The sequence below is a fragment of the Strix aluco genome, unplaced genomic scaffold, assembly GCF_031877795.1.
Source record: "Strix aluco isolate bStrAlu1 unplaced genomic scaffold, bStrAlu1.hap1 HAP1_SCAFFOLD_60, whole genome shotgun sequence".
NCBI classification, from domain to species: domain Eukaryota; kingdom Metazoa; phylum Chordata; class Aves; order Strigiformes; family Strigidae; genus Strix; species Strix aluco.
Window position 1 is genome coordinate 1213584 of NW_027436642.1, and position 139739 is coordinate 1353322.

Here is a 139739-nt window from a genome sequence, read left to right on the forward strand (position 1 = left end):
TGGAGAGCTTGCAGAGCACTGGGGAAAGGCAGGCAGAGAATTCCCTGCTACCACCTTCTCTGTGCCTGGGAAGCAGAAGTGTTCACATTACTTCGCAGAATCGCTTTTGTGCAGAAAACACTAACACTTGTTCAGAACAAAAGAAAGCACAGAGCCCCAGATTTGCTGTTGTTCTGGAGAGCTTGCAGAGCACTGGGGAAAGGCAGGCAGAGAATTCCCTGCTAGCACCTTCTCTGTGCCTGGGAAGCAGAAGTGTTCACATTGCTTCGCAGAATTGCCTTTGTGCAGAAAACACTAACACTTGTTCAGAACAAAAGAAAGCACAGAGCCTCAGATTTTATGTTGTCCTGGAGAGCTTGCAGAGCACTGGGGAAAGGCAGGCAGAGAATTCCCTGCTAGCACCTTCTCTGTGCCTGGGAAGCAGAAGTGTTCACATTGCTTCGCAGAATTGCCTTTGTGCAGAAAACACTAAAACTTGTTCAGAACAAAAGAAAGCACAGAGCCTCAGATTTTATGTTGTCCTGGAGAGCTTGCAGAGCACTGGGGAAAGGCAGGCAGAGAATTCCCTGCTAGCACCTTCTCTGTGCCTGGGAAGCAGAAGTGTTCACATTGCTTCGCAGAATCGCTTTTCTGCAGAAAACACTAACACTTGTTCAGAATGAAAGAAAGCACAGAGCCCCAGATTTGCTGTTGTTCTGGAGAGCTTGGAGAGCACTGGGGAAAGGCAGGCAGAGAATTCCCTGCTAGCACCTTCTCTGTGCCTGGGAAGCAGAAGTGTTCACATTGCTTCGCAGAATCGCCTTTGTGCAGAAAACACTAACACTTGTTCAGAACAAAAGAAAGCACAGAGCCCCAGATTCTATGTTGTTCTGGAGAGCTTGCAGAGCACTGGGGAAAGGCAGGCAGAGAATTCCCTGCTAGCACCTTCTCTGTGCCTGGGAAGCAGAAGTGTTTACGTTGCTTCGCAGGATCGCCTTTGTGCAGAAAACACTAACACTTGTTCAGAACAAAAGAAAGCACAGAGCCCCAGATTCTATGTTGTCCTGGAGAGCTTGCAGAGCACTGGGGAAAGGCAGGCAGAGAATTCCCTGCTAGCACCTTCTCTGTGCCTGGGAAGCAGAAGTGTTCACATTGCTTCGCAGAATCGCTTTTCTGCAGAAAACACTAACACTTGTTCAGAACAAAAGAAAGCACAGAGCCCCAGATTTGCTGTTGTTCTGGAGAGCTTGCAGAGCACTGGGGAAAGGCAGGCAGAGAATTCCCTGCTAGCACCTTCTCTGTGCCTGGGAAGCAGAAGTGTTCACATTGCTTCGCAGAATCGTTTTTCTGCAGAAAACACTAACACTTGTTCAGAACAAAAGAAAGCACAGAGCCCCAGATTTGCTGTTGTCCTGGAGAGCTTGCAGAGCACTGGGGAAAGGCAGGCAGAGAATTCCCTGCTAGCACCTTCTCTGTGCCTGGGAAGCAGAAGTGTTCACATTGCTTCGCAGAATCGTTTTTCTGCAGAAAACACTAACACTTGTTCAGAACAAAAGAAAGCACAGAGCCCCAGATTTGCTGTTGTTCTGGAGAGCTTGCAGAGCACTGGGGAAAGGCAGGCAGAGAATTCCCTGCTAGCACCTTCTCTGTGTCTGGGAAGCAGAAGTGTTTACGTTGCTTCGCAGAATCGCCTTTGTGCAGAAAACACTAACACTTGTTCAGAACAAAAGAAAGCACAGAGCCCCAGATTCTATGTTGTCCTGGAGAGCTTGCAGAGCACTGGGGAAAGGCAGGCAGAGAATTCCCTGCTAGCACCTTCTCTGTGCCTGGGAAGCAGAAGTGTTCACATTGCTTCGCAGAATCGCTTTTCTGCAGAAAACACTAACACTTGTTCAGAACAAAAGAAAGCACAGAGCCCCAGATTTGCTGTTGTCCTGGAGAGCTTGCAGAGCACTGGGGAAAGGCAGGCAGAGAATTCCCTGCTAGCACCTTCTCTGTGCCTGGGAAGCAGAAGTGTTCACATTAGTTCGCAGAATCGCTTTTGTGCAGAAAACACTAACACTTGTTCAGAACAAAAGAAAGCACAGAGCCCCAGATTCTATGTTGTCCTGGAGAGCTTGCAGAGCACTGGGGAAAGGCAGGCAGAGAATTCCCTGCTAGCACCTTCTCTGTGCCTGGGAAGCAGAAGTGTTTACGTTGCTTCGCAGAATCGCCTTTGTGCAGAAAACACTAACACTTGTTCAGAACGAAAGAAAGCACAGAGCCCCAGATTTGCTGTTGTCCTGGAGAGCTTGCAGAGCACTGGGGAAAGGCAGGCAGAGAATTCCCTGCTAGCACCTTCTCTGTGCCTGGGAAGCAGAAGTGTTCACATTGCTTCGCAGAATCGCCTTTGTGCAGAAAACACTAACACTTGTTCAGAACAAAAGAAAGCACAGAGCCCCAGATTTGCTGTTGTTCTGGAGAGCTTGCAGAGCACTGGGGAAAGGCAGGCAGAGAATTCCCTGCTAGCACCTTCTCTGTGCCTGGGAAGCAGAAGTGTTCACATTACTTCGCAGAATCGCTTTTGTGCAGAAAACACTAACACTTGTTCAGAACAAAAGAAAGCACAGAGCCCCAGATTTGCTGTTGTTCTGGAGAGCTTGCAGAGCACTGGGGAAAGGCAGGCAGAGAATTCCCTGCTAGCACCTTCTCTGTGCCTGGGAAGCAGAAGTGTTCACATTGCTTCGCAGAATTGCCTTTGTGCAGAAAACACTAACACTTGTTCAGAACAAAAGAAAGCACAGAGCCTCAGATTTTATGTTGTCCTGGAGAGCTTGCAGAGCACTGGGGAAAGGCAGGCAGAGAATTCCCTGCTAGCACCTTCTCTGTGCCTGGGAAGCAGAAGTGTTCACATTGCTTCGCAGAATTGCCTTTGTGCAGAAAACACTAAAACTTGTTCAGAACAAAAGAAAGCACAGAGCCTCAGATTTTATGTTGTCCTGGAGAGCTTGCAGAGCACTGGGGAAAGGCAGGCAGAGAATTCCCTGCTAGCACCTTCTCTGTGCCTGGGAAGCAGAAGTGTTCACATTGCTTCGCAGAATCGCTTTTCTGCAGAAAACACTAACACTTGTTCAGAACAAAAGAAAGCACAGAGCCCCAGATTTGCTGTTGTTCTGGAGAGCTTGCAGAGCACTGGGGAAAGGCAGGCAGAGAATTCCCTGCTAGCACCTTCTCTGTGTCTGGGAAGCAGAAGTGTTCACATTGCTTCGCAGAATCGCCTTTGTGCAGAAAACACTAACACTTGTTCAGAACAAAAGAAAGCACAGAGCCCCAGATTCTATGTTGTTCTGGAGAGCTTGCAGAGCACTGGGGAAAGGCAGGCAGAGAATTCCCTGCTAGCACCTTCTCTGTGCCTGGGAAGCAGAAGTGTTTACGTTGCTTCGCAGGATCGCCTTTGTGCAGAAAACACTAACACTTGTTCAGAACAAAAGAAAGCACAGAGCCCCAGATTCTATGTTGTCCTGGAGAGCTTGCAGAGCACTGGGGAAAGGCAGGCAGAGAATTCCCTGCTAGCACCTTCTCTGTGCCTGGGAAGCAGAAGTGTTCACATTGCTTCGCAGAATCGCTTTTCTGCAGAAAACACTAACACTTGTTCAGAACAAAAGAAAGCACAGAGCCCCAGATTTGCTGTTGTTCTGGAGAGCTTGCAGAGCACTGGGGAAAGGCAGGCAGAGAATTCCCTGCTAGCACCTTCTCTGTGCCTGGGAAGCAGAAGTGTTCACATTGCTTCGCAGAATCGTTTTTCTGCAGAAAACACTAACACTTGTTCAGAACAAAAGAAAGCACAGAGCCCCAGATTTGCTGTTGTCCTGGAGAGCTTGCAGAGCACTGGGGAAAGGCAGGCAGAGAATTCCCTGCTAGCACCTTCTCTGTGCCTGGGAAGCAGAAGTGTTCACATTGCTTCGCAGAATCGTTTTTCTGCAGAAAACACTAACACTTGTTCAGAACAAAAGAAAGCACAGAGCCCCAGATTTGCTGTTGTTCTGGAGAGCTTGCAGAGCACTGGGGAAAGGCAGGCAGAGAATTCCCTGCTAGCACCTTCTCTGTGTCTGGGAAGCAGAAGTGTTTACGTTGCTTCGCAGAATCGCCTTTGTGCAGAAAACACTAACACTTGTTCAGAACAAAAGAAAGCACAGAGCCCCAGATTCTATGTTGTCCTGGAGAGCTTGCAGAGCACTGGGGAAAGGCAGGCAGAGAATTCCCTGCTAGCACCTTCTCTGTGCCTGGGAAGCAGAAGTGTTCACATTGCTTCGCAGAATCGCTTTTCTGCAGAAAACACTAACACTTGTTCAGAACAAAAGAAAGCACAGAGCCCCAGATTTGCTGTTGTCCTGGAGAGCTTGCAGAGCACTGGGGAAAGGCAGGCAGAGAATTCCCTGCTAGCACCTTCTCTGTGCCTGGGAAGCAGAAGTGTTCACATTAGTTCGCAGAATCGCTTTTGTGCAGAAAACACTAACACTTGTTCAGAACAAAAGAAAGCACAGAGCCCCAGATTCTATGTTGTCCTGGAGAGCTTGCAGAGCACTGGGGAAAGGCAGGCAGAGAATTCCCTGCTAGCACCTTCTCTGTGCCTGGGAAGCAGAAGTGTTTACGTTGCTTCGCAGAATCGCCTTTGTGCAGAAAACACTAACACTTGTTCAGAACGAAAGAAAGCACAGAGCCCCAGATTTGCTGTTGTCCTGGAGAGCTTGCAGAGCACTGGGGAAAGGCAGGCAGAGAATTCCCTGCTAGCACCTTCTCTGTGCCTGGGAAGCAGAAGTGTTCACATTGCTTCGCAGAATCGCCTTTGTGCAGAAAACACTAACACTTGTTCAGAACAAAAGAAAGCACAGAGCCCCAGATTTGCTGTTGTTCTGGAGAGCTTGCAGAGCACTGGGGAAAGGCAGGCAGAGAATTCCCTGCTAGCACCTTCTCTGTGCCTGGGAAGCAGAAGTGTTCACATTAGTTCGCAGAAGCGCCTTTGTGCAGAAAACACTAACACTTGTTCAGAACAAAAGAAAGCACAGAGCCCCAGATTTGCTGTTGTTCTGGAGAGCTTGCAGAGCACTGGGGAAAGGCAGGCAGAGAATTCCCTGCTAGCACCTTCTCTGTGCCTGGGAAGCAGAAGTGTTCACATTGGTTCGCAGAATTGCCTTTGTGCAGAAAACACTAACACTTGTTCAGAACAAAAGAAAGCACAGAGCCTCAGATTTTATGTTGTCCTGGAGAGCTTGCAGAGCACTGGGGAAAGGCAGGCAGAGAATTCCCTGCTAGCACCTTCTCTGTGCCTGGGAAGCAGAAGTGTTCACATTGCTTCGCAGAATTGCCTTTGTGCAGAAAACACTAAAACTTGTTCAGAACAAAAGAAAGCACAGAGCCTCAGATTTTATGTTGTCCTGGAGAGCTTGCAGAGCACTGGGGAAAGGCAGGCAGAGAATTCCCTGCTAGCACCTTCTCTGTGCCTGGGAAGCAGAAGTGTTCACATTGCTTCGCAGAATCGCTTTTCTGCAGAAAACACTAACACTTGTTCAGAACAAAAGAAAGCACAGAGCCCCAGATTTGCTGTTGTTCTGGAGAGCTTGCAGAGCACTGGGGAAAGGCAGGCAGAGAATTCCCTGCTAGCACCTTCTCTGTGTCTGGGAAGCAGAAGTGTTCACATTGCTTCGCAGAATCGCCTTTGTGCAGAAAACACTAACACTTGTTCAGAACAAAAGAAAGCACAGAGCCCCAGATTCTATGTTGTTCTGGAGAGCTTGCAGAGCACTGGGGAAAGGCAGGCAGAGAATTCCCTGCTAGCACCTTCTCTGTGCCTGGGAAGCAGAAGTGTTTACGTTGCTTCGCAGGATCGCCTTTGTGCAGAAAACACTAACACTTGTTCAGAACAAAAGAAAGCACAGAGCCCCAGATTTGCTGTTGTCCTGGAGAGCTTGCAGAGCACTGGGGAAAGGCAGGCAGAGAATTCCCTGCTAGCACCTTCTCTGTGTCTGGGAAGCAGAAGTGTTCACATTGCTTCGCAGAATCGCTTTTCTGCAGAAAACACTAACACTTGTTCAGAACAAAAGAAAGCACAGAGCCCCAGATTTGCTGTTGTTCTGGAGAGCTTGCAGAGCACTGGGGAAAGGCAGGCAGAGAATTCCCTGCTAGCACCTTCTCTGTGCCTGGGAAGCAGAAGTGTTCACATTGCTTCGCAGAATCGTTTTTCTGCAGAAAACACTAACACTTGTTCAGAACAAAAGAAAGCACAGAGCCCCAGATTTGCTGTTGTTCTGGAGAGCTTGCAGAGCACTGGGGAAAGGCAGGCAGAGAATTCCCTGCTAGCACCTTCTCTGTGTCTGGGAAGCAGAAGTGTTCACATTGCTTCGCAGAATCGCCTTTGTGCAGAAAACAGTAACACTTGTTCAGAACAAAAGAAAGCACAGAGCCCCAGATTTGCTGTTGTCCTGGAGAGCTTGCAGAGCACTGGGGAAAGGCAGGCAGAGAATTCCCTGCTAGCACCTTCTCTGTGCCTGGGAAGCAGAAGTGTTCACATTGCTTCGCAGAATCGCCTTTGTGCAGAAAACACTAACACTTGTTCAGAACAAAAGAAAGCACAGAGCCCCAGATTCTATGTTGTCCTGGAGAGCTTGCAGAGCACTGGGGAAAGGCTGGCAGGGAATTCCCTGCTAGCACCTTCTCTGTGCCTGGGAAGCAGAAGTGTTCACATTAGTTCGCAGAATCGCCTTTGTGCAGAAAACACTAACACATGTTCAGAACAAAAGAAAGCACAGAGCCCCAGATTTGCTGTTGTTCTGGAGAGCTTGCAGAGCACTGGGGAAAGGCAGGCAGAGAATTCCCTGCTAGCACCCTCTCTGTGACTGGGAAGCAGAAGTGTTCACATTGCTTCGCAGAATCGCCTTTGCGCAGAAAACACTAACACTTGTTCAGAACGAAAGAAAGCACAGAGCCCCAGATTTGCTGTTGTTCTGGAGAGCTTGCAGAGCACTGGGGAAAGGCAGGCAGAGAATTCCCTGCTAGCACCTTCTCTGTGCCTGGGAAGCAGAAGTGTTCACATTGCTTCGCAGAATCGCTTTTGTGCAGAAAGCACTAACACTTGTTCAGAACAAAAGAAAGCACAGAGCCCCAGATTCTATGTTGTCCTGGAGAGCTTGCAGAGCACTGGGGAAAGGCAGGCAGAGAATTCCCTGCTAGCACCTTCTCTGTGCCTGGGAAGCAGAAGTGTTCACATTGCTTCGCAGAATCGCTTTTCTGCAGAAAACACTAACACTTGTTCAGAAGAAAAGAAAGCACAGAGCCCCAGATTTGCTGTTGTTCTGGAGAGCTTGCAGAGCACTGGGGAAAGGCAGGCAGAGAATTCCCTGCTAGCACCTTCTCTGTGTCTGGGAAGCAGAAGTGTTCACATTGCTTCGCAGAATCGCTTTTCTGCAGAAAACACTAACACTTGTTCAGAACAAAAGAAAGCACAGAGCCCCAGATTTGCTGTTGTTCTGGAGAGCTTGCAGAACACTGGGGAAAGGCAGGCAGAGAATTCCCTGCTAGCACCTTCTCTGTGCCTGGGAAGCAGAAGTGTTCACATTGCTTCGCAGAATCGCCTTTGTGCAGAAAACACTAACACTTGTTCAGAACAAAAGAAAGCACAGAGCCCCAGATTCTATGTTGTCCTGGAGAGCTTGCAGAGCACTGGGGAAAGGCAGGCAGGGAATTCCCTGCTAGCACCTTCTCTGTGCCTGGGAAGCAGAAGTGTTCACATTGCTTCGCAGAATCGCTTTTCTGCAGAAAACACTAACACTTGTTCAGAACAAAAGAAAGCACAGAGCCTCAGATTTTATGTTGTCCTGGAGAGCTTGCAGAGCACTGGGGAAAGGCAGGCAGAGAATTCCCTGCTAGCACCTTCTCTGTGCCTGGGAAGCAGAATTGTGCACATTGCTTCGCAGAATTGCCTTTGTGCAGAAAACACTAACACTTGTTCAGAACAAAAGAAAGCACAGAGCCCCAGATTCTATGTTGTCCTGGAGAGCTTGCAGAGCACTGGGGAAAGGCAGGCAGAGAATTCCCTGCTAGCACCTTCTCTGTGCCTGGGAAGCAGAAGTGTTCACATTACTTCGCAGAATCGCTTTTGTGCAGAAAACACTAACACTTGTTCAGAACAAAAGAAAGCACAGAGCCCCAGATTCTATGTTGTCCTGGAGAGCTTGCAGAGCACTGGGGAAAGGCAGGCAGAGAATTCCCTGCTAGCACCTTCTCTGTGCCTGGGAAGCAGAAGTGTTTACGTTGCTTCGCAGAATCGCTTTTGTGCAGAAAACACTAACACTTGTTCAGAACGAAAGAAAGCACAGAGCCCCAGATTTGCTGTTGTTCTGGAGAGCTTGCAGAGCACTGGGGAAAGGCAGGCAGAGAATTCCCTGCTAGCACCTTCTCTGTGCCTGGGAAGCAGAAGCGTTCACATTGCTTCGCAGAATCGCCTTTGTGCAGAAAACACTAACACTTGTTCAGAACAAAAGAAAGCACAGAGCCCCAGATTTGCTGTTGTCCTGGAGAGCTTGCAGAGCACTGGGGAAAGGCAGGCAGAGAATTCCCTGCTAGCACCTTCTCTGTGTCTGGGAAGCAGAAGTGTTCACATCGCTTCGCAGATTCGCTTTTGTGCAGAAAACACTAACACTTGTTCAGAACAAAAGAAAGCACAGAACCCCAGATTTGCTGTTGTTCTGGAGAGCTTGCAGAGCACTGGGGAAAGGCAGGCAGAGAATTCCCTGCTAGCACCTTCTCTGTGCCTGGGAAGCAGAAGTGTTCACATTAGTTCGCAGAATCGCCTTTGTGCAGAAAACACTAACACTTGTTCAGAACAAAAGAAAGCACAGAGCCCCAGATTTGCTGTTGTCCTGGAGAGCTTGCAGAGCACTGGGGAAAGGCAGGCAGAGAATTCCCTGCTAGCACCTTCTCTGTGCCTGGGAAGCAGAAGTGTTCACATTGCTTCGCAGAATCGCCTTTGTGCAGAAAACAGTAACACTTGTTCAGAACGAAAGAAAGCACAGAGCCCCAGATTCTATGTTGTCCTGGAGAGCTTGCAGAGCACTGGGGAAAGGCAGGCAGGGAATTCCCTGCTAGCACCTTCTCTGTGCCTGGGAAGCAGAAGTGTTCACATTACTTCGCAGAATCGCTTTTGTGCAGAAAACACTAACACTTGTTCGGAAGGAAAGAAAGCACAGAGCCCCAGATTTGCTGTTGTTCTGGAGAGCTTGCAGAGCACTGGGGAAAGGCAGGCAGAGAATTCCCTGCTAGCACCTTCTCTGTGCCTGGGAAGCAGAAGTGTTCACATTGCTTCGCAGAATCGTTTTTCTGCAGAAAACACTAACACTTGTTCAGAACAAAAGAAAGCACAGAGCCCCAGATTTGCTGTTGTTCTGGAGAGCTTGCAGAGCACTGGGGAAAGGCAGGCAGAGAATTCCCTGCTAGCACCTTCTCTGTGTCTGGGAAGCAGAAGTGTTTACGTTGCTTCGCAGAATCGCCTTTGTGCAGAAAACACTAACACTTGTTCAGAACAAAAGAAAGCACAGAGCCCCAGATTTGCTGTTGTCCTGGAGAGCTTGCAGAGCACTGGGGAAAGGCAGGCAGAGAATTCCCTGCTAGCACCTTCTCTGTGTCTGGGAAGCAGAAGTGTTCACATTGCTTCGCAGAATCGCCTTTGTGCAGAAAACAGTAACACTTGTTCAGAACAAAAGAAAGCACAGAGCCCCAGATTTGCTGTTGTCCTGGAGAGCTTGCAGAGCACTGGGGAAAGGCAGGCAGAGAATTCCCTGCTAGCACCTTCTCTGTGCCTGGGAAGCAGAAGTGTTCACATTGCTTCGCAGAATTGCCTTTGTGCAGAAAACACTAACACTTGTTCAGAACAAAAGAAAGCACAGAGCCCCAGATTCTATGTTGTCCTGGAGAGCTTGCAGAGCACTGGGGAAAGGCTGGCAGGGAATTCCCTGCTAGCACCTTCTCTGTGCCTGGGAAGCAGAAGTGTTCACATTAGTTCGCAGAATCGCCTTTGTGCAGAAAACACTAACACATGTTCAGAACAAAAGAAAGCACAGAGCCCCAGATTTGCTGTTGTTCTGGAGAGCTTGCAGAGCACTGGGGAAAGGCAGGCAGAGAATTCCCTGCTAGCACCCTCTCTGTGACTGGGAAGCAGAAGTGTTCACATTGCTTCGCAGAATCGCTTTTGTGCAGAAAACACTAACACTTGTTCGGAAGGAAAGAAAGCACAGAGCCCCAGATTTGCTGTTGTTCTGGAGAGCTTGCAGAGCACTGGGGAAAGGCAGGCAGAGAATTCCCTGCTAGCACCTTCTCTGTGCCTGGGAAGCAGAAGTGTTCACATTGCTTCGCAGAATCGCCTTTGTGCAGAAAACACTAACACTTGTTCAGAACAAAAGAAAGCACAGAGCCCCAGATTCTATGTTGTTCTGGAGAGCTTGCAGAGCACTGGGGAAAGGCAGGCAGAGAATTCCCTGCTAGCACCTTCTCTGTGCCTGGGAAGCAGAAGTGTTCACATTGCTTCGCAGAATCGCTTTTCTGCAGAAAACACTAACACTTGTTCAGAACAAAAGAAAGCACAGAGCCCCAGATTTGCTGTTGTTCTGGAGAGCTTGCAGAGCACTGGGGAAAGGCAGGCAGAGAATTCCCTGCTAGCACCTTCTCTGTGCCTGGGAAGCAGAAGTGTTCACATTACTTCGCAGAATCGCCTTTGTGCAGAAAACACTAACACTTGTTCAGAACAAAAGAAAGCACAGAGCCCCAGATTCTATGTTGTCCTGGAGAGCTTGCAGAGCACTGGGGAAAGGCAGGCAGAGAATTCCCTGCTAGCACCTTCTCTGTGTCTGGGAAGCAGAAGTGTTCACATCGCTTCGCAGATTCGCTTTTGTGCAGAAAACACTAACACTTGTTCAGAACAAAAGAAAGCACAGAGCCCCAGATTTGCTGTTGTTCTGGAGAGCTTGCAGAGCACTGGGGAAAGGCAGGCAGAGAATTCCCTGCTAGCACCTTCTCTGTGCCTGGGAAGCAGAAGTGTTCACATTAGTTCGCAGAATCGCCTTTGTGCAGAAAACACTAACACTTGTTCAGAACAAAAGAAAGCACAGAGCCCCAGATTTGCTGTTGTCCTGGAGAGCTTGCAGAGCACTGGGGAAAGGCAGGCAGAGAATTCCCTGCTAGCACCTTCTCTGTGCCTGGGAAGCAGAAGTGTTCACATTGCTTCGCAGAATCGCCTTTGTGCAGAAAACAGTAACACTTGTTCAGAACGAAAGAAAGCACAGAGCCCCAGATTCTATGTTGTCCTGGAGAGCTTGCAGAGCACTGGGGAAAGGCAGGCAGGGAATTCCCTGCTAGCACCTTCTCTGTGCCTGGGAAGCAGAAGTGTTCACATTACTTCGCAGAATCGCTTTTGTGCAGAAAACACTAACACTTGTTCAGAACAAAAGAAAGCACAGAGCCCCAGATTTGCTGTTGTTCTGGAGAGCTTGCAGAGCACTGGGGAAAGGCAGGCAGAGAATTCCCTGCTAGCACCTTCTCTGTGCCTGGGAAGCAGAAGTGTTCACATTGCTTCGCAGAATCATTTTTCTGCAGAAAACACTAACACTTGTTCAGAACAAAAGAAAGCACAGAGCCCCAGATTTGCTGTTGTTCTGGAGAGCTTGCAGAGCACTGGGGAAAGGCAGGCAGAGAATTCCCTGCTAGCACCTTCTCTGTGTCTGGGAAGCAGAAGTGTTTACGTTGCTTCGCAGAATCGCCTTTGTGCAGAAAACACTAACACTTGTTCAGAACAAAAGAAAGCACAGAGCCCCAGATTTGCTGTTGTCCTGGAGAGCTTGCAGAGCAGTGGGGAAAGGCAGGCAGAGAATTCCCTGCTAGCACCTTCTCTGTGTCTGGGAAGCAGAAGTGTTCACATTGCTTCGCAGAATCGCCTTTGTGCAGAAAACAGTAACACTTGTTCAGAACAAAAGAAAGCACAGAGCCCCAGATTTGCTGTTGTCCTGGAGAGCTTGCAGAGCACTGGGGAAAGGCAGGCAGAGAATTCCCTGCTAGCACCTTCTCTGTGCCTGGGAAGCAGAAGTGTTCACATTGCTTCGCAGAATCGCCTTTGTGCAGAAAACACTAACACTTGTTCAGAACAAAAGAAAGCACAGAGCCCCAGATTCTATGTTGTCCTGGAGAGCTTGCAGAGCACTGGGGAAAGGCTGGCAGGGAATTCCCTGCTAGCACCTTCTCTGTGCCTGGGAAGCAGAAGTGTTCACATTAGTTCGCAGAATCGCCTTTGTGCAGAAAACACTAACACATGTTCAGAACAAAAGAAAGCACAGAGCCCCAGATTTGCTGTTGTTCTGGAGAGCTTGCAGAGCACTGGGGAAAGGCAGGCAGGGAATTCCCTGCTAGCACCTTCTCTGTGTCTGGGAAGCAGAAGTGTTCACATTGCTTCGCAGAATCGCTTTTCTGCAGAAAACACTAACACTTGTTCAGAACAAAAGAAAGCACAGAGCCCCAGATTTGCTGTTGTTCTGGAGAGCTTGCAGAACACTGGGGAAAGGCAGGCAGAGAATTCCCTGCTAGCACCTTCTCTGTGCCTGGGAAGCAGAAGTGTTCACATTGCTTCGCAGAATCGCCTTTGTGCAGAAAACACTAACACTTGTTCAGAACAAAAGAAAGCACAGAGCCCCAGATTCTATGTTGTCCTGGAGAGCTTGCAGAGCACTGGGGAAAGGCAGGCAGGGAATTCCCTGCTAGCACCTTCTCTGTGCCTGGGAAGCAGAAGTGTTCACATTGCTTCGCAGAATCGCTTTTGTGCAGAAAACACTAACACTTGTTCAGAACAAAAGAAAGCACAGAGCCCCAGATTTGCTGTTGTTCTGGAGAGCTTGCAGAGCACTGGGGAAAGGCAGGCAGAGAATTCCCTGCTAGCACCTTCTCTGTGCCTGGGAAGCAGAAGTGTTCACATTGCTTCGCAGAATTGTCTTTGTGCAGAAAACACTAACACTTGTTCAGAACAAAAGAAAGCACAGAGCCTCAGATTTGCTGTTGTTCTGGAGAGCTTGCAGAGCACTGGGGAAAGGCAGGCAGAGAATTCCCTGCTAGCACCTTCTCTGTGCCTGGGAAGCAGAATTGTTCACATTGCTTCGCAGAATTGCCTTTGTGCAGAAAACACTAACACTTGTTCAGAACAAAAGAAAGCACAGAGCCCCAGATTCTATGTTGTCCTGGAGAGCTTGCAGAGCACTGGGGAAAGGCAGGCAGAGAATTCCCTGCTAGCACCTTCTCTGTGCCTGGGAAGCAGAAGTGTTCACATTACTTCGCAGAATCGCTTTTGTGCAGAAAACACTAACACTTGTTCAGAACAAAAGAAAGCACAGAGCCCCAGATTCTATGTTGTCCTGGAGAGCTTGCAGAGCACTGGGGAAAGGCAGGCAGAGAATTCCCTGCTAGCACCTTCTCTGTGCCTGGGAAGCAGAAGTGTTTACGTTGCTTCGCAGAATCGCCTTTGTGCAGAAAACACTAACACTTGTTCAGAACGAAAGAAAGCACAGAGCCCCAGATTTGCTGTTGTTCTGGAGAGCTTGCAGAGCACTGGGGAAAGGCAGGCAGAGAATTCCCTGCTAGCACCCTCTCTGTGACTGGGAAGCAGAAGTGTTCACATTGCTTCGCAGAATCGCTTTTGTGCAGAAAACACTAACACTTGTTCAGAACGAAAGAAAGCACAGAGCCCCAGATTTGCTGTTGTTCTGGAGAGCTTGCAGAGCACTGGGGAAAGGCAGGCAGAGAATTCCCTGCTAGCACCTTCTCTGTGCCTGGGAAGCAGAAGTGTTCACATTGCTTCGCAGAATCGCTTTTGTGCAGAAAGCACTAACACTTGTTCAGAACAAAAGAAAGCACAGAGCCCCAGATTCTATGTTGTCCTGGAGAGCTTGCAGAGCACTGGGGAAAGGCAGGCAGAGAATTCCCTGCTAGCACCTTCTCTGTGCCTGGGAAGCAGAAGTGTTCACATTGCTTCGCAGAATCGCTTTTCTGCAGAAAACACTAACACTTGTTCAGAAGAAAAGAAAGCACAGAGCCCCAGATTTGCTGTTGTTCTGGAGAGCTTGCAGAGCACTGGGGAAAGGCAGGCAGAGAATTCCCTGCTAGCACCTTCTCTGTGTCTGGGAAGCAGAAGTGTTCACATTGCTTCGCAGAATCGCTTTTCTGCAGAAAACACTAACACTTGTTCAGAACAAAAGAAAGCACAGAGCCCCAGATTTGCTGTTGTTCTGGAGAGCTTGCAGAACACTGGGGAAAGGCAGGCAGAGAATTCCCTGCTAGCACCTTCTCTGTGCCTGGGAAGCAGAAGTGTTCACATTGCTTCGCAGAATCGCCTTTGTGCAGAAAACACTAACACTTGTTCAGAACAAAAGAAAGCACAGAGCCCCAGATTCTATGTTGTCCTGGAGAGCTTGCAGAGCACTGGGGAAAGGCAGGCAGGGAATTCCCTGCTAGCACCTTCTCTGTGCCTGGGAAGCAGAAGTGTTCACATTGCTTCGCAGAATCGCTTTTGTGCAGAAAACACTAACACTTGTTCAGAACAAAAGAAAGCACAGAGCCCCAGATTTGCTGTTGTTCTGGAGAGCTTGCAGAGCACTGGGGAAAGGCAGGCAGAGAATTCCCTGCTAGCACCTTCTCTGTGCCTGGGAAGCAGAAGTGTTCACATTGCTTCGCAGAATTGTCTTTGTGCAGAAAACACTAACACTTGTTCAGAACAAAAGAAAGCACAGAGCCTCAGATTTTATGTTGTCCTGGAGAGCTTGCAGAGCACTGGGGAAAGGCAGGCAGAGAATTCCCTGCTAGCACCTTCTCTGTGCCTGGGAAGCAGAATTGTTCACATTGCTTCGCAGAATTGCCTTTGTGCAGAAAACACTAACACTTGTTCAGAACAAAAGAAAGCACAGAGCCCCAGATTCTATGTTGTCCTGGAGAGCTTGCAGAGCACTGGGGAAAGGCAGGCAGAGAATTCCCTGCTAGCACCTTCTCTGTGCCTGGGAAGCAGAAGTGTTCACATTACTTCGCAGAATCGCTTTTGTGCAGAAAACACTAACACTTGTTCAGAACAAAAGAAAGCACAGAGCCCCAGATTCTATGTTGTCCTGGAGAGCTTGCAGAGCACTGGGGAAAGGCAGGCAGAGAATTCCCTGCTAGCACCTTCTCTGTGCCTGGGAAGCAGAAGTGTTTACGTTGCTTCGCAGAATCGCCTTTGTGCAGAAAACACTAACAATTGTTCAGAACGAAAGAAAGCACAGAGCCCCAGATTTGCTGTTGTTCTGGAGAGCTTGCAGAGCACTGGGGAAAGGCAGGCAGAGAATTCCCTGCTAGCAGCTTCTCTGTGCCTGGGAAGCAGAAGCGTTCACATTGCTTCGCAGAATCGCCTTTGTGCAGAAAACACTAACACTTGTTCAGAACAAAAGAAAGCACAGAGCCCCAGATTCTATGTTGTCCTGGAGAGCTTGCAGAGCACTGGGGAAAGGCAGGCAGAGAATTCCCTGCTAGCACCTTCTCTGTGTCTGGGAAGCAGAAGTGTTCACATCGCTTCGCAGATTCGCTTTTCTGCAGAAAACACTAACACTTGTTCAGAACAAAAGAAAGCACAGAGCCCCAGATTTGCTGTTGTTCTGGAGAGCTTGCAGAGCACTGGGGAAAGGCAGGCAGAGAATTCCCTGCTAGCACCTTCTCTGTGCCTGGGAAGCAGAAGTGTTCACATTAGTTCGCAGAATCGCCTTTGTGCAGAAAACACTAACACTTGTTCAGAACAAAAGAAAGCACAGAGCCCCAGATTTGCTGTTGTCCTGGAGAGCTTGCAGAGCACTGGGGAAAGGCAGGCAGAGAATTCCCTGCTAGCACCTTCTCTGTGCCTGGGAAGCAGAAGTGTTCACATTGCTTCGCAGAATCGCCTTTGTGCAGAAAACAGTAACACTTGTTCAGAACGAAAGAAAGCACAGAGCCCCAGATTCTATGTTGTCCTGGAGAGCTTGCAGAGCACTGGGGAAAGGCAGGCAGGGAATTCCCTGCTAGCACCTTCTCTGTGCCTGGGAAGCAGAAGTGTTCACATTACTTCGCAGAATCGCTTTTGTGCAGAAAACACTAACACTTGTTCGGAAGGAAAGAAAGCACAGAGCCCCAGATTTGCTGTTGTTCTGGAGAGCTTGCAGAGCACTGGGGAAAGGCAGGCAGAGAATTCCCTGCTAGCACCTTCTCTGTGCCTGGGAAGCAGAAGTGTTCACATTGCTTCGCAGAATCGCCTTTGTGCAGAAAACACTAACACTTGTTCAGAACAAAAGAAAGCACAGAGCCCCAGATTCTATGTTGTTCTGCAGAGCTTGCAGAGCACTGGGGAAAGGCAGGCAGAGAATTCCCTGCTAGCACCTTCTCTGTGCCTGGGAAGCAGAAGTGTTCACATTAGTTCGCAGAATCGCCTTTATGCAGAAAACACTAACACTTGTTCGGAAGGAAAGAAAGCACAGAGCCCCAGATTTGCTGTTGTTCTGGAGAGCTTGCAGAACCCTGGGGAAAGGCAGGCAGAGAATTCCCTGCTAGCACCTTCTCTGTGCCTGGGAAGCAGAAGTGTTCACATTGCTTCGCAGAATCGCCTTTGTGCAGAAAACACTAACACTTGTTCAGAACAAAAGAAAGCACAGAGCCCCAGATTCTATGTTGTCCTGGAGAGCTTGCAGAGCACTGGGGAAAGGCAGGCAGGGAATTCCCTGCTAGCACCTTCTCTGTGACTGGGAAGCAGAAGTGTTCACATTGCTTCGCAGAATCGCTTTTCTGCAGAAAACACTAACACTTGTTCAGAACAAAAGAAAGCACAGAGCCCCAGATTTGCTGTTGTTCTGGAGAGCTTGCAGAGCACTGGGGAAAGGCAGGCAGAGAATTCCCTGCTAGCACCTTCTCTGTGCCTGGGAAGCAGAAGTGTTCACATTGCTTCGCAGAATCGCTTTTCTGCAGAAAACAATAACACTTGTTCAGAACAAAAGAAAGCACAGAGCCCCAGATTTGCTGTTGTTCTGGAGAGCTTGCAGAGCACTGGGGAAAGGCAGGCAGAGAATTCCCTGCTAGCACCTTCTCTGTGCCTGGGAAGCAGGATTGTTCACATTAGTTCGCAGAATCGCCTTTGTGCAGAAAACACTAACACTTGTTCAGAACAAAAGAAAGCACAGAGCCCCAGATTTGCTGTTGTCCTGGAGAGCTTGCAGAGCACTGGGGAAAGGCAGGCAGAGAATTCCCTGCTAGCACCTTCTCTGTGCCTGGGAAGCAGAAGTGTTCACATTGCTTCGCAGAATCGCCTTTGTGCAGAAAACAGTAACACTTGTTCAGAACGAAAGAAAGCACAGAGCCCCAGATTCTATGTTGTCCTGGAGAGCTTGCAGAGCACTGGGGAAAGGCAGGCAGGGAATTCCCTGCTAGCACCTTCTCTGTGCCTGGGAAGCAGAAGTGTTCACATTACTTCGCAGAATCGCATTTGTGCAGAAAACACTAACACTTGTTCGGAAGGAAAGAAAGCACAGAGCCCCAGATTTGCTGTTGTTCTGGAGAGCTTGCAGAGCACTGGGGAAAGGCAGGCAGAGAATTCCCTGCTAGCACCTTCTCTGTGCCTGGGAAGCAGAAGTGTTCACATTGCTTCGCAGAATCGCCTTTGTGCAGAAAACACTAACACTTGTTCAGAACAAAAGAAAGCACAGAGCCCCAGATTCTATGTTGTTCTGGAGAGCTTGCAGAGCACTGGGGAAAGGCAGGCAGAGAATTCCCTGCTAGCACCTTCTCTGTGCCTGGGAAGCAGAAGTGTTCACATTAGTTCACAGAATCGCCTTTATGCAGAAAACACTAACACTTGTTCGGAAGGAAAGAAAGCACAGAGCCCCAGATTTGCTGTTGTTCTGGAGAGCTTGCAGAACCCTGGGGAAAGGCAGGCAGAGAATTCCCTGCTAGCACCTTCTCTGTGCCTGGGAAGCAGAAGTGTTCACATTGCTTCGCAGAATCGCCTTTGTGCAGAAAACACTAACACTTGTTCAGAACAAAAGAAAGCACAGAGCCCCAGATTCTATGTTGTCCTGGAGAGCTTGCAGAGCACTGGGGAAAGGCAGGCAGGGAATTCCCTGCTAGCACCTTCTCTGTGACTGGGAAGCAGAAGTGTTCACATTGCTTCGCAGAATCGCTTTTCTGCAGAAAACACTAACACTTGTTCAGAACAAAAGAAAGCACAGAGCCCCAGATTTGCTGTTGTTCTGGAGAGCTTGCAGAGCACTGGGGAAAGGCAGGCAGAGAATTCCCTGCTAGCACCTTCTCTGTGCCTGGGAAGCAGAAGTGTTCACATTGCTTCGCAGAATCGCTTTTCTGCAGAAAACAATAACACTTGTTCAGAACAAAAGAAAGCACAGAGCCCCAGATTTGCTGTTGTTCTGGAGAGCTTGCAGAGCACTGGGGAAAGGCAGGCAGAGAATTCCCTGCTAGCACCCTCTCTGTGCCTGGGAAGCAGGATTGTTCACATTAGTTCGCAGAATCGCCTTTGTGCAGAAAACACTAACACTTGTTCAGAACAAAAGAAAGCACAGAGCCCCAGATTTGCTGTTGTTCTGGAGAGCTTGCAGAGCACTGGGGAAAGGCAGGCAGAGAATTCCCTGCTAGCACCTTCTCTGTGCCTGGGAAGCAGAAGTGTTTACGTTGCTTCGCAGAATCGCTTTTCTGCAGAAAACACTAACACTTGTTCAGAACAAAAGAAAGCACAGAGCCCCAGATTTGCTGTTGTTCTGGAGAGCTTGCAGAGCACTGGGGAAAGGCAGGCAGAGAATTCCCTGCTAGCACCCTCTCTGTGCCTGGGAAGCAGAATTGTTCACATTAGTTCGCAGAATCGCCTTTGTGCAGAAAACACTAACACTTGTTCAGAACAAAAGAAAGCACAGAGCCCCAGATTTGCTGTTGTTCTGGAGAGCTTGCAGAGCACTGGGGAAAGGCAGGCAGAGAATTCCCTGCTAGCACCTTCTCTGTGCCTGGGAAGCAGAAGTGTTTACTTTGCTTCGCAGAATCGCCTTTGTGCAGAAAACACTAACACTTGTTCAGAACAAAAGAAAGCACAGAGCCCCAGATTTGCTGTTGTCCTGGAGAGCTTGCAGAGCACTGGGGAAAGGCAGGCAGAGAATTCCCTGCTAGCACCTTCTCTGTGCCTGGGAAGCAGAAGTGTTTACGTTGCTTCGCAGAATCGCCTTTGTGCAGAAAACACTAACACTTGTTCAGAACAAAAGAAAGCACAGAGCCCCAGATTTGCTGTTGTCCTGGAGAGCTTGCAGAGCACTGGGGAAAGGCAGGCAGAGAATTCCCTGCTAGCACCTTCTCTGTGTCTGGGAAGCAGAAGTGTTCACATTGCTTCGCAGAATCCCTTTTGTGCAGAAAACACTAACACTTGTTCAGAACAAAAGAAAGCACAGAGCCCCAGATTTGCTGTTGTTCTGGAGAGCTTGCAGAGCACTGGGGAAAGGCAGGCAGAGAATTCCCTGCTAGCACCTTCTCTGTGCCTGGGAAGCAGAAGTGTTCACATTAGTTCGCAGAATCGCCTTTGTGCAGAAAACACTAACACTTGTTCAGAACAAAAGAAAGCACAGAGCCCCAGATTTGCTGTTGTCCTGGAGAGCTTGCAGAGCACTGGGGAAAGGCAGGCAGAGAATTCCCTGCTAGCACCTTCTCTGTGCCTGGGAAGCAGAAGTGTTCACATTGCTTCGCAGAATCGCCTTTGTGCAGAAAACACTAACACTTGTTCAGAACAAAAGAAAGCACAGAGCCCCAGATTCTATGTTGTCCTGGAGAGCTTGCAGAGCACTGGGGAAAGGCAGGCAGGGAATTCCCTGCTAGCACCTTCTCTGTGCCTGGGAAGCAGAAGTGTTCACATTGCTTCGCAGAATCGCCTTTGTGCAGAAAACACTAACACTTGTTCAGAACAAAAGAAAGCACAGAGCCCCAGATTTGCTGTTGTTCTGGAGAGCTTGCAGAGCACTGGGGAAAGGGAGGCAGAGAATTCCCTGCTAGCACCTTCTCTGTGCCTGGGAAGCAGAAGTGTTCACATTACTTCGCAGAATCGCTTTTGTGCAGAAAACACTAACACTTGTTCAGAACAAAAGAAAGCACAGAGCCCCAGATTTGCTGTTGTTCTGCAGAGCTTGCAGAGCACTGGGGAAAGGCAGGCAGAGAATTCCCTGTTAGCACCTTCTCTGTGCCTGGGAAGCAGAAGTGTTCACATTGCTTCGCAGAATTGCCTTTGTGCAGAAAACACTAACACTTGTTCAGAACAAAAGAAAGCACAGAGCCTCAGATTTTATGTTGTCCTGGAGAGCTTGCAGAGCACTGGGGAAAGGCAGGCAGAGAATTCCCTGCTAGCACCTTCTCTGTGCCTGGGAAGCAGAAGTGTTCACATTGCTTCGCAGAATCGCTTTTCTGCAGAAAACAATAACACTTGTTCAGAACAAAAGAAAGCACAGAGCCCCAGATTTGCTGTTGTTCTGGAGAGCTTGCAGAGCACTGGGGAAAGGCAGGCAGAGAATTCCCTGCTAGCACCCTCTCTGTGCCTGGGAAGCAGGATTGTTCACATTAGTTCGCAGAATCGCCTTTGTGCAGAAAACACTAACACTTGTTCAGAACAAAAGAAAGCACAGAGCCCCAGATTTGCTGTTGTTCTGGAGAGCTTGCAGAGCACTGGGGAAAGGCAGGCAGAGAATTCCCTGCTAGCACCTTCTCTGTGCCTGGGAAGCAGAAGTGTTTACGTTGCTTCGCAGAATCGCCTTTGTGCAGAAAACACTAACACTTGTTCAGAACAAAAGAAAGCACAGAGCCCCAGATTTGCTGTTGTCCTGGAGAGCTTGCAGAGCACTGGGGAAAGGCAGGCAGAGAATTCCCTGCTAGCACCTTCTCTGTGCCTGGGAAGCAGAAGTGTTCACATTGCTTCGCAGAATCGCTTTTCTGCAGAAAACACTAACACTTGTTCAGAAGAAAAGAAAGCACAGAGCCCCAGATTTGCTGTTGTTCTGGAGAGCTTGCAGAGCACTGGGGAAAGGCAGGCAGAGAATTCCCTGCTAGCACCTTCTCTGTGCCTGGGAAGCAGAAGTGTTCACATTGCTTCGCAGAATCGCCTTTATGCAGAAAACACTAACACTTGTTCGGAAGGAAAGAAAGCACAGAGCCCCAGATTTGCTGTTGTTCTGGAGAGCTTGCAGAGCACTGGGGAAAGGCAGGCAGAGAATTCCCTGCTAGCACCTTCTCTGTGCCTGGGAAGCAGAAGTGTTCACATTACTTCGCAGAATCGCTTTTGTGCAGAAAACAGTAACACTTGTTCAGAACGAAAGAAAGCACAGAGCCCCAGATTTGCTGTTGTTCTGGAGAGCTTGCAGAGCACTGGGGAAAGGCAGGCAGAGAATTCCCTTTTAGCACCTTCTCTGTGCCTGGGAAGCAGAAGTGTTCACATTGCTTCGCAGAATCGCCTTTGTGCAGAAAACACTAACACTTGTTCAGAACAAAAGAAAGCACAGAGCCCCAGATTCTATGTTGTCCTGGAGAGCTTGCAGAGCACTGGGGAAAGGCAGGCAGAGAATTCCCTGCTAGCACCTTCTCTGTGCCTGGGAAGCAGAAGTGTTTACGTTGCTTCGCAGAATCGCCTTTGTGCAGAAAACACTAACACTTGTTCAGAACAAAAGAAAGCACAGAGCCCCAGATTTGCTGTTGTTCTGGAGAGCTTGCAGAGCACTGGGGAAAGGCAGGCAGAGAATTCCCTGCTAGCACCTTCTCTGTGCCTGGGAAGCAGAAGTGTTCACGTTGCTTCGCAGAATCGCTTTTGTGCAGAAAACACTAACACTTGTTCAGAACAAAAGAAAGCACAGAGCCCCAGATTTGCTGTTGTTCTGGAGAGCTTGCAGAGCACTGGGGAAAGGCAGGCAGAGAATTCCCTGCTAGCACCTTCTCTGTGCCTGGGAAGCAGAAGTGTTCACATTAGTTCGCAGAATCGCCTTTGTGCAGAAAAAACTAACACTTGTTCAGAACAAAAGAAAGCACAGAGCCCCAGATTTGCTGTTGTCCTGGAGAGCTTGCAGAGCAGTGGTGAAAGGCAGGCAGAGAATTCACTGCTAGCACCTTCTCTGTGCCTGGGAAGCAGAAGTGTTCACATTGCTTCGCAGAATCGCCTTTGTGCAGAAAACACTAACACTTGTTCAGAACAAAAGAAAGCACAGAGCCCCAGATTCTATGTTGTCCTGGAGAGCTTGCAGAGCACTGGGGAAAGGCAGGCAGGGAATTCCCTGCTAGCACCTTCTCTGTGCCTGGGAAGCAGAAGTGTTCACATTGCTTCGCAGAATCGCCTTTGTGCAGAAAACAGTAACACTTGTTCAGAACGAAAGAAAGCACAGAGCCCCAGATTTGCTGTTGTCCTGGAGAGCTTGCAGAGCACTGGGGAAAGGCAGGCAGAGAATTCCCTGCTAGCACCTTCTCTGTGCCTGGGAAGCAGAAGTGTTCACATTGCTTCGCAGAATCGCTTTTGTGCAGAAAGCACTAACACTTGTTCAGAACAAAAGAAAGCACAGAGCCCCAGATTTTATGTTGTCCTGGAGAGCTTGCAGAGCACTGGGGAAAGGCAGGCAGAGAATTCCCTGCTAGCACCTTCTCTGTGCCTGGGAAGCAGAAGTGTTCACATTGCTTCGCAGAATCGCTTTTGTGCAGAAAACACTAACACTTGTTCAGAACGAAAGAAAGCACAGAGCCCCAGATTTGCTGTTGTCCTGGAGAGCTTGCAGAGCACTGGGGAAAGGCAGGCAGAGAATTCCCTGTTAGCACCTTCTCTGTGCCTGGGAAGCAGAAGTGTTCACATTGCTTCGCAGAATCGCCTTTGTGCAGAAAACACTAACACTTGTTCAGAACAAAAGAAAGCACAGAGCCCCAGATTCTATGTTGTCCTGGAGAGCTTGCAGAGCACTGGGGAAAGGCAGGCAGAGAATTCCCTGCTAGCACCTTCTCTGTGCCTGGGAAGCAGAAGTGTTCACATTGATTCGCAGAATCGCTTTTGTGCAGAAAGCACTAACACTTGTTCAGAACAAAAGAAAGCACAGAGCCCCAGATTTGCTGTTGTCCTGGAGAGCTTGCAGAGCACTGGGGAAAGGCAGGCAGAGAATTCCCTGCTAGCACCTTCTCTGTGCCTGGGAAGCAGAAGTGTTCACATTGCTTCGCAGAATCGCTTTTCTGCAGAAAACACTAACACTTGTTCAGAACAAAAGAAAGCACAGAGCCCCAGATTTGCTGTTGTTCTGGAGAGCTTGCAGAGCACTGGGGAAAGGCAGGCAGAGAATTCCCTGCTAGCACCTTCTCTGTGCCTGGGAAGCAGAAGTGTTCACATTGCTTCGCAGAATCACCTTTGTGCAGAAAACACTAACACTTGTTCAGAACAAAAGAAAGCACAGAGCCCCAGATTTGATGTTGTTCTGGAGAGCTTGCAGAGCACTGGGGAAAGGCAGGCAGAGAATTCCCTGCTAGCACCTTCTCTGTGCCTGGGAAGCAGAAGTGTTCACATTGCTTCGCAGAATCGCTTTTCTGCAGAAAACACTAACACTTGTTCAGAACAAAAGAAAGCACAGAGCCCCAGATTTGCTGTTGTTCTGGAGAGCTTGCAGAGCACTGGGGAAAGGCAGGCAGAGAATTCCCTGCTAGCACCTTCTCTGTGTCTGGGAAGCAGAAGTGTTCACATTGCTTCGCAGAATCGCTTTTCTGCAGAAAACACTAACACTTGTTCAGAACAAAAGAAAGCACAGAGCCCCAGATTTGCTGTTGTTCTGGAGAGCTTGCAGAGCACTGGGGAAAGGCAGGCAGAGAATTCCCTGCTAGCACCTTCTCTGTGTCTGGGAAGCAGAAGTGTTCACATTGCTTCGCAGAATCGCCTTTGTGCAGAAAACACTAACACTTGTTCAGAAGAAAAGAAAGCACAGAGCCCCAGATTTGCTGTTGTTCTGGAGAGCTTGCAGAGCAGTGGGGAAAGGCAGGCAGAGAATTCCCTGCTAGCACCTTCTCTGTGCCTGGGAAGCAGAAGTGTTCACATTGCTTCGCAGAATCGCTTTTCTGCAGAAAACACTAACACTTGTTCAGAACAAAAGAAAGCACAGAGCCCCAGATTTGCTGTTGTTCTGGAGAGCTTGCAGAGCACTGGGGAAAGGCAGGCAGAGAATTCCCTGCTAGCACCTTCTGTGTTCCTGGGAAGCAGAAGTGTTTACATTGCTTCGCAGAAGCGCTTTTGTGCAGAAAACAGTAACACTTGTTCAGACGGAAAGAAAGCACAGAGCCCCAGATTCTATGTTGTCCTGGAGAGCTTGCAGAGCACTGGGGAAAGGCAGGCAGGGAATTCCCTGCTAGCACCTTCTCTGTGCCTGGGAAGCAGAAGTGTTCACATTGCTTCGCAGAATCGCCTTTGTGCAGAAAACACTAACACTTGTTCAGAACAAAAGAAAGCACAGAGCCCCAGATTTGCTGTTGTCCTGGAGAGCTTGCAGAGCACTGGGGAAAGGCAGGCAGGGAATTCCCTGCTAGCACCTTCTCTGTGCCTGGGAAGCAGAAGTGTTCACATTGCTTCGCAGAATCGCCTTTGTGCAGAAAACACTAACACTTGTTCAGAACAAAAGAAAGCACAGAGCCCCAGATTTGCTGTTGTTCTGGAGAGCTTGCAGAGCACTGGGGAAAGGCAGGCAGAGAATTCCCTGCTAGCACCTTCTCTGTGCCTGGGAAGCAGAAGTGTTCACATTGCTTCGCAGAATCGCTTTTGTGCAGAAAACACTAACACTTGTTCAGAACAAAAGAAAGCACAGAGCCCCAGATTTGCTGTTGTTCTGGAGAGCTTGCAGAGCACTGGGGAAAGGCAGGCAGAGAATTCCCTGCTAGCACCTTCTCTGTGCCTGGGAAGCAGAAGTGTTCACATTGCTTCGCAGAATCGCTTTTCTGCAGAAAACACTAACACTTGTTCAGAACAAAAGAAAGCACAGAGCCCCAGATTTGCTGTTGTTCTGGAGAGCTTGCAGAGCACTGGGGAAAGGCAGGCAGAGAATTCCCTGCTAGCACCTTCTCAGTGCCTGGGAAGCAGAAGTGTTCACATTGCTTCGCAGAATCGCCTTTGTGCAGAAAACACTAACACTTGTTCAGAAGAAAAGAAAGCACAGAGCCCCAGATTTGATGTTGTTCTGGAGAGCTTGCAGAGCAGTGGGGAAAGGCAGGCAGAGAATTCCCTGCTAGCACCTTCTCTGTGCCTGGGAAGCAGAAGTGTTCACATTGCTTCGCAGAATCGCTTTTCTGCAGAAAACACTAACACTTGTTCAGAACAAAAGAAAGCACAGAGCCCCAGATTTGCTGTTGTTCTGGAGAGCTTGCAGAGCACTGGGGAAAGGCAGGCAGAGAATTCCCTGCTAGCACCTTCTGTGTTCCTGGGAAGCAGAAGTGTTTACATTGCTTCGCAGAAGCGCTTTTGTGCAGAAAACAGTAACACTTGTTCAGAAGGAAAGAAAGCACAGAGCCCCAGATTCTATGTTGTCCTGGAGAGCTTGCAGAGCACTGGGGAAAGGCAGGCAGGGAATTCCCTGCTAGCACCTTCTCTGTGCCTGGGAAGCAGAAGTGTTCACATTGCTTCGCAGAATCGCCTTTGTGCAGAAAACACTAACACTTGTTCAGAACAAAAGAAAGCACAGAGCCCCAGATTTGCTGTTGTCCTGGAGAGCTTGCAGAGCAGTGGTGAAAGGCAGGCAGAGAATTCCCTGCTAGCACCTTCTCTGTGCCTGGGAAGCAGAAGTGTTCACATTGCTTCGCAGAATCGCCTTTGTGCAGAAAACACTAACACTTGTTCAGAACAAAAGAAAGCACAGAGCCCCAGATTCTATGTTGTCCTGGAGAGCTTGCAGAGCACTGGGGAAAGGCAGGCAGAGAATTCCCTTTTAGCACCTTCTCTGTGCCTGGGAAGCAGAAGTGTTCACATTGCTTCGCAGAATTGCCTTTGTGCAGAAAACACTAACACTTGTTCAGAACAAAAGAAAGCACAGAGCCCCAGATTTGCTGTTGTTCTGGAGAGCTTGCAGAGCACTGGGGAAAGGCAGGCAGAGAATTCCCTGCTAGCACCTTCTCTGTGCCTGGGAAGCAGAAGTGTTCACATTGCTTCGCAGAATCGCTTTTGTGCAGAAAACACTAACACTTGTTCAGAACAAAAGAAAGCACAGAGCCCCAGATTTGCTGTTGTTCTGGAGAGCTTGCAGAGCACTGGGGAAAGGCAGGCAGAGAATTCCCTGCTAGCACCTTCTCTGTGCCTGGGAAGCAGAAGTGTTCACATTGCTTCGCAGAATTGCCTTTGTGCAGAAAACACTAACACTTGTTCAGAACAAAAGAAAGTACAGAGCCTCAGATTTTATGTTGTCCTGGAGAGCTTGCAGAGCACTGGGGAAAGGCAGGCAGAGAATTCCCTGCTAGCACCTTCTCTGTGCCTGGGAAGCAGAAGTGTTCACATTGCTTCGCAGAATTGCCTTTGTGCAGAAAACACTAACACTTGTTCAGAACAAAAGAAAGCACAGAGCCTCAGATTTTATGTTGTCCTGGAGAGCTTGCAGAGCACTGGGGAAAGGCAGGCAGAGAATTCCCTGCTAGCACCTTCTCTGTGCCTGGGAAGCAGAAGTGTTCACATTGCTTCGCAGAATCGCTTTTCTGCAGAAAACACTAACACTTGTTCAGAACAAAAGAAAGCACAGAGCCCCAGATTTGCTGTTGTTCTGGAGAGCTTGCAGAGCACTGGGGAAAGGCAGGCAGAGAATTCCCTGCTAGCACCCTCTCAGTGCCTGGGAAGCAGGATTGTTCACATTAGTTCGCAGAATCGCCTTTGTGCAGAAAACACTAACACTTGTTCAGAACAAAAGAAAGCACAGAGCCCCAGATTTGCTGTTGTTCTGGAGAGCTTGCAGAGCAGTGGGGAAAGGCAGGCAGAGAATTCCCTGCTAGCACCTTCTCTGTGCCTGGGAAGCAGAAGTGTTTACGTTGCTTCGCAGAATCGCCTTTGTGCAGAAAACACTAACACTTGTTCAGAACAAAAGAAAGCACAGAGCCCCAGATTCTATGTTGTCCTGGAGAGCTTGCAGAGCACTGGGGAAAGGCAGGCAGAGAATTCCCTGCTAGCACCTTCTCTGTGCCTGGGAAGCAGAAGTGTTCACATTGCTTCGCAGAATCGCTTTTGTGCAGAAAGCACTAACACTTGTTCAGAACAAAAGAAAGCACAGAGCCCCAGATTCTATGTTGTCCTGGAGAGCTTGCAGAGCACTGGGGAAAGGCAGGCAGAGAATTCCCTGCTAGCACCTTCTCTGTGCCTGGGAAGCAGAAGTGTTCACATTGCTTCGCAGAATCGCTTTTCTGCAGAAAACACTAACACTTGTTCAGAACAAAAGAAAGCACAGAGCCCCAGATTTGCTGTTGTTCTGGAGAGCTTGCAGAGCACTGGGGAAAGGCAGGCAGAGAATTCCCTGCTAGCACCTTCTCTGTGCCTGGGAAGCAGAAGTGTTCACATTGCTTCGCAGAATCGCTTTTGTGCAGAAAACAGTAACACTTGTTCAGAACGAAAGAAAGCACAGAGCCCCAGATTCTATGTTGTCCTGGAGAGCTTGCAGAGCACTGGGGAAAGGCAGGCAGAGAATTCCCTTTTAGCACCTTCTCTGTGCCTGGGAAGCAGAAGTGTTCACATTGCTTCGCAGAATCGCCTTTGTGCAGAAAACACTAACACTTGTTCAGAACAAAAGAAAGCACAGAGCCCCAGATTCTATGTTGTCCTGGAGAGCTTGCAGAGCACTGGGGAAAGGCAGGCAGAGAATTCCCTGCTAGCACCTTCTCTGTGCCTGGGAAGCAGAAGTGTTCACATTGCTTCGCAGAATCGCCTTTGTGCAGAAAACACTAACACTTGTTCAGAACAAAAGAAAGCACAGAGCCCCAGATTTGCTGTTGTCCTGGAGAGCTTGCAGAGCACTGGGGAAAGGCAGGCAGAGAATTCCCTGCTAGCACCTTCTCTGTGTCTGGGAAGCAGAAGTGTTCACGTTGCTTCGCAGAATCGCTTTTGTGCAGAAAACACTAACACTTGTTCAGAACAAAAGAAAGCACGGAGCCCCAGATTTGCTGTTGTTCTGGAGAGCTTGCAGAGCACTGGGGAAAGGCAGGCAGAGAATTCCCTGCTAGCACCTTCTCTGTGCCTGGGAAGCAGAAGTGTTCACATTAGTTCGCAGAATCGCCTTTGTGCAGAAAACACTAACACTTGTTCAGAACAAAAGAAAGCACAGAGCCCCAGATTTGCTGTTGTCCTGGAGAGCTTGCAGAGCACTGGGGAAAGGCAGGCAGAGAATTCCCTGCTAGCACCTTCTCTGTGCCTGGGAAGCAGAAGTGTTCACATTGCTTCGCAGAATCGCCTTTGTGCAGAAAACACTAACACTTGTTCAGAACAAAAGAAAGCACAGAGCCCCAGATTCTATGTTGTCCTGGAGAGCTTGCAGAGCACTGGGGAAAGGCAGGCAGAGAATTCCCTGCTAGCACCTTCTCTGTGCCTGGGAAGCAGAAGTGTTCACATTGCTTCGCAGAATCGCCTTTGTGCAGAAAACACTAACACTTGTTCAGAACAAAAGAAAGCACAGAGCCCCAGATTTGCTGTTGTTCTGGAGAGCTTGCAGAGCACTGGGGAAAGGCAGGCAGAGAATTCCCTGATAGCACCTTCTCTGTGCCTGGGAAGCAGAAGTGTTCACATTGCTTCGCAGAATCGCCTTTGTGCAGAAAACAGTAACACTTGTTCAGAACGAAAGAAAGCACAGAGCCCCAGATTTGCTGTTGTTCTGGAGAGCTTGCAGAGCACTGGGGAAAGGCAGGCAGAGAATTCCCTGCTAGCACCTTCTCTGTGCCTGGGAAGCAGAAGTGTTCACATTGCTTCGCAGAATCGCCTTTGTGCAGAAAACACTAACACTTGTTCAGAAGGAAAGAAAGCACAGAGCCCCAGATTCTATGTTGTCCTGGAGAGCTTGCAGAGCACTGGGGAAAGGCAGGCAGAGAATTCCCTGCTAGCACCTTCTCTGTGCCTGGGAAGCAGAAGTGTTCACATTGCTTCGCAGAATCGCTTTTCTGCAGAAAACACTAACACTTGTTCAGAACAAAAGAAAGCACAGAGCCCCAGATTTGCTGTTGTCCTGGAGAGCTTGCAGAGCACTGGGGAAAGGCAGGCAGAGAATTCCCTGCTAGCACCTTCTCTGTGCCTGGGAAGCAGAAGTGTTTACGTTGCTTCGCAGAATCGCCTTTGTGCAGAAAACACTAACACTTGTTCAGAACGAAAGAAAGCACAGAGCCCCAGATTTGCTGTTGTCCTGGAGAGCTTGCAGAGCACTGGGGAAAGGCAGGCAGAGAATTCCCTGCTAGCACCTTCTCTGTGCCTGGGAAGCAGAAGTGTTCACATTGCTTCGCAGAATCGCTTTTGTGCAGAAAGCACTAACACTTGTTCAGAACAAAAGAAAGCACAGAGCCCCAGATTCTATGTTGTCCTGGAGAGCTTGCAGAGCACTGGGGAAAGGCAGGCAGAGAATTCCCTGCTAGCACCTTCTCTGTGCCTGGGAAGCAGAAGTGTTCACATTGCTTCGCAGAATCGCTTTTCTGCAGAAAACACTAACACTTGTTCAGAACAAAAGAAAGCACAGAGCCCCAGATTTGCTGTTGTTCTGGAGAGCTTGCAGAGCACTGGGGAAAGGCAGGCAGAGAATTCCCTGCTAGCACCTTCTCTGTGCCTGGGAAGCAGAAGTGTTCACATTGCTTCGCAGAATCGCCTTTGTGCAGAAAACAGTAACACTTGTTCTGAACGAAAGAAAGCACAGAGCCCCAGATTTGCTGTTGTCCTGGAGAGCTTGCAGAGCACTGGGGAAAGGCAGGCAGAGAATTCCCTGCTAGCACCTTCTCTGTGCCTGGGAAGCAGAAGTGTTCACATTGCTTCGCAGAATCGCCTTTGTGCAGAAAACACTAACACTTGTTCAGAACAAAAGAAAGCACAGAGCCCCAGATTCTATGTTGTCCTGGAGAGCTTGCAGAGCACTGGGGAAAGGCAGGCAGGGAATTCCCTCCTAGCACCTTCTCTGTGCCTGGGAAGCAGAAGTGTTCACATTGCTTCGCAGAATCGCCTTTGTGCAGAAAACAGTAACACTTGTTCAGAACAAAAGAAAGCACAGAGCCCCAGATTTGCTGTTGTTCTGGAGAGCTTGCAGAGCACTGGGGAAAGGCAGGCAGAGAATTCCCTGCTAGCACCTTCTCTGTGCCTGGGAAGCAGAAGTGTTCACATTGCTTCGCAGAATCGCCTTTGTGCAGAAAACACTAACACTTGTTCAGAACAAAAGAAAGCACAGAGCCCCAGATTTGCTGTTGTTCTGGAGAGCTTGCAGAGCACTGGGGAAAGGCAGGCAGAGAATTCCCTGCTAGCACCTTCTCTGTGCCTGGGAAGCAGAAGTGTTCACATTGCTTCGCAGAATTGCCTTTGTGCAGAAAACACTAACACTTGTTCAGAACAAAAGAAAGCACAGAGCCTCAGATTTTATGTTGTCCTGGAGAGCTTGCAGAGCACTGGGGAAAGGCAGGCAGAGAATTCCCTGCTAGCACCTTCTCTGTGCCTGGGAAGCAGAAGTGTTCACATTGCTTCGCAGAATCGCTTTTCTGCAGAAAACACTAACACTTGTTCAGAACAAAAGAAAGCACAGAGCCCCAGATTTGCTGTTGTTCTGGAGAGCTTGCAGAGCACTGGGGAAAGGCAGGCAGAGAATTCCCTGCTAGCACCCTCTCTGTGCCTGGGAAGCAGGATTGTTCACATTAGTTCGCAGAATCGCCTTTGTGCAGAAAACACTAACACTTGTTCAGAACAAAAGAAAGCACAGAGCCCCAGATTTGCTGTTGTTCTGGAGAGCTTGCAGAGCACTGGGGAAAGGCAGGCAGAGAATTCCCTGCTAGCACCTTCTCTGTGCCTGGGAAGCAGAAGTGTTCACATTGCTTCGCAGAATCGCTTTTCTGCAGAAAACACTAACACTTGTTCAGAAGAAAAGAAAGCACAGAGCCCCAGATTTGCTGTTGTTCTGGAGAGCTTGCAGAGCACTGGGGAAAGGCAGGCAGAGAATTCCCTGCTAGCACCTTCTCTGTGCCTGGGAAGCAGAAGTGTTCACATTAGTTCGCAGAATCGCCTTTATGCAGAAAACACTAACACTTGTTCGGAAGGAAAGAAAGCACAGAGCCCCAGATTTGCTGTTGTTCTGGAGAGCTTGCAGAGCACTGGGGAAAGGCAGGCAGAGAATTCCCTGCTAGCACCTTCTCTGTGCCCGGGAAGCAGAAGTGTTCACATTACTTCGCAGAATCGCTTTTCTGCAGAAAACAGTAACACTTGTTCAGAACGAAAGAAAGCACAGAGCCCCAGATTTGCTGTTGTTCTGGAGAGCTTGCAGAGCACTGGGGAAAGGCAGGCAGGGAATTCCCTGCTAGCACCTTCTCTGTGCCTGGGAAGCAGAAGTGTTCACATTGCTTCGCAGAATCGCCTTTGTGCAGAAAACACTAACACTTGTTCAGAACAAAAGAAAGCACAGAGCCCCAGATTTGCTGTTGTTCTGGAGAGCTTGCAGAGCACTGGGGAAAGGCAGGCAGAGAATTCCCTGCTAGCACCTTCTCTGTGCCTGGGAAGCAGAAGTGTTCACATTACTTCGCAGAATCGCTTTTGTGCAGAAAACACTAACACTTGTTCAGAACAAAAGAAAGCACAGAGCCCCAGATTTGCTGTTGTTCTGGAGAGCTTGCAGAGCACTGGGGAAAGGCAGGCAGAGAATTCCCTGCTAGCACCTTCTCTGTGCCTGGGAAGCAGAAGTGTTCACATTGCTTCGCAGAATCGCTTTTCTGCAGAAAACACTAACACTTGTTCAGAACAAAAGAAAGCACAGAGCCCCAGATTTGCTGTTGTTCTGGAGAGCTTGCAGAGCACTGGGGAAAGGCAGGCAGAGAATTCCCTGCTAGCACCCTCTCTGTGCCTGGGAAGCAGGATTGTTCACATTAGTTCGCTGAATCGCCTTTGTGCAGAAAACACTAACACTTGTTCAGAACAAAAGAAAGCACAGAGCCCCAGATTTGCTGTTGTTCTGGAGAGCTTGCAGAGCACTGGGGAAAGGCAGGCAGAGAATTCCCTGCTAGCACCTTCTCTGTGTCTGGGAAGCAGAAGTGTTTACGTTGCTTCGCAGAATCGCCTTTGTGCAGAAAACACTAACACTTGTTCAGAACAAAAGAAAGCACAGAGCCCCAGATTTGCTGTTGTCCTGGAGAGCTTGCAGAGCACTGGGGAAAGGCAGGCAGAGAATTCCCTGCTAGCACCTTCTCTGTGCCTGGGAAGCAGAAGTGTTCACATTGCTTCGCAGAATCGCTTTTCTGCAGAAAACAATAACACTTGTTCAGAACAAAAGAAAGCACAGAGCCCCAGATTCTATGTTGTCCTGGAGAGCTTGCAGAGCACTGGGGAAAGGCAGGCAGGGAATTCCCTCCTAGCACCTTCTCTGTGCCTGGGAAGCAGAAGTGTTCACATTGCTTCGCAGAATCGCCTTTGTGCAGAAAACAGTAACACTTGTTCAGAACAAAAGAAAGCACAGAGCCCCAGATTTGCTGTTGTTCTGGAGAGCTTGCAGAGCACTGGGGAAAGGCAGGCAGAGAATTCCCTGCTAGCACCTTCTCTGTGCCTGGGAAGCAGAAGTGTTCACATTGCTTCGCAGAATCGCCTTTGTGCAGAAAACACTAACACTTGTTCAGAACAAAAGAAAGCACAGAGCCCCAGATTTGCTGTTGTTCTGGAGAGCTTGCAGAGCACTGGGGAAAGGCAGGCAGAGAATTCCCTGCTAGCACCTTCTCTGTGCCTGGGAAGCAGAAGTGTTCACATTGCTTCGCAGAATTGCCTTTGTGCAGAAAACACTAACACTTGTTCAGAACAAAAGAAAGCACAGAGCCTCAGATTTTATGTTGTCCTGGAGAGCTTGCAGAGCACTGGGGAAAGGCAGGCAGAGAATTCCCTGCTAGCACCTTCTCTGTGCCTGGGAAGCAGAAGTGTTCACATTGCTTCGCAGAATCGCTTTTCTGCAGAAAACACTAACACTTGTTCAGAACAAAAGAAAGCACAGAGCCCCAGATTTGCTGTTGTTCTGGAGAGCTTGCAGAGCACTGGGGAAAGGCAGGCAGAGAATTCCCTGCTAGCACCCTCTCTGTGCCTGGGAAGCAGGATTGTTCACATTAGTTCGCAGAATCGCCTTTGTGCAGAAAACACTAACACTTGTTCAGAACAAAAGAAAGCACAGAGCCCCAGATTTGCTGTTGTTCTGGAGAGCTTGCAGAGCACTGGGGAAAGGCAGGCAGAGAATTCCCTGCTAGCACCTTCTCTGTGCCTGGGAAGCAGAAGTGTTCACATTGCTTCGCAGAATCGCTTTTCTGCAGAAAACACTAACACTTGTTCAGAAGAAAAGAAAGCACAGAGCCCCAGATTTGCTGTTGTTCTGGAGAGCTTGCAGAGCACTGGGGAAAGGCAGGCAGAGAATTCCCTGCTAGCACCTTCTCTGTGCCTGGGAAGCAGAAGTGTTCACATTAGTTCGCAGAATCGCCTTTATGCAGAAAACACTAACACTTGTTCGGAAGGAAAGAAAGCACAGAGCCCCAGATTTGCTGTTGTTCTGGAGAGCTTGCAGAGCACTGGGGAAAGGCAGGCAGAGAATTCCCTGCTAGCACCTTCTCTGTGCCCGGGAAGCAGAAGTGTTCACATTACTTCGCAGAATCGCTTTTCTGCAGAAAACAGTAACACTTGTTCAGAACGAAAGAAAGCACAGAGCCCCAGATTTGCTGTTGTTCTGGAGAGCTTGCAGAGCACTGGGGAAAGGCAGGCAGGGAATTCCCTGCTAGCACCTTCTCTGTGCCTGGGAAGCAGAAGTGTTCACATTGCTTCGCAGAATCGCCTTTGTGCAGAAAACACTAACACTTGTTCAGAACAAAAGAAAGCACAGAGCCCCAGATTTGCTGTTGTTCTGGAGAGCTTGCAGAGCACTGGGGAAAGGCAGGCAGAGAATTCCCTGCTAGCACCTTCTCTGTGCCTGGGAAGCAGAAGTGTTCACATTACTTCGCAGAATCGCTTTTGTGCAGAAAACACTAACACTTGTTCAGAACAAAAGAAAGCACAGAGCCCCAGATTTGCTGTTGTTCTGGAGAGCTTGCAGAGCACTGGGGAAAGGCAGGCAGAGAATTCCCTGCTAGCACCTTCTCTGTGCCTGGGAAGCAGAAGTGTTCACATTGCTTCGCAGAATCGCTTTTCTGCAGAAAACACTAACACTTGTTCAGAACAAAAGAAAGCACAGAGCCCCAGATTTGCTGTTGTTCTGGAGAGCTTGCAGAGCACTGGGGAAAGGCAGGCAGAGAATTCCCTGCTAGCACCCTCTCTGTGCCTGGGAAGCAGGATTGTTCACATTAGTTCGCTGAATCGCCTTTGTGCAGAAAACACTAACACTTGTTCAGAACAAAAGAAAGCACAGAGCCCCAGATTTGCTGTTGTTCTGGAGAGCTTGCAGAGCACTGGGGAAAGGCAGGCAGAGAATTCCCTGCTAGCACCTTCTCTGTGTCTGGGAAGCAGAAGTGTTTACGTTGCTTCGCAGAATCGCCTTTGTGCAGAAAACACTAACACTTGTTCAGAACAAAAGAAAGCACAGAGCCCCAGATTTGCTGTTGTCCTGGAGAGCTTGCAGAGCACTGGGGAAAGGCAGGCAGAGAATTCCCTGCTAGCACCTTCTCTGTGCCTGGGAAGCAGAAGTGTTCACATTGCTTCGCAGAATCGCTTTTCTGCAGAAAACAATAACACTTGTTCAGAACAAAAGAAAGCACAGAGCCCCAGATTTGCTGTTGTTCTGGAGAGCTTGCAGAGCACTGGGGAAAGGCAGGCAGAGAATTCCCTGCTAGCACCCTCTCTGTGCCTGGGAAGCAGGATTGTTCACATTAGTTCGCAGAATCGCCTTTGTGCAGAAAACACTAACACTTGTTCAGAACAAAAGAAAGCACAGAGCCCCAGATTTGCTGTTGTTCTGGAGAGCTTGCAGAGCACTGGGGAAAGGCAGGCAGAGAATTCCCTGCTAGCACCTTCTCTGTGCCTGGGAAGCAGAAGTGTTTACGTTGCTTCGCAGAATCGCTTTTCTGCAGAAAACACTAACACTTGTTCAGAACAAAAGAAAGCACAGAGCCCCAGATTTGCTGTTGTTCTGGAGAGCTTGCAGAGCACTGGGGAAAGGCAGGCAGAGAATTCCCTGCTAGCACCCTCTCTGTGCCTGGGAAGCAGGATTGTTCACATTAGTTCGCAGAATCGCCTTTGTGCAGAAAACACTAACACTTGTTCAGAACAAAAGAAAGCACAGAGCCCCAGATTTGCTGTTGTCCTGGAGAGCTTGCAGAGCACTGGGGAAAGGCAGGCAGAGAATTCCCTGCTAGCACCTTCTCTGTGTCTGGGAAGCAGAAGTGTTCACATTGCTTCGCAGAATCCCTTTTGTGCAGAAAACACTAACACTTGTTCAGAACAAAAGAAAGCACAGAGCCCCAGATTTGCTGTTGTTCTGGAGAGCTTGCAGAGCACTGGGGAAAGGCAGGCAGAGAATTCCCTGCTAGCACCTTCTCTGTGCCTGGGAAGCAGAAGTGTTCACATTAGTTCGCAGAATCGCCTTTGTGCAGAAAACACTAACACTTGTTCAGAACAAAGGTGGAAAGCACAGAGCCCCAGATTTGCTGTTGTCCTGGAGAGCTTGCAGAGCACTGGGGAAAGGCAGGCAGAGAATTCCCTGCTAGCACCTTCTCTGTGCCTGGGAAGCAGAAGTGTTCACATTGCTTCGCAGAATCGCCTTTGTGCAGAAAACACTAACACTTGTTCAGAACAAAAGAAAGCACAGAGCCCCAGATTCTATGTTGTCCTGGAGAGCTTGCAGAGCACTGGGGAAAGGCAGGCAGGGAATTCCCTGCTAGCACCTTCTCTGTGTCTGGGAAGCAGAAGTGTTTACGTTGCTTCGCAGAATCGCCTTTGTGCAGAAAACACTAACACTTGTTCAGAACAAAAGAAAGCACAGAGCCCCAGATTTGCTGTTGTCCTGGAGAGCTTGCAGAGCACTGGGGAAAGGCAGGCAGAGAATTCCCTGCTAGCACCTTCTCTGTGCCTGGGAAGCAGAAGTGTTCACATTGCTTCGCAGAATCGCTTTTCTGCAGAAAACAATAACACTTGTTCAGAACAAAAGAAAGCACAGAGCCCCAGATTTGCTGTTGTTCTGGAGAGCTTGCAGAGCACTGGGGAAAGGCAGGCAGAGAATTCCCTGCTAGCACCCTCTCTGTGCCTGGGAAGCAGGATTGTTCACATTAGTTCGCAGAATCGCCTTTGTGCAGAAAACACTAACACTTGTTCAGAACAAAAGAAAGCACAGAGCCCCAGATTTGCTGTTGTTCTGGAGAGCTTGCAGAGCACTGGGGAAAGGCAGGCAGAGAATTCCCTGCTAGCACCTTCTCTGTGCCTGGGAAGCAGAAGTGTTTACGTTGCTTCGCAGAATCGCTTTTCTGCAGAAAACACTAACACTTGTTCAGAACAAAAGAAAGCACAGAGCCCCAGATTTGCTGTTGTTCTGGAGAGCTTGCAGAGCACTGGGGAAAGGCAGGCAGAGAATTCCCTGCTAGCACCCTCTCTGTGCCTGGGAAGCAGGATTGTTCACATTAGTTCGCAGAATCGCCTTTGTGCAGAAAACACTAACACTTGTTCAGAACAAAAGAAAGCACAGAGCCCCAGATTTGCTGTTGTCCTGGAGAGCTTGCAGAGCACTGGGGAAAGGCAGGCAGAGAATTCCCTGCTAGCACCTTCTCTGTGTCTGGGAAGCAGAAGTGTTCACATTGCTTCGCAGAATCCCTTTTGTGCAGAAAACACTAACACTTGTTCAGAACAAAAGAAAGCACAGAGCCCCAGATTTGCTGTTGTTCTGGAGAGCTTGCAGAGCACTGGGGAAAGGCAGGCAGAGAATTCCCTGCTAGCACCTTCTCTGTGCCTGGGAAGCAGAAGTGTTCACATTAGTTCGCAGAATCGCCTTTGTGCAGAAAACACTAACACTTGTTCAGAACAAAGGTGGAAAGCACAGAGCCCCAGATTTGCTGTTGTCCTGGAGAGCTTGCAGAGCACTGGGGAAAGGCAGGCAGAGAATTCCCTGCTAGCACCTTCTCTGTGCCTGGGAAGCAGAAGTGTTCACATTGCTTCGCAGAATCGCCTTTGTGCAGAAAACACTAACACTTGTTCAGAAGGAAAGAAAGCACAGAGCCCCAGATTCTATGTTGTCCTGGAGAGCTTGCAGAGCACTGGGGAAAGGCAGGCAGGGAATTCCCTGCTAGCACCTTCTCTGTGCCTGGGAAGCAGAAGTGTTCACATTGCTTCGCAGAATCGCCTTTGTGCAGAAAACACTAACACTTGTTCAGAACAAAAGAAAGCACAGAGCCCCAGATTTGCTGTTGTTCTGGAGAGCTTGCAGAGCACTGGGGAAAGGGAGGCAGAGAATTCCCTGCTAGCACCTTCTCTGTGCCTGGGAAGCAGAAGTGTTCACATTACTTCGCAGAATCGCTTTTGTGCAGAAAACACTAACACTTGTTCAGAACAAAAGAAAGCACAGAGCCCCAGATTTGCTGTTGTTCTGCAGAGCTTGCAGAGCACTGGGGAAAGGCAGGCAGAGAATTCCCTGTTAGCACCTTCTCTGTGCCTGGGAAGCAGAAGTGTTCACATTGCTTCGCAGAATTGCCTTTGTGCAGAAAACACTAACACTTGTTCAGAACAAAAGAAAGCACAGAGCCTCAGATTTTATGTTGTCCTGGAGAGCTTGCAGAGCACTGGGGAAAGGCAGGCAGAGAATTCCCTGCTAGCACCTTCTCTGTGCCTGGGAAGCAGAAGTGTTCACATTGCTTCGCAGAATCGCTTTTTTGCAGAAAACAATAACACTTGTTCAGAACAAAAGAAAGCACAGAGCCCCAGATTTGCTGTTGTTCTGGAGAGCTTGCAGAGCACTGGGGAAAGGCAGGCAGAGAATTCCCTGCTAGCACCCTCTCTGTGCCTGGGAAGCAGGATTGTTCACATTAGTTCGCAGAATCGCCTTTGTGCAGAAAACACTAACACTTGTTCAGAACAAAAGAAAGCACAGAGCCCCAGATTTGCTGTTGTTCTGGAGAGCTTGCAGAGCACTGGGGAAAGGCAGGCAGAGAATTCCCTGCTAGCACCTTCTCTGTGCCTGGGAAGCAGAAGTGTTTACGTTGCTTCGCAGAATCGCCTTTGTGCAGAAAACACTAACACTTGTTCAGAACAAAAGAAAGCACAGAGCCCCAGATTTGCTGTTGTCCTGGAGAGCTTGCAGAGCAGTGGTGAAAGGCAGGCAGAGAATTCCCTGCTAGCACCTTCTCTGTGCCTGGGAAGCAGAAGTGTTCACATTGCTTCGCAGAATCGCTTTTCTGCAGAAAACACTAACACTTGTTCAGAAGAAAAGAAAGCACAGAGCCCCAGATTTGCTGTTGTTCTGGAGAGCTTGCAGAGCACTGGGGAAAGGCAGGCAGAGAATTCCCTGCTAGCACCTTCTCTGTGCCTGGGAAGCAGAAGTGTTCACATTGCTTCGCAGAATCGCCTTTATGCAGAAAACACTAACACTTGTTCGGAAGGAAAGAAAGCACAGAGCCCCAGATTTGCTGTTGTTCTGGAGAGCTTGCAGAGCACTGGGGAAAGGCAGGCAGAGAATTCCCTGCTAGCACCTTCTCTGTGCCTGGGAAGCAGAAGTGTTCACATTACTTCGCAGAATCGCTTTTCTGCAGAAAACAGTAACACTTGTTCAGAACGAAAGAAAGCACAGAGCCCCAGATTTGCTGTTGTTCTGGAGAGCTTGCAGAGCACTGGGGAAAGGCAGGCAGAGAATTCCCTTTTAGCACCTTCTCTGTGCCTGGGAAGCAGAAGTGTTCACATTGCTTCGCAGAATCGCCTTTGTGCAGAAAACACTAACACTTGTTCAGAACAAAAGAAAGCACAGAGCCCCAGATTCTATGTTGTCCTGGAGAGCTTGCAGAGCACTGGGGAAAGGCAGGCAGAGAATTCCCTGCTAGCACCTTCTCTGTGCCTGGGAAGCAGAAGTGTTTACGTTGCTTCGCAGAATCGCCTTTGTGCAGAAAACACTAACACTTGTTCAGAACAAAAGAAAGCACAGAGCCCCAGATTTGCTGTTGTTCTGGAGAGCTTGCAGAGCACTGGGGAAAGGCAGGCAGAGAATTCCCTGCTAGCACCTTCTCTGTGCCTGGGAAGCAGAAGTGTTCACGTTGCTTCGCAGAATCGCTTTTGTGCAGAAAACACTAACACTTGTTCAGAACAAAAGAAAGCACAGAGCCCCAGATTTGCTGTTGTTCTGGAGAGCTTGCAGAGCACTGGGGAAAGGCAGGCAGAGAATTCCCTGCTAGCACCTTCTCTGTGCCTGGGAAGCAGAAGTGTTCACATTAGTTCGCAGAATCGCCTTTGTGCAGAAAAAACTAACACTTGTTCAGAACAAAAGAAAGCACAGAGCCCCAGATTTGCTGTTGTCCTGGAGAGCTTGCAGAGCAGTGGTGAAAGGCAGGCAGAGAATTCCCTGCTAGCACCTTCTCTGTGCCTGGGAAGCAGAAGTGTTCACATTGCTTCGCAGAATCGCCTTTGTGCAGAAAACACTAACACTTGTTCAGAACAAAAGAAAGCACAGAGCCCCAGATTCTATGTTGTCCTGGAGAGCTTGCAGAGCACTGGGGAAAGGCAGGCAGGGAATTCCCTGCTAGCACCTTCTCTGTGCCTGGGAAGCAGAAGTGTTCACATTGCTTCGCAGAATCGCCTTTGTGCAGAAAACACTAACACTTGTTCAGAACAAAAGAAAGCACAGAGCCCCAGATTTGCTGTTGTTCTGGAGAGCTTGCAGAGCACTGGGGAAAGGCAGGCAGAGAATTCCCTGCTAGCACCTTCTCTGTGCCTGGGAAGCAGAAGTGTTCACATTGCTTCGCAGAATCGCCTTTGTGCAGAAAACAGTAACACTTGTTCAGAACGAAAGAAAGCACAGAGCCCCAGATTTGCTGTTGTCCTGGAGAGCTTGCAGAGCACTGGGGAAAGGCAGGCAGAGAATTCCCTGCTAGCACCTTCTCTGTGCCTGGGAAGCAGAAGTGTTCACATTGCTTCGCAGAATCGCCTTTGTGCAGAAAACACTAACACTTGTTCAGAACAAAAGAAAGCACAGAGCCCCAGATTCTATGTTGTCCTGGAGAGCTTGCAGAGCACTGGGGAAAGGCAGGCAGAGAATTCCCTGCTAGCACCTTCTCTGTGCCTGGGAAGCAGAAGTGTTCACATTGCTTCGCAGAATCGCTTTTCTGCAGAAAGCACTAACACTTGTTCAGAACAAAAGAAAGCACAGAGCCCCAGATTTTATGTTGTCCTGGAGAGCTTGCAGAGCACTGGGGAAAGGCAGGCAGAGAATTCCCTGCTAGCACCTTCTCTGTGCCTGGGAAGCAGAAGTGTTCACATTGCTTCGCAGAATCGCTTTTGTGCAGAAAACACTAACACTTGTTCAGAACGAGAGAAAGCACAGAGCCCCAGATTTGCTGTTGTCCTGGAGAGCTTGCAGAGCACTGGGGAAAGGCAGGCAGAGAATTCCCTGCTAGCACCTTCTCTGTGCCTGGGAAGCAGAAGTGTTCACATTGCTTCGCAGAATCGCCTTTGTGCAGAAAACACTAACACTTGTTCAGAACAAAAGAAAGCACAGAGCCCCAGATTCTATGTTGTCCTGGAGAGCTTGCAGAGCACTGGGGAAAGGCAGGCAGAGAATTCCCTGCTAGCACCTTCTCTGTGCCTGGGAAGCAGAAGTGTTCACATTGCTTCGCAGAATCGCTTTTGTGCAGAAAGCACTAACACTTGTTCAGAACAAAAGAAAGCACAGAGCCCCAGATTCTATGTTGTCCTGGAGAGCTTGCAGAGCACTGGGGAAAGGCAGGCAGAGAATTCCCTGCTAGCACCTTCTCTGTGCCTGGGAAGCAGAAGTGTTCACATTGCTTCGCAGAATCGCTTTTCTGCAGAAAACACTAACACTTGTTCAGAACAAAAGAAAGCACAGAGCCCCAGATTTGCTGTTGTTCTGGAGAGCTTGCAGAGCACTGGGGAAAGGCAGGCAGAGAATTCCCTGCTAGCACCTTCTCTGTGCCTGGGAAGCAGAAGTGTTCACATTGCTTCGCAGAATCACCTTTGTGCAGAAAACACTAACACTTGTTCAGAACAAAAGAAAGCACAGAGCCCCAGATTTGATGTTGTTCTGGAGAGCTTGCAGAGCACTGGGGAAAGGCAGGCAGAGAATTCCCTGCTAGCACCTTCTCTGTGCCTGGGAAGCAGAAGTGTTCACATTGCTTCGCAGAATCGCTTTTCTGCAGAAAACACTAACACTTGTTCAGAACAAAAGAAAGCACAGAGCCCCAGATTTGCTGTTGTTCTGGAGAGCTTGCAGAGCACTGGGGAAAGGCAGGCAGAGAATTCCCTGCTAGCACCTTCTCTGTTCCTGGGAAGCAGAAGTGTTTACATTGCTTCGCAGAAGCGCTTTTGTGCAGAAAACAGTAACACTTGTTCAGAACGAAAGAAAGCACAGAGCCCCAGATTCTATGTTGTCCTAGAGAGCTTGCAGAGCACTGGGGAAAGGCAGGCAGGGAATTCCCTGCTAGCACCTTCTCTGTGCCTGGGAAGCAGAAGTGTTCACATTGCTTCGCAGAATCGCCTTTGTGCAGAAAACACTAACACTTGTTCAGAACAAAAGAAAGCACAGAGCCCCAGATTTGCTGTTGTTCTGGAGAGCTTGCAGAGCACTGGGGAAAGGCAGGCAGAGAATTCCCTGCTAGCACCTTCTCTGTGCCTGGGAAGCAGAAGTGTTCACATTGCTTCGCAGAATCGCTTTTGTGCAGAAAACACTAACACTTGTTCAGAACAAAAGAAAGCACAGAGCCCCAGATTTGCTGTTGTTCTGGAGAGCTTGCAGAGCACTGGGGAAAGGCAGGCAGAGAATTCCCTGCTAGCACCTTCTCAGTGCCTGGGAAGCAGAAGTGTTCACATTGCTTCGCAGAATCGCCTTTGTGCAGAAAACACTAACACTTGTTCAGAAGAAAAGAAAGCACAGAGCCCCAGATTTGATGTTGTTCTGGAGAGCTTGCAGAGCAGTGGGGAAAGGCAGGCAGAGAATTCCCTGCTAGCACCTTCTCTGTGCCTGGGAAGCAGAAGTGTTCACATTGCTTCGCAGAATCGCTTTTCTGCAGAAAACACTAACACTTGTTCAGAACAAAAGAAAGCACAGAGCCCCAGATTTGCTGTTGTTCTGGAGAGCTTGCAGAGCACTGGGGAAAGGCAGGCAGAGAATTCCCTGCTAGCACCTTCTGTGTTCCTGGGAAGCAGAAGTGTTTACATTGCTTCGCAGAAGCGCTTTTGTGCAGAAAACAGTAACACTTGTTCAGAAGGAAAGAAAGCACAGAGCCCCAGATTCTATGTTGTCCTGGAGAGCTTGCAGAGCACTGGGGAAAGGCAGGCAGGGAATTCCCTGCTAGCACCTTCTCTGTGCCTGGGAAGCAGAAGTGTTCACATTGCTTCGCAGAATCGCCTTTGTGCAGAAAACACTAACACTTGTTCAGAACAAAAGAAAGCACAGAGCCCCAGATTTGCTGTTGTCCTGGAGAGCTTGCAGAGCAGTGGTGAAAGGCAGGCAGAGAATTCCCTGCTAGCACCTTCTCTGTGCCTGGGAAGCAGAAGTGTTCACATTGCTTCGCAGAATCGCCTTTGTGCAGAAAACACTAACACTTGTTCAGAACAAAAGAAAGCACAGAGCCCCAGATTCTATGTTGTCCTGGAGAGCTTGCAGAGCACTGGGGAAAGGCAGGCAGAGAATTCCCTTTTAGCACCTTCTCTGTGCCTGGGAAGCAGAAGTGTTCACATTGCTTCGCAGAATCGCCTTTGTGCAGAAAACACTAACACTTGTTCAGAACAAAAGAAAGCACAGAGCCCCAGATTTGCTGTTGTTCTGGAGAGCTTGCAGAGCACTGGGGAAAGGCAGGCAGAGAATTCCCTGCTAGCACCTTCTCTGTGCCTGGGAAGCAGAAGTGTTCACATTGCTTCGCAGAATCGCTTTTGTGCAGAAAACACTAACACTTGTTCAGAACAAAAGAAAGCACAGAGCCCCAGATTTGCTGTTGTTCTGGAGAGCTTGCAGAGCACTGGGGAAAGGCAGGCAGAGAATTCCCTGCTAGCACCTTCTCTGTGCCTGGGAAGCAGAAGTGTTCACATTGCTTCGCAGAATTGCCTTTGTGCAGAAAACACTAACACTTGTTCAGAACAAAAGAAAGTACAGAGCCTCAGATTTTATGTTGTCCTGGAGAGCTTGCAGAGCACTGGGGAAAGGCAGGCAGAGAATTCCCTGCTAGCACCTTCTCTGTGCCTGGGAAGCAGAAGTGTTCACATTGCTTCGCAGAATTGCCTTTGTGCAGAAAACACTAACACTTGTTCAGAACAAAAGAAAGCACAGAGCCTCAGATTTTATGTTGTCCTGGAGAGCTTGCAGAGCACTGGGGAAAGGCAGGCAGAGAATTCCCTGCTAGCACCTTCTCTGAGCCTGGGAAGCAGAAGTGTTCACATTGCTTCGCAGAATCGCTTTTCTGCAGAAAACACTAACACTTGTTCAGAACAAAAGAAAGCACAGAGCCCCAGATTTGCTGTTGTTCTGGAGAGCTTGCAGAGCACTGGGGAAAGGCAGGCAGAGAATTCCCTGCTAGCACCCTCTCTGTGCCTGGGAAGCAGGATTGTTCACATTAGTTCGCAGAATCGCCTTTGTGCAGAAAACACTAACACTTGTTCAGAACAAAAGAAAGCACAGAGCCCCAGATTTGCTGTTGTTCTGGAGAGCTTGCAGAGCACTGGGGAAAGGCAGGCAGAGAATTCCCTGCTAGCACCTTCTCTGTGCCTGGGAAGCAGAAGTGTTTACGTTGCTTCGCAGAATCGCCTTTGTGCAGAAAACACTAACACTTGTTCAGAACAAAAGAAAGCACAGAGCCCCAGATTCTATGTTGTCCTGGAGAGCTTGCAGAGCACTGGGGAAAGGCAGGCAGAGAATTCCCTGCTAGCACCTTCTCTGTGCCTGGGAAGCAGAAGTGTTCACATTGCTTCGCAGAATCGCTTTTGTGCAGATAGCACTAACACTTGTTCAGAACAAAAGAAAGCACAGAGCCCCAGATTCTATGTTGTCCTGGAGAGCTTGCAGAGCACTGGGGAAAGGCAGGCAGAGAATTCCCTGCTAGCACCTTCTCTGTGCCTGGGAAGCAGAAGTGTTCACATTGCTTCGCAGAATCGCTTTTCTGCAGAAAACACTAACACTTGTTCAGAACAAAAGAAAGCACAGAGCCCCAGATTTGCTGTTGTTCTGGAGAGCTTGCAGAGCACTGGGGAAAGGCAGGCAGAGAATTCCCTGCTAGCACCTTCTCTGTGCCTGGGAAGCAGAAGTGTTCACATTGCTTCGCAGAATCGCTTTTGTGCAGAAAACAGTAACACTTGTTCAGAACGAAAGAAAGCACAGAGCCCCAGATTTGCTGTTGTCCTGGAGAGCTTGCAGAGCACTGGGGAAAGGCAGGCAGAGAATTCCCTGCTAGCACCTTCTCTGTGTCTGGGAAGCAGAAGTGTTCACGTTGCTTCGCAGAATCGCTTTTCTGCAGAAAACACTAACACTTGTTCAGAACAAAAGAAAGCACAGAGCCCCAGATTTGCTGTTGTTCTGGAGAGCTTGCAGAGCACTGGGGAAAGGCAGGCAGAGAATTCCCTGCTAGCACCTTCTCTGTGCCTGGGAAGCAGAAGTGTTCACATTAGTTCGCAGAATCGCCTTTGTGCAGAAAACACTAACACTTGTTCAGAACAAAAGAAAGCACAGAGCCCCAGATTTGCTGTTGTCCTGGAGAGCTTGCAGAGCACTGGGGAAAGGCAGGCAGAGAATTCCCTGCTAGCACCTTCTCTGTGCCTGGGAAGCAGAAGTGTTCACATTGCTTCGCAGAATCGCCTTTGTGCAGAAAACACTAACACTTGTTCAGAACAAAAGAAAGCACAGAGCCCCAGATTTGCTGTTGTTCTGGAGAGCTTGCAGAGCACTGGGGAAAGGCAGGCAGAGAATTCCCTGATAGCACCTTCTCTGTGCCTGGGAAGCAGAAGTGTTCACATTGCTTCGCAGAATCGCCTTTGTGCAGAAAACAGTAACACTTGTTCAGAACGAAAGAAAGCACAGAGCCCCAGATTTGCTGTTGTTCTGGAGAGCTTGCAGAGCACTGGGGAAAGGCAGGCAGGGAATTCCCTGCTAGCACCTTCTCTGTGCCTGGGAAGCAGAAGTGTTCACATTGCTTCGCAGAATCGCCTTTGTGCAGAAAACACTAACACTTGTTCAGAAGGAAAGAAAGCACAGAGCCCCAGATTCTATGTTGTCCTGGAGAGCTTGCAGAGCACTGGGGAAAGGCAGGCAGAGAATTCCCTGCTAGCACCTTCTCTGTGCCTGGGAAGCAGAAGTGTTCACATTGCTTCGCAGAATCGCTTTTCTGCAGAAAACACTAACACTTGTTCAGAACAAAAGAAAGCACAGAGCCCCAGATTTGCTGTTGTCCTGGAGAGCTTGCAGAGCACTGGGGAAAGGCAGGCAGAGAATTCCCTGCTAGCACCTTCTCTGTGCCTGGGAAGCAGAAGTGTTTACGTTGCTTCGCAGAATCGCCTTTGTGCAGAAAACACTAACACTTGTTCAGAACGAAAGAAAGCACAGAGCCCCAGATTTGCTGTTGTCCTGGAGAGCTTGCAGAGCACTGGGGAAAGGCAGGCAGAGAATTCCCTGTTAGCACCTTCTCTGTGCCTGGGAAGCAGAAGTGTTCACATTGCTTCGCAGAATCGCCTTTGTGCAGAAAACACTAACACTTGTTCAGAACAAAAGAAAGCACAGAGCCCCAGATTTGCTGTTGTCCTGGAGAGCTTGCAGAGCACTGGGGAAAGGCAGGCAGAGAATTCCCTGCTAGCACCTTCTCTGTGCCTGGGAAGCAGAAGTGTTCACATTGCTTCGCAGAATCGCTTTTGTGCAGAAAGCACTAACACTTGTTCAGAACAAAAGAAAGCACAGAGCCCCAGATTCTATGTTGTCCTGGAGAGCTTGCAGAGCACTGGGGAAAGGCAGGCAGAGAATTCCCTGCTAGCACCTTCTCTGTGCCTGGGAAGCAGAAGTGTTCACATTGCTTCGCAGAATCGCTTTTCTGCAGAAAACACTAACACTTGTTCAGAACAAAAGAAAGCACAGAGCCCCAGATTTGCTGTTGTTCTGGAGAGCTTGCAGAGCACTGGGGAAAGGCAGGCAGAGAATTCCCTGCTAGCACCTTCTCTGTGCCTGGGAAGCAGAAGTGTTCACATTGCTTCGCAGAATCGCCTTTGTGCAGAAAACAGTAACACTTGTTCTGAACGAAAGAAAGCACAGAGCCCCAGATTTGCTGTTGTCCTGGAGAGCTTGCAGAGCACTGGGGAAAGGCAGGCAGAGAATTCCCTGCTAGCACCTTCTCTGTGCCTGGGAAGCAGAAGTGTTCACATTGCTTCGCAGAATCGCCTTTGTGCAGAAAACACTAACACTTGTTCAGAACAAAAGAAAGCACAGAGCCCCAGATTCTATGTTGTCCTGGAGAGCTTGCAGAGCACTGAGGAAAGGCAGGCAGAGAATTCCCTCCTAGCACCTTCTCTGTTCCTGGGAAGCAGAAGTGTTCACATTGCTTCGCAGAATCGCCTTTGTGCAGAAAACACTAACACTTGTTCAGAACAAAAGAAAGCACAGAGCCCCAGATTTGCTGTTGTTCTGGAGAGCTTGCAGAGCACTGGGGAAAGGCAGGCAGAGAATTCCCTGCTAGCACCTTCTCTGTGCCTGGGAAGCAGAAGTGTTCACATTGCTTCGCAGAATCGCCTTTGTGCAGAAAACACTAACACTTGTTCAGAACAAAAGAAAGCACAGAGCCCCAGATTTGCTGTTGTTCTGGAGAGCTTGCAGAGCACTGGGGAAAGGCAGGCAGAGAATTCCCTGCTAGCACCTTCTCTGTGCCTGGGAAGCAGAACTGTTCACATTGCTTCGCAGAATTGCCTTTGTGCAGAAAACACTAACACTTGTTCAGAACAAAAGAAAGCACAGAGCCTCAGATTTTATGTTGTCCTGGAGAGCTTGCAGAGCACTGGGGAAAGGCAGGCAGAGAATTCCCTGCTAGCACCTTCTCTGTGCCTGGGAAGCAGAAGTGTTCACATTGCTTCGCAGAATCGCTTTTCTGCAGAAAACACTAACACTTGTTCAGAACAAAAGAAAGCACAGAGCCCCAGATTTGCTGTTGTTCTGGAGAGCTTGCAGAGCACTGGGGAAAGGCAGGCAGAGAATTCCCTGCTAGCACCTTCTCTGTGCCTGGGAAGCAGGATTGTTCACATTAGTTCGCAGAATCGCCTTTGTGCAGAAAACACTAACACTTGTTCAGAACAAAAGAAAGCACAGAGCCCCAGATTTGCTGTTGTTCTGGAGAGCTTGCAGAGCACTGGGGAAAGGCAGGCAGAGAATTCCCTTTTAGCACCTTCTCTGTGCCTGGGAAGCAGAAGTGTTTACGTTGCTTCGCAGAATCGCCTTTGTGCAGAAAACACTAACACTTGTTCAGAACAAAAGAAAGCACAGAGCCCCAGATTTGCTGTTGTCCTGGAGAGCTTGCAGAGCACTGGGGAAAGGCAGGCAGAGAATTCCCTGCTAGCACCTTCTCTGTGCCTGGGAAGCAGAAGTGTTCACATTGCTTCGCAGAATCGCCTTTGTGCAGAAAACACTAACACTTGTTCAGAAGAAAAGAAAGCACAGAGCCCCAGATTCTATGTTGTTCTGGAGAGCTTGCAGAGCACTGGGGAAAGGCAGGCAGAGAATTCCCTGCTAGCACCTTCTCTGTGCCTGGGAAGCAGAAGTGTTTACGTTGCTTCGCAGAATCGCCTTTATGCAGAAAACACTAACACTTGTTCGGAAGGAAAGAAAGCACAGAGCCCCAGATTTGCTGTTGTTCTGGAGAGCTTGCAGAGCACTGGGGAAAGGCAGGCAGAGAATTCCCTGCTAGCACCTTCTCTGTGCCCGGGAAGCAGAAGTGTTCACATTACTTCGCAGAATCGCTTTTCTGCAGAAAACAGTAACACTTGTTCAGAACGAAAGAAAGCACAGAGCCCCAGATTTGCTGTTGTTCTGGAGAGCTTGCAGAGCACTGGGGAAAGGCAGGCAGGGAATTCCCTGCTAGCACCTTCTCTGTGCCTGGAAAGCAGAAGTGTTCACATTGCTTCGCAGAATCGCCTTTGTGCAGAAAACACTAACACTTGTTCAGAACAAAAGAAAGCACAGAGCCCCAGATTTGCTGTTGTTCTGGAGAGCTTGCAGAGCACTGGGGAAAGGCAGGCAGAGAATTCCCTGCTAGCACCTTCTCTGTGCCTGGGAAGCAGAAGTGTTCACATTACTTCGCAGAATCGCTTTTGTGCAGAAAACACTAACACTTGTTCAGAACAAAAGAAAGCACAGAGCCCCAGATTTGCTGTTGTTCTGGAGAGCTTGCAGAGCACTGGGGAAAGGCAGGCAGAGAATTCCCTGCTAGCACCTTCTCTGTGCCTGGGAAGCAGAAGTGTTCACATTGCTTCGCAGAATTGCCTTTGTGCAGAAAACACTAACACTTGTTCAGAACAAAAGAAAGCACAGAGCCTCAGATTTTATGTTGTCCTGGAGAGCTTGCAGAGCACTGGGGAAAGGCAGGCAGAGAATTCCCTGCTAGCACCTTCTCTGTGTCTGGGAAGCAGAAGTGTTCACATTGCTTCGCAGAATCGCTTTTCTGCAGAAAACAATAACACTTGTTCAGAACAAAAGAAAGCACAGAGCCCCAGATTTGCTGTTGTTCTGGAGAGCTTGCAGAGCACTGGGGAAAGGCAGGCAGAGAATTCCCTGCTAGCACCCTCTCTGTGCCTGGGAAGCAGGATTGTTCACATTAGTTCGCAGAATCGCCTTTGTGCAGAAAACACTAACACTTGTTCAGAACAAAAGAAAGCACAGAGCCCCAGATTCTATGTTGTCCTGGAGAGCTTGCAGAGCACTGGGGAAAGGCAGGCAGAGAATTCCCTGCTAGCACCTTCTCTGTGCCTGGGAAGCAGAAGTGTTTACGTTGCTTCGCAGAATCGCCTTTGTGCAGAAAACACTAACACTTGTTCAGAACAAAAGAAAGCACAGAGCCCCAGATTCTATGTTGTCCTGGAGAGCTTGCAGAGCACTGGGGAAAGGCAGGCAGAGAATTCCCTGCTAGCACCTTCTCTGTGCCTGGGAAGCAGAAGTGTTCACATTGCTTCGCAGAATCGCTTTTCTGCAGAAAACACTAACACTTGTTCAGAACAAAAGAAAGCACAGAGCCCCAGATTTGCTGTTGTTCTGGAGAGCTTGCAGAGCACTGGGGAAAGGCAGGCAGAGAATTCCCTGCTAGCACCTTCTCTGTGCCTGGGAAGCAGAAGTGTTCACATTACTTCGCAGAATCGCTTTTGTGCAGAAAACACTAACACTTGTTCAGAACAAAAGAAAGCACAGAGCCCCAGATTCTATGTTGTCCTGGAGAGCTTGCAGAGCACTGGGGAAAGGCAGGCAGAGAATGCCCTGCTAGCACCTTCTCTGTGCCTGGGAAGCAGAAGTGTTCACATTGCTTCGCAGAATCGCTTTTGTGCAGAAAACACTAACACTTGTTCAGAACGAAAGAAAGCACAGAGCCCCAGATTTGCTGTTGTCCTGGAGAGCTTGCAGAGCACTGGGGAAAGGCAGGCAGAGAATTCCCTGCTAGCACCTTCTCTGTGCCTGGGAAGCAGAAGTGTTCACATTGCTTCGCAGAATCGCTTTTCTGCAGAAAACACTAACACTTGTTCAGAACAAAAGAAAGCACAGAGCCCCAGATTTGCTGTTGTCCTGGAGAGCTTGCAGAGCACTGGGGAAAGGCAGGCAGAGAATTCCCTGTTAGCAGCTTCTCTGTGCCTGGGAAGCAGAAGTGTTCACATTGCCTCGCAGAATCGCCTTTCTGCAGAAAACACTAACACTTGTTCAGAACAAAAGAAAGCACAGAGCCCCAGATTTGCTGTTGTTCTGGAGAGCTTGCAGAGCACTGGGGAAAGGCAGGCAGAGAATTCCCTGCTAGCACCTTCTCTGTGACTGGGAAGCAGAAGTGTTCACATTGCTTCGCAGAATCGCCTTTGTGCAGAAAACACTAACACTTGTTCAGAACAAAAGAAAGCACAGAGCCCCAGATTTGCTGTTGTTCTGGAGAGCTTGCAGAACACTGGGGAAAGGCAGGCAGAGAATTCCCTGCTACCACCTTCTCTGTGCCTGGGAAGCAGAAGTGTTCACATTGCTTCGCAGAATCGCCTTTGTGCAGAAAACACTAACACTTGTTCAGAACAAAAGAAAGCACAGAGCCCCAGATTCTATGTTGTCCTGGAGAGCTTGCAGAGCACTGGGGAAAGGCAGGCAGGGAATTCCCTGCTAGCACCTTCTCTGTGCCTGGGAAGCAGAAGTGTTCACATTGCTTCGCAGAATCGCTTTTGTGCAGAAAACACTAACACTTGTTCAGAACAAAAGAAAGCACAGAGCCCCAGATTTGCTGTTGTTCTGGAGAACTTGCAGAGCACTGGGGAAAGGCAGGCAGAGAATTCCCTGCTAGCACCTTCTCTGTGCCTGGGAAGCAGAAGTGTTTACGTTGCTTCGCAGAATCGCCTTTGTGCAGAAAACACTAACACTTGTTCAGAACAAAAGAAAGCACAGAGCCCCAGATTTGCTGTTGTCCTGGAGAGCTTGCAGAACACTGGGGAAAGGCAGGCAGAGAATTCCCTGCTACCACCTTCTCTGTGCCTGGGAAGCAGAAGTGTTCACATTGCTTCGCAGAATCGCCTTTGTGCAGAAAACACTAACACTTGTTCAGAACAAAAGAAAGCACAGAGCCCCAGATTTTATGTTGTCCTGGAGAGCTTGCAGAGCACTGGGGAAAGGCAGGCAGGGAATTCCCTGCTAGCACCTTCTCTGTGCCTGGGAAGCAGAAGTGTTCACATTGCTTCGCAGAATCGCTTTTGTGCAGAAAACACTAACACTTGTTCAGAACAAAAGAAAGCACAGAGCCCCAGATTTGCTGTTGTTCTGGAGAACTTGCAGAGCACTGGGGAAAGGCAGGCAGAGAATTCCCTGCTAGCACCTTCTCTGTGCCTGGGAAGCAGAAGTGTTTACGTTGCTTCGCAGAATCGCCTTTGTGCAGAAAACACTAACACTTGTTCAGAACAAAAGAAAGCACAGAGCCCCAGATTTGCTGTTGTCCTGGAGAGCTTGCAGAGCACTGGGGAAAGGCAGGCAGAGAATTCCCTGCTAGCACCTTCTCTGTGCCTGGGAAGCAGAAGTGTTCACATTAGTTCGCAGAATCGCCTTTGTGCAGAAAACACTAACACTTGTTCAGAACAAAAGAAAGCACAGAGCCCCAGATTTTATGTTGTCCTGGAGAGCTTGCAGAGCACTGGGGAAAGGCAGGCAGAGAATTCCCTGCTAGCACCTTCTCTGTGCCTGGGAAGCAGAAGCGTTCACATTGCTTCGCAGAATCGCCTTTGTGCAGAAAACACTAACACTTGTTCAGAACAAAAGAAAGCACAGAGCCCCAGATTTGCTGTTGTTCTGGAGAGCTTGCAGAGCACTGGGGAAAGGCAGGCAGGGAATTCCCTGCTAGCACCTTCTCTGTGCCTGGGAAGCAGAAGTGTTCACATTACTTCGCAGAATCGCTTTTGTGCAGAAAACACTAACACTTGTTCAGAACGAAAGAAAGCACAGAGCCCCAGATTTGCTGTTGTCCTGGAGAGCTTGCAGAGCACTGGGGAAAGGCAGGCAGAGAATTCCCTGCTAGCACCTTCTCTGTGCCTGGGAAGCAGAAGTGTTCACATTGCTTCGCAGAATCGCCTTTGTGCAGAAAACACTAACACTTGTTCAGAACAAAAGAAAGCACAGAGCCCCAGATTCTATGTTGTTCTGGAGAGCTTGCAGAGCACTGGGGAAAGGCAGGCAGAGAATTCCCTGCTAGCACCTTCTCTGTGCCTGGGAAGCAGAAGTGTTCACATTAGTTCGCAGAATCGCCTTTATGCAGAAAACACTAACACTTGTTCGGAAGGAAAGAAAGCACAGAGCCCCAGATTTGCTGTTGTTCTGGAGAGCTTGCAGAACACTGGGGAAAGGCAGGCAGAGAATTCCCTGCTAGCACCTTCTCTGTGCCTGGGAAGCAGAAGTGTTCACATTAGTTCGCAGAATCGCCTTTGTGCAGAAAACACTAACACTTGTTCAGAACAAAAGAAAGCACAGAGCCCCAGATTCTATGTTGTCCTGGAGAGCTTGCAGAGCACTGGGGAAAGGCAGGCAGGGAATTCCCTGCTAGCACCTTCTCTGTGACTGGGAAGCAGAAGTGTTCACATTGCTTCGCAGAATCGCTTTTCTGCAGAAAACACTAACACTTGTTCAGAACAAAAGAAAGCACAGAGCCCCAGATTTGCTGTTGTTCTGGAGAGCTTGCAGAGCACTGGGGAAAGGCAGGCAGAGAATTCCCTGCTAGCACCTTCTCTGTGCCTGGGAAGCAGAAGTGTTCACATTGCTTCGCAGAATTGCCTTTGTGCAGAAAACACTAACACTTGTTCAGAACAAAAGAAAGCACAGAGCCTCAGATTTTATGTTGTCCTGGAGAGCTTGCAGAGCACTGGGGAAAGGCAGGCAGAGAATTCCCTGCTAGCACCTTCTCTGTGCCTGGGAAGCAGAAGTGTTCACATTAGTTCGCAGAATCGCCTTTGTGCAGAAAACACTAACACTTGTTCAGAACAAAAGAAAGCACAGAGCCCCAGATTTGCTGTTGTTCTGGAGAGCTTGCAGAGCACTGGGGAAAGGCAGGCAGAGAATTCCCTGCTAGCACCTTCTCTGTGCCTGGGAAGCAGAAGCGTTCACATTGCTTCGCAGAATCGCCTTTGTGCAGAAAACACTAACACTTGTTCAGAACAAAAGAAAGCACAGAGCCCCAGATTCTATGTTGTCCTGGAGAGCTTGCAGAGCACTGGGGAAAGGCAGGCAGAGAATGCCCTGCTAGCACCTTCTCTGTGCCTGGGAAGCAGAAGTGTTCACATTGCTTCGCAGAATCGCTTTTGTGCAGAAAACACTAACACTTGTTCAGAACGAAAGAAAGCACAGAGCCCCAGATTTGCTGTTGTCCTGGAGAGCTTGCAGAGCACTGGGGAAAGGCAGGCAGAGAATTCCCTGCTAGCAGCTTCTCTGTGCCTGGGAAGCAGAAGTGTTCACATTGCTTTGCAGAATCGCTTTTCTGCAGAAAACACTAACACTTGTTCAGAACAAAAGAAAGCACAGAGCCCCAGATTCTATGTTGTCCTGGAGAGCTTGCAGAGCACTGGGGAAAGGCAGGCAGAGAATTCCCTGTTAGCAGCTTCTCTGTGCCTGGGAAGCAGAAGTGTTCACATTGCTTCGCAGAATCGCCTTTCTGCAGAAAACACTAACACTTGTTCAGAACAAAAGAAAGCACAGAGCCCCAGATTTGCTGTTGTTCTGGAGAGCTTGCAGAGCACTGGGGAAAGGCAGGCAGAGAATTCCCTGCTAGCACCTTCTCTGTGACTGGGAAGCAGAAGTGTTCACATTGCTTCGCAGAATCGCCTTTGTGCAGAAAACACTAACACTTGTTCAGAACAAAAGAAAGCACAGAGCCCCAGATTTGCTGTTGTTCTGGAGAGCTTGCAGAGCACTGGGGAAAGGCAGGCAGAGAATTCCCTGCTAGCACCTTCTCTGTGCCTGGGAAGCAGAAGTGTTCACATTGCTTCGCAGAATCGCTTTTGTGCAGAAAACAATAACACTTGTTCAGAACAAAAGAAAGCACAGAGCCCCAGATTTGCTGTTGTTCTGGAGAGCTTGCAGAGCACTGGGGAAAGGCAGGCAGAGAATTCCCTGCTAGCACCTTCTCTGTGCCTGGGAAGCAGAAGTGTTCACATTGCTTCGCAGAATTGCCTTTGTGCAGAAAACACTAACACTTGTTCAGAACAAAAGAAAGCACAGAGCCTCAGATTTTATGTTGTCCTGGAGAGCTTGCAGAGCACTGGGGAAAGGCAGGCAGAGAATTCCCTGCTAGCACCTTCTCTGTGCCTGGGAAGCAGAAGTGTTCACATTGCTTCGCAGAATCGCTTTTCTGCAGAAAACACTAACACTTGTTCAGAACAAAAGAAAGCACAGAGCCCCAGATTTGCTGTTGTTCTGGAGAGCTTGCAGAGCACTGGGGAAAGGCAGGCAGAGAATTCCCTGCTAGCACCTTCTCTGTGCCTGGGAAGCAGGAGTGTTTACGTTGCTTCGCAGAATCGCCTTTGTGCAGAAAACACTAACACTTGTTCAGAACAAAAGAAAGCACAGAGCCCCAGATTTGCTGTTGTCCTGGAGAGCTTGCAGAGCACTGGGGAAAGGCAGGCAGAGAATTCCCTGCTAGCACCTTCTCTGTGCCTGGGAAGCAGAAGTGTTCACATTGCTTCGCAGAATCGCTTTTCTGCAGAAAACACTAACACTTGTTCAGAACAAAAGAAAGCACAGAGCCCCAGATTTGCTGTTGTTCTGGAGAGCTTGCAGAGCACTGGGGAAAGGCAGGCAGAGAATTCCCTGCTAGCACCTTCTCTGTGCCTGGGAAGCAGAAGTGTTCACATTGCTTCGCAGAATCGCTTTTGTGCAGAAAACACTAACACTTGTTCAGAACAAAAGAAAGCACAGAGCCCCAGATTTGCTGTTGTTCTGGAGAGCTTGCAGAGCACTGGGGAAAGGCAGGCAGAGAATTCCCTGCTAGCACCTTCTCTGTGCCTGGGAAGCAGAAGTGTTCACATTAGTTCGCAGAATCGCCTTTATGCAGAAAACACTAACACTTGTTCGGAAGGAAAGAAAGCACAGAGCCCCAGATTTGCTGTTGTTCTGGAGAGCTTGCAGAGCACTGGGGAAAGGCAGGCAGAGAATTCCCTGCTAGCACCTTCTCTGTGCCTGGGAAGCAGAAGTGTTCACATTGCTTCGCAGAATCGCCTTTGTGCAGAAAACACTAACACTTGTTCAGAACAAAAGAAAGCACAGAGCCCCAGATTTGCTGTTGTTCTGGAGAGCTTGCAGAGCACTGGGGAAAGGCAGGCAGAGAATTCCCTGCTAGCACCTTCTCTGTGCCTGGGAAGCAGAAGTGTTTACGTTGCTTCGCAGAATCGCTTTTGTGCAGAAAACAGTAACACTTGTTCAGAATGAAAGAAAGCACAGAGCCCCAGATTTGCTGTTGTCCTGGAGAGCTTGCAGAGCACTGGGGAAAGGCAGGCAGAGAATTCCCTGCTAGCACCTTCTCTGTGCCTGGGAAGCAGAAGTGTTCACATTGCTTCGCAGAATTGCCTTTGTGCAGAAAACACTAACACTTGTTCAGAACAAAAGAAAGCACAGAGCCTCAGATTTTATGTTGTCCTGGAGAGCTTGCAGAGCACTGGGGAAAGGCAGGCAGAGAATTCCCTGCTAGCACCTTCTCTGTGCCTGGGAAGCAGAAGTGTTCACATTGCTTCGCAGAATCGCTTTTCTGCAGAAAACAATAACACTTGTTCAGAACAAAAGAAAGCACAGAGCCCCAGATTTGCTGTTGTTCTGGAGAGCTTGCAGAGCACTGGGGAAAGGCAGGCAGAGAATTCCCTGCTACCACCTTCTCTGTGCCTGGGAAGCAGAAGTGTTCACATTACTTCGCAGAATCGCTTTTGTGCAGAAAACACTAACACTTGTTCAGAACAAAAGAAAGCACAGAGCCCCAGATTTGCTGTTGTTCTGGAGAGCTTGCAGAGCACTGGGGAAAGGCAGGCAGAGAATTCCCTGCTAGCACCTTCTCTGTGCCTGGGAAGCAGAAGTGTTCACATTGCTTCGCAGAATTGCCTTTGTGCAGAAAACACTAACACTTGTTCAGAACAAAAGAAAGCACAGAGCCTCAGATTTTATGTTGTCCTGGAGAGCTTGCAGAGCACTGGGGAAAGGCAGGCAGAGAATTCCCTGCTAGCACCTTCTCTGTGCCTGGGAAGCAGAAGTGTTCACATTGCTTCGCAGAATTGCCTTTGTGCAGAAAACACTAACACTTGTTCAGAACAAAAGAAAGCACAGAGCCCCAGATTCTATGTTGTTCTGGAGAGCTTGCAGAGCACTGGGGAAAGGCAGGCAGAGAATTCCCTGCTAGCACCTTCTCTGTGCCTGGGAAGCAGAAGTGTTCACATTAGTTCGCAGAATCGCCTTTATGCAGAAAACACTAACACTTGTTCGGAAGGAAAGAAAGCACAGAGCCCCAGATTTGCTGTTGTTCTGGAGAGCTTGCAGAGCACTGGGGAAAGGCAGGCAGAGAATTCCCTGCTAGCACCTTCTCTGTGCCTGGGAAGCAGAAGTGTTCACATTAGTTCGCAGAATCGCCTTTGTGCAGAAAACACTAACACTTGTTCAGAACAAAAGAAAGCACAGAGCCCCAGATTCTATGTTGTCCTGGAGAGCTTGCAGAGCACTGGGGAAAGGCAGGCAGGGAATTCCCTGCTAGCACCTTCTCTGTGACTGGGAAGCAGAAGTGTTCACATTGCTTCGCAGAATCGCTTTTCTGCAGAAAACACTAACACTTGTTCAGAACAAAAGAAAGCACAGAGCCCCAGATTTGCTGTTGTTCTGGAGAGCTTGCAGAGCACTGGGGAAAGGCAGGCAGAGAATTCCCTGCTAGCACCTTCTCTGTGCCTGGGAAGCAGAAGTGTTCACATTGCTTCGCAGAATTGCCTTTGTGCAGAAAACACTAACACTTGTTCAGAACAAAAGAAAGCACAGAGCCTCAGATTTTATGTTGTCCTGGAGAGCTTGCAGAGCACTGGGGAAAGGCAGGCAGAGAATTCCCTGCTAGCACCTTCTCTGTGCCTGGGAAGCAGAAGTGTTCACATTAGTTCGCAGAATCGCCTTTGTGCAGAAAACACTAACACTTGTTCAGAACAAAAGAAAGCACAGAGCCCCAGATTTGCTGTTGTTCTGGAGAGCTTGCAGAGCACTGGGGAAAGGCAGGCAGAGAATTCCCTGCTAGCACCTTCTCTGTGCCTGGGAAGCAGAAGCGTTCACATTGCTTCGCAGAATCGCCTTTGTGCAGAAAACACTAACACTTGTTCAGAACAAAAGAAAGCACAGAGCCCCAGATTCTATGTTGTCCTGGAGAGCTTGCAGAGCACTGGGGAAAGGCAGGCAGAGAATGCCCTGCTAGCACCTTCTCTGTGCCTGGGAAGCAGAAGTGTTCACATTGCTTCGCAGAATCGCTTTTGTGCAGAAAACACTAACACTTGTTCAGAACGAAAGAAAGCACAGAGCCCCAGATTTGCTGTTGTCCTGGAGAGCTTGCAGAGCACTGGGGAAAGGCAGGCAGAGAATTCCCTGCTAGCAGCTTCTCTGTGCCTGGGAAGCAGAAGTGTTCACATTGCTTTGCAGAATCGCTTTTCTGCAGAAAACACTAACACTTGTTCAGAACAAAAGAAAGCACAGAGCCCCAGATTCTATGTTGTCCTGGAGAGCTTGCAGAGCACTGGGGAAAGGCAGGCAGAGAATTCCCTGTTAGCAGCTTCTCTGTGCCTGGGAAGCAGAAGTGTTCACATTGCTTCGCAGAATCGCCTTTCTGCAGAAAACACTAACACTTGTTCAGAACAAAAGAAAGCACAGAGCCCCAGATTTGCTGTTGTTCTGGAGAGCTTGCAGAGCACTGGGGAAAGGCAGGCAGAGAATTCCCTGCTAGCACCTTCTCTGTGACTGGGAAGCAGAAGTGTTCACATTGCTTCGCAGAATCGCCTTTGTGCAGAAAACACTAACACTTGTTCAGAACAAAAGAAAGCACAGAGCCCCAGATTTGCTGTTGTTCTGGAGAGCTTGCAGAGCACTGGGGAAAGGCAGGCAGAGAATTCCCTGCTAGCACCTTCTCTGTGCCTGGGAAGCAGAAGTGTTCACATTGCTTCGCAGAATCGCTTTTGTGCAGAAAACAATAACACTTGTTCAGAACAAAAGAAAGCACAGAGCCCCAGATTTGCTGTTGTTCTGGAGAGCTTGCAGAGCACTGGGGAAAGGCAGGCAGAGAATTCCCTGCTAGCACCTTCTCTGTGCCTGGGAAGCAGAAGTGTTCACATTGCTTCGCAGAATTGCCTTTGTGCAGAAAACACTAACACTTGTTCAGAACAAAAGAAAGCACAGAGCCTCAGATTTTATGTTGTCCTGGAGAGCTTGCAGAGCACTGGGGAAAGGCAGGCAGAGAATTCCCTGCTAGCACCTTCTCTGTGCCTGGGAAGCAGAAGTGTTCACATTGCTTCGCAGAATCGCTTTTCTGCAGAAAACACTAACACTTGTTCAGAACAAAAGAAAGCACAGAGCCCCAGATTTGCTGTTGTTCTGGAGAGCTTGCAGAGCACTGGGGAAAGGCAGGCAGAGAATTCCCTGCTAGCACCTTCTCTGTGCCTGGGAAGCAGGAGTGTTTACGTTGCTTCGCAGAATCGCCTTTGTGCAGAAAACACTAACACTTGTTCAGAACAAAAGAAAGCACAGAGCCCCAGATTTGCTGTTGTCCTGGAGAGCTTGCAGAGCACTGGGGAAAGGCAGGCAGAGAATTCCCTGCTAGCACCTTCTCTGTGCCTGGGAAGCAGAAGTGTTCACATTGCTTCGCAGAATCGCTTTTCTGCAGAAAACACTAACACTTGTTCAGAACAAAAGAAAGCACAGAGCCCCAGATTTGCTGTTGTTCTGGAGAGCTTGCAGAGCACTGGGGAAAGGCAGGCAGAGAATTCCCTGCTAGCACCTTCTCTGTGCCTGGGAAGCAGAAGTGTTCACATTGCTTCGCAGAATCGCTTTTGTGCAGAAAACACTAACACTTGTTCAGAACAAAAGAAAGCACAGAGCCCCAGATTTGCTGTTGTTCTGGAGAGCTTGCAGAGCACTGGGGAAAGGCAGGCAGAGAATTCCCTGCTAGCACCTTCTCTGTGCCTGGGAAGCAGAAGTGTTCACATTAGTTCGCAGAATCGCCTTTATGCAGAAAACACTAACACTTGTTCGGAAGGAAAGAAAGCACAGAGCCCCAGATTTGCTGTTGTTCTGGAGAGCTTGCAGAGCACTGGGGAAAGGCAGGCAGAGAATTCCCTGCTAGCACCTTCTCTGTGCCTGGGAAGCAGAAGTGTTCACATTGCTTCGCAGAATCGCCTTTGTGCAGAAAACACTAACACTTGTTCAGAACAAAAGAAAGCACAGAGCCCCAGATTTGCTGTTGTTCTGGAGAGCTTGCAGAGCACTGGGGAAAGGCAGGCAGAGAATTCCCTGCTAGCACCTTCTCTGTGCCTGGGAAGCAGAAGTGTTTACGTTGCTTCGCAGAATCGCTTTTGTGCAGAAAACAGTAACACTTGTTCAGAACGAAAGAAAGCACAGAGCCCCAGATTTGCTGTTGTCCTGGAGAGCTTGCAGAGCACTGGGGAAAGGCAGGCAGAGAATTCCCTGCTAGCACCTTCTCTGTGCCTGGGAAGCAGAAGTGTTCACATTGCTTCGCAGAATTGCCTTTGTGCAGAAAACACTAACACTTGTTCAGAACAAAAGAAAGCACAGAGCCTCAGATTTTATGTTGTCCTGGAGAGCTTGCAGAGCACTGGGGAAAGGCAGGCAGAGAATTCCCTGCTAGCACCTTCTGTGTGCCTGGGAAGCAGAAGTGTTCACATTGCTTCGCAGAATCGCTTTTCTGCAGAAAACAATAACACTTGTTCAGAACAAAAGAAAGCACAGAGCCCCAGATTTGCTGTTGTTCTGGAGAGCTTGCAGAGCACTGGGGAAAGGCAGGCAGAGAATTCCCTGCTACCACCTTCTCTGTGCCTGGGAAGCAGAAGTGTTCACATTACTTCGCAGAATCGCTTTTGTGCAGAAAACACTAACACTTGTTCAGAACAAAAGAAAGCACAGAGCCCCAGATTTGCTGTTGTTCTGGAGAGCTTGCAGAGCACTGGGGAAAGGCAGGCAGAGAATTCCCTGCTAGCACCTTCTCTGTGCCTGGGAAGCAGAAGTGTTCACATTGCTTCGCAGAATTGCCTTTGTGCAGAAAACACTAACACTTGTTCAGAACAAAAGAAAGCACAGAGCCTCAGATTTTATGTTGTCCTGGAGAGCTTGCAGAGCACTGGGGAAAGGCAGGCAGAGAATTCCCTGCTAGCACCTTCTCTGTGCCTGGGAAGCAGAAGTGTTCACATTGCTTCGCAGAATTGCCTTTGTGCAGAAAACACTAAAACTTGTTCAGAACAAAAGAAAGCACAGAGCCTCAGATTTTATGTTGTCCTGGAGAGCTTGCAGAGCACTGGGGAAAGGCAGGCAGAGAATTCCCTGCTAGCACCTTCTCTGTGCCTGGGAAGCAGAAGTGTTCACATTGCTTCGCAGAATCGCTTTTCTGCAGAAAACACTAACACTTGTTCAGAATGAAAGAAAGCACAGAGCCCCAGATTTGCTGTTGTTCTGGAGAGCTTGCAGAGCACTGGGGAAAGGCAGGCAGAGAATTCCCTGCTAGCACCTTCTCTGTGCCTGGGAAGCAGAAGTGTTCACATTGCTTCGCAGAATCGCCTTTGTGCAGAAAACACTAACACTTGTTCAGAACAAAAGAAAGCACAGAGCCCCAGATTCTATGTTGTTCTGGAGAGCTTGCAGAGCACTGGGGAAAGGCAGGCAGAGAATTCCCTGCTAGCACCTTCTCTGTGCCTGGGAAGCAGAAGTGTTCACATTGCTTCGCAGAATTGCCTTTGTGCAGAAAACACTAACACTTGTTCAGAACAAAAGAAAGCACAGAGCCCCAGATTCTATGTTGTCCTGGAGAGCTTGCAGAGCACTGGGGAAAGGCAGGCAGAGAATTCCCTGCTAGCACCTTCTCTGTGCCTGGGAAGCAGAAGTGTTCACATTGCTTCGCAGAATCGCTTTTCTGCAGAAAACACTAACACTTGTTCAGAACAAAAGAAAGCACAGAGCCCCAGATTTGCTGTTGTTCTGGAGAGCTTGCAGAGCACTGGGGAAAGGCAGGCAGAGAATTCCCTGCTAGCACCTTCTCTGTGCCTGGGAAGCAGAAGTGTTCACATTGCTTCGCAGAATCGTTTTTCTGCAGAAAACACTAACACTTGTTCAGAACAAAAGAAAGCACAGAGCCCCAGATTTGCTGTTGTCCTGGAGAGCTTGCAGAGCACTGGGGAAAGGCAGGCAGAGAATTCCCTGCTAGCACCTTCTCTGTGCCTGGGAAGCAGAAGTGTTCACATTGCTTCGCAGAATCGCTTTTCTGCAGAAAACAATAACACTTGTTCAGAACAAAAGAAAGCACAGAGCCCCAGATTTGCTGTTGTTCTGGAGAGCTTGCAGAGCACTGGGGAAAGGCAGGCAGAGAATTCCCTGCTACCACCTTCTCTGTGCCTGGGAAGCAGAAGTGTTCACATTACTTCGCAGAATCGCTTTTGTGCAGAAAACACTAACACTTGTTCAGAACAAAAGAAAGCACAGAGCCCCAGATTTGCTGTTGTTCTGGAGAGCTTGCAGAGCACTGGGGAAAGGCAGGCAGAGAATTCCCTGCTAGCACCTTCTCTGTGCCTGGGAAGCAGAAGTGTTCACATTGCTTCGCAGAATTGCCTTTGTGCAGAAAACACTAACACTTGTTCAGAACAAAAGAAAGCACAGAGCCTCAGATTTTATGTTGTCCTGGAGAGCTTGCAGAGCACTGGGGAAAGGCAGGCAGAGAATTCCCTGCTAGCACCTTCTCTGTGCCTGGGAAGCAGAAGTGTTCACATTGCTTCGCAGAATTGCCTTTGTGCAGAAAACACTAAAACTTGTTCAGAACAAAAGAAAGCACAGAGCCTCAGATTTTATGTTGTCCTGGAGAGCTTGCAGAGCACTGGGGAAAGGCAGGCAGAGAATTCCCTGCTAGCACCTTCTCTGTGCCTGGGAAGCAGAAGTGTTCACATTGCTTCGCAGAATCGCTTTTCTGCAGAAAACACTAACACTTGTTCAGAATGAAAGAAAGCACAGAGCCCCAGATTTGCTGTTGTTCTGGAGAGCTTGCAGAGCACTGGGGAAAGGCAGGCAGAGAATTCCCTGCTAGCACCTTCTCTGTGCCTGGGAAGCAGAAGTGTTCACATTGCTTCGCAGAATCGCCTTTGTGCAGAAAACACTAACACTTGTTCAGAACAAAAGAAAGCACAGAGCCCCAGATTCTATGTTGTTCTGGAGAGCTTGCAGAGCACTGGGGAAAGGCAGGCAGAGAATTCCCTGCTAGCACCTTCTCTGTGCCTGGGAAGCAGAAGTGTTTACGTTGCTTCGCAGGATCGCCTTTGTGCAGAAAACACTAACACTTGTTCAGAACAAAAGAAAGCACAGAGCCCCAGATTCTATGTTGTCCTGGAGAGCTTGCAGAGCACTGGGGAAAGGCAGGCAGAGAATTCCCTGCTAGCACCTTCTCTGTGCCTGGGAAGCAGAAGTGTTCACATTGCTTCGCAGAATCGCTTTTCTGCAGAAAACACTAACACTTGTTCAGAACAAAAGAAAGCACAGAGCCCCAGATTTGCTGTTGTTCTGGAGAGCTTGCAGAGCACTGGGGAAAGGCAGGCAGAGAATTCCCTGCTAGCACCTTCTCTGTGCCTGGGAAGCAGAAGTGTTCACATTGCTTCGCAGAATCGTTTTTCTGCAGAAAACACTAACACTTGTTCAGAACAAAAGAAAGCACAGAGCCCCAGATTTGCTGTTGTCCTGGAGAGCTTGCAGAGCACTGGGGAAAGGCAGGCAGAGAATTCCCTGCTAGCACCTTCTCTGTGCCTGGGAAGCAGAAGTGTTCACATTGCTTCGCAGAATCGTTTTTCTGCAGAAAACACTAACACTTGTTCAGAACAAAAGAAAGCACAGAGCCCCAGATTTGCTGTTGTTCTGGAGAGCTTGCAGAGCACTGGGGAAAGGCAGGCAGAGAATTCCCTGCTAGCACCTTCTCTGTGTCTGGGAAGCAGAAGTGTTTACGTTGCTTCGCAGAATCGCCTTTGTGCAGAAAACACTAACACTTGTTCAGAACAAAAGAAAGCACAGAGCCCCAGATTCTATGTTGTCCTGGAGAGCTTGCAGAGCACTGGGGAAAGGCAGGCAGAGAATTCCCTGCTAGCACCTTCTCTGTGCCTGGGAAGCAGAAGTGTTCACATTGCTTCGCAGAATCGCTTTTCTGCAGAAAACACTAACACTTGTTCAGAACAAAAGAAAGCACAGAGCCCCAGATTTGCTGTTGTCCTGGAGAGCTTGCAGAGCACTGGGGAAAGGCAGGCAGAGAATTCCCTGCTAGCACCTTCTCTGTGCCTGGGAAGCAGAAGTGTTCACATTAGTTCGCAGAATCGCTTTTGTGCAGAAAACACTAACACTTGTTCAGAACAAAAGAAAGCACAGAGCCCCAGATTCTATGTTGTCCTGGAGAGCTTGCAGAGCACTGGGGAAAGGCAGGCAGAGAATTCCCTGCTAGCACCTTCTCTGTGCCTGGGAAGCAGAAGTGTTTACGTTGCTTCGCAGAATCGCCTTTGTGCAGAAAACACTAACACTTGTTCAGAACGAAAGAAAGCACAGAGCCCCAGATTTGCTGTTGTCCTGGAGAGCTTGCAGAGCACTGGGGAAAGGCAGGCAGAGAATTCCCTGCTAGCACCTTCTCTGTGCCTGGGAAGCAGAAGTGTTCACATTGCTTCGCAGAATCGCCTTTGTGCAGAAAACACTAACACTTGTTCAGAACAAAAGAAAGCACAGAGCCCCAGATTTGCTGTTGTTCTGGAGAGCTTGCAGAGCACTGGGGAAAGGCAGGCAGAGAATTCCCTGCTAGCACCTTCTCTGTGCCTGGGAAGCAGAAGTGTTCACATTACTTCGCAGAATCGCTTTTGTGCAGAAAACACTAACACTTGTTCAGAACAAAAGAAAGCACAGAGCCCCAGATTTGCTGTTGTTCTGGAGAGCTTGCAGAGCACTGGGGAAAGGCAGGCAGAGAATTCCCTGCTAGCACCTTCTCTGTGCCTGGGAAGCAGAAGTGTTCACATTGCTTCGCAGAATTGCCTTTGTGCAGAACACACTAACACTTGTTCAGAACAAAAGAAAGCACAGAGCCTCAGATTTTATGTTGTCCTGGAGAGCTTGCAGAGCACTGGGGAAAGGCAGGCAGAGAATTCCCTGCTAGCACCTTCTCTGTGCCTGGGAAGCAGAAGTGTTCACATTGCTTCGCAGAATTGCCTTTGTGCAGAAAACACTAAAACTTGTTCAGAACAAAAGAAAGCACAGAGCCTCAGATTTTATGTTGTCCTGGAGAGCTTGCAGAGCACTGGGGAAAGGCAGGCAGAGAATTCCCTGCTAGCACCTTCTCTGTGCCTGGGAAGCAGAAGTGTTCACATTGCTTCGCAGAATCGCTTTTCTGCAGAAAACACTAACACTTGTTCAGAACAAAAGAAAGCACAGAGCCCCAGATTTGCTGTTGTTCTGGAGAGCTTGCAGAGCACTGGGGAAAGGCAGGCAGAGAATTCCCTGCTAGCACCTTCTCTGTGTCTGGGAAGCAGAAGTGTTCACATTGCTTCGCAGAATCGCCTTTGTGCAGAAAACACTAACACTTGTTCAGAACAAAAGAAAGCACAGAGCCCCAGATTCTATGTTGTTCTGGAGAGCTTGCAGAGCACTGGGGAAAGGCAGGCAGAGAATTCCCTGCTAGCACCTTCTCTGTGCCTGGGAAGCAGAAGTGTTTACGTTGCTTCGCAGGATCGCCTTTGTGCAGAAAACACTAACACTTGTTCAGAACAAAAGAAAGCACAGAGCCCCAGATTTGCTGTTGTCCTGGAGAGCTTGCAGAGCACTGGGGAAAGGCAGGCAGAGAATTCCCTGCTAGCACCTTCTCTGTGTCTGGGAAGCAGAAGTGTTCACATTGCTTCGCAGAATCGCTTTTCTGCAGAAAACACTAACACTTGTTCAGAACAAAAGAAAGCACAGAGCCCCAGATTTGCTGTTGTTCTGGAGAGCTTGCAGAGCACTGGGGAAAGGCAGGCAGAGAATTCCCTGCTAGCACCTTCTCTGTGCCTGGGAAGCAGAAGTGTTCACATTGCTTCGCAGAATCGTTTTTCTGCAGAAAACACTAACACTTGTTCAGAACAAAAGAAAGCACAGAGCCCCAGATTTGCTGTTGTTCTGGAGAGCTTGCAGAGCACTGGGGAAAGGCAGGCAGAGAATTCCCTGCTAGCACCTTCTCTGTGTCTGGGAAGCAGAAGTGTTCACATTGCTTCGCAGAATCGCCTTTGTGCAGAAAACAGTAACACTTGTTCAGAACAAAAGAAAGCACAGAGCCCCAGATTTGCTGTTGTCCTGGAGAGCTTGCAGAGCACTGGGGAAAGGCAGGCAGAGAATTCCCTGCTAGCACCTTCTCTGTGCCTGGGAAGCAGAAGTGTTCACATTGCTTCGCAGAATCGCCTTTGTGCAGAAAACACTAACACTTGTTCAGAACAAAAGAAAGCACAGAGCCCCAGATTCTATGTTGTCCTGGAGAGCTTGCAGAGCACTGGGGAAAGGCTGGCAGGGAATTCCCTGCTAGCACCTTCTCTGTGCCTGGGAAGCAGAAGTGTTCACATTAGTTCGCAGAATCGCCTTTGTGCAGAAAACACTAACACATGTTCAGAACAAAAGAAAGCACAGAGCCCCAGATTTGCTGTTGTTCTGGAGAGCTTGCAGAGCACTGGGGAAAGGCAGGCAGAGAATTCCCTGCTAGCACCCTCTCTGTGACTGGGAAGCAGAAGTGTTCACATTGCTTCGCAGAATCGCCTTTGCGCAGAAAACACTAACACTTGTTCAGAACGAAAGAAAGCACAGAGCCCCAGATTTGCTGTTGTTCTGGAGAGCTTGCAGAGCACTGGGGAAAGGCAGGCAGAGAATTCCCTGCTAGCACCTTCTCTGTGCCTGGGAAGCAGAAGTGTTCACATTGCTTCGCAGAATCGCTTTTGTGCAGAAAGCACTAACACTTGTTCAGAACAAAAGAAAGCACAGAGCCCCAGATTCTATGTTGTCCTGGAGAGCTTGCAGAGCACTGGGGAAAGGCAGGCAGAGAATTCCCTGCTAGCACCTTCTCTGTGCCTGGGAAGCAGAAGTGTTCACATTGCTTCGCAGAATCGCTTTTCTGCAGAAAACACTAACACTTGTTCAGAAGAAAAGAAAGCACAGAGCCCCAGATTTGCTGTTGTTCTGGAGAGCTTGCAGAGCACTGGGGAAAGGCAGGCAGAGAATTCCCTGCTAGCACCTTCTCTGTGTCTGGGAAGCAGAAGTGTTCACATTGCTTCGCAGAATCGCTTTTCTGCAGAAAACACTAACACTTGTTCAGAACAAAAGAAAGCACAGAGCCCCAGATTTGCTGTTGTTCTGGAGAGCTTGCAGAACACTGGGGAAAGGCAGGCAGAGAATTCCCTGCTAGCACCTTCTCTGTGCCTGGGAAGCAGAAGTGTTCACATTGCTTCGCAGAATCGCCTTTGTGCAGAAAACACTAACACTTGTTCAGAACAAAAGAAAGCACAGAGCCCCAGATTCTATGTTGTCCTGGAGAGCTTGCAGAGCACTGGGGAAAGGCAGGCAGGGAATTCCCTGCTAGCACCTTCTCTGTGCCTGGGAAGCAGAAGTGTTCACATTGCTTCGCAGAATCGCTTTTGTGCAGAAAACAGTAACACTTGTTCAGAACAAAAGAAAGCACAGAGCCTCAGATTTTATGTTGTCCTGGAGAGCTTGCAGAGCACTGGGGAAAGGCAGGCAGAGAATTCCCTGCTAGCACCTTCTCTGTGCCTGGGAAGCAGAATTGTTCACATTGCTTCGCAGAATTGCCTTTGTGCAGAAAACACTAACACTTGTTCAGAACAAAAGAAAGCACAGAGCCCCAGATTCTATGTTGTCCTGGAGAGCTTGCAGAGCACTGGGGAAAGGCAGGCAGAGAATTCCCTGCTAGCACCTTCTCTGTGCCTGGGAAGCAGAAGTGTTCACATTACTTCGCAGAATCGCTTTTGTGCAGAAAACACTAACACTTGTTCAGAACAAAAGAAAGCACAGAGCCCCAGATTCTATGTTGTCCTGGAGAGCTTGCAGAGCACTGGGGAAAGGCAGGCAGAGAATTCCCTGCTAGCACCTTCTCTGTGCCTGGGAAGCAGAAGTGTTTACGTTGCTTCGCAGAATCGCTTTTGTGCAGAAAACACTAACACTTGTTCAGAACGAAAGAAAGCACAGAGCCCCAGATTTGCTGTTGTTCTGGAGAGCTTGCAGAGCACTGGGGAAAGGCAGGCAGAGAATTCCCTGCTAGCACCTTCTCTGTGCCTGGGAAGCATAAGCGTTCACATTGCTTCGCAGAATCGCCTTTGTGCAGAAAACACTAACACTTGTTCAGAACAAAAGAAAGCACAGAGCCCCAGATTCTATGTTGTCCTGGAGAGCTTGCAGAGCACTGGGGAAAGGCAGGCAGAGAATTCCCTGCTAGCACCTTCTCTGTGACTGGGAAGCAGAAGTGTTCACATTGCTTCGCAGAATCGCTTTTCTGCAGAAAACACTAACACTTGTTCAGAACAAAAGAAAGCACAGAGCCCCAGATTTGCTGTTGTTCTGGAGAGCTTGCAGAGCACTGGGGAAAGGCAGGCAGAGAATTCCCTGCTAGCACCTTCTCTGTGCCTGGGAAGCAGAAGTGTTCACATTACTTTGCAGAATCGCCTTTGTGCAGAAAACACTAACACTTGTTCAGAACAAAAGAAAGCACAGAGCCCCAGATTCTATGTTGTCCTGGAGAGCTTGCAGAGCACTGGGGAAAGGCAGGCAGAGAATTCCCTGCTAGCACCTTCTCTGTGTCTGGGAAGCAGAAGTGTTCACATCGCTTCGCAGATTCGCTTTTGTGCAGAAAACACTAACACTTGTTCAGAACAAAAGAAAGCACAGAGCCCCAGATTTGCTGTTGTTCTGGAGAGCTTGCAGAGCACTGGGGAAAGGCAGGCAGAGAATTCCCTGCTAGCACCTTCTCTGTGCCTGGGAAGCAGAAGTGTTCACATTAGTTCGCAGAATCGCCTTTGTGCAGAAAACACTAACACTTGTTCAGAACAAAAGAAAGCACAGAGCCCCAGATTTGCTGTTGTCCTGGAGAGCTTGCAGAGCACTGGGGAAAGGCAGGCAGAGAATTCCCTGCTAGCACCTTCTCTGTGCCTGGGAAGCAGAAGTGTTCACATTGCTTCGCAGAATCGCCTTTGTGCAGAAAACAGTAACACTTGTTCAGAACGAAAGAAAGCACAGAGCCCCAGATTCTATGTTGTCCTGGAGAGCTTGCAGAGCACTGGGGAAAGGCAGGCAGGGAATTCCCTGCTAGCACCTTCTCTGTGCCTGGGAAGCAGAAGTGTTCACATTACTTCGCAGAATCGCTTTTGTGCAGAAAACACTAACACTTGTTCGGAAGGAAAGAAAGCACAGAGCCCCAGATTTGCTGTTGTTCTGGAGAGCTTGCAGAGCACTGGGGAAAGGCAGGCAGAGAATTCCCTGCTAGCACCTTCTCTGTGCCTGGGAAGCAGAAGTGTTCACATTGCTTCGCAGAATCGTTTTTCTGCAGAAAACACTAACACTTGTTCAGAACAAAAGAAAGCACAGAGCCCCAGATTTGCTGTTGTTCTGGAGAGCTTGCAGAGCACTGGGGAAAGGCAGGCAGAGAATTCCCTGCTAGCACCTTCTCTGTGTCTGGGAAGCAGAAGTGTTTACGTTGCTTCGCAGAATCGCCTTTGTGCAGAAAACACTAACACTTGTTCAGAACAAAAGAAAGCACAGAGCCCCAGATTTGCTGTTGTCCTGGAGAGCTTGCAGAGCACTGGGGAAAGGCAGGCAGAGAATTCCCTGCTAGCACCTTCTCTGTGTCTGGGAAGCAGAAGTGTTCACATTGCTTCGCAGAATCGCCTTTGTGCAGAAAACAGTAACACTTGTTCAGAACAAAAGAAAGCACAGAGCCCCAGATTTGCTGTTGTCCTGGAGAGCTTGCAGAGCACTGGGGAAAGGCAGGCAGAGAATTCCCTGCTAGCACCTTCTCTGTGCCTGGGAAGCAGAAGTGTTCACATTGCTTCGCAGAATCGCCTTTGTGCAGAAAACACTAACACTTGTTCAGAACAAAAGAAAGCACAGAGCCCCAGATTCTATGTTGTCCTGGAGAGCTTGCAGAGCACTGGGGAAAGGCTGGCAGGGAATTCCCTGCTAGCACCTTCTCTGTGCCTGGGAAGCAGAAGTGTTCACATTAGTTCGCAGAATCGCCTTTGTGCAGAAAACACTAACACATGTTCAGAACAAAAGAAAGCACAGAGCCCCAGATTTGCTGTTGTTCTGGAGAGCTTGCAGAGCACTGGGGAAAGGCAGGCAGAGAATTCCCTGCTAGCACCCTCTCTGTGACTGGGAAGCAGAAGTGTTCACATTGCTTCGCAGAATCGCTTTTGTGCAGAAAACACTAACACTTGTTCGGAAGGAAAGAAAGCACAGAGCCCCAGATTTGCTGTTGTTCTGGAGAGCTTGCAGAGCACTGGGGAAAGGCAGGCAGAGAATTCCCTGCTAGCACCTTCTCTGTGCCTGGGAAGCAGAAGTGTTCACATTGCTTCGCAGAATAGCCTTTGTGCAGAAAACACTAACACTTGTTCAGAACAAAAGAAAGCACAGAGCCCCAGATTCTATGTTGTTCTGGAGAGCTTGCAGAGCACTGGGGAAAGGCAGGCAGAGAATTCCCTGCTAGCACCTTCTCTGTGCCTGGGAAGCAGAAGTGTTCACATTGCTTCGCAGAATCGCTTTTCTGCAGAAAACACTAACACTTGTTCAGAACAAAAGAAAGCACAGAGCCCCAGATTTGCTGTTGTTCTGGAGAGCTTGCAGAGCACTGGGGAAAGGCAGGCAGAGAATTCCCTGCTAGCACCTTCTCTGTGCCTGGGAAGCAGAAGTGTTCACATTACTTCGCAGAATCGCCTTTGTGCAGAAAACACTAACACTTGTTCAGAACAAAAGAAAGCACAGAGCCCCAGATTCTATGTTGTCCTGGAGAGCTTGCAGAGCACTGGGGAAAGGCAGGCAGAGAATTCCCTGCTAGCACCTTCTCTGTGTCTGGGAAGCAGAAGTGTTCACATCGCTTCGCAGATTCGCTTTTGTGCAGAAAACACTAACACTTGTTCAGAACAAAAGAAAGCACAGAGCCCCAGATTTGCTGTTGTTCTGGAGAGCTTGCAGAGCACTGGGGAAAGGCAGGCAGAGAATTCCCTGCTAGCACCTTCTCTGTGCCTGGGAAGCAGAAGTGTTCACATTAGTTCGCAGAATCGCCTTTGTGCAGAAAACACTAACACTTGTTCAGAACAAAAGAAAGCACAGAGCCCCAGATTTGCTGTTGTCCTGGAGAGCTTGCAGAGCACTGGGGAAAGGCAGGCAGAGAATTCCCTGCTAGCACCTTCTCTGTGCCTGGGAAGCAGAAGTGTTCACATTGCTTCGCAGAATCGCCTTTGTGCAGAAAACAGTAACACTTGTTCAGAACGAAAGAAAGCACAGAGCCCCAGATTCTATGTTGTCCTGGAGAGCTTGCAGAGCACTGGGGAAAGGCAGGCAGGGAATTCCCTGCTAGCACCTTCTCTGTGCCTGGGAAGCAGAAGTGTTCACATTACTTCGCAGAATCGCTTTTGTGCAGAAAACACTAACACTTGTTCGGAAGGAAAGAAAGCACAGAGCCCCAGATTTGCTGTTGTTCTGGAGAGCTTGCAGAGCACTGGGGAAAGGCAGGCAGAGAATTCCCTGCTAGCACCTTCTCTGTGCCTGGGAAGCAGAAGTGTTCACATTGCTTCGCAGAATCATTTTTCTGCAGAAAACACTAACACTTGTTCAGAACAAAAGAAAGCACAGAGCCCCAGATTTGCTGTTGTTCTGGAGAGCTTGCAGAGCACTGGGGAAAGGCAGGCAGAGAATTCCCTGCTAGCACCTTCTCTGTGTCTGGGAAGCAGAAGTGTTTACGTTGCTTCGCAGAATCGCCTTTGTGCAGAAAACACTAACACTTGTTCAGAACAAAAGAAAGCACAGAGCCCCAGATTTGCTGTTGTCCTGGAGAGCTTGCAGAGCACTGGGGAAAGGCAGGCAGAGAATTCCCTGCTAGCACCTTCTCTGTGTCTGGGAAGCAGAAGTGTTCACATTGCTTCGCAGAATCGCCTTTGTGCAGAAAACAGTAACACTTGTTCAGAACAAAAGAAAGCACAGAGCCCCAGATTTGCTGTTGTCCTGGAGAGCTTGCAGAGCACTGGGGAAAGGCAGGCAGAGAATTCCCTGCTAGCACCTTCTCTGTGCCTGGGAAGCAGAAGTGTTCACATTGCTTCGCAGAATCGCCTTTGTGCAGAAAACACTAACACTTGTTCAGAACAAAAGAAAGCACAGAGCCCCAGATTCTATGTTGTCCTGGAGAGCTTGCAGAGCACTGGGGAAAGGCTGGCAGGGAATTCCCTGCTAGCACCTTCTCTGTGCCTGGGAAGCAGAAGTGTTCACATTAGTTCGCAGAATCGCCTTTGTGCAGAAAACACTAACACATGTTCAGAACAAAAGAAAGCACAGAGCCCCAGATTTGCTGTTGTTCTGGAGAGCTTGCAGAGCACTGGGGAAAGGCAGGCAGGGAATTCCCTGCTAGCACCTTCTCTGTGTCTGGGAAGCAGAAGTGTTCACATTGCTTCGCAGAATCGCTTTTCTGCAGAAAACACTAACACTTGTTCAGAACAAAAGAAAGCACAGAGCCCCAGATTTGCTGTTGTTCTGGAGAGCTTGCAGAACACTGGGGAAAGGCAGGCAGAGAATTCCCTGCTAGCACCTTCTCTGTTCCTGGGAAGCAGAAGTGTTCACATTGCTTCGCAGAATCGCCTTTGTGCAGAAAACACTAACACTTGTTCAGAACAAAAGAAAGCACAGAGCCCCAGATTCTATGTTGTCCTGGAGAGCTTGCAGAGCACTGGGGAAAGGCAGGCAGGGAATTCCCTGCTAGCACCTTCTCTGTGCCTGGGAAGCAGAAGTGTTCACATTGCTTCGCAGAATCGCTTTTGTGCAGAAAACACTAACACTTGTTCAGAACAAAAGAAAGCACAGAGCCCCAGATTTGCTGTTGTTCTGGAGAGCTTGCAGAGCACTGGGGAAAGGCAGGCAGAGAATTCCCTGCTAGCACCTTCTCTGTGCCTGGGAAGCAGAAGTGTTCACATTGCTTCGCAGAATTGTCTTTGTGCAGAAAACACTAACACTTGTTCAGAACAAAAGAAAGCACAGAGCCTCAGATTTTATGTTGTCCTGGAGAGCTTGCAGAGCACTGGGGAAAGGCAGGCAGAGAATTCCCTGCTAGCACCTTCTCTGTGCCTGGGAAGCAGAATTGTTCACATTGCTTCGCAGAATTGCCTTTGTGCAGAAAACACTAACACTTGTTCAGAACAAAAGAAAGCACAGAGCCCCAGATTCTATGTTGTCCTGGAGAGCTTGCAGAGCACTGGGGAAAGGCAGGCAGAGAATTCCCTGCTAGCACCTTCTCTGTGCCTGGGAAGCAGAAGTGTTCACATTGCTTCGCAGAATCGCCTTTGTGCAGAAAACACTAACACTTGTTCAGAACAAAAGAAAGCACAGAGCCCCAGATTCTATGTTGTCCTGGAGAGCTTGCAGAGCACTGGGGAAAGGCAGGCAGAGAATTCCCTGCTAGCACCTTCTCTGTGCCTGGGAAGCAGAAGTGTTTACGTTGCTTCGCAGAATCGCCTTTGTGCAGAAAACACTAACACTTGTTCAGAACGAAAGAAAGCACAGAGCCCCAGATTTGCTGTTGTTCTGGAGAGCTTGCAGAGCACTGGGGAAAGGCAGGCAGAGAATTCCCTGCTAGCACCCTCTCTGTGACTGGGAAGCAGAAGTGTTCACATTGCTTCGCAGAATCGCTTTTGTGCAGAAAACACTAACACTTGTTCAGAACGAAAGAAAGCACAGAGCCCCAGATTTGCTGTTGTTCTGGAGAGCTTGCAGAGCACTGGGGAAAGGCAGGCAGAGAATTCCCTGCTAGCACCTTCTCTGTGCCTGGGAAGCAGAAGTGTTCACATTGCTTCGCAGAATCGCTTTTGTGCAGAAAGCACTAACACTTGTTCAGAACAAAAGAAAGCACAGAGCCCCAGATTCTATGTTGTCCTGGAGAGCTTGCAGAGCACTGGGGAAAGGCAGGCAGAGAATTCCCTGCTAGCACCTTCTCTGTGCCTGGGAAGCAGAAGTGTTCACATTGCTTCGCAGAATCGCTTTTCTGCAGAAAACACTAACACTTGTTCAGAAGAAAAGAAAGCACAGAGCCCCAGATTTGCTGTTGTTCTGGAGAGCTTGCAGAGCACTGGGGAAAGGCAGGCAGAGAATTCCCTGCTAGCACCTTCTCTGTGTCTGGGAAGCAGAAGTGTTCACATTGCTTCGCAGAATCGCTTTTCTGCAGAAAACACTAACACTTGTTCAGAACAAAAGAAAGCACAGAGCCCCAGATTTGCTGTTGTTCTGGAGAGCTTGCAGAACACTGGGGAAAGGCAGGCAGAGAATTCCCTGCTAGCACCTTCTCTGTGCCTGGGAAGCAGAAGTGTTCACATTGCTTCGCAGAATCGCCTTTGTGCAGAAAACACTAACACTTGTTCAGAACAAAAGAAAGCACAGAGCCCCAGATTCTATGTTGTCCTGGAGAGCTTGCAGAGCACTGGGGAAAGGCAGGCAGGGAATTCCCTGCTAGCACCTTCTCTGTGCCTGGGAAGCAGAAGTGTTCACATTGCTTCGCAGAATCGCTTTTGTGCAGAAAACACTAACACTTGTTCAGAACAAAAGAAAGCACAGAGCCCCAGATTTGCTGTTGTTCTGGAGAGCTTGCAGAGCACTGGGGAAAGGCAGGCAGAGAATTCCCTGCTAGCACCTTCTCTGTGCCTGGGAAGCAGAAGTGTTCACATTGCTTCGCAGAATTGTCTTTGTGCAGAAAACACTAACACTTGTTCAGAACAAAAGAAAGCACAGAGCCTCAGATTTTATGTTGTCCTGGAGAGCTTGCAGAGCACTGGGGAAAGGCAGGCAGAGAATTCCCTGCTAGCACCTTCTCTGTGCCTGGGAAGCAGAATTGTTCACATTGCTTCGCAGAATTGCCTTTGTGCAGAAAACACTAACACTTGTTCAGAACAAAAGAAAGCACAGAGCCCCAGATTCTATGTTGTCCTGGAGAGCTTGCAGAGCACTGGGGAAAGGCAGGCAGAGAATTCCCTGCTAGCACCTTCTCTGTGCCTGGGAAGCAGAAGTGTTCACATTACTTCGCAGAATCGCTTTTGTGCAGAAAACACTAACACTTGTTCAGAACAAAAGAAAGCACAGAGCCCCAGATTCTATGTTGTCCTGGAGAGCTTGCAGAGCACTGGGGAAAGGCAGGCAGAGAATTCCCTGCTAGCACCTTCTCTGTGCCTGGGAAGCAGAAGTGTTTACGTTGCTTCGCAGAATCGCCTTTGTGCAGAAAACACTAACACTTGTTCAGAACGAAAGAAAGCACAGAGCCCCAGATTTGCTGTTGTTCTGGAGAGCTTGCAGAGCACTGGGGAAAGGCAGGCAGAGAATTCCCTGCTAGCACCTTCTCTGTGCCTGGGAAGCAGAAGCGTTCACATTGCTTCGCAGAATCGCCTTTGTGCAGAAAACACTAACACTTGTTCAGAACAAAAGAAAGCACAGAGCCCCAGATTCTATGTTGTCCTGGAGAGCTTGCAGAGCACTGGGGAAAGGCAGGCAGAGAATTCCCTGCTAGCACCTTCTCTGTGTCTGGGAAGCAGAAGTGTTCACATCGCTTCGCAGATTCGCTTTTCTGCAGAAAACACTAACACTTGTTCAGAACAAAAGAAAGCACAGAGCCCCAGATTTGCTGTTGTTCTGGAGAGCTTGCAGAGCACTGGGGAAAGGCAGGCAGAGAATTCCCTGCTAGCACCTTCTCTGTGCCTGGGAAGCAGAAGTGTTCACATTAGTTCGCAGAATCGCCTTTGTGCAGAAAACACTAACACTTGTTCAGAACAAAAGAAAGCACAGAGCCCCAGATTTGCTGTTGTCCTGGAGAGCTTGCAGAGCACTGGGGAAAGGCAGGCAGAGAATTCCCTGCTAGCACCTTCTCTGTGCCTGGGAAGCAGAAGTGTTCACATTGCTTCGCAGAATCGCCTTTGTGCAGAAAACAGTAACACTTGTTCAGAACGAAAGAAAGCACAGAGCCCCAGATTCTATGTTGTCCTGGAGAGCTTGCAGAGCACTGGGGAAAGGCAGGCAGGGAATTCCCTGCTAGCACCTTCTCTGTGCCTGGGAAGCAGAAGTGTTCACATTACTTCGCAGAATCGCTTTTGTGCAGAAAACACTAACACTTGTTCGGAAGGAAAGAAAGCACAGAGCCCCAGATTTGCTGTTGTTCTGGAGAGCTTGCAGAGCACTGGGGAAAGGCAGGCAGAGAATTCCCTGCTAGCACCTTCTCTGTGCCTGGGAAGCAGAAGTGTTCACATTGCTTCGCAGAATCGCCTTTGTGCAGAAAACACTAACACTTGTTCAGAACAAAAGAAAGCACAGAGCCCCAGATTCTATGTTGTTCTGGAGAGCTTGCAGAGCACTGGGGAAAGGCAGGCAGAGAATTCCCTGCTAGCACCTTCTCTGTGCCTGGGAAGCAGAAGTGTTCACATTAGTTCGCAGAATCGCCTTTATGCAGAAAACACTAACACTTGTTCGGAAGGAAAGAAAGCACAGAGCCCCAGATTTGCTGTTGTTCTGGAGAGCTTGCAGAACCCTGGGGAAAGGCAGGCAGAGAATTCCCTGCTAGCACCTTCTCTGTGCCTGGGAAGCAGAAGTGTTCACATTGCTTCGCAGAATCGCCTTTGTGCAGAAAACACTAACACTTGTTCAGAACAAAAGAAAGCACAGAGCCCCAGATTCTATGTTGTCCTGGAGAGCTTGCAGAGCACTGGGGAAAGGCAGGCAGGGAATTCCCTGCTAGCACCTTCTCTGTGACTGGGAAGCAGAAGTGTTCACATTGCTTCGCAGAATCGCTTTTCTGCAGAAAACACTAACACTTGTTCAGAACAAAAGAAAGCACAGAGCCCCAGATTTGCTGTTGTTCTGGAGAGCTTGCAGAGCACTGGGGAAAGGCAGGCAGAGAATTCCCTGCTAGCACCTTCTCTGTGCCTGGGAAGCAGAAGTGTTCACATTGCTTCGCAGAATCGCTTTTCTGCAGAAAACAATAACACTTGTTCAGAACAAAAGAAAGCACAGAGCCCCAGATTTGCTGTTGTTCTGGAGAGCTTGCAGAGCACTGGGGAAAGGCAGGCAGAGAATTCCCTGCTAGCACCTTCTCTGTGCCTGGGAAGCAGGATTGTTCACATTAGTTCGCAGAATCGCCTTTGTGCAGAAAACACTAACACTTGTTCAGAACAAAAGAAAGCACAGAGCCCCAGATTTGCTGTTGTCCTGGAGAGCTTGCAGAGCACTGGGGAAAGGCAGGCAGAGAATTCCCTGCTAGCACCTTCTCTGTGCCTGGGAAGCAGAAGTGTTCACATTGCTTCGCAGAATCGCCTTTGTGCAGAAAACAGTAACACTTGTTCAGAACGAAAGAAAGCACAGAGCCCCAGATTCTATGTTGTCCTGGAGAGCTTGCAGAGCACTGGGGAAAGGCAGGCAGGGAATTCCCTGCTAGCACCTTCTCTGTGCCTGGGAAGCAGAAGTGTTCACATTACTTCGCAGAATCGCATTTGTGCAGAAAACACTAACACTTGTTCGGAAGGAAAGAAAGCACAGAGCCCCAGATTTGCTGTTGTTCTGGAGAGCTTGCAGAGCACTGGGGAAAGGCAGGCAGAGAATTCCCTGCTAGCACCTTCTCTGTGCCTGGGAAGCAGAAGTGTTCACATTGCTTCGCAGAATCGCCTTTGTGCAGAAAACACTAACACTTGTTCAGAACAAAAGAAAGCACAGAGCCCCAGATTCTATGTTGTTCTGGAGAGCTTGCAGAGCACTGGGGAAAGGCAGGCAGAGAATTCCCTGCTAGCACCTTCTCTGTGCCTGGGAAGCAGAAGTGTTCACATTAGTTCACAGAATCGCCTTTATGCAGAAAACACTAACACTTGTTCGGAAGGAAAGAAAGCACAGAGCCCCAGATTTGCTGTTGTTCTGGAGAGCTTGCAGAACCCTGGGGAAAGGCAGGCAGAGAATTCCCTGCTAGCACCTTCTCTGTGCCTGGGAAGCAGAAGTGTTCACATTGCTTCGCAGAATCGCCTTTGTGCAGAAAACACTAACACTTGTTCAGAACAAAAGAAAGCACAGAGCGCCAGATTCTATGTTGTCCTGGAGAGCTTGCAGAGCACTGGGGAAAGGCAGGCAGGGAATTCCCTGCTAGCACCTTCTCTGTGACTGGGAAGCAGAAGTGTTCACATTGCTTCGCAGAATCGCTTTTCTGCAGAAAACACTAACACTTGTTCAGAACAAAAGAAAGCACAGAGCCCCAGATTTGCTGTTGTTCTGGAGAGCTTGCAGAGCACTGGGGAAAGGCAGGCAGAGAATTCCCTGCTAGCACCTTCTCTGTGCCTGGGAAGCAGAAGTGTTCACATTGCTTCGCAGAATCGCTTTTCTGCAGAAAACAATAACACTTGTTCAGAACAAAAGAAAGCACAGAGCCCCAGATTTGCTGTTGTTCTGGAGAGCTTGCAGAGCACTGGGGAAAGGCAGGCAGAGAATTCCCTGCTAGCACCCTCTCTGTGCCTGGGAAGCAGGATTGTTCACATTAGTTCGCAGAATCGCCTTTGTGCAGAAAACACTAACACTTGTTCAGAACAAAAGAAAGCACAGAGCCCCAGATTTGCTGTTGTTCTGGAGAGCTTGCAGAGCACTGGGGAAAGGCAGGCAGAGAATTCCCTGCTAGCACCTTCTCTGTGCCTGGGAAGCAGAAGTGTTTACGTTGCTTCGCAGAATCGCTTTTCTGCAGAAAACACTAACACTTGTTCAGAACAAAAGAAAGCACAGAGCCCCAGATTTGCTGTTGTTCTGGAGAGCTTGCAGAGCACTGGGGAAAGGCAGGCAGAGAATTCCCTGCTAGCACCCTCTCTGTGCCTGGGAAGCAGAATTGTTCACATTAGTTCGCAGAATCGCCTTTGTGCAGAAAACACTAACACTTGTTCAGAACAAAAGAAAGCACAGAGCCCCAGATTTGCTGTTGTTCTGGAGAGCTTGCAGAGCACTGGGGAAAGGCAGGCAGAGAATTCCCTGCTAGCACCTTCTCTGTGCCTGGGAAGCAGAAGTGTTTACTTTGCTTCGCAGAATCGCCTTTGTGCAGAAAACACTAACACTTGTTCAGAACAAAAGAAAGCACAGAGCCCCAGATTTGCTGTTGTCCTGGAGAGCTTGCAGAGCACTGGGGAAAGGCAGGCAGAGAATTCCCTGCTAGCACCTTCTCTGTGCCTGGGAAGCAGAAGTGTTTACGTTGCTTCGCAGAATCGCCTTTGTGCAGAAAACACTAACACTTGTTCAGAACAAAAGAAAGCACAGAGCCCCAGATTTGCTGTTGTCCTGGAGAGCTTGCAGAGCACTGGGGAAAGGCAGGCAGAGAATTCCCTGCTAGCACCTTCTCTGTGTCTGGGAAGCAGAAGTGTTCACATTGCTTCGCAGAATCCCTTTTGTGCAGAAAACACTAACACTTGTTCAGAACAAAAGAAAGCACAGAGCCCCAGATTTGCTGTTGTTCTGGAGAGCTTGCAGAGCACTGGGGAAAGGCAGGCAGAGAATTCCCTGCTAGCACCTTCTCTGTGCCTGGGAAGCAGAAGTGTTCACATTAGTTCGCAGAATCGCCTTTGTGCAGAAAACACTAACACTTGTTCAGAACAAAAGAAAGCACAGAGCCCCAGATTTGCTGTTGTCCTGGAGAGCTTGCAGAGCACTGGGGAAAGGCAGGCAGAGAATTCCCTGCTAGCACCTTCTCTGTGCCTGGGAAGCAGAAGTGTTCACATTGCTTCGCAGAATCGCCTTTGTGCAGAAAACACTAACACTTGTTCAGAACAAAAGAAAGCACAGAGCCCCAGATTCTATGTTGTCCTGGAGAGCTTGCAGAGCACTGGGGAAAGGCAGGCAGGGAATTCCCTGCTAGCACCTTCTCTGTGCCTGGGAAGCAGAAGTGTTCACATTGCTTCGCAGAATCGCCTTTGTGCAGAAAACACTAACACTTGTTCAGAACAAAAGAAAGCACAGAGCCCCAGATTTGCTGTTGTTCTGGAGAGCTTGCAGAGCACTGGGGAAAGGGAGGCAGAGAATTCCCTGCTAGCACCTTCTCTGTGCCTGGGAAGCAGAAGTGTTCACATTACTTCGCAGAATCGCTTTTGTGCAGAAAACACTAACACTTGTTCAGAACAAAAGAAAGCACAGAGCCCCAGATTTGCTGTTGTTCTGCAGAGCTTGCAGAGCACTGGGGAAAGGCAGGCAGAGAATTCCCTGTTAGCACCTTCTCTGTGCCTGGGAAGCAGAAGTGTTCACATTGCTTCGCAGAATTGCCTTTGTGCAGAAAACACTAACACTTGTTCAGAACAAAAGAAAGCACAGAGCCTCAGATTTTATGTTGTCCTGGAGAGCTTGCAGAGCACTGGGGAAAGGCAGGCAGAGAATTCCCTGCTAGCACCTTCTCTGTGCCTGGGAAGCAGAAGTGTTCACATTGCTTCGCAGAATCGCTTTTCTGCAGAAAACAATAACACTTGTTCAGAACAAAAGAAAGCACAGAGCCCCAGATTTGCTGTTGTTCTGGAGAGCTTGCAGAGCACTGGGGAAAGGCAGGCAGAGAATTCCCTGCTAGCACCCTCTCTGTGCCTGGGAAGCAGGATTGTTCACATTAGTTCGCAGAATCGCCTTTGTGCAGAAAACACTAACACTTGTTCAGAACAAAAGAAAGCACAGAGCCCCAGATTTGCTGTTGTTCTGGAGAGCTTGCAGAGCACTGGGGAAAGGCAGGCAGAGAATTCCCTGCTAGCACCTTCTCTGTGCCTGGGAAGCAGAAGTGTTTACGTTGCTTCGCAGAATCGCCTTTGTGCAGAAAACACTAACACTTGTTCAGAACAAAAGAAAGCACAGAGCCCCAGATTTGCTGTTGTCCTGGAGAGCTTGCAGAGCACTGGGGAAAGGCAGGCAGAGAATTCCCTGCTAGCACCTTCTCTGTGCCTGGGAAGCAGAAGTGTTCACATTGCTTCGCAGAATCGCTTTTCTGCAGAAAACACTAACACTTGTTCAGAAGAAAAGAAAGCACAGAGCCCCAGATTTGCTGTTGTTCTGGAGAGCTTGCAGAGCACTGGGGAAAGGCAGGCAGAGAATTCCCTGCTAGCACCTTCTCTGTGCCTGGGAAGCAGAAGTGTTCACATTGCTTCGCAGAATCGCCTTTATGCAGAAAACACTAACACTTGTTCGGAAGGAAAGAAAGCACAGAGCCCCAGATTTGCTGTTGTTCTGGAGAGCTTGCAGAGCACTGGGGAAAGGCAGGCAGAGAATTCCCTGCTAGCACCTTCTCTGTGCCTGGGAAGCAGAAGTGTTCACATTACTTCGCAGAATCGCTTTTGTGCAGAAAACAGTAACACTTGTTCAGAACGAAAGAAAGCACAGAGCCCCAGATTTGCTGTTGTTCTGGAGAGCTTGCAGAGCACTGGGGAAAGGCAGGCAGAGAATTCCCTTTTAGCACCTTCTCTGTGCCTGGGAAGCAGAAGTGTTCACATTGCTTCGCAGAATCGCCTTTGTGCAGAAAACACTAACACTTGTTCAGAACAAAAGAAAGCACAGAGCCCCAGATTCTATGTTGTCCTGGAGAGCTTGCAGAGCACTGGGGAAAGGCAGGCAGAGAATTCCCTGCTAGCACCTTCTCTGTGCCTGGGAAGCAGAAGTGTTCACATTGCTTCGCAGAATCGCCTTTGTGCAGAAAACACTAACACTTGTTCAGAACAAAAGAAAGCACAGAGCCCCAGATTTGCTGTTGTTCTGGAGAGCTTGCAGAGCACTGGGGAAAGGGAGGCAGAGAATTCCCTGCTAGCACCTTCTCTGTGCCTGGGAAGCAGAAGTGTTCACATTACTTCGCAGAATCGCTTTTGTGCAGAAAACACTAACACTTGTTCAGAACAAAAGAAAGCACAGAGCCCCAGATTTGCTGTTGTTCTGCAGAGCTTGCAGAGCACTGGGGAAAGGCAGGCAGAGAATTCCCTGTTAGCACCTTCTCTGTGCCTGGGAAGCAGAAGTGTTCACATTGCTTCGCAGAATTGCCTTTGTGCAGAAAACACTAACACTTGTTCAGAACAAAAGAAAGCACAGAGCCTCAGATTTTATGTTGTCCTGGAGAGCTTGCAGAGCACTGGGGAAAGGCAGGCAGAGAATTCCCTGCTAGCACCTTCTCTGTGCCTGGGAAGCAGAAGTGTTCACATTGCTTCGCAGAATCGCTTTTCTGCAGAAAACAATAACACTTGTTCAGAACAAAAGAAAGCACAGAGCCCCAGATTTGCTGTTGTTCTGGAGAGCTTGCAGAGCACTGGGGAAAGGCAGGCAGAGAATTCCCTGCTAGCACCCTCTCTGTGCCTGGGAAGCAGGATTGTTCACATTAGTTCGCAGAATCGCCTTTGTGCAGAAAACACTAACACTTGTTCAGAACAAAAGAAAGCACAGAGCCCCAGATTTGCTGTTGTTCTGGAGAGCTTGCAGAGCACTGGGGAAAGGCAGGCAGAGAATTCCCTGCTAGCACCTTCTCTGTGCCTGGGAAGCAGAAGTGTTTACGTTGCTTCGCAGAATCGCCTTTGTGCAGAAAACACTAACACTTGTTCAGAACAAAAGAAAGCACAGAGCCCCAGATTTGCTGTTGTCCTGGAGAGCTTGCAGAGCACTGGGGAAAGGCAGGCAGAGAATTCCCTGCTAGCACCTTCTCTGTGCCTGGGAAGCAGAAGTGTTCACATTGCTTCGCAGAATCGCTTTTCTGCAGAAAACACTAACACTTGTTCAGAAGAAAAGAAAGCACAGAGCCCCAGATTTGCTGTTGTTCTGGAGAGCTTGCAGAGCACTGGGGAAAGGCAGGCAGAGAATTCCCTGCTAGCACCTTCTCTGTGCCTGGGAAGCAGAAGTGTTCACATTGCTTCGCAGAATCGCCTTTATGCAGAAAACACTAACACTTGTTCGGAAGGAAAGAAAGCACAGAGCCCCAGATTTGCTGTTGTTCTGGAGAGCTTGCAGAGCACTGGGGAAAGGCAGGCAGAGAATTCCCTGCTAGCACCTTCTCTGTGCCTGGGAAGCAGAAGTGTTCACATTACTTCGCAGAATCGCTTTTGTGCAGAAAACAGTAACACTTGTTCAGAACGAAAGAAAGCACAGAGCCCCAGATTTGCTGTTGTTCTGGAGAGCTTGCAGAGCACTGGGGAAAGGCAGGCAGAGAATTCCCTTTTAGCACCTTCTCTGTGCCTGGGAAGCAGAAGTGTTCACATTGCTTCGCAGAATCGCCTTTGTGCAGAAAACACTAACACTTGTTCAGAACAAAAGAAAGCACAGAGCCCCAGATTCTATGTTGTCCTGGAGAGCTTGCAGAGCACTGGGGAAAGGCAGGCAGAGAATTCCCTGCTAGCACCTTCTCTGTGCCTGGGAAGCAGAAGTGTTTACGTTGCTTCGCAGAATCGCCTTTGTGCAGAAAACACTAACACTTGTTCAGAACAAAAGAAAGCACAGAGCCCCAGATTTGCTGTTGTTCTGGAGAGCTTGCAGAGCACTGGGGAAAGGCAGGCAGAGAATTCCCTGCTAGCACCTTCTCTGTGCCTGGGAAGCAGAAGTGTTCACGTTGCTTCGCAGAATCGCTTTTGTGCAGAAAACACTAACACTTGTTCAGAACAAAAGAAAGCACAGAGCCCCAGATTTGCTGTTGTTCTGGAGAGCTTGCAGAGCACTGGGGAAAGGCAGGCAGAGAATTCCCTGCTAGCACCTTCTCTGTGCCTGGGAAGCAGAAGTGTTCACATTAGTTCGCAGAATCGCCTTTGTGCAGAAAAAACTAACACTTGTTCAGAACAAAAGAAAGCACAGAGCCCCAGATTTGCTGTTGTCCTGGAGAGCTTGCAGAGCAGTGGTGAAAGGCAGGCAGAGAATTCACTGCTAGCACCTTCTCTGTGCCTGGGAAGCAGAAGTGTTCACATTGCTTCGCAGAATCGCCTTTGTGCAGAAAACACTAACACTTGTTCAGAACAAAAGAAAGCACAGAGCCCCAGATTTGCTGTTGTTCTGGAGAGCTTGCAGAGCACTGGGGAAAGGCAGGCAGAGAATTCCCTGCTAGCACCTTCTCTGTGCCTGGGAAGCAGAAGTGTTCACATTGCTTCGCAGAGTTGCCTTTGTGCAGAAAACACTAAAACTTGTTCAGAACAAAAGAAAGCACAGAGCCTCAGATTTTATGTTGTCCTGGAGAGCTTGCAGAGCACTGGGGAAAGGCAGGCAGAGAATTCCCTGCTAGCACCTTCTCTGTGCCTGGGAAGCAGAAGTGTTCACATTGCTTCGCAGAATCGCTTTTCTGCAGAAAACACTAACACTTGTTCAGAACAAAAGAAAGCACAGAGCCCCAGATTTGCTGTTGTTCTGGAGAGCTTGCAGAGCACTGGGGAAAGGCAGGCAGAGAATTCCCTGCTAGCACCTTCTCTGTGCCTGGGAAGCAGAAGTGTTCACATTGCTTCGCAGAATCGCCTTTGTGCAGAAAACACTAACACTTGTTCAGAACAAAAGAAAGCACAGAGCCCCAGATTTGATGTTGTTCTGGAGAGCTTGCAGAGCAGTGGGGAAAGGCAGGCAGAGAATTCCCTGCTAGCACCTTCTCTGTGCCTGGGAAGCAGAAGTGTTCACATTGCTTCGCAGAATCGCTTTTCTGCAGAAAACACTAACACTTGTTCAGAACAAAAGAAAGCACAGAGCCCCAGATTTGCTGTTGTTCTGGAGAGCTTGCAGAGCACTGGGGAAAGGCAGGCAGAGAATTCCCTGCTAGCACCTTCTCTGTTCCTGGGAAGCAGAAGTGTTTACATTGCTTCGCAGAAGCGCTTTTGTGCAGAAAACAGTAACACTTGTTCAGAACGAAAGAAAGCACAGAGCCCCAGATTCTATGTTGTCCTGGAGAGCTTGCAGAGCACTGGGGAAAGGCAGGCAGGGAATTCCCTGCTAGCACCTTCTCTGTGCCTGGGAAGCAGAAGTGTTTACGTTGCTTCGCAGAATCGCCTTTGTGCAGAAAACACTAACACTTGTTCAGAACGAAAGAAAGCACAGAGCCCCAGATTTGCTGTTGTTCTGGAGAGCTTGCAGAGCACTGGGGAAAGGCAGGCAGAGAATTCCCTGATAGCACCTTCTCTGTGACTGGGAAGCAGAAGTGTTCACATTGCTTCGCAGAATCGCCTTTGTGCAGAAAACACTAACACTTGTTCAGAACAAAAGAAAGCACAGAGCCCCAGATTTGCTGTTGTTCTGGAGAGCTTGCAGAGCACTGGGGAAAGGCAGGCAGAGAATTCCCTGCTAGCACCTTCTCTGTGCCTGGGAAGCAGAAGTGTTCACATTACTTCGCAGAATCGCTTTTGTGCAGAAAACACTAACACTTGTTCAGAACAAAAGAAAGCACAGAGCCCCAGATTTGCTGTTGTTCTGGAGAGCTTGCAGAGCACTGGGGAAAGGCAGGCAGAGAATTCCCTGCTAGCACCTTCTCTGTGCCTGGGAAGCAGAAGTGTTCACATTGCTTCGCAGAATTGCCTTTGTGCAGAAAACACTAACACTTGTTCAGAACAAAAGAAAGCACAGAGCCCCAGATTTTATGTTGTCCTGGATAGCTTGCAGAGCACTGGGGAAAGGCAGGCAGAGAATTCCCTGCTAGCACCTTCTCTGTGCCTGGGAAGCAGAAGTGTTCACATTGCTTCGCAGAATCGCTTTTGTGCAGAAAACAATAACACTTGTTCAGAACAAAAGAAAGCACAGAGCCCCAGATTTGCTGTTGTTCTGGAGAGCTTGCAGAGCACTGGGGAAAGGCAGGCAGAGAATTCCATGCTAGCACCCTCTCTGTGCCTGGGAAGCAGGAGTGTTCACATTAGTTCGCAGAATCGCCTTTGTGCAGAAAACACTAACACTTGTTCAGAACAAAAGAAAGCACAGAGCCCCAGATTTGCTGTTGTTCTGGAGAGCTTGCAGAGCACTGGGGAAAGGCAGGCAGAGAATTCCCTGCTAGCACCTTCTCTGTGCCTGGGAAGCAGAAGTGTTTACGTTGCTTCGCAGAATCGCCTTTGTGCAGAAAACAGTAACACTTGTTCAGAACGAAAGAAAGCACAGAGCCCCAGATTTGCTGTTGTCCTGGAGAGCTTGCAGAGCACTGGGGAAAGGCAGGCAGAGAATTCCCTGCTAGCACCTTCTCTGTGCCTGGGAAGCAGAATTGTTCACATTGCTTCGCAGAATCGCTTTTCTGCAGAAAACACTAACACTTGTTCAGAACAAAAGAAAGCACAGAGCCCCAGATTTGCTGTTGTTCTGGAGAGCTTGCAGAGCACTGGGGAAAGGCAGGCAGAGAATTCCCTGCTAGCACCTTCTCTGTGCCTGGGAAGCAGAAGTGTTCACATTGCTTCGCAGAGTTGCCTTTGTGCAGAAAACACTAAAACTTGTTCAGAACAAAAGAAAGCACAGAGCCTCAGATTTTATGTTGTCCTGGAGAGCTTGCAGAGCACTGGGGAAAGGCAGGCAGAGAATTCCCTGCTAGCACCTTCTCTGTGCCTGGGAAGCAGAAGTGTTCACATTGCTTCGCAGAATCGCTTTTCTGCAGAAAACACTAACACTTGTTCAGAACAAAAGAAAGCACAGAGCCCCAGATTTGCTGTTGTTCTGGAGAGCTTGCAGAGCACTGGGGAAAGGCAGGCAGAGAATTCCCTGCTAGCACCTTCTCTGTGCCTGGGAAGCAGAAGTGTTCACATTGCTTCGCAGAATCGCCTTTGTGCAGAAAACACTAACACTTGTTCAGAACAAAAGAAAGCACAGAGCCCCAGATTTGATGTTGTTCTGGAGAGCTTGCAGAGCAGTGGGGAAAGGCAGGCAGAGAATTCCCTGCTAGCACCTTCTCTGTGCCTGGGAAGCAGAAGTGTTCACATTGCTTCGCAGAATCGCTTTTCTGCAGAAAACACTAACACTTGTTCAGAACAAAAGAAAGCACAGAGCCCCAGATTTGCTGTTGTTCTGGAGAGCTTGCAGAGCACTGGGGAAAGGCAGGCAGAGAATTCCCTGCTAGCACCTTCTCTGTTCCTGGGAAGCAGAAGTGTTTACATTGCTTCGCAGAAGCGCTTTTGTGCAGAAAACAGTAACACTTGTTCAGAACGAAAGAAAGCACAGAGCCCCAGATTCTATGTTGTCCTGGAGAGCTTGCAGAGCACTGGGGAAAGGCAGGCAGGGAATTCCCTGCTAGCACCTTCTCTGTGCCTGGGAAGCAGAAGTGTTCACATTGCTTCGCAGAATCGCCTTTGTGCAGAAAACACTAACACTTGTTCAGAACAAAAGAAAGCACAGAGCCCCAGATTTGATGTTGTTCTGGAGAGCTTGCAGAGCACTGGGGAAAGGCAGGCAGAGAATTCCCTGCTAGCACCTTCTCTGTGCCTGGGAAGCAGAAGTGTTCACATTGCTTCGCAGAATCGCTTTTGTGCAGAAAACACTAACACTTGTTCAGAACAAAAGAAAGCACAGAGCCCCAGATTCTATGTTGTCCTGGAGAGCTTGCAGAGCACTGGGGAAAGGCAGGCAGAGAATTCCCTGCTAGCACCTTCTCTGTTCCTGGGAAGCAGAAGTGTTTACATTGCTTCGCAGAAGCGCTTTTGTGCAGAAAACAGTAACACTTGTTCAGAACGAAAGAAAGCACAGAGCCCCAGATTCTATGTTGTCCTGGAGAGCTTGCAGAGCACTGGGGAAAGGCAGGCAGGGAATTCCCTGCTAGCACCTTCTCTGTGCCTGGGAAGCAGAAGTGTTCACATTGCTTCGCAGATTCGCCTTTGTGCAGAAAACACTAACACTTGTTCAGAACAAAAGAAAGCACAGAGCCCCAGATTTGATGTTGTTCTGGAGAGCTTGCAGAGCACTGGGGAAAGGCAGGCAGAGAATTCCCTGCTAGCACCTTCTCTGTGCCTGGGAAGCAGAAGTGTTCACATTGCTTCGCAGAATCGCTTTTGTGCAGAAAACACTAACACTTGTTCAGAACAAAAGAAAGCACAGAGCCCCAGATTTGCTGTTGTTCTGGAGAGCTTGCAGAGCACTGGGGAAAGGCAGGCAGAGAATTCCCTGCTAGCACCTTCTCTGTGCCTGGGAAGCAGAAGTGTTCACATTGCTTCGCAGAATTGCCTTTGTGCAGAAAACACTAAAACTTGTTCAGAACAAAAGAAAGCACAGAGCCTCAGATTTTATGTTGTCCTGGAGAGCTTGCAGAGCACTGGGGAAAGGCAGGCAGAGAATTCCCTGCTAGCACCTTCTCTGTTCCTGGGAAGCAGAAGTGTTCACATTGCTTCGCAGAATCGCTTTTCTGCAGAAAACACTAACACTTGTTCAGAACAAAAGAAAGCACAGAGCCCCAGATTTGCTGTTGTTCTGGAGAGCTTGCAGAGCACTGGGGAAAGGCAGGCAGAGAATTCCCTGCTAGCACCTTCTCTGTGCCTGGGAAGCAGAAGTGTTCACATTGCTTCGCAGAATCGCCTTTGTGCAGAAAACACTAACACTTGTTCAGAACAAAAGAAAGCACAGAGCCCCAGATTTGCTGTTGTCCTGGAGAGCTTGCAGAGCACTGGGGAAAGGCAGGCAGAGAATTCCCTGCTAGCACCTTCTCTGTGCCTGGGAAGCAGAAGTGTTCACATTGCTTCGCAGAATCGCCTTTGTGCAGAAAACACTAACACTTGTTCAGAACAAAAGAAAGCACAGAGCCCCAGATTTGCTGTTGTCCTGGAGAGCTTGCAGAGCACTGGGGAAAGGCAGGCAGAGAATTCCCTGTTAGCACCTTCTCTGTGCCTGGGAAGCAGAAGTGTTCACATTGCTTCGCAGAATCGCCTTTGTGCAGAAAACACTAACACTTGTTCAGAACAAAAGAAAGCACAGAGCCCCAGATTCTATGTTGTCCTGGAGAGCTTGCAGAGCACTGGGGAAAGGCAGGCAGAGAATTCCCTGCTAGCACCTTCTCTGTGCCTGGGAAGCAGAAGTGTTCACATTGCTTCGCAGAATCGCTTTTGTGCAGAAAACACTAACACTTGTTCAGAACAAAAGAAAGCACAGAGCCGCAGATTCTATGTTGTCCTGGAGAGCTTGCAGAGCACTGGGGAAAGGCAGGCAGAGAATTCCCTGCTAGCACCTTCTCTGTGCCTGGGAAGCAGAAGTGTTCACATTGCTTCGCAGAATCGCTTTTGTGCAGAAAACACTAACACTTGTTCAGAACAAAAGAAAGCACAGAGCCCCAGATTTGCTGTTGTTCTGGAGAGCTTGCAGAGCACTGGGGAAAGGCAGGCAGAGAATTCCCTGCTAGCACCCTCTCTGTGCCTGGGAAGCAGGAGTGTTCACATTAGTTCGCAGAATCGCCTTTGTGCAGAAAACACTAACACTTGTTCAGAACAAAAGAAAGCACAGAGCCCCAGATTTGCTGTTGTCCTGGAGAGCTTGCAGAGCACTGGGGAAAGGCAGGCAGAGAATTCCCTGCTAGCACCTTCTCTGTTCCTGGGAAGCAGAAGTGTTTACATTGGTTCGCAGAAGCGCTTTTGTGCAGAAAACAGTAACACTTGTTCAGAACGAAAGAAAGCACAGAGCCCCAGATTCTATGTTCTCCTGGAGAGCTTGCAGAGCACTGGGGAAAGGCAGGCAGGGAATTCCCTGCTAGCACCTTCTCTGTGCCTGGGAAGCAGAAGTGTTCACATTGCTTCGCAGAATCGCTTTGGTGCAGAAAACACTAACACTTGTTCAGAACAAAAGAAAGCACAGAGCCCCAGATTTGCTGTTGTCCTGGAGAGCTTGCAGAGCACTGGGGAAAGGCAGGCAGAGAATTCCCTGCTAGCACCTTCTCTGTGCCTGGGAAGCAGAAGTGTTCACATTGCTTCGCAGAATCGCTTTTCTGCAGAAAACACTAACACTTGTTCAGAACAAAAGAAAGCACAGAGACCCAGATTTGCTGTTGTCCTGGAGAGCTTGCAGAGCACTGGGGAAAGGCAGGCAGAGAATTCCCTGCTAGCACCTTCTCTGTGCCTGGGAAGCAGAAGTGTTCACATTAGTTCGCAGAATCGCTTTTGTGCAGAAACCACTAACACTTGTTCAGAACAAAAGAAAGCACAGAGCCCCAGATTCTATGTTGTCCTGGAGAGCTTGCAGAGCACTGGGGAAAGGCAGGCAGAGAATTCCCTGTTAGCAGCTTCTCTGTGCCTGGGAAGCAGAAGTGTTCACATTAGTTCGCAGAATCGCTTTTGTGCAGAAAACACTAACACTTGTTCAGAACAAAAGAAAGCACAGAGCCCCAGATTTGCTGTTGTCCTGGAGAGCTTGCAGAGCACTGGGGAAAGGCAGGCAGAGAATTCCCTGCTAGCACCTTCTCTGTGCCTGGGAAGCAGAAGTGTTCACATTGCTTCGCAGAATCGCTTTTCTGCAGAAAACACTAACACTTGTTCAGAACAAAAGAAAGCACAGAGCCCCAGATTTGCTGTTGTTCTGGAGAGCTTGCAGAGCACTGGGGAAAGGCAGGCAGAGAATTCCCTGCTAGCACCTTCTCTGTGCCTGGGAAGCAGAAGTGTTCACATTGCTTCGCAGAATCGCCTTTGTGCAGAAAACACTAACACTTGTTCAGAACAAAAGAAAGCACAGAGCCCCAGATTTGATGTTGTTCTGGAGAGCTTGCAGAGCAGTGGTGAAAGGCAGGCAGAGAATTCCCTGCTAGCAACTTCTCTGTGCCTGGGAAGCAGAAGTGTTCACATTGCTTCGCAGAATCTCTTTGGTGCAGAAAACACTAACACTTGTTCAGAAGGAAAGAAAGCACAGAGCCCCAGATTTGCTGTTGTTCTGGAGAGCTTGCAGAGCACTGGGGAAAGGCAGGCAGAGAATTCCCTGCTAGCACCTTCTCTGTTCCTGGGAAGCAGAAGTGTTTACATTGCTTCGCAGAAGCGCTTTTGTGCAGAAAACAGTAACACTTGTTCAGAACGAAAGAAAGCACAGAGCCCCAGATTCTATGTTGTTCTGGAGAGCTTGCAGAGCACTGGGGAAAGGCAGGCAGGGAATTCCCTGCTAGCACCTTCTCTGTGCCTGGGAAGCAGAAGTGTTCACATTGCTTCGCAGAATCGCTTTGGTGCAGAAAACACTAACACTTGTTCAGAACAAAAGAAAGCACAGAGCCTCAGATTTTAGGTTGTCCTGGAGAGCTTGCAGAGCACTGGGGAAAGGCAGGCAGAGAATTCCCTGCTAGCACCTTCTCTGTGCCTGGGAAGCAGAAGTGTTCACATTGCTTCGCAGAATCGCTTTTCTGCAGAAAACACTAACACTTGTTCAGAACAAAAGAAAGCACAGAGCCCCAGATTTGCTGTTGTCCTGGAGAGCTTGCAGAGTACTGGGGAAAGGCAGGCAGAGAATTCCTTGCTAGCACCTTCTCTGTGCCTGGGAAGCAGAAGTGTTCACATTGCTTCGCAGAATCGCTTTTGTGCAGAAAACACTAACACTTGTTCAGAACAAAAGAAAGCACAGAGCCCCAGATTCTATGTTGTCCTGGAGAGCTTGCAGAGCACTGGGGAAAGGCAGGCAGAGAATTCCCTGTTAGCAGCTTCTCTGTGCCTGGGAAGCAGAAGTGTTCACATTGCTTCGCAGATTCGCTTTTCTGCAGAAAACACTAACACTTGTTCAGAACAAAAGAAAGCACAGAGCCCCAGATTTGCTGTTGTTCTGGAGAGCTTGCAGAGCACTGGGGAAAGGCAGGCAGAGAATTCCCTGCTAGCACCTTCTCTGTGCCTGGGAAGCAGAAGTGTTTACGTTGCTTCGCAGAATCGCTTTTGTGCAGAAAACACTAACACTTGTTCAGAACGAAAGAAAGCACAGAGCCCCAGATTTGCTGTTGTCCTGGAGAGCTTGCAGAGCACTGGGGAAAGGCAGGCAGAGAATTCCCTGCTAGCACCTTCTCTGTGACTGGGAAGCAGAAGTGTTCACATTGCTTCGCAGAATCGCCTTTGTGCAGAAAACACTAACACTTGTTCAGAACAAAAGAAAGCACAGAGCCCCAGATTTGCTGTTGTTCTGGAGAGCTTGCAGAGCACTGGGGAAAGGCAGGCAGAGAATTCCCTGCTAGCACCTTCTCTGTGCCTGGGAAGCAGAAGTGTTCACATTGCTTCGCAGAATCGCCTTTGTGCAGAAAACAGTAACACTTGTTCAGAACGAAAGAAAGCACAGAGCCCCAGATTTGCTGTTGTTCTGGAGAGCTTGCAGAGCACTGGGGAAAGGCAGGCAGAGAATTCCCTGCTAGCACCTTCTCTGTGCCTGGGAAGCAGAATTGTTCACATTACTTCGCAGAATCGCTTTTGTGCAGAAAACACTAACACTTGTTCAGAACGAAAGAAAGCACAGAGCCCCAGATTTGCTGTTGTCCTGGAGAGCTTGCAGAGCACTGGGGAAAGGCAGGCAGAGAATTCCCTGCTAGCACCTTCTCTGTGCCTGGGAAGCAGAAGTGTTCACATTGCTTCGCAGAATCGCTTTTGTGCAGAAAGCACTAACACTTGTTCAGAACAAAAGAAAGCACAGAGCCCCAGATTCTATGTTGTCCTGGAGAGCTTGCAGAGCACTGGGGAAAGGCAGGCAGAGAATTCCCTGCTAGCACCTTCTCTGTGCCTGGGAAGCAGAAGTGTTCACATTGCTTCGCAGAATCGCTTTTCTGCAGAAAACACTAACACTTGTTCAGAACAAAAGAAAGCACAGAGCCCCAGATTTGCTGTTGTTCTGGAGAGCTTGCAGAGCACTGGGGAAAGGCAGGCAGAGAATTCCCTGCTAGCACCTTCTCTGTGCCTGGGAAGCAGAAGTGTTCACATTGCTTCGCAGAATCGCCTTTGTGCAGAAAACACTAACACTTGTTCAGAACAAAAGAAAGCACAGAGCCCCAGATTTGATGTTGTTCTGGAGAGCTTGCAGAGCACTGGGGAAAGGCAGGCAGAGAATTCCCTGCTAGCACCTTCTCTGTGCCTGGGAAGCAGAAGTGTTCACATTGCTTCGCAGAATCGCTTTTCTGCAGAAAACACTAACACTTGTTCAGAACAAAAGAAAGCACAGAGCCCCAGATTTGCTGTTGTTCTGGAGAGCTTGCAGAGCACTGGGGAAAGGCAGGCAGAGAATTCCCTGCTAGCACCTTCTCTGTTCCTGGGAAGCAGAAGTGTTTACATTGCTTCGCAGAAGCGCTTTTGTGCAGAAAACAGTAACACTTGTTCAGAACGAAAGAAAGCACAGAGCCCCAGATTCTATGTTGTCCTGGAGAGCTTGCAGAGCACTGGGGAAAGGCAGGCAGGGAATTCCCTGCTAGCACCTTCTCTGTGCCTGGGAAGCAGAAGTGTTCACATTGCTTCGCAGATTCCCCTTTGTGCAGAAAACACTAACACTTGTTCAGAACAAAAGAAAGCACAGAGCCCCAGATTTGCTGTTGTTCTGGAGAGCTTGCAGAGCACTGGGGAAAGGCAGGCAGAGAATTCCCTGCTAGCACCTTCTCTGTGACTGGGAAGCAGAAGTGTTCACATTGCTTCGCAGAATCGCCTTTGTGCAGAAAACACTAACACTTGTTCAGAACAAAAGAAAGCACAGAGCCCCAGATTTGCTGTTGTTCTGGAGAGCTTGCAGAGCACTGGGGAAAGGCAGGCAGAGAATTCCCTGCTAGCACCTTCTCTGTGCCTGGGAAGCAGAAGTGTTCACATTACTTCGCAGAATCGCTTTTGTGCAGAAAACACTAACACTTGTTCAGAACAAAAGAAAGCACAGAGCCCCAGATTTGCTGTTGTTCTGGAGAGCTTGCAGAGCACTGGGGAAAGGCAGGCAGAGAATTCCCTGCTAGCACCTTCTCTGTGCCTGGGAAGCAGAAGTGTTCACATTGCTTAGCAGAATTGCCTTTGTGCAGAAAACACTAACACTTGTTCAGAACAAAAGAAAGCACAGAGCCTCAGGTTTTATGTTGTCCTGGAGAGCTTGCAGAGCACTGGGGAAAGGCAGGCAGAGAATTCCCTGCTAGCACCTTCTCTGTGCCTGGGAAGCAGAAGTGTTCACATTGCTTCGCAGAATCGCTTTTCTGCAGAAAACAATAACACTTGTTCAGAACAAAAGAAAGCACAGAGCCCCAGATTTGCTGTTGTCCTGGAGAGCTTGCAGAGCACTGGGGAAAGGCAGGCAGAGAATTCCCTGCTAGCACCTTCTCTGTGCCTGGGAAGCAGGAGTGTTCACATTAGTTCGCAGAATCGCCTTTGTGCAGAAAACACTAACACTTGTTCAGAACAAAAGAAAGCACAGAGCCCCAGATTTGCTGTTGTTCTGGAGAGCTTGCAGAGCACTGGGGAAAGGCAGGCAGAGAATTCCCTGCTAGCACCTTCTCTGTGCCTGGGAAGCAGAAGTGTTTACGTTGCTTCGCAGAATCGCCTTTGTGCAGAAAACACTAACACTTGTTCAGAACAAAAGAAAGCACAGAGCCCCAGATTTGCTGTTGTCCTGGAGAGCTTGCAGAGCACTGGGGAAAGGCAGGCAGAGAATTCCCTGCTAGCACCTTCTCTGTGCCTGGGAAGCAGAAGTGTTCACATTGCTTCGCAGAATCGCTTTTCTGCAGAAAACACTAACACTTGTTCAGAACAAAAGAAAGCACAGAGCCCCAGATTTGCTGTTGTTCTGGAGAGCTTGCAGAGCACTGGGGAAAGGCAGGCAGAGAATTCCCTGCTAGCACCTTCTCTGTGCCTGGGAAGCAGAAGTGTTCACATTGCTTCGCAGAATTGCCTTTGTGCAGAAAACACTAACACTTGTTCAGAACAAAAGAAAGCACAGAGCCTCAGATTTTATGTTTTCCTGGAGAGCTTGCAGAGCACTGGGGAAAGGCAGGCAGAGAATTCCCTGCTAGCACCTTCTCTGTGCCTGGGAAGCAGAAGTGTTCACATTGCTTCGCAGAATCGCTTTTCTGCAGAAAACACTAACACTTGTTCAGAACAAAAGAAAGCACAGAGCCCCAGATTTGCTGTTGTTCTGGAGAGCTTGCAGAGCACTGGGGAAAGGCAGGCAGAGAATTCCCTGCTAGCACCTTCTCTGTGCCTGGGAAGCAGAAGTGTTCACATTGCTTCGCAGAATCGCCTTTGTGCAGAAAACACTAACACTTGTTCAGAACAAAAGAAAGCACAGAGCCCCAGATTTGATGTTGTTCTGGAGAGCTTGCAGAGCAGTGGGGAAAGGCAGGCAGAGAATTCCCTGCTAGCACCTTCTCTGTGCCTGGGAAGCAGAAGTGTTCACATTGCTTCGCAGAATCGCTTTTCTGCAGAAAACACTAACACTTGTTCAGAACAAAAGAAAGCACAGAGCCCCAGATTCTATGTTGTCCTGGAGAGCTTGCAGAGCACTGGGGAAAGGCAGGCAGGGAATTCCCTGCTAGCACCTTCTCTGTGCCTGGGAAGCAGAAGTGTTCACATTGCTTCGCAGAATCGCCTTTGTGCAGAAAACACTAACACTTGTTCAGAACAAAAGAAAGCACAGAGCCCCAGATTTGCTGTTGTCCTGGAGAGCTTGCAGAGCACTGGGGAAAGGCAGGCAGAGAATTCCCTGCTAGCACCTTCTCTGTGCCTGGGAAGCAGAAGTGTTCACATTGGTTCGCAGAATCGCTTTTCTGCAGAAAACAATAACACTTGTTGAGAACAAAAGAAAGCACAGAGCCCCAGATTTGCTGTTGTCCTGGAGAGCTTGCAGAGTACTGGGGAAAGGCAGGCAGAGAATTCCCTGCTAGCACCTTCTCTGTGCCTGGGAAGCAGAAGTGTTCACATTAGTTCGCAGAATCGCTTTTGTGCAGAAAACACTAACACTTGTTCAGAACAAAAGAAAGCACAGAGGCCCAGATTTGATGTTGTCCTGGAGAGCTTGCAGAGCACTGGGGAAAGGCAGGCAGAGAATTCCCTGTTAGCAGCTTCTCTGTGCCTGGGAAGCAGAAGTGTTCACATTGCTTCGCAGAATCGCTTTTCTGCAGAAAACACTAACACTTGTTCAGAACAAAAGAAATCACAGAGCCCCAGATTTGCTGTTGTTCTGGAGAGCTTGCAGAGCACTGGGGAAAGGCAGGCAGAGAATTCCCTGCTAGCACCTTCTCTGTGCCTGGGAAGCAGAAGTGTTCACATTGCTTCGCAGAATCGCCTTTGTGCAGAAAACAGTAACACTTGTTCAGAACGAAAGAAAGCACAGAGCCCCAGATTTGCTGTTGTTCTGGAGAGCTTGCAGAGCACTGGGGAAAGGCAGGCAGAGAATTCCCTGCTAGCACCTTCTCTGTGCCTGGGAAGCAGAATTGTTCACATTACTTCGCAGAATCGCTTTTGTGCAGAAAACACTAACACTTGTTCAGAACGAAAGAAAGCACAGAGCCCCAGATTTGCTGTTGTCCTGGAGAGCTTGCAGAGCACTGGGGAAAGGCAGGCAGAGAATTCCCTGCTAGCACCTTCTCTGTGCCTGGGAAGCAGAAGTGTTCACATTGCTTCGCAGAATCGCTTTTGTGCAGAAAGCACTAACACTTGTTCAGAACAAAAGAAAGCACAGAGCCCCAGATTCTATGTTGTCCTGGAGAGCTTGCAGAGCACTGGGGAAAGGCAGGCAGAGAATTCCCTGCTAGCACCTTCTCTGTGCCTGGGAAGCAGAAGTGTTCACATTGCTTCGCAGAATCGCTTTTCTGCAGAAAACACTAACACTTGTTCAGAACAAAAGAAAGCACAGAGCCCCAGATTTGCTGTTGTTCTGGAGAGCTTGCAGAGCACTGGGGAAAGGCAGGCAGAGAATTCCCTGCTAGCACCTTCTCTGTGCCTGGGAAGCAGAAGTGTTCACATTAGTTCGCAGAATCGCCTTTGTGCAGAAAACACTAACACTTGTTCAGAACAAAAGAAAGCACAGAGCCCCAGATTTGCTGTTGTCCTGGAGAGCTTGCAGAGCACTGGGGAAAGGCAGGCAGAGAATTCCCTGCTAGCACCTTCTCTGTGCCTGGGAAGCAGAAGTGTTCACATTGCTTCGCAGAATCGCCTTTGTGCAGAAAACACTAACACTTGTTCAGAACAAAAGAAAGCACAGAGCCCCAGATTCTATGTTGTCCTGGAGAGCTTGCAGAGCACTGGGGAAAGGCAGGCAGGGAATTCCCTGCTAGCACCTTCTCTGTGCCTGGGAAGCAGAAGTGTTCACATTGCTTCGCAGAATCGCTTTTCTGCAGAAAACACTAACACTTGTTCAGAACGAAAGAAAGCACAGAGCCCCAGATTTGCTGTTGTCCTGGAGAGCTTGCAGAGCACTGGGGAAAGGCAGGCAGAGAATTCCCTGTTAGCACCTTCTCTGTGCCTGGGAAGCAGAAGTGTTCACATTGCTTCGCAGAATCGCCTTTGTGCAGAAAACACTAACACTTGTTCAGAACAAAAGAAAGCACAGAGCCCCAGATTCTATGTTGTCCTGGAGAGCTTGCAGAGCACTGGGGAAAGGCAGGCAGAGAATTCCCTGCTAGCACCTTCTCTGTGCCTGGGAAGCAGAAGTGTTCACATTGCTTCGCAGAATCGCTTTTGTGCAGAAAACACTAACACTTGTTCAGAACAAAAGAAAGCACAGAGCCCCAGATTTGATGTTGTTCTGGAGAGCTTGCAGAGCACTGGGGAAAGGCAGGCAGAGAATTCCCTGCTAGCACCTTCTCTGTGACTGGGAAGCAGAAGTGTTCACATTGCTTCGCAGAATCGCTTTTCTGCAGAAAACACTAACACTTGTTCAGAACAAAAGAAAGCACAGAGCCCCAGATTTGCTGTTGTTCTGGAGAGCTTGCAGAGCACTGGGGAAAGGCAGGCAGAGAATTCCCTGCTAGCACCTTCTCTGTTCCTGGGAAGCAGAAGTGTTTACATTGCTTCGCAGAAGCGCTTTTTTGCAGAAAACAGTAACACTTGTTCAGAACGAAAGAAAGCACAGAGCCCCAGATTCTATGTTGTCCTGGAGAGCTTGCAGAGCACTGGGTAAAGGCAGGCAGAGAATTCCCTGCTAGCACCTTCTCTGTGCCTGGGAAGCAGAAGTGTTCACATTGCTTCGCAGAATCGCTTTTCTGCAGAAAACACTAACACTTGTTCAGAACAAAAGAAAGCACAGAGCCCCAGATTTGCTGTTGTCCTGGAGAGCTTGCAGAGCACTGGGGAAAGGCAGGCAGAGAATTCCCTGTTAGCAGCTTCTCTGTGCCTGGGAAGCAGAAGTGTTCACATTGCTTCGCAGATTCGCTTTTCTGCAGAAAACACTAACACTTGTTCAGAACAAAAGAAAGCACAGAGCCCCAGATTTGCTGTTGTTCTGGAGAGCTTGCAGAGCACTGGGGAAAGGCAGGCAGAGAATTCCCTGCTAGCACCTTCTCTGTGCCTGGGAAGCAGAAGTGTTCACATTGCTTCGCAGAATCGCTTTTCTGCAGAAAACACTAACACTTGTTCAGAACGAAAGAAAGCACAGAGCCCCAGATTTGCTGTTGTCCTGGAGAGCTTGCAGAGCACTGGGGAAAGGCAGGCAGAGAATTCCCTGTTAGCACCTTCTCTGTTCCTGGGAAGCAGAAGTGTTTACATTGCTTCGCAGAAGCGCTTTTGTGCAGAAAACAGTAACACTTGTTCAGAACGAAAGAAAGCACAGAGCCCCAGATTCTATGTTGTCCTGGAGAGCTTGCAGAGCACTGGGGAAAGGCAGGCAGGGAATTCCCTGCTAGCACCTTCTCTGTGCCTGGGAAGCAGAAGTGTTCACATTGCTTCGCAGAATCGCTTTGGTGCAGAAAACACTAACACTTGTTCAGAACAAAAGAAAGCACAGAGCCCCAGATTTGCTGTTGTCCTGGAGAGCTTGCAGAGCACTGGGGAAAGGCAGGCAGAGAATTCCCTGCTAGCACCTTCTCTGTGCCTGGGAAGCAGAAGTGTTCACATTGCTTCGCAGAATCGCTTTTCTGCAGAAAACACTAACACTTGTTCAGAACAAAAGAAAGCACAGAGCCCCAGATTTGCTGTTGTCCTGGAGAGCTTGCAGAGTACTGGGGAAAGGCAGGCAGAGAATTCCCTGCTAGCACCTTCTCTGTGCCTGGGAAGCAGAAGTGTTCACATTGCTTCGCTGAATCGCTTTTGTGCAGAAAGCACTAACACTTGTTCAGAACAAAAGAAAGCACAGAGCCCCAGATTCTATGTTGTCCTGGAGAGCTTGCAGAGCACTGGGGAAAGGCAGGCAGAGAATTCCCTGCTAGCACCTTCTCTGTGCCTGGGAAGCAGAAGTGTTCACATTGCTTCGCAGAATCGCTTTTCTGCAGAAAACACTAACACTTGTTCAGAACAAAAGAAAGCACAGAGCCCCAGATTTGCTGTTGTTCTGGAGAGCTTGCAGAGCACTGGGGAAAGGCAGGCAGAGAATTCCCTGCTAGCACCTTCTCTGTGCCTGGGAAGCAGAAGTGTTCACATTGCTTCGCAGAATCGCCTTTGTGCAGAAAACACTAACACTTGTTCAGAACAAAAGAAAGCACAGAGCCCCAGATTTGATGTTGTTCTGGAGAGCTTGCAGAGCAGTGGTGAAAGGCAGGCAGAGAATTCCCTGCTAGCAACTTCTCTGTGCCTGGGAAGCAGAAGTGTTCACATTGCTTCGCAGAATCTCTTTGGTGCAGAAAACCCTAACACTTGTTCAGAAGGAAAGAAAGCACAGAGCCCCAGATTTGCTGCTGTTCTGGAGAGCTTGCAGAGCACTGGGGAAAGGCAGGCAGAGAATTCCCTGCTAGCACCTTCTCTGTGCCTGGGAAGCAGAAGTGTTCACATTGCTTCGCAGAAGCGCTTTTGTGCAGAAAACAGTAACACTTGTTCAGAACGAAAGAAAGCACAGAGCCCCAGATTCTATGTTGTCCTGGAGAGCTTGCAGAGCACTGGGGAAAGGCAGGCAGGGAATTCCCTGCTAGCACCTTCTCTGTGCCTGGGAAGCAGAAGTGTTCACATTGCTTCGCAGAATCGCTTTGGTGCAGAAAACACTAACACTTGTTCAGAACAAAAGAAAGCACAGAGCCTCAGATTTTATGTTGTCCTGGAGAGCTTGCAGAGCACTGGGGAAAGGCAGGCAGAGAATTCCCTGCTAGCACCTTCTCTGTGCCTGGGAAGCAGAAGTGTTCACATTGCTTCGCAGAATCGCTTTTCTGCAGAAAACAGTAACACTTGTTCAGAACAAAAGAAAGCACAGAGCCCCAGATTTGCTGTTGTCCTGGAGAGCTTGCAGAGTACTGGGGAAAGGCAGGTAGAGAATTCCCTGCTAGCACCTTCTCTGTGCCTGGGAAGCAGAAGTGTTCACATTAGTTCGCAGAATCGCTTTTGTGCAGAAAACAGTAACACTTGTTCAGAACGAAAGAAAGCACAGAGCCCCAGATTCTATGTTGTCCTGGAGAGCTTGCAGAGCACTGGGGAAAGGCAGGCAGAGAATTCCCTGCTAGCACCTTCTCTGTGCCTGGGAAGCAGAAGTGTTCACATTGCTTCGCAGAATCGCCTTTGTGCAGAAAACACTAACACTTGTTCAGAACAAAAGAAAGCACAGAGCCCCAGATTCTATGTTGTCCTGGAGAGCTTGCAGAGCACTGGGGAAAGGCAGGCAGAGAATTCCCTGCTAGCACCTTCTCTGTGCCTGGGAAGCAGAAGTGTTTACGTTGCTTCGCAGAATCGCCTTTGTGCAGAAAACACTAACACTTGTTCAGAACGAAAGAAAGCACAGAGCCCCAGATTTGCTGTTGTTCTGGAGAGCTTGCAGAGCACTGGGGAAAGGCAGGCAGAGAATTCCCTGCTAGCACCTTCTCTGTGACTGGGAAGCAGAAGTGTTCACATTGCTTCGCAGAATCGCCTTTGTGCAGAAAACACTAACACTTGTTCAGAACAAAAGAAAGCACAGAGCCCCAGATTTGCTGTTGTTCTGGAGAGCTTGCAGAGCACTGGGGAAAGGCAGGCAGAGAATTCCCTGCTAGCACCTTCTCTGTGCCTGGGAAGCAGAAGTGTTCACATTACTTCGCAGAATCGCTTTTGTGCAGAAAACACTAACACTTGTTCAGAACAAAAGAAAGCACAGAGCCCCAGATTTGCTGTTGTTCTGGAGAGCTTGCAGAGCACTGGGGAAAGGCAGGCAGAGAATTCCCTGCTAGCACCTTCTCTGTGCCTGGGAAGCAGAAGTGTTCACATTGCTTAGCAGAATTGCCTTTGTGCAGAAAACACTAACACTTGTTCAGAACAAAAGAAAGCACAGAGCCCCAGATTTGCTGTTGTTCTGGAGAGCTTGCAGAGCACTGGGGAAAGGCAGGCAGAGAATTCCCTGCTAGCACCTTCTCTGTGCCTGGGAAGCAGAAGTGTTCACATTGCTTCGCAGAATCGCTTTTCTGCAGAAAACAATAACACTTGTTCAGAACAAAAGAAAGCACAGAGCCCCAGATTTGCTGTTGTTCTGGAGAGCTTGCAGAGCACTGGGGAAAGGCAGGCAGAGAATTCCCTGCTAGCACCCTCTCTGTGCCTGGGAAGCAGGAGTGTTCACATTAGTTCGCAGAATCGCCTTTGTGCAGAAAACACTAACACTTGTTCAGAACAAAAGAAAGCACAGAGCCCCAGATTTGCTGTTGTTCTGGAGAGCTTGCAGAGCACTGGGGAAAGGCAGGCAGAGAATTCCCTGCTAGCACCTTCTCTGTGCCTGGGAAGCAGAAGTGTTCACATTGCTTCGCAGAATCGCTTTTCTGCAGAAAACACTAACACTTGTTCAGAACAAAAGAAAGCACAGAGCCCCAGATTTGCTGTTGTTCTGGAGAGCTTGCAGAGCACTGGGGAAAGGCAGGCAGAGAATTCCCTGCTAGCACCTTCTCTGTGCCTGGGAAGCAGAAGTGTTCACATTGCTTCGCAGAATCGCCTTTGTGCAGAAAACACTAACACTTGTTCAGAACAAAAGAAAGCACAGAGCCCCAGATTTGATGTTGTTCTGGAGAGCTTGCAGAGCACTGGGGAAAGGCAGGCAGAGAATTCCCTGCTAGCACCTTCTCTGTGCCTGGGAAGCAGAAGTGTTCGCATTGCTTCGCAGAATCGCTTTTCTGCAGAAAACACTAACACTTGTTCAGAACAAAAGAAAGCACAGAGCCCCAGATTCTATGTTGTCCTGGAGAGCTTGCAGAGCACTGGGGAAAGGCAGGCAGGGAATTCCCTGCTAGCACCTTCTCTGTGCCTGGGAAGCAGAAGTGTTCACATTGCTTCGCAGAATCGCCTTTGTGCAGAAAACACTAACACTTGTTCAGAACAAAAGAAAGCACAGAGCCCCAGATTTGCTGTTGTCCTGGAGAGCTTGCAGAGCACTGGGGAAAGGCAGGCAGAGAATTCCCTGCTAGCACCTTCTCTGTGCCTGTGAAGCAGAAGTGTTCACATTGGTTCGCAGAATCGCTTTTCTGCAGAAAACAATAACACTTGTTGAGAACAAAAGAAAGCACAGAGCCCCAGATTTGCTGTTGTCCTGGAGAGCTTGCAGAGTACTGGGGAAAGGCAGGCAGAGAATTCCCTGCTAGCACCTTCTCTGTGCCTGGGAAGCAGAAGTGTTCACATTAGTTCGCAGAATCGCTTTTGTGCAGAAAACACTAACACTTGTTCAGAACAAAAGAAAGCACAGAGGCCCAGATTTGATGTTGTCCTGGAGAGCTTGCAGAGCACTGGGGAAAGGCAGGCAGAGAATTCCCTGATAGCACCTTCTCTGTGCCTGGGAAGCAGAAGTGTTCACATTGCTTCGCAGAATCGCTTTTGTGCAGAAAACAGTAACACTTGTTCAGAAGGAAAGAAAGCACAGAGCCCCAGATTTGCTGTTGTTCTGGAGAGCTTGCAGAGCACTGGGGAAAGGCAGGCAGAGAATTCCCTGATAGCACCTTCTCTGTGCCTGGGAAGCAGAAGTGTTCACATTGCTTCGCAGAATCGCCTTTGTGCAGAAAACAGTAACACTTGTTCAGAACGAAAGAAAGCACAGAGCCCCAGATTTGCTGTTGTTCTGGAGAGCTTGCAGAGCACTGGGGAAAGGCAGGCAGAGAATTCCCTGCTAGCACCTTCTCTGTGCCTGGGAAGCAGAATTGTTCACATTACTTCGCAGAATCGCTTTTGTGCAGAAAACACTAACACTTGTTCAGAACGAAAGAAAGCACAGAGCCCCAGATTTGCTGTTGTCCTGGAGAGCTTGCAGAGCACTGGGGAAAGGCAGGCAGAGAATTCCCTGCTAGCACCTTCTCTGTGCCTGGGAAGCAGAAGTGTTCACATTGCTTCGCAGAATCGCTTTTCTGCAGAAAGCACTAACACTTGTTCAGAACAAAAGAAAGCACAGAGCCCCAGATTCTATGTTGTCCTGGAGAGCTTGCAGAGCACTGGGGAAAGGCAGGCAGAGAATTCCCTGCTAGCACCTTCTCTGTGCCTGGGAAGCAGAAGTGTTCACATTGCTTCGCAGAATCGCTTTTCTGCAGAAAACACTAACACTTGTTCAGAACAAAAGAAAGCACAGAGCCCCAGATTTGCTGTTGTTCTGGAGAGCTTGCAGAGCACTGGGGAAAGGCAGGCAGAGAATTCCCTGCTAGCACCTTCTCTGTGCCTGGGAAGCAGAAGTGTTCACATTAGTTCGCAGAATCGCCTTTGTGCAGAAAACACTAACACTTGTTCAGAACAAAAGAAAGCACAGAGCCCCAGATTTGCTGTTGTCCTGGAGAGCTTGCAGAGCACTGGGGAAAGGCAGGCAGAGAATTCCCTGCTAGCACCTTCTCTGTGCCTGGGAAGCAGAAGCGTTCACATTGCTTCGCAGAATCGCCTTTGTGCAGAAAACACTAACACTTGTTCAGAACAAAAGAAAGCACAGAGCCCCAGATTCTATGTTGTCCTGGAGAGCTTGCAGAGCACTGGGGAAAGGCAGGCAGGGAATTCCCTGCTAGCACCTTCTCTGTGCCTGGGAAGCAGAAGTGTTCACATTGCTTCGCAGAATCGCCTTTGTGCAGAAAACACTAACACTTGTTCAGAACAAAAGAAAGCACAGAGCCCCAGATTTGCTGTTGTTCTGGAGAGCTTGCAGAGCACTGGGGAAAGGCAGGCAGAGAATTCCCTGTTAGCACCTTCTCTGTGCCTGGGAAGCAGAAGTGTTCACATTGCTTCGCCGAATCGCCTTTGTGCAGAAAACACTAACACTTGTTCAGAACAAAAGAAAGCACAGAGCCCCAGATTCTATGTTGTCCTGGAGAGCTTGCAGAGCACTGGGGAAAGGCAGGCAGAGAATTCCCTGCTAGCACCTTCTCTGTGCCTGGGAAGCAGAAGTGTTCACATTGCTTCGCAGAATCGCTTTTGTGCAGAAAACACTAACACTTGTTCAGAACAAAAGAAAGCACAGAGCCCCAGATTTGCTGTTGTCCTGGAGAGCTTGCAGAGCACTGGGGAAAGGCAGGCAGAGAATTCCCTGCTAGCACCTTCTCTGTGCCTGGGAAGCAGAAGTGTTCACATTGCTTCGCAGAATCGCCTTTGTGCAGAAAACACTAACACTTGTTCAGAACAAAAGAAAGCACAGAGCCCCAGATTTGATGTTGTTCTGGAGAGCTTGCAGAGCAGTGGGGAAAGGCAGGCAGAGAATTCCCTGCTAGCACCTTCTCTGTGACTGGGAAGCAGAAGTGTTCACATTGCTTCGCAGAATCGCTTTTCTGCAGAAAACACTAACACTTGTTCAGAACAAAAGAAAGCACAGAGCCCCAGATTTGCTGTTGTTCTGGAGAGCTTGCAGAGCACTGGGGAAAGGCAGGCAGAGAATTCCCTGCTAGCACCTTCTCTGTGCCTGGGAAGCAGAAGTGTTTACATTGCTTCGCAGAAGCGCTTTTTTGCAGAAAACAGTAACACTTGTTCAGAACGAAAGAAAGCACAGAGCCCCAGATTCTATGTTGTCCTGGAGAGCTTGCAGAGCACTGGGTAAAGGCAGGCAGAGAATTCCCTGCTAGCACCTTCTCTGTGCCTGGGAAGCAGAAGTGTTCACATTGCTTCGCAGAATCGCTTTTCTGCAGAAAACACTAACACTTGTTCAGAACAAAAGAAAGCACAGAGCCCCAGATTTGCTGTTGTCCTGGAGAGCTTGCAGAGCACTGGGGAAAGGCAGGCAGAGAATTCCCTGTTAGCAGCTTCTCTGTGCCTGGGAAGCAGAAGTGTTCACATTGCTTCGCAGATTCGCTTTTCTGCAGAAAACACTAACACTTGTTCAGAACAAAAGAAAGCACAGAGCCCCAGATTTGCTGTTGTTCTGGAGAGCTTGCAGAGCACTGGGGAAAGGCAGGCAGAGAATTCCCTGTTAGCAGCTTCTCTGTGCCTGGGAAGCAGAAGTGTTCACATTGCTTCGCAGAATCGCTTTTGTGCAGAAAACACTAACACTTGTTCAGAACGAAAGAAAGCACAGAGCCCCAGATTTGCTGTTGTCCTGGAGAGCTTGCAGAGCACTGGGGAAAGGCAGGCAGAGAATTCCCTGTTAGCAGCTTCTCTGTTCCTGGGAAGCAGAAGTGTTTACATTGCTTCGCAGAAGCGCTTTTGTGCAGAAAACAGTAACACTTGTTCAGAACAAAAGAAAGCACAGAGCCCCAGATTCTATGTTGTCCTGGAGAGCTTGCAGAGCACTGGGGAAAGGCAGGCAGGGAATTCCCTGCTAGCACCTTCTCTGTGCCTGGGAAGCAGAAGTGTTCACATTGCTTCGCAGAATCGCTTTGGTGCAGAAAACACTAACACTTGTTCAGAACAAAAGAAAGCACAGAGCCCCAGATTTGCTGTTGTCCTGGAGAGCTTGCAGAGCACTGGGGAAAGGCAGGCAGAGAATTCCCTGCTAGCACCTTCTCTGTGCCTGGGAAGCAGAAGTGTTCACATTGCTTCGCAGAATCGCTTTTCTGCAGAAAACACTAACACTTGTTCAGAACAAAAGAAAGCACAGAGCCCCAGATTTGCTGTTGTCCTGGAGAGCTTGCAGAGTACTGGGGAAAGGCAGGCAGAGAATTCCCTGCTAGCACCTTCTCTGTGCCTGGGAAGCAGAAGTGTTCACATTAGTTCGCAGAATCGCTTTTGTGCAGAAAACACTAACACTTGTTCAGAACAAAAGAAAGCACAGAGCCCCAGATTCTATGTTGTCCTGGAGAGCTTGCAGAGCACTGGGGAAAGGCAGGCAGAGAATTCCCTGTTAGCAGCTTCTCTGTGCCTGGGAAGCAGAAGTGTTCACATTGCTTCGCAGATTCGCTTTTCTGCAGAAAACACTAACACTTGTTCAGAACAAAAGAAAGCACAGAGCCCCAGATTTGCTGTTGTTCTGGAGAGCTTGCAGAGCACTGGGGAAAGGCAGGCAGAGAATTCCCTGCTAGCACCTTCTCTGTGCCTGGGAAGCAGAAGTGTTCACATTGCTTCGCAGAATCGCCTTTGTGCAGAAAACACTAACACTTGTTCAGAACAAAAGAAAGCACAGAGCCCCAGATTCTATGTTGTCCTGGAGAGCTTGCAGAGCAGTGGTGAAAGGCAGGCAGAGAATTCCCTGCTAGCAACTTCTCTGTGCCTGGGAAGCAGAAGTGTTCACATTGCTTCGCAGAATCGCTTTTGTGCAGAAAACACTAACACTTGTTCAGAAGGAAAGAAAGCACAGAGCCCCAGATTTGCTGCTGTTCTGGAGAGCTTGCAGAGCACTGGGGAAAGGCAGGCAGAGAATTCCCTGCTAGCACCTTCTCTGTGCCTGGGAAGCAGAAGTGTTCACATTGCTTCGCAGAAGCGCTTTTGTGCAGAAAACAGTAACACTTGTTCAGAACGAAAGAAAGCACAGAGCCCCAGATTCTATGTTGTCCTGGAGAGCTTGCAGAGCACTGGGGAAAGGCAGGCAGAGAATTCCCTGCTAGCACCTTCTCTGTGCCTGGGAAGCAGAAGTGTTCACATTGCTTCGCAGAATCGCTTTGGTGCAGAAAACACTAACACTTGTTCAGAACAAAAGAAAGCACAGAGCCTCAGATTTTATGTTGTCCTGGAGAGCTTGCAGAGCACTGGGGAAAGGCAGGCAGAGAATTCCCTGCTAGCACCTTCTCTGTGCCTGGGAAGCAGAAGTGTTCACATTGCTTCGCAGAATCGCTTTTCTGCAGAAAACACTAACACTTGTTCAGAACAAAAGAAAGCACAGAGCCCCAGATTTGCTGTTGTCCTGGAGAGCTTGCAGAGTACTGGGGAAAGGCAGGCAGAGAATTCCCTGCTAGCACCTTCTCTGTGCCTGGGAAGCAGAAGTGTTCACATTAGTTCGCAGAATCGCTTTTGTGCAGAAAACAGTAACACTTGTTCAGAACGAAAGAAAGCACAGAGCCCCAGATTCTATGTTGTCCTGGAGAGCTTGCAGAGCACTGGGGAAAGGCAGGCAGAGAATTCCCTGTTAGCAGCTTCTCTGTGCCTGGGAAGCAGAAGTGTTCACATTGCTTCGCAGATTCGCTTTTCTGCAGAAAACACTAACACTTGTTCAGAACAAAAGAAAGCACAGAGCCCCAGATTTGCTGTTGTTCTGGAGAGCTTGCAGAGCACTGGGGAAAGGCAGGCAGAGAATTCCCTGCTAGCACCTTCTCTGTGCCTGGGAAGCAGAAGTGTTCACATTGCTTCGCAGAATCGCCTTTGTGCAGAAAACAGTAACACTTGTTCAGAACGAAAGAAAGCACAGAGCCCCAGATTTGCTGTTGTCCTGGAGAGCTTGCAGAGCACTGGGGAAAGGCAGGCAGAGAATTCCCTGTTAGCACCTTCTCTGTGCCTGGGAAGCAGAAGTGTTCACATTGCTTCGCAGAATCGCCTTTGTGCAGAAAACACTAACACTTGTTCAGAACAAAAGAAAGCACAGAGCCCCAGATTCTATGTTGTCCTGGAGAGCTTGCAGAGCACTGGGGAAAGGCAGGCAGAGAATTCCCTGCTAGCACCTTCTCTGTGCCTGGGAAGCAGAAGTGTTCACATTGCTTCGCAGAATCGCTTTTGTGCAGAAAGCACTAACACTTGTTCAGAACAAAAGAAAGCACAGAGCCCCAGATTCTATGTTGTCCTGGAGAGCTTGCAGAGCACTGGGGAAAGGCAGGCAGAGAATTCCCTGCTAGCACCTTCTCTGTGCCTGGGAAGCAGAAGTGTTCACATTGCTTCGCAGAATCGCTTTTCTGCAGAAAACACTAACACTTGTTCAGAACAAAAGAAAGCACAGAGCCCCAGATTTGCTGTTGTTCTGGAGAGCTTGCAGAGCACTGGGGAAAGGCAGGCAGAGAATTCCCTGCTAGCACCTTCTCTGTGCCTGGGAAGCAGAAGTGTTCACATTGCTTCGCAGAATCGCCTTTGTGCAGAAAACACTAACACTTGTTCAGAACAAAAGAAAGCACAGAGCCCCAGATTTGATGTTGTTCTGGAGAGCTTGCAGAGCAGTGGTGAAAGGCAGGCAGAGAATTCCCTGCTAGCACCTTCTCTGTGCCTGGGAAGCAGAAGTGTTCACATTGCTTCGCAGAATCTCTTTGGTGCAGAAAACACTAACACTTGTTCAGAAGGAAAGAAAGCACAGAGCCCCAGATTTGCTGTTGTTCTGGAGAGCTTGCAGAGCACTGGGGAAAGGCAGGCAGAGAATTCCCTGCTAGCACCTTCTCTGTTCCTGGGAAGCAGAAGTGTTTACATTGCTTCGCAGAAGCGCTTTTGTGCAGAAAACAGTAACACTTGTTCAGAACGAAAGAAAGCACAGAGCCCCAGATTCTATGTTGTCCTGGAGAGCTTGCAGAGCACTGGGGAAAGGCAGGCAGGGAATTCCCTGCTAGCACCTTCTCTGTGCCTGGGAAGCAGAAGTGTTCACATTGCTTCGCAGAATCGCTTTGGTGCAGAAAACACTAACACTTGTTCAGAACAAAAGAAAGCACAGAGCCTCAGATTTTATGTTGTCCTGGAGAGCTTGCAGAGCACTGGGGAAAGGCAGGCAGAGAATTCCCTGCTAGCACCTTCTCTGTGCCTGGGAAGCAGAAGTGTTCACATTGCTTCGCAGAATCGCCTTTGTGCAGAAAACACTAACACTTGTTCAGAAGGAAAGAAAGCACAGAGCCCCAGATTTGCTGTTGTTCTGGAGAGCTTGCAGAGCACTGGGGAAAGGCAGGCAGAGAATTCCCTGCTAGCACCTTCTCTGTGCCTGGGAAGCAGAAGTGTTTACGTTGCTTCGCAGAATCGCTTTTGTGCAGAAAACAGTAACACTTGTTCAGAACGAAAGAAAGCACAGAGCCCCAGATTTGCTGTTGTCCTGGAGAGCTTGCAGAGCACTGGGGAAAGGCAGGCAGAGAATTCCCTGCTAGCACCTTCTCTGTGACTGGGAAGCAGAAGTGTTCACATTGCTTCGCAGAATCGCCTTTGTGCAGAAAACACTAACACTTGTTCAGAACAAAAGAAAGCACAGAGCCCCAGATTTGCTGTTGTTCTGGAGAGCTTGCAGAGCACTGGGGAAAGGCAGGCAGAGAATTCCCTGCTAGCACCTTCTCTGTGCCTGGGAAGCAGAAGTGTTCACATTGCTTCGCAGAATCGCTTTTGTGCAGAAAACACTAACACTTGTTCAGAACGAAAGAAAGCACAGAGCCCCAGATTTGCTGTTGTTCTGGAGAGCTTGCAGAGCACTGGGGAAAGGCAGGCAGAGAATTCCCTGCTAGCACCTTCTCTGTGCCTGGGAAGCAGAATTGTTCACATTGCTTCGCAGAATCGCTTTGGTGCAGAAAACACTAACACTTGTTCAGAACAAAAGAAAGCACAGAGCCCCAGATTTGCTGTTGTCCTGGAGAGCTTGCAGAGCACTGGGGAAAGGCAGGCAGAGAATTCCCTGCTAGCACCTTCTCTGTGCCTGGGAAGCAGAAGTGTTCACATTGCTTCGCAGAATCGCTTTTCTGCAGAAAACACTAACACTTGTTCAGAACAAAAGAAAGCACAGAGCCCCAGATTTGCTGTTGTCCTGGAGAGCTTGCAGAGTACTGGGGAAAGGCAGGCAGAGAATTCCCTGCTAGCACCTTCTCTGTGCCTGGGAAGCAGAAGTGTTCACATTGCTTCGCAGAATCGCTTTTGTGCAGAAAACACTAACACTTGTTCAGAACAAAAGAAAGCACAGAGCCCCAGATTCTATGTTGTTCTGGAGAGCTTGCAGAGCACTGGGGAAAGGCAGGCAGAGAATTCCCTGTTAGCAGCTTCTCTGTGCCTGGGAAGCAGAAGTGTTCACATTGCTTCGCAGATTCGCTTTTCTGCAGAAAACACTAACACTTGTTCAGAACAAAAGAAAGCACAGAGCCCCAGATTTGCTGTTGATCTGGAGAGCTTGCAGAGCACTGGGGAAAGGCAGGCAGAGAATTCCCTGCTAGCACCTTCTCTGTGCCTGGGAAGCAGAAGTGTTCACATTGCTTCGCAGAATCGCTTTTGTGCAGAAAACAGTAACACTTGTTCAGAACGAAAGAAAGCACAGAGCCCCAGATTCTATGTTGTCCTGGAGAGCTTGCAGAGCACTGGGGAAAGGCAGGCAGAGAATTCCCTGTTAGCACCTTCTCTGTGCCTGGGAAGCAGAAGTGTTCACATTGCTTCGCAGAATCGCCTTTGTGCAGAAAACATTAACACTTGTTCAGAACAAAAGAAAGCACAGAGCCCCAGATTCTATGTTGTCCTGGAGAGCTTGCAGAGCACTGGGGAAAGGCAGGCAGAGAATTCCCTGCTAGCACCTTCTCTGTGCCTGGGAAGCAGAAGTGTTCACATTGCTTCGCAGAATCGCTTTTGTGCAGAAAGCACTAACACTTGTTCAGAACAAAAGAAAGCACAGAGCCCCAGATTCTATGTTGTCCTGGAGAGCTTGAAGAGCACTGGGGAAAGGCAGGCAGAGAATTCCCTGCTAGCACCTTCTCTGTGCCTGGGAAGCAGAAGTGTTCACATTGCTTCGCAGAATCGCTTTTCTGCAGAAAACACTAACACTTGTTCAGAACAAAAGAAAGCACAGAGCCCCAGATTTGCTGTTGTTCTGGAGAGCTTGCAGAGCACTGGGGAAAGGCAGGCAGAGAATTCCCTGCTAGCACCTTCTCTGTGCCTGGGAAGCAGAAGTGTTCACATTGCTTCGCAGAATCGCCTTTGTGCAGAAAACACTAACACTTGTTCAGAACAAAAGAAAGCACAGAGCCCCAGATTTGATGTTGTTCTGGAGAGCTTGCAGAGCAGTGGTGAAAGGCAGGCAGAGAATTCCCTGCTAGCACCTTCTCTGTGCCTGGGAAGCAGAAGTGTTCACATTGCTTCGCAGAATCTCTTTGGTGCAGAAAACACTAACACTTGTTCAGAAGGAAAGAAAGCACAGAGCCCCAGATTTGCTGTTGTTCTGGAGAGCTTGCAGAGCACTGGGGAAAGGCAGGCAGAGAATTCCCTGCTAGCACCTTCTCTGTTCCTGGGAAGCAGAAGTGTTTACATTGCTTCGCAGAAGCGCTTTTGTGCAGAAAACAGTAACACTTGTTCAGAACGAAAGAAAGCACAGAGCCCCAGATTCTATGTTGTCCTGGAGAGCTTGCAGAGCACTGGGGAAAGGCAGGCAGAGAATTCCCTGCTAGCACCTTCTCTGTGCCTGGGAAGCAGAAGTGTTCACATTAGTTCGCAGAATCGCTTTTGTGCAGAAAACACTAACACTTGTTCAGAACAAAAGAAAGCACAGAGCCCCAGATTCTATGTTGTCCTGGAGAGCTTGCAGAGCACTGGGGAAAGGCAGGCAGAGAATTCCCTGCTAGCACCTTCTCTGTGCCTGGGAAGCAGAAGTGTTCACATTGCTTCGCAGAATCGCTTTTGTGCAGAAAGCACTAACACTTGTTCAGAACAAAAGAAAGCACAGAGCCGCAGATTCTATGTTGTCCTGGAGAGCTTGCAGAGCACTGGGGAAAGGCAGGCAGAGAATTCCCTGCTAGCACCTTCTCTGTGCCTGGGAAGCAGAAGTGTTCACATTGCTTCGCAGAATCGCCTTTGTGCAGAAAACACTAACACTTGTTCAGAACAAAAGAAAGCACAGAGCCCCAGATTCTATGTTGTCCTGGAGAGCTTGCAGAGCACTGGGGAAAGGCAGGCAGAGAATTCCCTGCTAGCACCTTCTCTGTGCCTGGGAAGCAGAAGTGTTCACATTGCTTCGCAGAATCTCTTTGGTGCAGAAAACACTAACACTTGTTCAGAAGGAAAGAAAGCACAGAGCCCCAGATTTGCTGTTGTTCTGGAGAGCTTGCAGAGCACTGGGGAAAGGCAGGCAGAGAATTCCCTGCTAGCACCTTCTCTGTGCCTGGGAAGCAGAAGTGTTTACGTTGCTTCGCAGAATCGCTTTTGTGCAGAAAACAGTAACACTTGTTCAGAACGAAAGAAAGCACAGAGCCCCAGATTTGCTGTTGTCCTGGAGAGCTTGCAGAGCACTGGGGAAAGGCAGGCAGAGAATTCCCTGCTAGCACCTTCTCTGTGACTGGGAAGCAGAAGTGTTCACATTGCTTCGCAGAATCGCCTTTGTGCAGAAAACACTAACACTTGTTCAGAACAAAAGAAAGCACAGAGCCCCAGATTTGCTGTTGTTCTGGGGAGCTTGCAGAGCACTGGGGAAAGGCAGGCAGAGAATTCCCTGCTAGCACCTTCTCTGTGCCTGGGAAGCAGAAGTGTTCACATTGCTTCGCAGAATCGCCTTTGTGCAGAAAACAGTAACACTTGTTCAGAACGAAAGAAAGCACAGAGCCCCAGATTTGATGTTGTTCTGGAGAGCTTGCAGAGCAGTGGTGAAAGGCAGGCAGAGAATTCCCTGCTAGCACCTTCTCTGTGCCTGGGAAGCAGAAGTGTTCACATTGCTTCGCAGAATCTCTTTGGTGCAGAAAACACTAACACTTGTTCAGAAGGAAAGAAAGCACAGAGCCCCAGATTTGCTGTTGTTCTGGAGAGCTTGCAGAGCACTGGGGAAAGGCAGGCAGAGAATTCCCTGCTAGCACCTTCTCTGTGCCTGGGAAGCAGAAGTGTTTACGTTGCTTCGCAGAATCGCTTTTGTGCAGAAAACAGTAACACTTGTTCAGAACGAAAGAAAGCACAGAGCCCCAGATTTGCTGTTGTCCTGGAGAGCTTGCAGAGCAGTGGGGAAAGGCAGGCAGAGAATTCCCTGCTAGCACCTTCTCTGTGCCTGGGAAGCAGAAGTGTTCACATTGCTTCGCAGAATCGCCTTTGTGCAGAAAACACTAACACTTGTTCAGAACAAAAGAAAGCACAGAGCCCCAGATTTGCTGTTGTTCTGGAGAGCTTGCAGAGCACTGGGGAAAGGCAGGCAGAGAATTCCCTGCTAGCACCTTCTCTGTGCCTGGGAAGCAGAATTGTTCACATTACTTCGCAGAATCGCTTTTGTGCAGAAAACACTAACACTTGTTCAGAACGAAAGAAAGCACAGAGCCCCAGATTTGCTGTTGTCCTGGAGAGCTTGCAGAGCACTGGGGAAAGGCAGGCAGAGAATTCCCTGCTAGCACCTTCTCTGTGCCTGGGAAGCAGAAGTGTTCACATTGCTTCGCAGAATCGCTTTTGTGCAGAAAGCACTAACACTTGTTCAGAACAAAAGAAAGCACAGAGCCCCAGATTCTATGTTGTCCTGGAGAGCTTGCAGAGCACTGGGGAAAGGCAGGCAGAGAATTCCCTGCTAGCACCTTCTCTGTGCCTGGGAAGCAGAAGTGTTCACATTGCTTCGCAGAATCGCTTTTCTGCAGAAAACACTAACACTTGTTCAGAACAAAAGAAATCACAGAGCCCCAGATTTGCTGTTGTTCTGGAGAGCTTGCAGAGCACTGGGGAAAGGCAGGCAGAGAATTCCCTGCTAGCACCTTCTCTGTGCCTGGGAAGCAGAAGTGTTCACATTGCTTCGCAGAATCGCTTTTCTGCAGAAAACACTAACACTTGTTCAGAACAAAAGAAAGCACAGAGCCCCAGATTTGCTGTTGTCCTGGAGAGCTTGCAGAGTACTGGGGAAAGGCAGGCAGAGAATTCCCTGCTAGCACCTTCTCTGTGCCTGGGAAGCAGAAGTGTTCACATTAGTTCGCAGAATCGCTTTTGTGCAGAAAACACTAACACTTGTTCAGAACAAAAGAAAGCACAGAGCCCCAGATTCTATGTTGTCCTGGAGAGCTTGCAGAGCACTGGGGAAAGGCAGGCAGAGAATTCCCTGCTAGCACCTTCTCTGTGCCTGGGAAGCAGAAGTGTTCACATTGCTTCGCAGAATCGCTTTTGTGCAGAAAGCACTAACACTTGTTCAGAACAAAAGAAAGCACAGAGCCCCAGATTTGCTGTTGTTCTGGAGAGCTTGCAGAGCACTGGGGAAAGGCAGGCAGAGAATTCCCTGCTAGCACCTTCTCTGTGCCTGGGAAGCAGAAGTGTTCACATTGCTTCGCAGAATCGCCTTTGTGCAGAAAACACTAACACTTGTTCAGAACAAAAGAAAGCACAGAGCCCCAGATTTGATGTTGTTCTGGAGAGCTTTCAGAGCAGTGGTGAAAGGCAGGCAGAGAATTCCCTGCTAGCACCTTCTCTGTGACTGGGAAGCAGAAGTGTTCACATTGCTTCGCAGAATCTCTTTGGTGCAGAAAACACTAACACTTGTTCAGAAGGAAAGAAAGCACAGAGCCCCAGATTTGCTGTTGTTCTGGAGAGCTTGCAGAGCACTGGGGAAAGGCAGGCAGAGAATTCCCTGCTAGCACCTTCTCTGTGCCTGGGAAGCAGAAGTGTTTACGTTGCTTCGCAGAATCGCTTTTGTGCAGAAAACAGTAACACTTGTTCAGAACGAAAGAAAGCACAGAGCCCCAGATTTGCTGTTGTCCTGGAGAGCTTGCAGAGCACTGGGGAAAGGCAGGCAGAGAATTCCCTGCTAGCACCTTCTCTGTGACTGGGAAGCAGAAGTGTTCACATTGCTTCGCAGAATCGCCTTTGTGCAGAAAACACTAACACTTGTTCAGAACAAAAGAAAGCACAGAGCCCCAGATTTGCTGGTGTTCTGGAGAGCTTGCAGAGCACTGGGGAAAGGCAGGCAGAGAATTCCCTGCTAGCACCTTCTCTGTGCCTGGGAAGCAGAAGTGTTCACATTGCTTCGCAGAATCGCCTTTGTGCAGAAAACACTAACACTTGTTCAGAACGAAAGAAAGCACAGAGCCCCAATTTGATGTTGTTCTGGAGAGCTTGCAGAGCAGTGGTGAAAGGCAGGCAGAGAATTCCCTGCTAGCACCTTCTCTGTGCCTGGGAAGCAGAAGTGTTCACATTGCTTCGCAGAATCTCTTTGGTGCAGAAAACAGTAACACTTGTTCAGAACGAAAGAAAGCACAGAGCCCCAGATTTGCTGTTGTTCTGGAGAGCTTGCAGAGCACTGGGGAAAGGCAGGCAGAGAATTCCCTGCTAGCACCTTCTCTGTGCCTGGGAAGCAGAAGTGTTCACATTGCTTCGCAGAATCGCTTTTGTGCAGAAAACAGTAACACTTGTTCAGAACGAAAGAAAGCACAGAGCCCCAGATTTGCTGTTGTCCTGGAGAGCTTGCAGAGCACTGGGGAAAGGCAGGCAGAGAATTCCCTGCTAGCACCTTCTCTGTGACTGGGAAGCAGAAGTGTTCACATTGCTTCGCAGAATCGCCTTTGTGCAGAAAACACTAACACTTGTTCAGAACAAAAGAAAGCACAGAGCCCCAGATTTGCTGTTGTTCTGGAGAGCTTGCAGAGCACTGGGGAAAGGCAGGCAGAGAATTCCCTGCTAGCACCTTCTCTGTGACTGGGAAGCAGAAGTGTTCACATTGCTTCGCAGAATCGCCTTTGTGCAGAAAACACTAACACTTGTTCAGAACAAAAGAAAGCACAGAGCCCCAGATTTGCTGTTGTTCTGGAGAGCTTGCAGAGCACTGGGGAAAGGCAGGCAGAGAATTCCCTGCTAGCACCTTCTCTGTGCCTGGGAAGCAGAAGTGTTCACATTGCTTCGCAGAATCGCTTTTCTGCAGAAAACACTAACACTTGTTCAGAACAAAAGAAAGCACAGAGCCCCAGATTTGCTGTTGTCCTGGAGAGCTTGCAGAGTACTGGGGAAAGGCAGGCAGAGAATTCCCTGCTAGCACCTTCTCTGTGCCTGGGAAGCAGAAGTGTTCACATTGCTTCGCAGAATCGCTTTTGTGCAGAAAACACTAACACTTGTTCAGAACAAAAGAAAGCACAGAGCCCCAGATTCTATGTTGTTCTGGAGAGCTTGCAGAGCACTGGGGAAAGGCAGGCAGAGAATTCCCTGTTAGCAGCTTCTCTGTGCCTGGGAAGCAGAAGTGTTCACATTGCTTCGCAGATTCGCTTTTCTGCAGAAAACACTAACACTTGTTCAGAACAAAAGAAAGCACAGAGCCCCAGATTTGCTGTTGATCTGGAGAGCTTGCAGAGCACTGGGGAAAGGCAGGCAGAGAATTCCCTGCTAGCACCTTCTCTGTGCCTGGGAAGCAGAAGTGTTCACATTGCTTCGCAGAATCGCTTTTGTGCAGAAAACAGTAACACTTGTTCAGAACGAAAGAAAGCACAGAGCCCCAGATTCTATGTTGTCCTGGAGAGCTTGCAGAGCACTGGGGAAAGGCAGGCAGAGAATTCCCTGTTAGCACCTTCTCTGTGCCTGGGAAGCAGAAGTGTTCACATTGCTTCGCAGAATCGCCTTTGTGCAGAAAACACTAACACTTGTTCAGAACAAAAGAAAGCACAGAGCCCCAGATTCTATGTTGTCCTGGAGAGCTTGCAGAGCACTGGGGAAAGGCAGGCAGAGAATTCCCTGCTAGCACCTTCTCTGTGCCTGGGAAGCAGAAGTGTTCACATTGCTTCGCAGAATCGCTTTTGTGCAGAAAGCACTAACACTTGTTCAGAACAAAAGAAAGCACAGAGCCCCAGATTCTATGTTGTCCTGGAGAGCTTGCAGAGCACTGGGGAAAGGCAGGCAGAGAATTCCCTGCTAGCACCTTCTCTGTGCCTGGGAAGCAGAAGTGTTCACATTGCTTCGCAGAATCGCTTTTCTGCAGAAAACACTAACACTTGTTCAGAACAAAAGAAAGCACAGAGCCCCAGATTTGCTGTTGTTCTGGAGAGCTTGCAGAGCACTGGGGAAAGGCAGGCAGAGAATTCCCTGCTAGCACCTTCTCTGTGCCTGGGAAGCAGAAGTGTTCACATTGCTTCGCAGAATCGCCTTTGTGCAGAAAACACTAACACTTGTTCAGAACAAAAGAAAGCACAGAGCCCCAGATTCTATGTTGTCCTGGAGAGCTTGCAGAGCACTGGGGAAAGGCAGGCAGAGAATTCCCTGCTAGCACCTTCTCTGTGCCTGGGAAGCAGAAGTGTTCACATTGCTTCGCAGAATCTCTTTGGTGCAGAAAACACTAACACTTGTTCAGAAGGAAAGAAAGCACAGAGCCCCAGATTTGCTGTTGTTCTGGAGAGCTTGCAGAGCACTGGGGAAAGGCAGGCAGAGAATTCCCTGCTAGCACCTTCTCTGTGCCTGGGAAGCAGAAGTGTTTACGTTGCTTCGCAGAATCGCTTTTGTGCAGAAAACAGTAACACTTGTTCAGAACGAAAGAAAGCACAGAGCCCCAGATTTGCTGTTGTCCTGGAGAGCTTGCAGAGCACTGGGGAAAGGCAGGCAGAGAATTCCCTGCTAGCACCTTCTCTGTGACTGGGAAGCAGAAGTGTTCACATTGCTTCGCAGAATCGCCTTTGTGCAGAAAACACTAACACTTGTTCAGAACAAAAGAAAGCACAGAGCCCCAGATTTGCTGTTGTTCTGGGGAGCTTGCAGAGCACTGGGGAAAGGCAGGCAGAGAATTCCCTGCTAGCACCTTCTCTGTGCCTGGGAAGCAGAAGTGTTCACATTGCTTCGCAGAATCGCCTTTGTGCAGAAAACAGTAACACTTGTTCAGAACGAAAGAAAGCACAGAGCCCCAGATTTGATGTTGTTCTGGAGAGCTTGCAGAGCAGTGGTGAAAGGCAGGCAGAGAATTCCCTGCTAGCACCTTCTCTGTGCCTGGGAAGCAGAAGTGTTCACATTGCTTCGCAGAATCTCTTTGGTGCAGAAAACACTAACACTTGTTCAGAAGGAAAGAAAGCACAGAGCCCCAGATTTGCTGTTGTTCTGGAGAGCTTGCAGAGCACTGGGGAAAGGCAGGCAGAGAATTCCCTGCTAGCACCTTCTCTGTGCCTGGGAAGCAGAAGTGTTTACGTTGCTTCGCAGAATCGCTTTTGTGCAGAAAACAGTAACACTTGTTCAGAACGAAAGAAAGCACAGAGCCCCAGATTTGCTGTTGTCCTGGAGAGCTTGCAGAGCAGTGGGGAAAGGCAGGCAGAGAATTCCCTGCTAGCACCTTCTCTGTGCCTGGGAAGCAGAAGTGTTCACATTGCTTCGCAGAATCGCCTTTGTGCAGAAAACACTAACACTTGTTCAGAACAAAAGAAAGCACAGAGCCCCAGATTTGCTGTTGTTCTGGAGAGCTTGCAGAGCACTGGGGAAAGGCAGGCAGAGAATTCCCTGCTAGCACCTTCTCTGTGCCTGGGAAGCAGAATTGTTCACATTACTTCGCAGAATCGCTTTTGTGCAGAAAACACTAACACTTGTTCAGAACAAAAGAAAGCACAGAGCCCCAGATTTGCTGTTGTTCTGGAGAGCTTGCAGAGCACTGGGGAAAGGCAGGCAGAGAATTCCCTGCTAGCACCTTCTCTGTGCCTGGGAAGCAGAAGTGTTCACATTGCTTCGCAGAATCGCCTTTGTGCAGAAAACACTAACACTTGTTCAGAACAAAAGAAAGCACAGAGCCGCAGATTCTATGTTGTCCTGGAGAGCTTGCAGAGTACTGGGGAAAGGCAGGCAGAGAATTCCCTGCTAGCACCTTCTCTGTGCCTGGGAAGCAGAAGTGTTCACATTAGTTCGCAGAATCGCTTTTGTGCAGAAAACACTAACACTTGTTCAGAACAAAAGAAAGCACAGAGCCCCAGATTCTATGTTGTCCTGGAGAGCTTGCAGAGCACTGGGGAAAGGCAGGCAGAGAATTCCCTGCTAGCACCTTCTCTGTGCCTGGGAAGCAGAAGTGTTCACATTGCTTCGCAGAATCGCTTTTGTGCAGAAAGCACTAACACTTGTTCAGAACAAAAGAAAGCACAGAGCCGCAGATTCTATGTTGTCCTGGAGAGCTTGCAGAGCACTGGGGAAAGGCAGGCAGAGAATTCCCTGCTAGCACCTTCTCTGTGCCTGGGAAGCAGAAGTGTTCACATTGCTTCGCAGAATCGCCTTTGTGCAGAAAACACTAACACTTGTTCAGAACAAAAGAAAGCACAGAGCCCCAGATTCTATGTTGTCCTGGAGAGCTTGCAGAGCACTGGGGAAAGGCAGGCAGAGAATTCCCTGCTAGCACCTTCTCTGTGCCTGGGAAGCAGAAGTGTTCACATTGCTTCGCAGAATCTCTTTGGTGCAGAAAACACTAACACTTGTTCAGAAGGAAAGAAAGCACAGAGCCCCAGATTTGCTGTTGTTCTGGAGAGCTTGCAGAGCACTGGGGAAAGGCAGGCAGAGAATTCCCTGCTAGCACCTTCTCTGTGCCTGGGAAGCAGAAGTGTTTACGTTGCTTCGCAGAATCGCTTTTGTGCAGAAAACAGTAACACTTGTTCAGAACGAAAGAAAGCACAGAGCCCCAGATTTGCTGTTGTCCTGGAGAGCTTGCAGAGCACTGGGGAAAGGCAGGCAGAGAATTCCCTGCTAGCACCTTCTCTGTGCCTGGGAAGCAGAAGTGTTCACATTGCTTCGCAGAATCGCTTTTCTGCAGAAAACACTAACACTTGTTCAGAACAAAAGAAAGCACAGAGCCCCAGATTTGCTGTTGTTCTGGGGAGCTTGCAGAGCACTGGGGAAAGGCAGGCAGAGAATTCCCTGCTAGCACCTTCTCTGTGCCTGGGAAGCAGAAGTGTTCACATTGCTTCGCAGAATCGCCTTTGTGCAGAAAACAGTAACACTTGTTCAGAACGAAAGAAAGCACAGAGCCCCAGATTTGATGTTGTTCTGGAGAGCTTGCAGAGCAGTGGTGAAAGGCAGGCAGAGAATTCCCTGCTAGCACCTTCTCTGTGCCTGGGAAGCAGAAGTGTTCACATTGCTTCGCAGAATCTCTTTGGTGCAGAAAACACTAACACTTGTTCAGAAGGAAAGAAAGCACAGAGCCCCAGATTTGCTGTTGTTCTGGAGAGCTTGCAGAGCACTGGGGAAAGGCAGGCAGAGAATTCCCTGCTAGCACCTTCTCTGTGCCTGGGAAGCAGAAGTGTTTACGTTGCTTCGCAGAATCGCTTTTGTGCAGAAAACAGTAACACTTGTTCAGAACGAAAGAAAGCACAGAGCCCCAGATTTGCTGTTGTCCTGGAGAGCTTGCAGAGCAGTGGGGAAAGGCAGGCAGAGAATTCCCTGCTAGCACCTTCTCTGTGCCTGGGAAGCAGAAGTGTTCACATTGCTTCGCAGAATCGCCTTTGTGCAGAAAACACTAACACTTGTTCAGAACAAAAGAAAGCACAGAGCCCCAGATTCTATGTTGTTCTGGAGAGCTTGCAGAGCACTGGGGAAAGGCAGGCAGAGAATTCCCTGCTAGCACCTTCTCTGTGCCTGGGAAGCAGAATTGTTCACATTACTTCGCAGAATCGCTTTTGTGCAGAAAACACTAACACTTGTTCAGAACAAAAGAAAGCACAGAGCCCCAGATTTGCTGTTGTCCTGGAGAGCTTGCAGAGCACTGGGGAAAGGCAGGCAGAGAATTCCCTGCTAGCACCTTCTCTGTGCCTGGGAAGCAGAAGTGTTCACATTGCTTCGCAGAATCGCTTTTGTGCAGAAAGCACTAACACTTGTTCAGAACAAAAGAAAGCACAGAGCCCCAGATTCTATGTTGTCCTGGAGAGCTTGCAGAGCACTGGGGAAAGGCAGGCAGAGAATTCCCTGCTAGCACCTTCTCTGTGCCTGGGAAGCAGAAGTGTTCACATTGCTTCGCAGAATCGCTTTTCTGCAGAAAACACTAACACTTGTTCAGAACAAAAGAAATCACAGAGCCCCAGATTTGCTGTTGTTCTGGAGAGCTTGCAGAGCACTGGGGAAAGGCAGGCAGAGAATTCCCTGCTAGCACCTTCTCTGTGCCTGGGAAGCAGAAGTGTTCACATTGCTTCGCAGAATCGCTTTTCTGCAGAAAACACTAACACTTGTTCAGAACAAAAGAAAGCACAGAGCCCCAGATTTGCTGTTGTCCTGGAGAGCTTGCAGAGTACTGGGGAAAGGCAGGCAGAGAATTCCCTGCTAGCACCTTCTCTGTGCCTGGGAAGCAGAAGTGTTCACATTGCTTCGCAGAATCGCCTTTGTGCAGAAAACACTAACACTTGTTCAGAACAAAAGAAAGCACAGAGCCCCAGATTCTATGTTGTCCTGGAGAGCTTGCAGAGCACTGGGGAAAGGCAGGCAGAGAATTCCCTGCTAGCACCTTCTCTGTGCCTGGGAAGCAGAAGTGTTCACATTGCTTCGCAGAATCGCTTTTGTGCAGAAAGCACTAACACTTGTTCAGAACAAAAGAAAGCACAGAGCCCCAGATTCTATGTTGTCCTGGAGAGCTTGCAGAGCACTGGGGAAAGGCAGGCAGAGAATTCCCTGCTAGCACCTTCTCTGTGCCTGGGAAGCAGAAGTGTTCACATTGCTTCGCAGAATCGCTTTTCTGCAGAAAACACTAACACTTGTTCAGAACAAAAGAAAGCACAGAGCCCCAGATTTGCTGTTGTTCTGGAGAGCTTGCAGAGCACTGGGGAAAGGCAGGCAGAGAATTCCCTGCTAGCACCTTCTCTGTGCCTGGGAAGCAGAAGTGTTCACATTGCTTCGCAGAATCGCCTTTGTGCAGAAAACACTAACACTTGTTCAGAACAAAAGAAAGCACAGAGCCCCAGATTCTATGTTGTCCTGGAGAGCTTGCAGAGCACTGGGGAAAGGCAGGCAGAGAATTCCCTGCTAGCACCTTCTCTGTGCCTGGGAAGCAGAAGTGTTTACGTTGCTTCGCAGAATCGCTTTTGTGCAGAAAACAGTAACACTTGTTCAGAACGAAAGAAAGCACAGAGCCCCAGATTTGCTGTTGTCCTGGAGAGCTTGCAGAGCACTGGGGAAAGGCAGGCAGAGAATTCCCTGCTAGCACCTTCTCTGTGACTGGGAAGCAGAAGTGTTCACATTGCTTCGCAGAATCGCCTTTGTGCAGAAAACACTAACACTTGTTCAGAACAAAAGAAAGCACAGAGCCCCAGATTTTATGTTGTTCTGGAGAGCTTGCAGAGCACTGGGGAAAGGCAGGCAGAGAATTCCCTGCTAGCACCTTCTCTGTGCCTGGGAAGCAGAAGTGTTCACATTGCTTCGCAGAATCGCCTTTGTGCAGAAAACACTAACACTTGTTCAGAACGAAAGAAAGCACAGAGCCCCAATTTGATGTTGTTCTGGAGAGCTTGCAGAGCAGTGGTGAAAGGCAGGCAGAGAATTCCCTGCTAGCACCTTCTCTGTGCCTGGGAAGCAGAAGTGTTCACATTGCTTCGCAGAATCTCTTTGGTGCAGAAAACACTAACACTTGTTCAGAAGGAAAGAAAGCACAGAGCCCCAGATTTGCTGTTGTTCTGGAGAGCTTGCAGAGCACTGGGGAAAGGCAGGCAGAGAATTCCCTGCTAGCACCTTCTCTGTGCCTGGGAAGCAGAAGTGTTCACATTGCTTCGCAGAATCGCTTTTGTGCAGAAAACAGTAACACTTGTTCAGAACGAAAGAAAGCACAGAGCCCCAGATTTGCTGTTGTCCTGGAGAGCTTGCAGAGCACTGGGGAAAGGCAGGCAGAGAATTCCCTGCTAGCACCTTCTCTGTGCCTGGGAAGCAGAAGTGTTCACATTGCTTCGCAGAATCGCCTTTGTGCAGAAAACACTAACACTTGTTCAGAACAAAAGAAAGCACAGAGCCCCAGATTTGCTGTTGTTCTGGAGAGCTTGCAGAGCACTGGGGAAAGGCAGGCAGAGAATTCCCTGCTAGCACCTTCTCTGTGCCTGGGAAGCAGAAGTGTTCACATTGCTTCGCAGAATCGCTTTTGTGCAGAAAGCACTAACACTTGTTCAGAACAAAAGAAAGCACAGAGCCCCAGATTCTATGTTGTCCTGGAGAGCTTGCAGAGCACTGGGGAAAGGCAGGCAGAGAATTCCCTGCTAGCACCTTCTCTGTGCCTGGGAAGCAGAAGTGTTCACATTGCTTCGCAGAATCGCTTTTCTGCAGAAAACACTAACACTTGTTCAGAACAAAAGAAATCACAGAGCCCCAGATTTGCTGTTGTTCTGGAGAGCTTGCAGAGCACTGGGGAAAGGCAGGCAGAGAATTCCCTGCTAGCACCTTCTCTGTGCCTGGGAAGCAGAATTGTTCACATTGCTTCGCAGAATCGCCTTTGTGCAGAAAACAGTAACACTTGTTCAGAACGAAAGAAAGCACAGAGCCCCAGATTTGCTGTTGTTCTGGAGAGCTTGCAGAGCACTGGGGAAAGGCAGGCAGAGAATTCCCTGCTAGCACCTTCTCTGTGCCTGGGAAGCAGAATTGTTCACATTACTTCGCAGAATCGCTTTTGTGCAGAAAACACTAACACTTGTTCAGAACGAAAGAAAGCACAGAGCCCCAGATTTGCTGTTGTCCTGGAGAGCTTGCAGAGCACTGGGGAAAGGCAGGCAGAGAATTCCCTGCTAGCACCTTCTCTGTGCCTGGGAAGCAGAAGTGTTCACATTGCTTCGCAGAATCGCCTTTGTGCAGAAAACACTAACACTTGTTCAGAACAAAAGAAAGCACAGAGCCCCAGATTCTATGTTGTCCTGGAGAGCTTGCAGAGCACTGGGGAAAGGCAGGCAGAGAATTCCCTGCTAGCACCTTCTCTGTGCCTGGGAAGCAGAAGTGTTCACATTGCTTCGCAGAATCGCTTTTGTGCAGAAAACACTAACACTTGTTCAGAACAAAAGAAATCACAGAGCCCCAGATTTGCTGTTGTTCTGGAGAGCTTGCAGAGCACTGGGGAAAGGCAGGCAGAGAATTCCCTGCTAGCACCTTCTCTGTGCCTGGGAAGCAGAAGTGTTCACATTGCTTCGCAGAATCGCCTTTGTGCAGAAAACAGTAACACTTGTTCAGAACGAAAGAAAGCACAGAGCCCCAGATTTGCTGTTGTTCTGGAGAGCTTGCAGAGCACTGGGGAAAGGCAGGCAGAGAATTCCCTGCTAGCACCTTCTCTGTGCCTGGGAAGCAGAATTGTTCACATTACTTCGCAGAATCGCTTTTGTGCAGAAAACACTAACACTTGTTCAGAACGAAAGAAAGCACAGAGCCCCAGATTTGCTGTTGTCCTGGAGAGCTTGCAGAGCACTGGGGAAAGGCAGGCAGAGAATTCCCTGCTAGCACCTTCTCTGTGCCTGGGAAGCAGAAGTGTTCACATTGCTTCGCAGAATCGCCTTTGTGCAGAAAACACTAACACTTGTTCAGAACAAAAGAAAGCACAGAGCCCCAGATTCTATGTTGTCCTGGAGAGCTTGCAGAGCACTGGGGAAAGGCAGGCAGAGAATTCCCTGCTAGCACCTTCTCTGTGCCTGGGAAGCAGAAGTGTTCACATTGCTTCGCAGAATCGCTTTGGTGCAGAAAACACTAACACTTGTTCAGAACAAAAGAAAGCACAGAGCCCCAGATTTGCTGTTGTCCTGGAGAGCTTGCAGAGCACTGGGGAAAGGCAGGCAGAGAATTCCCTGCTAGCACCTTCTCTGTGCCTGGGAAGCAGAAGTGTTCACATTGCTTCGCAGAATCGCTTTTCTGCAGAAAACACTAACACTTGTTCAGAACAAAAGAAAGCACAGATCCCCAGATTTGCTGTTGTCCTGGAGAGCTTGCAGAGTACTGGGGAAAGGCAGGCAGAGAATTCCCTGCTAGCACCTTCTCTGTGCCTGGGAAGCAGAAGTGTTCACATTGCTTCGCAGAATCGCTTTTGTGCAGAAAACACTAACACTTGTTCAGAACAAAAGAAAGCACAGAGCCCCAGATTCTATGTTGTCCTGGAGAGCTTGCAGAGCACTGGGGAAAGGCAGGCAGAGAATTCCCTGTTAGCAGCTTCTCTGTGCCTGGGAAGCAGAAGTGTTCACATTGCTTCGCAGATTCGCTTTTCTGCAGAAAACACTAACACTTGTTCAGAACAAAAGAAAGCACAGAGCCCCAGATTTGCTGTTGTTCTGGAGAGCTTGCAGAGCACTGGGGAAAGGCAGGCAGAGAATTCCCTGCTAGCACCTTCTCTGTGCCTGGGAAGCAGAAGTGTTCACATTACTTCGCAGAATCGCTTTTGTGCAGAAAACACTAACACTTGTTCAGAACGAAAGAAAGCACAGAGCCCCAGATTTGCTGTTGTCCTGGAGAGCTTGCAGAGCACTGGGGAAAGGCAGGCAGAGAATTCCCTGTTAGCACCTTCTCTGTGCCTGGGAAGCAGAAGTGTTCACATTGCTTCGCAGAATCGCCTTTGTGCAGAAAACACTAACACTTGTTCAGAACAAAAGAAAGCACAGAGCCCCAGATTCTATGTTGTCCTGGAGAGCTTGCAGAGCACTGGGGAAAGGCAGGCAGAGAATTCCCTGCTAGCACCTTCTCTGTGCCTGGGAAGCAGAAGTGTTCACATTGCTTCGCAGAATCGCTTTTGTGCAGAAAGCACTAACACTTGTTCAGAACAAAAGAAAGCACAGAGCCCCAGATTCTATGTTGTCCTGGAGAGCTTGCAGAGCACTGGGGAAAGGCAGGCAGAGAATTCCCTGCTAGCACCTTCTCTGTGCCTGGGAAGCAGAAGTGTTCACATTGCTTCGCAGAATCGCTTTTCTGCAGAAAACACTAACACTTGTTCAGAACAAAAGAAAGCACAGAGCCCCAGATTTGCTGTTGTTCTGGAGAGCTTGCAGAGCACTGGGGAAAGGCAGGCAGAGAATTCCCTGCTAGCACCTTCTCTGTGCCTGGGAAGCAGAAGTGTTCACATTGCTTCGCAGAATCTCTTTGGTGCAGAAAACACTAACACTTGTTCAGAAGGAAAGAAAGCACAGAGCCCCAGATTTGCTGTTGTTCTGGAGAGCTTGCAGAGCACTGGGGAAAGGCAGGCAGAGAATTCCCTGCTAGCACCTTCTCTGTGCCTGGGAAGCAGAAGTGTTCACATTGCTTCGCAGAATCGCTTTTGTGCAGAAAGCACTAACACTTGTTCAGAACAAAAGAAAGCACAGAGCCCCAGATTCTATGTTGTCCTGGAGAGCTTGCAGAGCACTGGGGAAAGGCAGGCAGAGAATTCCCTGCTAGCACCTTCTCTGTGCCTGGGAAGCAGAAGTGTTCACATTGCTTCGCAGAATCGCTTTGGTGCAGAAAACACTAACACTTGTTCAGAACAAAAGAAATCACAGAGCCCCAGATTTGCTGTTGTTCTGGAGAGCTTGCAGAGCACTGGGGAAAGGCAGGCAGAGAATTCCCTGCTAGCACCTTCTCTGTGCCTGGGAAGCAGAAGTGTTCACATTGCTTCGCAGAATCGCCTTTGTGCAGAAAACACTAACACTTGTTCAGAACAAAAGAAAGCACAGAGCCCCAGATTCTATGTTGTCCTGGAGAGCTTGCAGAGCACTGGGGAAAGGCAGGCAGAGAATTCCCTGCTAGCACCTTCTCTGTGCCTGGGAAGCAGAAGTGTTCACATTGCTTCGCAGAATCTCTTTGGTGCAGAAAACACTAACACTTGTTCAGAAGGAAAGAAAGCACAGAGCCCCAGATTTGCTGTTGTTCTGGAGAGCTTGCAGAGCACTGGGGAAAGGCAGGCAGAGAATTCCCTGCTAGCACCTTCTCTGTGCCTGGGAAGCAGAAGTGTTTACGTTGCTTCGCAGAATCGCTTTTGTGCAGAAAACAGTAACACTTGTTCAGAACGAAAGAAAGCACAGAGCCCCAGATTTGCTGTTGTCCTGGAGAGCTTGCAGAGCACTGGGGAAAGGCAGGCAGAGAATTCCCTGCTAGCACCTTCTCTGTGACTGGGAAGCAGAAGTGTTCACATTGCTTCGCAGAATCGCCTTTGTGCAGAAAACACTAACACTTGTTCAGAACAAAAGAAAGCACAGAGCCCCAGATTTGCTGTTGTTCTGGGGAGCTTGCAGAGCACTGGGGAAAGGCAGGCAGAGAATTCCCTGCTAGCACCTTCTCTGTGCCTGGGAAGCAGAAGTGTTCACATTGCTTCGCAGAATCTCTTTGGTGCAGAAAACACTAACACTTGTTCAGAAGGAAAGAAAGCACAGAGCCCCAGATTTGCTGTTGTTCTGGAGAGCTTGCAGAGCACTGGGGAAAGGCAGGCAGAGAATTCCCTGCTAGCACCTTCTCTGTGCCTGGGAAGCAGAAGTGTTTACGTTGCTTCGCAGAATCGCTTTTGTGCAGAAAACAGTAACACTTGTTCAGAACGAAAGAAAGCACAGAGCCCCAGATTTGCTGTTGTCCTGGAGAGCTTGCAGAGCAGTGGGGAAAGGCAGGCAGAGAATTCCCTGCTAGCACCTTCTCTGTGCCTGGGAAGCAGAAGTGTTCACATTGCTTCGCAGAATCGCCTTTGTGCAGAAAACACTAACACTTGTTCAGAACAAAAGAAAGCACAGAGCCCCAGATTTGCTGTTGTTCTGGAGAGCTTGCAGAGCACTGGGGAAAGGCAGGCAGAGAATTCCCTGCTAGCACCTTCTCTGTGCCTGGGAAGCAGAATTGTTCACATTACTTCGCAGAATCGCTTTTGTGCAGAAAACACTAACACTTGTTCAGAACAAAAGAAAGCACAGAGCCCCAGATTTGCTGTTGTTCTGGAGAGCTTGCAGAGCACTGGGGAAAGGCAGGCAGAGAATTCCCTGCTAGCACCTTCTCTGTGCCTGGGAAGCAGAAGTGTTCACATTGCTTCGCAGAATCGCCTTTGTGCAGAAAACACTAACACTTGTTCAGAACAAAAGAAAGCACAGAGCCGCAGATTCTATGTTGTCCTGGAGAGCTTGCAGAGTACTGGGGAAAGGCAGGCAGAGAATTCCCTGCTAGCACCTTCTCTGTGCCTGGGAAGCAGAAGTGTTCACATTAGTTCGCAGAATCGCTTTTGTGCAGAAAACACTAACACTTGTTCAGAACAAAAGAAAGCACAGAGCCCCAGATTCTATGTTGTCCTGGAGAGCTTGCAGAGCACTGGGGAAAGGCAGGCAGAGAATTCCCTGCTAGCACCTTCTCTGTGCCTGGGAAGCAGAAGTGTTCACATTGCTTCGCAGAATCGCTTTTGTGCAGAAAGCACTAACACTTGTTCAGAACAAAAGAAAGCACAGAGCCGCAGATTCTATGTTGTCCTGGAGAGCTTGCAGAGCACTGGGGAAAGGCAGGCAGAGAATTCCCTGCTAGCACCTTCTCTGTGCCTGGGAAGCAGAAGTGTTCACATTGCTTCGCAGAATCGCCTTTGTGCAGAAAACACTAACACTTGTTCAGAACAAAAGAAAGCACAGAGCCCCAGATTCTATGTTGTCCTGGAGAGCTTGCAGAGCACTGGGGAAAGGCAGGCAGAGAATTCCCTGCTAGCACCTTCTCTGTGCCTGGGAAGCAGAAGTGTTCACATTGCTTCGCAGAATCTCTTTGGTGCAGAAAACACTAACACTTGTTCAGAAGGAAAGAAAGCACAGAGCCCCAGATTTGCTGTTGTTCTGGAGAGCTTGCAGAGCACTGGGGAAAGGCAGGCAGAGAATTCCCTGCTAGCACCTTCTCTGTGCCTGGGAAGCAGAAGTGTTTACGTTGCTTCGCAGAATCGCTTTTGTGCAGAAAACAGTAACACTTGTTCAGAACGAAAGAAAGCACAGAGCCCCAGATTTGCTGTTGTCCTGGAGAGCTTGCAGAGCACTGGGGAAAGGCAGGCAGAGAATTCCCTGCTAGCACCTTCTCTGTGCCTGGGAAGCAGAAGTGTTCACATTGCTTCGCAGAATCGCTTTTCTGCAGAAAACACTAACACTTGTTCAGAACAAAAGAAAGCACAGAGCCCCAGATTTGCTGTTGTTCTGGGGAGCTTGCAGAGCACTGGGGAAAGGCAGGCAGAGAATTCCCTGCTAGCACCTTCTCTGTGCCTGGGAAGCAGAAGTGTTCACATTGCTTCGCAGAATCGCCTTTGTGCAGAAAACAGTAACACTTGTTCAGAACGAAAGAAAGCACAGAGCCCCAGATTTGATGTTGTTCTGGAGAGCTTGCAGAGCAGTGGTGAAAGGCAGGCAGAGAATTCCCTGCTAGCACCTTCTCTGTGCCTGGGAAGCAGAAGTGTTCACATTGCTTCGCAGAATCTCTTTGGTGCAGAAAACACTAACACTTGTTCAGAAGGAAAGAAAGCACAGAGCCCCAGATTTGCTGTTGTTCTGGAGAGCTTGCAGAGCACTGGGGAAAGGCAGGCAGAGAATTCCCTGCTAGCACCTTCTCTGTGCCTGGGAAGCAGAAGTGTTCACATTGCTTTGCAGAATCGCTTTTGTGCAGAAAACAGTAACACTTGTTCAGAACGAAAGAAAGCACAGAGCCCCAGATTTGCTGTTGTCCTGGAGAGCTTGCAGAGCAGTGGGGAAAGGCAGGCAGAGAATTCCCTGCTAGCACCTTCTCTGTGCCTGGGAAGCAGAAGTGTTCACATTGCTTCGCAGAATCGCCTTTGTGCAGAAAACACTAACACTTGTTCAGAACAAAAGAAAGCACAGAGCCCCAGATTCTATGTTGTTCTGGAGAGCTTGCAGAGCACTGGGGAAAGGCAGGCAGAGAATTCCCTGCTAGCACCTTCTCTGTGCCTGGGAAGCAGAATTGTTCACATTACTTCGCAGAATCGCTTTTGTGCAGAAAACACTAACACTTGTTCAGAACAAAAGAAAGCACAGAGCCCCAGATTTGCTGTTGTCCTGGAGAGCTTGCAGAGCACTGGGGAAAGGCAGGCAGAGAATTCCCTGCTAGCACCTTCTCTGTGCCTGGGAAGCAGAAGTGTTCACATTGCTTCGCAGAATCGCTTTTGTGCAGAAAGCACTAACACTTGTTCAGAACAAAAGAAAGCACAGAGCCCCAGATTCTATGTTGTCCTGGAGAGCTTGCAGAGCACTGGGGAAAGGCAGGCAGAGAATTCCCTGCTAGCACCTTCTCTGTGCCTGGGAAGCAGAAGTGTTCACATTGCTTCGCAGAATCGCTTTTCTGCAGAAAACACTAACACTTGTTCAGAACAAAAGAAATCACAGAGCCCCAGATTTGCTGTTGTTCTGGAGAGCTTGCAGAGCACTGGGGAAAGGCAGGCAGAGAATTCCCTGCTAGCACCTTCTCTGTGCCTGGGAAGCAGAAGTGTTCACATTGCTTCGCAGAATCGCTTTTCTGCAGAAAACACTAACACTTGTTCAGAACAAAAGAAAGCACAGAGCCCCAGATTTGCTGTTGTCCTGGAGAGCTTGCAGAGTACTGGGGAAAGGCAGGCAGAGAATTCCCTGCTAGCACCTTCTCTGTGCCTGGGAAGCAGAAGTGTTCACATTAGTTCGCAGAATCGCTTTTGTGCAGAAAACACTAACACTTGTTCAGAACAAAAGAAAGCACAGAGCCCCAGATTCTATGTTGTCCTGGAGAGCTTGCAGAGCACTGGGGAAAGGCAGGCAGAGAATTCCCTGCTAGCACCTTCTCTGTGCCTGGGAAGCAGAAGTGTTCACATTGCTTCGCAGAATCGCTTTTGTGCAGAAAGCACTAACACTTGTTCAGAACAAAAGAAAGCACAGAGCCCCAGATTTGCTGTTGTTCTGGAGAGCTTGCAGAGCACTGGGGAAAGGCAGGCAGAGAATTCCCTGCTAGCACCTTCTCTGTGCCTGGGAAGCAGAAGTGTTCACATTGCTTCGCAGAATCGCCTTTGTGCAGAAAACACTAACACTTGTTCAGAACAAAAGAAAGCACAGAGCCCCAGATTTGATGTTGTTCTGGAGAGCTTGCAGAGCAGTGGTGAAAGGCAGGCAGAGAATTCCCTGCTAGCACCTTCTCTGTGACTGGGAAGCAGAAGTGTTCACATTGCTTCGCAGAATCTCTTTGGTGCAGAAAACACTAACACTTGTTCAGAAGGAAAGAAAGCACAGAGCCCCAGATTTGCTGTTGTTCTGGAGAGCTTGCAGAGCACTGGGGAAAGGCAGGCAGAGAATTCCCTGCTAGCACCTTCTCTGTGCCTGGGAAGCAGAAGTGTTTACGTTGCTTCGCAGAATCGCTTTGGTGCAGAAAACAGTAACACTTGTTCAGAACGAAAGAAAGCACAGAGCCCCAGATTTGCTGTTGTCCTGGAGAGCTTGCAGAGCACTGGGGAAAGGCAGGCAGAGAATTCCCTGCTAGCACCTTCTCTGTGACTGGGAAGCAGAAGTGTTCACATTGCTTCGCAGAATCGCCTTTGTGCAGAAAACACTAACACTTGTTCAGAACAAAAGAAAGCACAGAGCCCCAGATTTGCTGGTGTTCTGGAGAGCTTGCAGAGCACTGGGGAAAGGCAGGCAGAGAATTCCCTGCTAGCACCTTCTCTGTGCCTGGGAAGCAGAAGTGTTCACATTGCTTCGCAGAATCGCCTTTGTGCAGAAAACACTAACACTTGTTCAGAACGAAAGAAAGCACAGAGCCCCAATTTGATGTTGTTCTGGAGAGCTTGCAGAGCAGTGGTGAAAGGCAGGCAGAGAATTCCCTGCTAGCACCTTCTCTGTGCCTGGGAAGCAGAAGTGTTCACATTGCTTCGCAGAATCTCTTTGGTGCAGAAAACACTAACACTTGTTCAGAAGGAAAGAAAGCACAGAGCCCCAGATTTGCTGTTGTTCTGGAGAGCTTGCAGAGCACTGGGGAAAGGCAGGCAGAGAATTCCCTGCTAGCACCTTCTCTGTGCCTGGGAAGCAGAAGTGTTCACATTGCTTCGCAGAATCGCTTTTGTGCAGAAAACAGTAACACTTGTTCAGAACGAAAGAAAGCACAGAGCCCCAGATTTGCTGTTGTCCTGGAGAGCTTGCAGAGCACTGGGGAAAGGCAGGCAGAGAATTCCCTGCTAGCACCTTCTCTGTGCCTGGGAAGCAGAAGTGTTCACATTGCTTCGCAGAATCGCCTTTGTGCAGAAAACACTAACACTTGTTCAGAACAAAAGAAAGCACAGAGCCCCAGATTTGCTGTTGTTCTGGAGAGCTTGCAGAGCACTGGGGAAAGGCAGGCAGAGAATTCCCTGCTAGCACCTTCTCTGTGCCTGGGAAGCAGAAGTGTTCACATTGCTTCGCAGAATCGCTTTTGTGCAGAAAGCACTAACACTTGTTCAGAACAAAAGAAATCACAGAGCCCCAGATTTGCTGTTGTTCTGGAGAGCTTGCAGAGCACTGGGGAAAGGCAGGCAGAGAATTCCCTGCTAGCACCTTCTCTGTGCCTGGGAAGCAGAAGTGTTCACATTGCTTCGCAGAATCGCCTTTGTGCAGAAAACAGTAACACTTGTTCAGAACGAAAGAAAGCACAGAGCCCCAGATTTGCTGTTGTTCTGGAGAGCTTGCAGAGCACTGGGGAAAGGCAGGCAGAGAATTCCCTGCTAGCACCTTCTCTGTGCCTGGGAAGCAGAATTGTTCACATTACTTCGCAGAATCGCTTTTGTGCAGAAAACACTAACACTTGTTCAGAACGAAAGAAAGCACAGAGCCCCAGATTTGCTGTTGTCCTGGAGAGCTTGCAGAGCACTGGGGAAAGGCAGGCAGAGAATTCCCTGCTAGCACCTTCTCTGTGCCTGGGAAGCAGAAGTGTTCACATTGCTTCGCAGAATCGCCTTTGTGCAGAAAACACTAACACTTGTTCAGAACAAAAGAAAGCACAGAGCCCCAGATTCTATGTTGTCCTGGAGAGCTTGCAGAGCACTGGGGAAAGGCAGGCAGAGAATTCCCTGCTAGCACCTTCTCTGTGCCTGGGAAGCAGAAGTGTTCACATTACTTCGCAGAATCGCTTTTGTGCAGAAAACACTAACACTTGTTCAGAACAAAAGAAATCACAGAGCCCCAGATTTGCTGTTGTTCTGGAGAGCTTGCAGAGCACTGGGGAAAGGCAGGCAGAGAATTCCCTGCTAGCACCTTCTCTGTGCCTGGGAAGCAGAAGTGTTCACATTGCTTCGCAGAATCGCCTTTGTGCAGAAAACAGTAACACTTGTTCAGAACGAAAGAAAGCACAGAGCCCCAGATTTGCTGTTGTTCTGGAGAGCTTGCAGAGCACTGGGGAAAGGCAGGCAGAGAATTCCCTGCTAGCACCTTCTCTGTGCCTGGGAAGCAGAATTGTTCACATTACTTCGCAGAATCGCTTTTGTGCAGAAAACACTAACACTTGTTCAGAACGAAAGAAAGCACAGAGCCCCAGATTTGCTGTTGTCCTGGAGAGCTTGCAGAGCACTGGGGAAAGGCAGGCAGAGAATTCCCTGCTAGCACCTTCTCTGTGCCTGGGAAGCAGAAGTGTTCACATTGCTTCGCAGAATCGCCTTTGTGCAGAAAACACTAACACTTGTTCAGAACAAAAGAAAGCACAGAGCCCCAGATTCTATGTTGTCCTGGAGAGCTTGCAGAGCACTGGGGAAAGGCAGGCAGAGAATTCCCTGCTAGCACCTTCTCTGTGCCTGGGAAGCAGAAGTGTTCACATTGCTTCGCAGAATCGCTTTGGTGCAGAAAACACTAACACTTGTTCAGAACAAAAGAAAGCACAGAGCCCCAGATTTGCTGTTGTCCTGGAGAGCTTGCAGAGCACTGGGGAAAGGCAGGCAGAGAATTCCCTGCTAGCACCTTCTCTGTGCCTGGGAAGCAGAAGTGTTCACATTGCTTCGCAGAATCGCTTTTCTGCAGAAAACACTAACACTTGTTCAGAACAAAAGAAAGCACAGAGCCCCAGATTTGCTGTTGTCCTGGAGAGCTTGCAGAGTACTGGGGAAAGGCAGGCAGAGAATTCCCTGCTAGCACCTTCTCTGTGCCTGGGAAGCAGAAGTGTTCACATTGCTTCGCAGAATCGCTTTTGTGCAGAAAACACTAACACTTGTTCAGAACAAAAGAAAGCACAGAGCCCCAGATTCTATGTTGTCCTGGAGAGCTTGCAGAGCACTGGGGAAAGGCAGGCAGAGAATTCCCTGTTAGCAGCTTCTCTGTGCCTGGGAAGCAGAAGTGTTCACATTGCTTCGCAGATTCGCTTTTCTGCAGAAAACACTAACACTTGTTCAGAACAAAAGAAAGCACAGAGCCCCAGATTTGCTGTTGTTCTGGAGAGCTTGCAGAGCACTGGGGAAAGGCAGGCAGAGAATTCCCTGCTAGCACCTTCTCTGTGCCTGGGAAGCAGAAGTGTTCACATTACTTCGCAGAATCGCTTTTGTGCAGAAAACACTAACACTTGTTCAGAACGAAAGAAAGCACAGAGCCCCAGATTTGCTGTTGTCCTGGAGAGCTTGCAGAGCACTGGGGAAAGGCAGGCAGAGAATTCCCTGTTAGCACCTTCTCTGTGCCTGGGAAGCAGAAGTGTTCACATTGCTTCGCAGAATCGCCTTTGTGCAGAAAACACTAACACTTGTTCAGAACAAAAGAAAGCACAGAGCCCCAGATTCTATGTTGTCCTGGAGAGCTTGCAGAGCACTGGGGAAAGGCAGGCAGAGAATTCCCTGCTAGCACCTTCTCTGTGCCTGGGAAGCAGAAGTGTTCACATTGCTTCGCAGAATCGCTTTTGTGCAGAAAGCACTAACACTTGTTCAGAACAAAAGAAAGCACAGAGCCCCAGATTCTATGTTGTCCTGGAGAGCTTGCAGAGCACTGGGGAAAGGCAGGCAGAGAATTCCCTGCTAGCACCTTCTCTGTGCCTGGGAAGCAGAAGTGTTCACATTGCTTCGCAGAATCGCTTTTCTGCAGAAAACACTAACACTTGTTCAGAACAAAAGAAAGCACAGAGCCCCAGATTTGCTGTTGTTCTGGAGAGCTTGCAGAGCACTGGGGAAAGGCAGGCAGAGAATTCCCTGCTAGCACCTTCTCTGTGCCTGGGAAGCAGAAGTGTTCACATTGCTTCGCAGAATCTCTTTGGTGCAGAAAACACTAACACTTGTTCAGAAGGAAAGAAAGCACAGAGCCCCAGATTTGCTGTTGTTCTGGAGAGCTTGCAGAGCACTGGGGAAAGGCAGGCAGAGAATTCCCTGCTAGCACCTTCTCTGTGCCTGGGAAGCAGAAGTGTTCACATTGCTTCGCAGAATCGCTTTTGTGCAGAAAGCACTAACACTTGTTCAGAACAAAAGAAAGCACAGAGCCCCAGATTCTATGTTGTCCTGGAGAGCTTGCAGAGCACTGGGGAAAGGCAGGCAGAGAATTCCCTGCTAGCACCTTCTCTGTGCCTGGGAAGCAGAAGTGTTCACATTGCTTTGCAGAATCGCTTTTGTGCAGAAAACAGTAACACTTGTTCAGAACGAAAGAAAGCACAGAGCCCCAGATTTGCTGTTGTCCTGGAGAGCTTGCAGAGCAGTGGGGAAAGGCAGGCAGAGAATTCCCTGCTAGCACCTTCTCTGTGCCTGGGAAGCAGAAGTGTTCACATTGCTTCGCAGAATCGCCTTTGTGCAGAAAACACTAACACTTGTTCAGAACAAAAGAAAGCACAGAGCCCCAGATTCTATGTTGTTCTGGAGAGCTTGCAGAGCACTGGGGAAAGGCAGGCAGAGAATTCCCTGCTAGCACCTTCTCTGTGCCTGGGAAGCAGAATTGTTCACATTACTTCGCAGAATCGCTTTTGTGCAGAAAACACTAACACTTGTTCAGAACAAAAGAAAGCACAGAGCCCCAGATTTGCTGTTGTTCTGGAGAGCTTGCAGAGCACTGGGGAAAGGCAGGCAGAGAATTCCCTGCTAGCACCTTCTCTGTGCCTGGGAAGCAGAAGTGTTCACATTGCTTCGCAGAATCGCCTTTGTGCAGAAAACAGTAACACTTGTTCAGAACGAAAGAAAGCACAGAGCCCCAGATTTGCTGTTGTTCTGGAGAGCTTGCAGAGCACTGGGGAAAGGCAGGCAGAGAATTCCCTGCTAGCACCTTCTCTGTGCCTGGGAAGCAGAATTGTTCACATTACTTCGCAGAATCGCTTTTGTGCAGAAAACACTAACACTTGTTCAGAACAAAAGAAAGCACAGAGCCCCAGATTCTATGTTGTCCTGGAGAGCTTGCAGAGCACTGGGGAAAGGCAGGCAGAGAATTCCCTGCTAGCACCTTCTCTGTGCCTGGGAAGCAGAAGTGTTCACATTGCTTCGCAGAATCGCTTTGGTGCAGAAAACACTAACACTTGTTCAGAACAAAAGAAATCACAGAGCCCCAGATTTGCTGTTGTTCTGGAGAGCTTGCAGAGCACTGGGGAAAGGCAGGCAGAGAATTCCCTGCTAGCACCTTCTCTGTGCCTGGGAAGCAGAAGTGTTCACATTGCTTCGCAGAATCGCCTTTGTGCAGAAAACAGTAACACTTGTTCAGAACGAAAGAAAGCACAGAGCCCCAGATTTGCTGTTGTTCTGGAGAGCTTGCAGAGCACTGGGGAAAGGCAGGCAGAGAATTCCCTGCTAGCACCTTCTCTGTGCCTGGGAAGCAGAATTGTTCACATTACTTCGCAGAATCGCTTTTGTGCAGAAAACACTAACACTTGTTCAGAACGAAAGAAAGCACAGAGCCCCAGATTTGCTGTTGTCCTGGAGAGCTTGCAGAGCACTGGGGAAAGGCAGGCAGAGAATTCCCTGCTAGCACCTTCTCTGTGCCTGGGAAGCAGAAGTGTTCACATTGCTTCGCAGAATCGCCTTTGTGCAGAAAACACTAACACTTGTTCAGAACAAAAGAAAGCACAGAGCCCCAGATTCTATGTTGTCCTGGAGAGCTTGCAGAGCACTGGGGAAAGGCAGGCAGAGAATTCCCTGCTAGCACCTTCTCTGTGCCTGGGAAGCAGAAGTGTTCACATTGCTTCGCAGAATCCCTTTGGTGCAGAAAACACTAACACTTGTTCAGAACAAAAGAAAGCACAGAGCCCCAGATTTGCTGTTGTCCTGGAGAGCTTGCAGAGCACTGGGGAAAGGCAGGCAGAGAATTCCCTGCTAGCACCTTCTCTGTGCCTGGGAAGCAGAAGTGTTCACATTGCTTCGCAGAATCGCTTTTCTGCAGAAAACACTAACACTTGTTCAGAACAAAAGAAAGCACAGAGCCCCAGATTTGCTGTTGTCCTGGAGAGCTTGCAGAGTACTGGGGAAAGGCAGGCAGAGAATTCCCTGCTAGCACCTTCTCTGTGCCTGGGAAGCAGAAGTGTTCACATTGCTTCGCAGAATCGCTTTTGTGCAGAAAACACTAACACTTGTTCAGAACAAAAGAAAGCACAGAGCCCCAGATTCTATGTTGTCCTGGAGAGCTTGCAGAGCACTGGGGAAAGGCAGGCAGAGAATTCCCTGCTAGCACCTTCTCTGTGCCTGGGAAGCAGAAGTGTTCACATTGCTTCGCAGAATCGCTTTTGTGCAGAAAGCACTAACACTTGTTCAGAACAAAAGAAAGCACAGAGCCCCAGATTTGCTGTTGTTCTGGAGAGCTTGCAGAGCACTGGGGAAAGGCAGGCAGAGAATTCCCTGCTAGCACCTTCTCTGTGCCTGGGAAGCAGAAGTGTTCACATTGCTTCGCAGAATCGCCTTTGTGCAGAAAACAGTAACACTTGTTCAGAACGAAAGAAAGCACAGAGCCCCAGATTTGCTGTTGTTCTGGAGAGCTTGCAGAGCACTGGGGAAAGGCAGGCAGAGAATTCCCTGCTAGCACCTTCTCTGTGCCTGGGAAGCAGAATTGTTCACATTACTTCGCAGAATCGCTTTTGTGCAGAAAACACTAACACTTGTTCAGAACGAAAGAAAGCACAGAGCCCCAGATTTGCTGTTTTCCTGGAGAGCTTGCAGAGCACTGGGGAAAGGCAGGCAGAGAATTCCCTGCTAGCACCTTCTCTGTGCCTGGGAAGCAGAAGTGTTCACATTGCTTCGCAGAATCGCTTTTGTGCAGAAAGCACTAACACTTGTTCAGAACAAAAGAAAGCACAGAGCCCCAGATTCTATGTTGTCCTGGAGAGCTTGCAGAGCACTGGGGAAAGGCAGGCAGAGAATTCCCTGCTAGCACCTTCTCTGTGCCTGGGAAGCAGAAGTGTTCACATTGCTTCGCAGAATCGCTTTTCTGCAGAAAACACTAACACTTGTTCAGAACAAAAGAAATCACAGAGCCCCAGATTTGCTGTTGTTCTGGAGAGCTTGCAGAGCACTGGGGAAAGGCAGGCAGAGAATTCCCTGATAGCACCTTCTCTGTGCCTGGGAAGCAGAAGTGTTCACATTGCTTCGCAGAATCGCCTTTGTGCAGAAAACACTAACACTTGTTCAGAACGAAAGAAAGCACAGAGCCCCAGATTTGCTGTTTTCCTGGAGAGCTTGCAGAGCACTGGGGAAAGGCAGGCAGAGAATTCCCTGCTAGCACCTTCTCTGTGCCTGGGAAGCAGAAGTGTTCACATTGCTTCGCAGAATCGCTTTTGTGCAGAAAACACTAACACTTGTTCAGAACGAAAGAAAGCACAGAGCCCCAGATTTGCTGTTGTCCTGGAGAGCTTGCAGAGCACTGGGGAAAGGCAGGCAGAGAATTCCCTGCTAGCACCTTCTCTGTGCCTGGGAAGCAGAAGTGTTCACATTGCTTCGCAGAATCGCTTTTGTGCAGAAAGCACTAACACTTGTTCAGAACAAAAGAAAGCACAGAGCCCCAGATTCTATGTTGTCCTGGAGAGCTTGCAGAGCACTGGGGAAAGGCAGGCAGAGAATTCCCTGCTAGCACCTTCTCTGTGCCTGGGAAGCAGAAGTGTTCACATTGCTTCGCAGAATCGCTTTTCTGCAGAAAACACTAACACTTGTTCAGAACAAAAGAAATCACAGAGCCCCAGATTTGCTGTTGTTCTGGAGAGCTTGCAGAGCACTGGGGAAAGGCAGGCAGAGAATTCCCTGATAACACCTTCTCTGTGCCTGGGAAGCAGAAGTGTTCACATTGCTTCGCAGAATCGCCTTTGTGCAGAAAACAGTAACACTTGTTCAGAACGAAAGAAAGCACAGAGCCCCAGATTTGCTGTTGTTCTGGAGAGCTTGCAGAGCACTGGGGAAAGGCAGGCAGAGAATTCCCTGCTAGCACCTTCTCTGTGCCTGGGAAGCAGAATTGTTCACATTACTTCGCAGAATCGCTTTTGTGCAGAAAACACTAACACTTGTTCAGAACGAAAGAAAGCACAGAGCCCCAGATTTGCTGTTGTCCTGGAGAGCTTGCAGAGCACTGGGGAAAGGCAGGCAGAGAATTCCCTGCTAGCACCTTCTCTGTGCCTGGGAAGCAGAAGTGTTCACATTGCTTCGCAGAATCGCCTTTGTGCAGAAAACACTAACACTTGTTCAGAACAAAAGAAAGCACAGAGCCCCAGATTCTATGTTGTCCTGGAGAGCTTGCAGAGCACTGGGGAAAGGCAGGCAGAGAATTCCCTGCTAGCACCTTCTCTGTGCCTGGGAAGCAGAAGTGTTCACATTGCTTCGCAGAATCGCTTTGGTGCAGAAAACACTAACACTTGTTCAGAACAAAAGAAAGCACAGAGCCCCAGATTTGCTGTTGTCCTGGAGAGCTTGCAGAGCACTGGGGAAAGGCAGGCAGAGAATTCCCTGCTAGCACCTTCTCTGTGCCTGGGAAGCAGAAGTGTTCACATTGCTTCGCAGAATCGCTTTTCTGCAGAAAACACTAACACTTGTTCAGAACAAAAGAAAGCACAGAGCCCCAGATTTGCTGTTGTCCTGGAGAGCTTGCAGAGTACTGGGGAAAGGCAGGCAGAGAATTCCCTGCTAGCACCTTCTCTGTGCCTGGGAAGCAGAAGTGTTCACATTGCTTCGCAGAATCGCTTTTGTGCAGAAAACACTAACACTTGTTCAGAACAAAAGAAAGCACAGAGCCCCAGATTCTATGTTGTTGTAGAGAGCTTGCAGAGCACTGGGGAAAGGCAGGCAGAGAATTCCCTGTTAGCAGCTTCTCTGTGCCTGGGAAGCAGAAGTGTTCACATTGCTTCGCAGATTCGCTTTTCTGCAGAAAACACTAACACTTGTTCAGAACAAAAGAAAGCACAGAGCCCCAGATTTTATGTTGTTCTGGAGAGCTTGCAG